A 144,179-nucleotide genomic window follows, 5' to 3' on the forward strand; every position below is an offset into this window, starting at 1 on the left:
GGTCATTGTCCAGCTAACATTATATTACTATCCCCCCGCACAATACCCCTGACAATGACCCTATCTTTTGAACAATAATTAACATTCACTTAACATATAACTAGTAACACACGGCCTACCAGAGAGGCCCCAAAACCATCTGTTAACTGTAGGGGTGTACCCAGACACCCCTACCCCCTAGGTTCGTAGCCACTGAAGAGCTTGAACCTACCAACACTCTAATCCATCTGGCCTACTCCAGCCTAGGCCTTGGCCTGTCCATTCCCAATTCCAGCTAACTCCTGGCTTTAACACGCCCTGTTCCGCCATAGCACATGACTTGATCCCTTAAGGACATGTGCGCCCCCCACCACCCTGAAACAGGGCCAAGCTAATCCCTTCCTGAAAGCCTAGATTGAGCAAGTCACAACCCACGTCTGACAAGTGTACCCCATCTCTCCTAAAATAGCCCGGCAGCATGTCTTCCAGTTCCCTATGCCGAACTACAATGCCCCCCACTCGCCGCACAAAGCTCGCCATTGCCCTGTTAACCTTGCCCCTGCATCGAGCCACCGCAGCTGGCTCCCTGGCGTGCCGCCACGTGAAACGGGGGACCATTTCCGACCACACCACCACCACGCCAGGGACCAGGTCCAACAGCCGATCAACGTCTCTCTTCATCCGTCTAACCAACTCCCTTTGCGGAATCAGACCCAAATCATTCCCACCCCCGTGTAATAAAACTATGTCTGGTGCAGACCCTCCGGTCAACCTGCTAAACAACGTGCTACTGAGGCTTTGCCAGCTAAACCCCGTAAAGCCGAACCAAGAAATCGACACTTCTCCTTGAGGAAAACCCAGCTGTGCTCCACTTCTCCGAACAGCAGCCCTCTTCTGAGCCCAATAGATATACGAGTGGCCCCAGATCCACACTCTCCATCCTGCAAAGAAAAACACGTTAATACCAAACAGATGGATTCCACTTCCATCACAGCATAACACTGCCCCTCTCACACCAGCCTATCTGGTCTAACGTATGATCGAAAACGCAAGGATTCCCACCTCCCTATGCGTTTAATCCTCTCGTCCCCCAGTCCCAACCGTGCGGCCTCGGTTGCCGCCCCAATTCTAAAGGAGTGAGTCCCAAATTGCCCCGGCTCCAGGCCCAGCTTACCTACTCCCGTCCGAAACACCCTCGCGAACTGGAAGCGCGACAGGGCCGAGCCGTCCTGGTGCACCAAGAAGCAACCATCACCCCCCGGGCGCAATGCCCGGTACTCCGACCCCTTTTCAACTGGGCACTCCCCTGACCCAGGCAACCCGAACAGCACAACTGTGCAACCTTTACCAAAAATGTCCGTCTTCGAACGGCGTAACTGAATTTGCACCCTGTCCTCGCGAACCTCCACATCTGTGAGCTGAAGACCCCCAAGACCCATCTTGTTTGCGCTTACCAACTCCCCGATCCGAAAAGCACCGAAAAAAGCCCACACAAATGCCACCGTGAACAACGATACCTCGAATGTGGAGCTGCAAATGCCCGGTAGAACCCCCACCAGCTCCCGCAACAATTCAAAGGACACTGGTCTACGCGTGTCTACCGTTTTCTTCCCCCTCTTGAATCCCTTCACTGCTTGACGGACCAGGAAGTGTTTGGTATCATCAACCCAGCCATTGAACTTAAACAGGAAAGCCAAGGCAGAGAGATGTCTATCCACCATGGCAGGCGACGCCTGAGCCGCGAACAATCGACAGAGCAACCACAAAATGTCCATCCTAGCGTTGCCCCTCCGTAGCGGTGACCTCCTCACACAGTCTCCAAGCAGGCCGTCCCGAGTTGCCACATCACACCCGGGCACTCCTGCCCCTGGGCCTGCGCGTCCGGCGCAGCCTCCCGAAAGCGTTCCCACTGAAAACGAGACAGTGAGTCAGCCACCACATTCTGGAGCCCCGGGATGTGCCTAGCCCTGAACACTATGTTGAATGACATACAACTAAGCACTAATTGTCGAAGCAAGCGTACTACCGGGGGCGACGAGGCGGTCAAGCTATTGATCGCTTGCACTACCGCCATGTTATCGGAGTAGAATACCACCTTTTTGTCAGCCAACTCCGTACCCCAGAGTACCACTGCTACAACGATGGGAAACAACTCCAAGAACGCCTCCAAGAACGCCAAGTTCTTAATCAGAGGACTCACCTTCCACGGTTCCGGCCACGCCTCCGCGCACCACTTACCTGCCAAGTAGGCCCCAAAACCAATGCTGCCGGAAGCGTCTGTAAACAACTTCATCGCGGCCGACGACACCGTCGGTTCCCGAAAGAACACTGTCCCGTTAAAGTTGCCCAAAAACTGTTCCCAAACCCCCAAATCGTCCTTCATCTCGGCCGACACCCGAATGTAGTGCGACGGCCGCCGCACCCCACTTGTTGCTTGCGCCAACCTCCGACAAAATATCCTCCCCATGGGGATCACCCTGCACGCAAAATTAAGGCTCCCCACGAGGGACTGGAGCCCCCGCAAGGTCACTTTCCTCGCCCCCTTGACCACGTCCACTAGCTGTCGCAGATGCCGCAGCTTATCCCTAGGCAGCCTGCATTCCCCGAGCTCCGAATCAATTTCGAGACCCAAGAAGCTAAGGCACGTGGTGGGGCCCACCGTCTTGTCCCCAGCCAACGGCACCCCAAAGGTATGCGCCACCCGCTGAAAAACCCTCAGTACCTGAGCGCACCGCTCAGAGTCCCGCGGGCCGACACACAGAAAATCATCCAAGTAGTGCACTACAGCACCCCCCGCCGATTCCATGCGCACCACCCATTCCAAGAAGGTACTAAACCTCTCGAAGTAAGCACAAGAGATGGAACAACCCATAGGCAGACACAAGTCCACGAAGATTTCACCCTCAAAGTGGCACCCCAACAGGTGGTGACAGTCCGGGTGTATGGGCAGCAGCCGAAAAGCCGCCTCCACGTCCACCTTGGCCATCAGCGCCCCACGCCCCGCTCTCCTAACCAGCTCGACGGCTTTGTCGAATGACGTGTAGGAGACCGAGCATAGGTCGGCGTCGATGTCATCATTCACCGAAGACCCTTTCGGGTGCGATAAATGATGAATTAGACGGAACTTTCCCTCTTCCTTCTTAGGGACCACCCCCAATGGTGACAACCTCAGATTCGCCAAGGGCGGGGCCGGAAATGGCCCCGCCATCCTCCCTGCTTGGACCTCCTTGGCTAATTTCTCCCGCACCACCCCCGGGTGTTCCCTGACCGACCTGAGGTTCTCACAAGGTGCCCCCGGCCCCGTGGCTTTGAAGGGAATTTTGAAACCCCCGGCAAAGCCCGCCCGAAGGAATTCTGCCACGGCTTGATCAGCGTATTGCCTTAGCCAAGGCAACATCGCGCCTACCTTCACTGGTGACACCCCCAGCGGGAGCTGTGGGAGCGGCCGCTCCCGTTGCTCCGCCCCCTGCGGCCGACTTACCTTTCTTGAAGCACCTGTTGACCCCGTGGTTCCCGCCGCACCCTGAGCATTCATGCCGGAATCTACAAGCGGATCCCCACTTACACTGTCCTTCATTGAAGGCCCAGCAGGTACCTTTCTTTTGACCTGCCGCCACCGCCCCCCCGGGAGCGGTGCCGGCAGTCCCTGGAAAGGGCGCATTCTTTTGCGCCATCATTAACCGCATCCATAGCGGCAGGTCCATTTGGTCCCAGCGCATGGAAGGGTTGGCCGCCAGTCGCTGACGGAACTGCTCATCATACCTCCACCATGCCAACCCCCCATAGGTGCGGTATGCGTCCCCGATTCCGTCCAAGTAACAAAACAACTGAGAGCAGCACTCCGGCCGCTTCTCCCCAATAACACTGGCCAAAATGCAAAAAGCCCGCAGCCAATTGCCGAAGGTCTTCGGTATCTTGCGATACCTCTGCCTTTTCTCCTCCTCTTCCTTCTTGGCGTCCTTCTTGTCCTCCTCTTTTAAATCTAAGAATTCCTCCAGGGGAAGAAGGGAAAATATTTCCACGAATTCCCCTTTCGCAATCTTCTCTTTCACCTCCCCTTTCAAATGGCAACCTAACGGCCCCGCGAAGGACACATGTACATTCTGACGCGCTGCTTCCGCAATGTCCCCACCCGTCACGTCGAGTACCCCGTCCCCCACCGATGATCCGTCAGGCTTATCAGTGGGCCGCGTTTCCTCCCTATTACCACCTGTCACTCCTGAGGATACCCCCTCCAACCCAGACCCTCTGCCTTCACCTGCTGACCAAACCCTATCGAACCTAAGCGGCTCCCTATCCTCTGACCATGAATCTATGAATGACTTCAAACAGTGTATGAATGTCCCCGGGTGTGGTGTAGAGGAAGACTCACCGCTGATGCCCCTGGCCGCCGCAGGCCGCGGGGTTGCTGTCCCTCCATCCGCCATTTCTGACACTGGAGCTCCCAATAGTCGCCGACTCCTGCCCGCCTGGTCCCGCCTCGGAACCGCTGGTGAGTTACTCCGCGACCTGTAAGGAGAAGACATCCTGGGTAGTCTGCCCGAGTAGCTCCCTACCCGCCCTTCCTCCCTACGCTCTTCTCCGACTGCCCTGGATCCTCTCCACTGCTCCTTCCGACCTCCCTTGTTGTGTGCTCCCCGCCGCTGCTCCCTGAAGCTCCTCTCTGAAGATCTCGATGCACTGTGCCTCCTGCTCCGCCTCCCTTCCTCTGACCTGGACCTCCTTCTCCTCTCCCTGACGCTGAACCTTGACTCGCTGCGGCCTAGCCGTGAATGGCTCCTGTCCCTGCTCTCCCGTCCTCCTGACCAGCTCCTGTCACTGCTGCACCTGGCGCTGCTGCTGCGACGCTGGCCGCCCTGGCCCTTCACTGCCGCATCCCTGTCACTAGGCCGTACATGAGGGCAGCCGGATGGGCCCCCCCGCTCTATACTGCCACCCCTTGCTCCCCGGTATCGTGCTGAAACCACCGGCTCTCCCACAGCCGCTGCGCCTGGCCCCCCACCGGCCGCCCCGCCTGACTCCGCCAGAACCCCTAAGGATAAGCCGCCTGTCGCCTTCCTAGCTCCAGAAACCCTCTGAGCCGCCCGACCCGCTCCGCTGTCCTCTCCTCCTATTCCACTGAGCTCAGTCCTGGCCCTCCCTCCGGCCGCCCCTTCGGATCCCCTGCTGGCCTGGTCTCCCCGCAATGCCTGGCGGACCGCTTGTGCTGTGGTAACCCGACTAGCATTCCCCTTTTGCCCCTCAGTGATACCGCTGGAGGTTGACTCACCGGGACGCTCAGTCCGTTGCCCACTGGCCGCGTGGGTGAAGCCATCCGCAGCCGCATGGTCCGCTGGTGTTGCAGCATTCCCGCTTCCTGCTGTCCCGCCGGCCGCCATTACGCGGGGCGCCTTCTGACCTCGTGGCCTCCGTTTTGCGCCCGCAGTCGCCTGCCCAGCGGGTCCGCCCGAAGGCGCCTGCCGCATTCCCTCCTCCGCTGCTGTACTCGGTCCGGCCTCCGACCCGCCGACCGCTGAAGGGCTCCTCCGCCGCCGGGCCGCAGGGGCCTCCCCCGGGCTCAACCTCTGTGGCGGCCTGGTCCTCCGCGCCGACCTCCTCTCCGGTCCCTCCGCGTGGGTGGCAGCAGCCCCGATCTGTTCATGCAGCCACGCCAGCCCTCTATCACGAACCGCCGCCCGAACTCCGTCCAGAATCTCTTCTAGGGACGCCATTACCTGCAGAGGGAGAAAAAGAAAAAGAACTCCGCCGACCAGCCACAAGTGACAGGTCAGTGCAATTCAGATTAACTGGCTCCTCACTTAAGATGGCCGCCTATTTACACTACCTGACTCCTCCCCTACTTAGCCCCGCCCTAAACCATCCCATAACTTTCCACCTGCCCACTTCCTGGCCTTGTCAAGGCCCACTCCCCTGTTTCACTGTTCCATGGGCTTCATGATTCCCTTTTATTCCAGAAGTTTGGTCCTTAAGGGGTTAAATCAGTTTGTGTAAAAAATACATTGTACATTCTAAATAACATTTTCTTTGAATTATTATTAAGTCGCCTAAAATTTCCCAGAAGAGCCCTAACCCTGGCCATTCCTCTAAACTGAAAGTGTCCATCTTAGGCCATTAAATATGTTGGGAGATTTGTATGAATTACCCAGAGGACTAAACTGACTGTCATGGTGACATTCCAGAGCTCAGAACTGTATCTCAGAATGCTGCCACCTTAGACAACAATTTGTGTTTTTCACTATATATATATATACAGTGAGACCTCGGTTTACAAACGACTCATAATTATCGGTTTACAAATGAAAATCCATTGAAAATAATGCCTCGGTTTACAATTTTATTAAAGACCCGCAGGCTCCTATTATGCTGCACTCTTTCTTTATTTCCCTCAGCAGCAAAGAAACATTATTGAAAAAAAAAACATTAGAAACAGGTCTGAACTTCCTATAGGCAATGTCCGCCTAGCAACATGACCATCCAATCAGTGTCATCCTTTCCATATCGCGGAGCGTTGATGACCATTTCCTCTTTCTTTGCTGCTTTCCCTCAGATAAGTACAACTCTCTCAGCTTCTGGCTGTGGGAATCTGTATTTGTTTATGATTACATGCTGATTCCTTTTGTATTTGTTACTCCCTAGGATTCAACAAATCCTAGGGAGGTTTTCTGTGAAACCGCCGCGATCGCGGCTCCCGGCACTACCTTGATCAGCCGCGCATGCGCATCACGTCAGGGACGCCTCCGTCGGCCATCTTGCGGCTCGGCTGCTGTGTCCGCGCTCGGGATTTCGTTAACCGAGCGCGGTAAACAGCCGCAACCAACGGCACATACTGACTCGCTAGCTGAGCCACATATTCTTCTGCCGCCTCACGGCTAACGTGTGAAGCCGCGACAAGCTTCAATTCAGCCGGAATTTCACCGGCGGACATTTTAAACGGCGCTTTCGCGCCCTTTTCCTCCGTGACATGCCCACTCCATCCCTTGAATCGGAGTTGGTGTCCAGTGTTGTGGCGGACGGTCCCCCCTTTCTACCTGCTCCCATAACTTTGATAATAGTCTAGTGAGTACTACTAAATTGCCTGCTTTTCTAACTATAACCTGTGTTCTAAAGGTCCTTGCTGGGTTACTTAACCCTGCCTACCACTTGTAATAAAGTTGCCTATACCAATTTTGCCTGTGATTTTAATTACAATATGCAGTCCTCTAGTGATTTGCCTGGTCCCTCAGGGACACAAGCTAACCCTCAAACTGTCTTGGGTATTCCCCCTGTAGCTTCTGGGGATGAGGTGGATTTCCCAGCATCAGAGGAAATCCAAGCCATCATGGATAATACTGTGTCCAAATCTGTATCCAAAGCCTTGGCATCTGCCATGGACATTATGTCCTCCTCTATTTCCAAATCATTTACCCAAGCACTAATACAGGCCCAATTCATGGCCCCTCCGACTGCTACGCCAGTCGCGATACCATCCGTTTCTCAACCCCCACGTCCCGGCCGCAAAGCCTCGGCAAAAGTCAAGCACTCCTCCAAACTAGTGATGGACAGCATAACACCTGTCATAGATGGCGCGAATATTGAACCACCGCGCAAAAGAGCCTCTAGCCGGGCAAAAACGGCTAGACACTGGAAGTGGGCTAAAGCCCAGCCTGATACCACTGAGTCAGAACTCAGTTCAGATGAGGAGAGTGCCCCTACCCTAGACTCAGATCAGTCTAACGATTTGTCTGACTTAGATTCGGAGTACGGAATGGTTAAGGAGTGTAATCCCTCCAATAAAATACTTACCACTGGCATGCCCAGTTCTGACTTAAACAAAGAGGGTAAAATCCTTGACCCACAGGGTGAACCGTTGTTCGAACCCGATGACTTACGGCACCCCCGCTCTGCGGAATGGTCACCGGCTGAGCATGTGGCGCAATACGTCGCATCCCGGGTCCGTAAGCCTTTGGACAAGGCAACACGTAACAAGCTAAGGACCGAATGCCCACGTTCCACCGTACCAGACGAAGTCTGTAAGACACCCCAGGTTGACCCCAAAATCATACAATTTTTAAGTAAAACCGGTTGGAAACCTAAGAAAGGTCTAGACTTCTCACTCTATAATTGCCAAGATAAAGTCTTGGATATTTTAGGTCCAGCGACCAAAATTTTTGAAGCCGTGGAGGAATCCTTGGCGCAAGATGAAGCCTTAGATCGCCTCACTATTAGAGGTTGGATTCAAAGAGTGATATGCCTCATAGGCAATGCCAATACGGCCCTTGCTACAGAGCGCCGTAAATCTATCTTAATTAAAATAGAACCCAAACTTGTAAATATGGCCATTACTGAGCCAGGAGCCCAAGCAAAAGGGTATCTTTTTGGAGAGTCTTTTGTAAAAGACCTGGGCTCCTATGTCCAGACATTCACAGCCTTGAACAAGGCACAATCAAATCTAAAACGGGTGTTCCACCCAAAGGTTTTTGGTGGGGCCGGCAAAGCAAGGGGCCGTCTGTCCGGCAGAGTCAATAGAGGTTCGCGCCCGAACCGAGGCTCCTATATGGGGAGACCCCCCTTTCCCGACCAGAGGTCCACTCCAACCTTCTTCCCCCAACGAGGCAGACCTTGGTTGTCGAGAGATGCACAAGGCACTCCTTCCGGAAGACGTCCTTACGGTAAGCTACCTTTCTCAATTTTCTTCACATGTGGCGATAGGGGACAGACTCACACATTTTTCCCATGTCTGGGCTCTAATTACATCAGATGCTTGGATTCTCAGGGCAGTCCAAGGATATCTAATAGATTTTGTATCCCTGCCTACTCAACTCTCCCCACCCAGGGAGATTGCTTTTTCCCCAATGTATGCCCCGGGTTTTGTGAGCAACCTATTGCTTTTTCAAGAAATTCCAATGTATACCCCGGGTTTTGTGAGCAACCTATTTATTGTCCCCAAAAAAGGGGGCGGATCCCGCCCAGTTATCAATCTCAAACATTTAAACACTACGTAACCTACCATCACTTCAAGATGGAAGGCATCCATTGCCTACGAGATTTGCTCCAGCCAGCGGACTGGATGGTTAAACTCGACCTAAGAGACGCTTACCTCACAGTACCCATTGCGCAGGCGCACCAAAACCTCCGGCAATTCACATGGCAGGGAAGGAAATGGCAGTTCCGCTGCCTTCCCTTCGGTCTCTCTTCCGCACCTTGGTGTTTCACCAAGCTCATGAAGCCCGTTATCGCGCTCCTACGCAGTTGGGGGATTCGTCTAATTATATACTTAGACGACATCCTGCTGTTATCCCAGTCAGTATCACTACTCCATATTCACCTCGGTTGGACCACAACCTTGCTACAGAACTTGGCCTTCATTATAAATTGGGAAAAGTCCATCCTAGTCCCCACTCAACAAATAGAGTTTCTAGGACTCTTGGTGGACTCAGAAACGTAAACATTGTATTTACCAACATCCAAAATGAGAAATATCAATAAAGAGATAAGACGAGTTCTTACCTCTCCGCAAATATCTCTCAAACATCTGGCCCGCGTGATTGGGCTTCTAGCAGCCTCCATACAGGCCATATTTCCGGGCCCCCTTCATTACAGAGCCCTCCAGCGCCTACAAGCGTCACACCTCAGAGGCGGCGCCTCATACAAGGATACTCTGACTCTAGACACAGAAGCGAAAAAAGAACTCCAATGGTGGCTCCTACACATGGAGGCGTGGAATGGCAGAGCCATCTTCGGCTCGGCCCCAGATGTAGTCATAGAGTCGGACGCGAGTTCTTACGGTTGGGGTGCACGATGCGGAGATATCTCCACAGGCGGACGATGGTCGGAAGCGGAATCCACGCTACATATAAATTGCTTAGAACTCCTAGCAGGGTCCTTTGCGATTCGCAGCCTCTCCCCGACACTGTCCCAGTGTTCAATCTTACTGAAGATGGACAACATATCGGCTGTCCGTTATATCAACCACCTCGGTGGCACAAGATCCAAAGTTCTAGCGAATTTGGCTCAAGACTTTTGGCAGTTTTGTCTGCAACACAACATGACGGTCAAGGCGGAATATTTGCAGGGGTTGTGCAACACTACGGCAGATTGGTACTCCCGCCACCTGCGGGATTCCAGCGACTGGCACCTCGATCCCCAAATCTTCCAGCGCATTTGGGATCTGTGGGGTCCTCTGGCAATAGACTTATTTGCCTCTCGCTTGAACACCCAACTTCCGACCTTGTTCAGTTGGAGGCCAGACCCTACGGCCTCGGCTACGAATGCATTCCCCCAAGACTGGTCAACCACTAGGAACTATGCATTCCCTCCATTCGCCCTTATCCCTCGTTGCCTCCTCCATCTACGACGCCAATTGGGCTGCCTGGTTACAATAACCCCCCTATGGCCGTCGCAACCTTGGTTTCCTCCTCTACTGGAGATGGCTATAGATCACCCGCGACTCCTCCCGGATGCCCAATCTCTCCTACGGGACCCCGATGGTACTCCCACCCCCTGATCCTTCAGGGTCTCTTCCGCCTCATGGCGTGGCTGATTTCCGGGGACCCTGGTCAATCGAGGGAGTTTCGCAATCGACTCTACGACTTCTCAAGGGCGCATGGGCACCCGGCACAAGACAGTCTTACAAGTCTGCTTGGCGCACATGGGATGGTTGGTGCGTGGCATGGGGTGTGGATCCCCTATCAACTCCTGTGACAACTGTCCTACAATTCTTAACCTCCCTTTATGATAACGGGAAAGCTTACAGAACGGTAAACCTCTACCGATCAGCTATCTCAGCCGGCCATACCAGCATTGACGGGGTTCCGATAGGACGACATCCATTGGTTTGTCGTCTTCTCCAAGGCATTCGCTTCGCAAGGCCACCCCTACCTCGCTATTCCTCCCTATGGGACGTCTCCCTGGTATTAAAATTCCTGACTAGGTGGCCAGGCAACGAGTCTCTATCCTTAAAACAACTCTCAGCTAAATTAGTTATGCTGTTGTGTCTAATCTCATGCAAAAGAGTGTCAGACGTTCGAGCTCTCGATGTCAATGCCCGATCCTTCACCCCAGAAGGAGTCATCTTTGACATCTCACGGAGATGCTCCGGTATCCTCTCCTACCTTGGCCCGCTGGGTCAAATGGCTCATGTCCTTGGCAGGTATTGATACCTCCATATTCTCTCCTCATTCAGTTCGCGGTGCCATGGCCTGTAAAGCCTCTTTTGCGGGTTGTCGCTTGGAAGATATACTGAAGGCGGCTGATTGGTCCGCAGAATCTACTTTCCGTAATTTCTATTTCAAACCAATCCAGCATTTCGCAGAAGCCGTGATATCACAGCTTTGAAATAGCATAATAGGAGCCTCCGGGTCTTTAATAAAATTCAAGGATTTTACAATTATCATGACGGAAAGTCATGATTTTATTAAAGACACGGAGGCGAGTATTATCCCACCCACCCACCCTCGGACGGCTCGGTGGTGGGTCGAGGTAAGTTTTTCAGACCTCTCCAAGGTAAGTTCAATTTGACGGTAGTGATGCCATCACATACCTACATCGCTCTAGGACATTATCTAATGATGGGATTTTATTGCCACTGTTGTCCTCAGATTGGTAGTTGCCTCTTACTACTGTTATGAAAGGTTATCACTGTTTACTGTTTACTCAGGCATTTAGACCTATATATATGCGCACAACCCATAACTTTCAAGAAATTACCATATTTTCTTGTTTCTTTAGCGTGACCTGGTTGAAAGACCTCATGGAAACACATGCCTTGTTACGGCTCTTTTGGTTTACTCTGGTTTCCTGTTCCGAGTTTTAGTTTTCTTCGGGAGTCGCAAGAAAGAGGAAATGGTCATCAATGCTCCGCCTGCTATATGGAAAGGAGGACACTGATTGGATGGTCATGTTGTTAGGCGGACATTGCCTATATGAAGTTCAGACCTGTTTCTAATGGTTTTCAATAATGTTTCTTTGCTGCTGAGGGAAATAAAGAAAGAGTGCAGCATAATAGGAGCCTCCGTGTCTTTAATAAAATCATGACTTTCCGTCATGATAATTGTAAAATCCTTGAATTTTTTTCAAAGCAAGTTTCCCCATGATGCATTGTACCTGGGAGGTTTATAGTACAGCCCCCTGCATGCTGGAGCCTGTGGGTAGCACGTGGCATCGAGTGTGGAGGTGTTGGAGCGGCTTTTGCATCGAGTTTTGGAGCCATTCTGGAAATTGTTTGCTGTTGTTTTGGGACTTTTTGGTGCATTTCTCAAGCTGTGGAAAGGTGGGGAGCTGAGCTTCATCGTTTGTATGCCTTTCATTGTGTGTTCTGCATTGTGGGTTGGTTTCCATGCCAGCTCATTTTGACTTTTTTTCTTACCTCCAGAACGGATTAATTGGTTTTCAAACCGCGTTTTGGTTTACAAATGTTTCGCAATAAGAAACGTCCCGGAGAACGCATTCAATTTGTAAACCGAGGCCCCACTGTATATACAAAAGCTAAAGACTAACTCATCCCTTTTATTGTAAACCTGTATCTGTCCAGCAAAGTGTTCTATTCTATTGCACTAGACTGCACAGGGGTAGGCAACCATCAGCACTCCAGATATTGTGGACTACACCTCCCATAATGCTCATACAGCCACAATGTTGGCAAAGCATCAGAAGAGATGTAGTCCACAGCATGTGGCGTGCAGAAAGTTGCCAACCTCCGTGTAACTAGCGGATCATTCTAACTTTACATTGCAAGATACATTGCCGTGCATTTCACTGATACTCCACGCTGATTATACAGTGGATTACTAACAATACAACGCGCTGCAATAGCGCCCCGCAGCGGGCACTGGCTGAATAGACAAGACACGTGACTAGTCGTTACTGCGCATACACATGTATTATAGCTCTATCTCTATGGCGCGATCCTATTGGGTACACTCTACCCCGCCGGAAGTTGTACTCTATGATAGCGGAAGTGAGGCAGTGTACATGGGCTCCGGTCTCCAGCGCTGAAGGTAATATCGCCTGATATTGTATTAAACCGCAGAGATAGCATTGTTACCATTCCACCGTGTATTGGGCAGCGTTACACACCGGGGGCTCTGTGATAGGGGGGAGGGGCTTGCCTAGTTGAGCCTAACGGAGACCTTGTGTCTGCAGCAGCCGGAGCGCCCGGGTAGCCATGGCTGCTGTATAATCATACAGTCCGGGATCAAACTCCCTTATTATTAATATCACTGGGTACAGAGAGCTGGATTATTAATATCACTGGGTACAGAGTGCTGGAATATTAATGTCACTGGGTACAGAGTGCTGGAATATTAATGTCACTGGGTACAGAGTGCTGGAATATTAATGTCACTGGGTACAGAGAGCTGGATTATTATCACTGGGTACAGAGTGCTGGAATATTAATGTCACTGGGTACAGAGAGCTGGATTATTAATGTCACTGGGTACAGAGAGCTGGATTATTAATATCAATGGGTACAGAGAGCTGGATTATTAATATCACTGGGTACAGAGAGCTGGATTATTAATATCACTGGGTACAGAGAGCTGGATTATTAATATCACTGGGTACAGAGAGCTGGATTATTAATATCACTGGGTACAGAGAGCTGGATTATTAATATCACTGGGTACAGAGAGCTGGATTATTAATATCACTGGGTACAGAGAGCTGGATTATTAATGTCACTGGGTACAGAGAGCTGGATTATTAATGTCACTGGGTACAGAGAGCTGGAATATTAATGTCACTGGGTACAGAGAGCTGGAATATTAATGTCACTGTGTACAGAGAGCTGGATTATGAATGTCACTGGGTACAGAGAGCTGGATTATTAATGTCACTGGGTACAGAGAGCTGGATTATTAATATCACTGGGTACAGAGAGCTGGATTATTAATGTCACTGGGTACAGAGAGCTGGATTATTAATATCACTGGGTACAGAGAGCTGGATTATTAATGTCACTGGGTACAGAGAGTTGGATTATTAATGTCACTGGGTACAGAGAGTTGGATTATTAATGTCACTGGGTACAGAGAGCTGGATTATTAATGTCACTGGGTACAGAGAGCTGGATTATTAATATCACTGGGTACAGAGAGCTGGATTATTAATATCACTGGGTACAGAGAGCTGGATTATTAATATCACTGGGTACAGAGAGCTGGATTATTAGTGTTGCAGGGTACCGGAGAGCTGGATTATTATCACTGGGTACAGAGAGCTGGATTATTATCACTGGGTACAGAGAGCTGGATTATTATCACAGGGTACTGAGAGCTGGATTATTATCACTGGGTACAGAGAGCTGGATTATTATCACTGGGTACAGAGAGCTGGATTATTATCACTGGGTACAGAGAGCTGGATTATTATCACTGGGTACAGAGAGCTGGATTATTATCACTGGGTACAGAGAGCTGGATTATTATCACTGGGTACAGAGAGCTGGATTATTATCACTGGGTACAGAGAGCTGGATTATTATCACTGGGTACAGAGAGCTGGATTATTATCACTGGGTACAGAGAGCTGGATTATTATCACTGGGTACAGAGAGCTGGATTATTATCACTGGGTACAGAGAGCTGGATTATTATCACTGGGTACAGAGAGCTGGATTATTATCACTGGGTACAGAGAGCTGGATTATTATCACTGGGTACAGAGAGCTGGATTATTATCACTGGGTACAGAGAGCTGGATTATTATCACTGGGTACAGAGAGCTGGATTATTATCACTGGGTACAGAGAGCTGGATTATTATCACTGGGTACAGAGAGCTGGATTATTATCACTGGGTACAGAGAGCTGGATTATTATCACTGGGTACAGAGAGCTGGATTATTATCACTGGGTACAGAGAGCTGGTTTATTAATATCACTGGGTACAGAGAGCTGGTTTATTAATATCACTGGGTACAGAGAGCTGGTTTATTAATATCACTGGGTACAGAGAGCTGGATTATTAATGTCACTGGGTACAGAGAGCTGGATTATTAATATCACTGGGTACAGAGAGCTGGATTATTAATATCACTGGGAACAGAGAGCTGGATTATTAATATCACTGGGTACAGAGAGCTGGATTATTAATATCACTGGGTACAGAGAGCTGGATTATTAATATCACTGGGTACAGAGAGCTGGATTATTAATATCACTGGGTACAGAGAGCTGGATTATTAATATCACTGGGTACAGAGAGCTGGATTATTAATATCACTGGGTACAGAGAGCTGGATTATTAATATCACTGGGTACAGAGAGCTGGATTATTAATATCACTGGGTACAGAGAGCTGGATTATTAATGTCACTGGGTACAGAGAGCTGGATTATTAATGTCACTGGGTACAGAGAGCTGGAATATTAATGTCACTGGGTACAGAGAGCTGGAATATTAATGTCACTGTGTACAGAGAGCTGGATTATTAATGTCACTGGGTACAGAGAGCTGGATTATTAATGTCACTGGGTACAGAGAGCTGGATTATTAATATCACTGGGTACAGAGAGCTGGATTATTAATGTCACTGGGTACAGAGAGCTGGATTATTAATATCACTGGGTACAGAGAGCTGGATTATTAATGTCACTGGGTACAGAGAGTTGGATTATTAATGTCACTGGGTACAGAGAGCTGGATTATTAATGTCACTGGGTACAGAGAGCTGGATTATTAATGTCACTGGGTACAGAGAGCTGGATTATTAATATCACTGGGTACAGAGAGCTGGATTATTAATATCACTGGGTACAGAGAGCTGGATTATTAGTGTTGCAGGGTACCGGAGAGCTGGATTATTATCACTGGGTACAGAGAGCTGGATTATTATCACTGGGTACAGAGAGCTGGATTATTATCACTGGGTACAGAGAGCTGGATTATTATCACTGGGTACAGAGAGCTGGATTATTATCACTGGGTACAGAGAGCTGGATTATTATCACTGGGTACAGAGAGCTGGATTATTATCACTGGGTACAGAGAGCTGGATTATTATCACTGGGTACAGAGAGCTGGATTATTATCACTGGGTACAGAGAGCTGGATTATTATCACTGGGTACAGAGAGCTGGATTATTATCACTGGGTACAGAGAGCTGGATTATTATCACTGGGTACAGAGAGCTGGATTATTATCACTGGGTACAGAGAGCTGGATTATTATCACTGGGTACAGAGAGCTGGATTATTAATATCACTGGGTACAGAGAGCTGGATTATTAATATCACTGGGTACCGGAGAGCTGGATTATTAATATCACTGGGTACCGGAGAGCTGGATTATTAATATCACTGGGTACCGGAGAGCTGGATTATTAATATCACTGGGTACCGGAGAGCTGGATTATTAATATCACTGGGTACCGGAGAGCTGGATTATTAATATCACTGGGTACAGAGAGCTGGATTATTAGTGTTGCAGGGTACCGGAGAGAGCTGGATTATTAGTCACCATCTAGGCATAATTTGTAAAGACCTCGGTGATAAAATAATCATGGGGAGCATAGGCAGGCAAAGAGGAGTATTACGGTTGCTTTTGGGTGCCATCCTTCTCTTCCGTCTGCTCCTCTTCAGCTCACGGCACTTCAGCTGCCAGAAGTCTGATAGTACAGCATTGAGGTTTGTGGAGGATCACAGGAAACCGAATCCTCAGGAGAAAGAGCTTAATTTCCCTGCAGTTGGGGGAAATTATTGTAGCTCTGCACTGTGTTAAGGCGGAGGAAAAATACCTGGACAAAGTAGGCCCTGTTTTGTCTCTGTGTATTTTTTTGACTGGGTTGCAATTTCAGTAAAATTCCAACACTGTAAATCTGAGTATTTCATAAAGATTCAATATCTATGAAATTGTCATTTTGGAGGGGGTGTTACATAGAAATATAGACTGTGACGGCAGATAAGAACCATTTGGCCCATCTAATCTGCCTAATTTTCTGAATACGGTACTTTCATTAGTCCCTGGCCTTATCTTAAAGGACCACTATAGTCATCCAGACCACTTCAGCTCAATCAGAAACTGCTATGTTTACATTGCAGGGTTAATCCAGCCTCTAGTGGCTGTCTTCCTGAATGACACCATAAAACCTGTACATGGCGGGTACTGTTTTACTCGGAAGACTTCGCTGAACACAAATATTAGTGTTTCAAAACGGTAAAATATATTACAACGACGATATCGTCAGTGACAGTGACTTTTTTTGCATTTTTCACACACAAATGGCACTTACACTGACGATATAATTGTTGTGATACGTTTTACTGTTTTGAAACATTTTATGTTATATTAACAAGCTTAAACCTTTGAGTTGTGTATGCTGGTATACTGTAGTATATGTCTTATACTGTAGGCTATACAATCGCAATCAGAACCTGAGCTGACCCTCTAGAGTTAACTACGTTAAGTGTTGTAGTGCACATGACTGACTGGCTTAAATGTGGCAAATACAACCCGTCTATGCTTTTCTTTTAATCAACATTAATAGTAGGTCCAAAGGCAGCAGACATGTATATTCTGAATTACACTAGTGAGTATTGTGGCTTAGCATGCATGTGATATAGCACTTTAAGTTAGCTTAACCCCTGGGGTCCAGGCATAATCGATGTTGGTTAGAGGCATGGTTCGTTATAACTGCGTATTCTTGGTGGCTGGCAACAAGCCAATTCACCATGGGGTATCAAAAGTCAACCGACTCCCTCAGTCGGCAAGAACTGGGCTCCATCAGAACTGTCCCAGTGAGCCTCAGCGTCATGGGTCATTCTGTGTCTCGCATCCCGGGCCTGTGTGGTGCCCCCGCATTGACCAGCGCGATCTCCGCCCACATGGTAGTGACTCCCCGGTTGGGCAAGGCAGTTCTGCTCCTTGGGTCACTCAAGGGTCGGCCCACGGGTGGTCTCTGTGTTTTTCCCAGGTATTTGCCACCAGGCGTTGGTATGATGTAGGTCCTTTCTGCACTGCGACTGTTGGTAGGGCGTCCAGCTGCAGCCCTCTTTCTCCGGCAGTGGGTTTTATATAGTGTCGGTTTTGCAGTCAGGTTGATGCGGCCTGGCTGTCCGCCCCTAGAAGGCTGCTGAGGTCGTGTTTCCTTGTGCCCTAGTTCTCCTCTGTCCGGTTCCCCTGTGGCTTGTGCCAATTTGGCGCGTTCAGTCAGTTTGGACCAGAATTTGTCAAATATAACTCCAAGGGTGTCCGTAACATGATCCCTGGGGTCTGCTTTATCCATTTGCGGTATGGTCTGGCCCAATGCTGCTTTACCTGGCGTGTCCACCATCTTGAGCCTCACAGCTTGAGAGTTCTGCCGGGTGTCCAGAGGTGTGCTGGCCAGAGGCAGCTCAGGTCTTTTGGGACCGGGATAACCCACCCGGTCCATGGTGGGGGGGGGGGAGATGAGATGTGTGTGCCCCCTCGTCGGCCAGAGAACCGGGAGAGCGCCCGTCTCTCCACGGCTCCTACCCGCACAGACTGCTCGCCGCACGTGGTCCGCCGGTGCCGGGGGACCAAGTATCTGGTATCCCCGGGCTCAGGTCGGTCTTCTGCAGTCGATTAGTGCAGTCAGCAGTCGATGTGTTTGGGTGGTCGGGCGATGTACCCGGAATCTTGGCTCCAGACTCGGGAGCCCACGCTTTGCACGTCTTGTCTTCTTGGCGGTCAGGCTCCGCCCCCGCGTTTCAGTTTTTTCACATTAAAATTCGCCAGGTTGCCTTTGAGGCCCAGGAATGAAAATTATCCCCATGATGGCATACCATTTGCAATAGTAGACCACCCAGGGCAAATAGGGTATGTTCAGTTTTTTTAGTAGCCACTTAGTCACAAGCACTGGGCAAAATTTGTGTTCAAATTAGTTTTTTGCATTTTCAAATATTAACACTAACTTTGGCCAGTGTTTGTGACCAAGTGGCTACTAAAAATACTGGACATACTCCATTTGCAATACCTTGGGTTGTCTACTTTTGCAAATGGTATGCCATCATGGGGGTAATTCTTATTCCTGGGCTACCATATGGTCTCAAAGGCAACGTAACCAATCTGGCGAATTTCAATGTGAAAAAACTGAACACGCTATATTTGACCCTGTAACTTCCCAAAACACCATAAAACCTGTACATAGGGGGAACTGTTTTACATGTGAGACATCGCTGAATACAAATATGTGTATTGTATTGCAGTAAAAGCAAACAGTATTTTGACATTCACAGTTAAAATGTCACGTAGAACTAAAAAAATTCTTATTTTCTCCCATTGTTTTATATTTTTTTCATATTAAATTATGTTCCATACCTAAATATTTGATGTTAAACAAAAGCCCTGTTTTCCCTGAATAAAATGATATATAAGTGTAGGTGCATTTAATATGAAAGAGGTGAATTACGGTTGGACAGACATATAGCGCAAATGCCAGTTTTTTTTTTTGGATCACAACTTTACATTTGGCTACATTTGGCTGCGGTCTCAAGGGGTTAAAGCGAATGGGTCCAAGTACAGATCCCAGAGGTACCCTACTGGTGACAAGACCATGCTTCGAATATACTCCATTGACTGCAGCCATCTGTTGCCTGTCACTTAGCCACTGCCTTACCCATTCAACAATATTGGAATCCAAACTGAAAGATTTCAGATTTTTGAAAAACCTATGTGCAATTGTGTCAAAAACCTTACTGAAATCTAGGTAAAGATTGTCCACTGCACCACCCTGGTCTATTGTTTGTTACCCAATCAAAAAAAATCAGTACCGTATATACTCGAGTATAAGCCAAGTTTTTCAGCACATTTTTTGTGCTGAAAAACCCCAACTCGGCTTATACTCGAGTCAATAGTCTGTATTATGGCAATTTGCATTGCCATAATACAGACAGGGGCTGTGGGGGCTGTCAGAGCTGTAACTTACCTCTCCTGCAGCTCCTGTCAGCTCCCCCCTCCTCCGCGCCGTCCGTTCAGCACCTCGGTCAGCTCCCAGTGTAAATCTCGCGAGAGCCGCGGCTCTCGCGAGCCTTACAGTGGGAGCTGACAGAAGAGCTGACCGGACGGCGCGGAGGAGGAGAGAGCTGCAGGAGAGGTAAGTTACAGCTCTGACAGCCCCCCTCCCCCCCCACTGAACTGCCAATGCCACTGGACCACCAGGGAAGGAGAGCCCTCCTCCCTGCCATATATCAAGCAGGGAGGGGGGACGAAAAAAATATATAAGAATATAAGAATAATTCAATTAAATTAAAAATAATAAGAAATAATAATATAAAATAATTAAAAATAATAATAAAATTGCCCACCCCCCACCAAGGCTCTGCAACACACACATACACACGCTGCACTCACACACACACACACGCTGCACTCATACACACACACACACGCTGCACTCATACACACACACACGCTGCACTCATACACACACACACGCTGCACTCATACACACACACACGCTGCACTCATACACACACACACGCTGCACTCATACACACACACACACACGCTGCACTCATACACACACACACGCTGCACTCATACACACACACACGCTGCACTCATACACACACACACGCTGCACTCATACACACACACACGCTGCACTCATACACACACACACACGCTGCACTCATACACACACACACACGCTGCACTCATACACACACGCACACGCTGCACTCATACACACACGCACACGCTGCACTCATACACACACACGCACACGCTGCACTCATACACACGCACACGCTGCACTCATACACACACACACGCTGCACTCATACACACACGCACACGCTGCACTCATACACACACGCACACGCTGCACGCACACACGCTGCACGCACGCACACACGCTGCACGCACGTACACACGCTGCACGCACACACACGTACACACGCTGCACATATTCAATTAATATATTTTTTTTAGGATCTAATTTTATTTAGAAATTTACCAGTAGCTGCTGCATTTCCCACCCTAGTCTTATACTTGAGTCAATAAGTTTTCCCAGTTTTTTTGGGTAAAATTAGGGGCCTCGGCTTATATTCGGGTCGGCTTATACTCGAGTATATACGGTAATATTAGTTTGACATGTTCTCCCTGAAGTAAACCCATGTGGTCTCTGATCTTGAAATCCATGTGATTTTAGAAATTCAACAATCCTATCCTTTAACATGGTTTCCATTACTTTCCCCACTACTGAAGTAAGGCTTACTGGCCTATAGTTGCCCGACTCCTCCCTATTACAGTTTTTGCGAATGGGCACAACATTCACTAACTTCCAATCTTCTGGGACTACTCCTGTTAACAATGATTGGTTAAATAAATCTGTTAATGGTTTTGCTAGTACACCACTAAGCTCTTTTAATAACTTTGGGTTCACAGTGGCGCTTTCCATGTAAAAAGTGTCTGCTCTAACTAGTAATAAGACTACTGATTATAGCATGTGGATCAACTTTTGGGTGCCAACACCTGGTCAGGTGGTTGTATTATTGCTAGAAATGCTGTGAAATATCCTTCTGCTAAAATTACTTTTGTAACTTTATTTTGTTTATTTTTATCTTTGCAGTACTTCATCATGAATCTGCCACCCAACTTCGCTTTACACGGAATTCCTGAGCAACTGGTCTGAAAATTATTAAAGCTTTTTTCATATTTGTTATTAATCTATTTTATCAACATGTAAAGTATTAAGCAATTATTTAATGCATTATTTGAATATTGTTGAATACAATTTGTTTTATATAAGGAAAAGTATACATAAGGGTGTCAATGTTTTGTAGCTTATTATTACCCCACTGAAGGCTTACACTGGTGATATGAACTATATTCATTCTTATCTGTGTCCTCAGTCTGCGTCAATAGACATCGGTTCAATTCTTCGTTGACTTTGTAAATGTAATTGCATCTCCACCCTCTACAACCTGAAAATTATGTTGCACTTAACACTCAAATAATGGACCAGTTGTTTTGAGATGGTATGAGTTAGGGATCGACCGATATTGATTTTTTAGAGCCGATACCGATACCGATAAGCTGTGAACTTTCAGGCCGATAGCCGATAACTTGCCGATATTCTGTACATTTACCATTTTGAAAAAATAAACTCTTTCTAACGGTAAATGTGTGTGTTTGTGTAGTGTGTATGTATGTAATGCAGTGTGTGTGTGTGTTTGTGTAGTGTGTATGTATGTAATGCAGTGTGTGTGTGTTTGTGTAGTGTGTATGTATGTAATGCAGTGTGTGTTTGTGTAGTGTGTATGTATGTAATGCAGTGTGTGTGTGTTTGTGTAGTGATGTAATTTGTGTAAAATGGAGGGGGGGATTTTTTTATGTTTATTATTTTTTTTAATATTTAAATTGTGTTGTTTTTGTTTCTTTTAGTGTCCCCCCCCCCCCCCCCCCCCCTGCTTCTTACCAGGGAGGGGGGGATATAGTATTCCCTGGTTGTCCGGTGGCTTGTTAAGTACTGTGGGGCGGCTGGCAGCAAGCGCTGACTTACCCTCCCAGCAGCTCCTCCAGCTCCCAGTGTAAATCTCGCGGCCCTTAGTGCCGCGCGGAGCGTTGCCATGGTAACCCGTGGCAACGCTCTGCAGCCGCGGGTCTCGCGAGATTTAGACATGGAGCTGCAGGAGCTGCTGGGAGGGTAAGTCAATGCTTGCTGCCGCCCCCCCCCAGGACCGCCGGGCTTGTAATGAGCCTGGCGGTCCTAGGAGGTATTATCGGCAATATTGGTAGCTATATTGGCCGATACCGATATTGCCGAAAATACCGAATATCGGCCGATTATATCGGTAAAACCGATAATCGGTCGATCCCTAGTATGAGTGAATTGTGGTGCCTCATCTTTTTCTGCATTGGCATTTTACATTTCCAAATAGAAACTGAAGAACACATTTTAAATGTTCCATAACAGAACAGCTTACAATGTAAATATCATACAGTGTACTTCACTGCTAATTGTGGGAAAGACATGCCATCTTATCTATCATTGGCTTTTGAACTAAGGAATATTTATTTAAAAGAAAATAAACAAGTATGTCTATTCTCATATATGTACAACATGAACAGTGTTGAATGTTGTGGTTATATCTTTAATTATGCCTCTGTGCACTTTGATTTTTCAGATAAGACAAAATGCTTTGAATCCAGGTTTTCTGCCAGCAAGCAATTGGCAAATTGAGAAACAGCATTTTACATGTCCTGTAAGTTTTTCTCCATCTAAATTCCTTTTCCAGATTTTTTGTTAAATGGTTAAGAGCTTGTGCATCTGTATCTGAATCTGCATCAATATTTATTAGAGATTTAGTGAAGTCATATTTGTTTTAAGTCGCATGTTCTCCCCGATAACAACTTAAAGGAAAATTGGAGGCATCCAGACCACTTCATGTCATTGCAGTGGTCTGAGTGCACTGTTCCTATATTATTAACTTGGCAAGTGAAAAAATTATAGTTTTAGAGAAACTGTAATGTTCACCTTGCAGAGTCCAGACTGCTTCTAGTGGCTGTCTACTAGCAAGCCACTAGAGGTGCTACCTGCTGTTTCACGGAGTTTAAGTCTGTAAAAAAAAATGCTGGACATCCTCAAACTTTCATTCAACGTCTTCAAATCCCCCTTGTGAAAGCATTGATTCAGTACTTTCCTATGGGGAAGGCCTAATGTGCGCACGGCACTCGACACTCAATGTGCGTTAGGTCACCTCTCGGCATTGATGTTGGTGGTGGCGTAGACGGAGATGAGTACTTAATGGAGTTTTTTTTTTTTTTAACCCTTAAACTGACGGGGAAGAGGCACTAGTTCAGGTAGGCACTAGTGGTTAGTCCACTGTGCCGAGGTACTATAGGGACAGACTTTTTGTGTTTTGGTTACTGGGCTATAGCCCCTCCACCCTCTTCCCTATTTTTGTGCCTCCTGTTATACCTGTTTTTTGTATATATACGACAAGGATGTTCTAAAAAAAAAGTGGTTCCGATACTCCGGCGGATTTTTTTTTTTTTTTACACCAATGTGTTTATGCTGTGGGACCCAGGAGCGATTAGACATCCCAAATAGCATTTTGTTTCTCCCTATAAACTGATTTTAATTTTACCTTTATTTCGTAATGCTTAGAACCAATAAAGGTAGGGCCTCCTTTCCATTAATTTTGTTGCTCTCCCATCTAGGACTTTTCCTCAAGTCCGATGCTTTTCTTTTACATATATTACTGAGAGTTAGTCCCTTTTCTCTGGGAGACCGACACTGGACACTTTTTGGAACTAATCCACCAGCTCTCCATACTATTTTGGGCTCCTGGTTCAGCTCCTGTGTATATTTTTCTCTGCTGATTCAGTCATACCCTTGACTTTTGTCTACTTATGTTTCAAATTGTAAAAAATAATCCATTCTACAGCTTTTTACTTTGGTGAAGTTTGACATATTTAATACATAATGGTGGTCAGTATTTGGCATTCTATCATGACATGTATTTTCTGAAGTTCCATAAATCAAATATTGGTGATGCCTTGATTCAAAAAATTTGAAATGTTGGAAACCTTTCATTTCTTCTGTGTGTAATATTGCCTCAAGCAAATTAATCTGTTATGACCAGAAATAATGTAAGATGGATTTTTTTCATGTTAAATGAATGTCTATTCAATGTGTATGATACATTTGCCATGGAAATTATTCATAAATATATTGTTTTTCTGCTCAGGTTTGCTTGTTTACCTGTGATACATGTAGTAGACTCCAGGCTCACTTCCAAGAGACTGGACATAAACCGACCACAGAGGAAGTGGTTGAGAAAGTGCAGGTATTGTGATTTTGTTGTTCTACTTTATTTAATGTATTACCTTTCTTAAATGTTTATAGATTTGTAAAAATAGCTAGTTATTTTAAAACTGTGTCCAAAAAATTACCACCTTTCCTCCATCTAAAAGGAAAAAAAGTGCAAAAAAACATAAGCAGATCCTACCTATACCACACATGATGATAGAAAACTGGAAAGGTCCTCTGCCGCTTTTCATGAAGCACATATTTTAATAAAGGGACAATCTCTATGCTAGCAGCCATTTTTTTTATTCATTATGTTATGATGCTTGCTGGGATTTTATCACTAAACTTTTTTTTTATTATTATTTTTGTGTGCATATGTTTAACAGACAATCTTTCAATGCCCCAACAGCACTGGCAAGACAGTTAATTGGACAATGCATATTAGTTACAAGGCATTCGAGTATACTGAACATTTTTTTTATTTAGTGTTAATTACAGACTAGGCAGAACATGTCTAGGTTAACTATTAAGCGAGAGAAACTAGGCTGTACAAAATCCTAGGCATATTGATAGAGGTGAAAATAAAAATGAGATGAAAATAAAATGAGTAAGACATGCTAACAAAGTATGTCTGATGTGCTGGGTTGACTTAAAACTGAATTATATATTCATAAATAATATGAAAAAAAACAGAATAACCGTTTGGTTGCACGTCTGCAGCAAATCAGTTAGATGGAGACTCCAGGCTATTAATGCTTTTGCCTACAATGGTGCAGCACATCAGTCCCGGTGAGCACCACAAGTGAGCATTGTATAAGAGGGCCTGCATGGGGGACGCTTAGCCGATGCCTGTTAATGGCAGGCGGGCAACACGGAGACCTGAGTCTACGTAGGCTTGCAATCCCATTTGGTGGGCCTTCCTCTGATGTCCCTGGATCCGTGCTGGAGCCGCCATTTTGAGCAGTTAGGAGACTGAGTGTCCCTGATCGTGGGGCTTTGAGTCGGCCCAGTTCTGTCGCTGGTTCTTCTGGTGAGTTGGGGTGGTGAGTGTGGGGGAGTCCCATATGAATCTGTGGACCTGAAAGGGAGCTGTTCCGAGGTGGGTCGTGCCAGGGGTGCGGGGCCCTCCGGCATGGTGCCATCTCCTAGATGGGGGATGTATGCAGGAGAGAGGGGGTGCTGAGGGGGTAGCCACAGGGTGAGTCTCTGTTGAGGCTGTGGGCGACTCACCACTGTGTTCGACGTTTTCGTCTGGTCTTCCACCTCCCTCTCCCTGCTATCCAGGTCACTCTCAGGGCGCGTACCAGTGCTGCTGGCTGTTGAGTCCCTAGGGACTGATGTCTGTGGGACTTCTTCTGGAGTGCCCCAGTAGCTGGAGATCTTGGCCCAGAAGTCGGCGAATAGACGGTCTAGCTGCCCCGACTGTGGGGGCAGACAGGGCGGGGGGAGGGAGAGGGGAACAGGGTGTTCCGGGGAGACCTCCAGTAAAGTAGGCTGCAGGCGGAAGAGGGATATGCTGCCTACCCCGTGCCCTCTGAGTAGGCCTCAGGTCTAACCCAGAGCTCGTCTGAAGTACGCCTGCTCAGCTTGGCTGCCAGGCTCCACCCACCACTAAACATTTTTTGAGCTTTGTTAATCTTTTAGATATACCTATTAAATTCCATTTAAATAAACTACAAATGACCAGAAATATTTTTTTCCTCCATTGGAAGTTTAATTTTATGTCTGCATTGCATATTGTTATATGTTGTGGGTGTTTTTTCCTTCTCTCTCTGTCTCTTTTTTTTTTTCTCAACATTTGCAGATGTGAAATATTTGGCAGAACATTCCAGCTGTTCAAGAAATGATCTAATCAGGGGAACATTTTATTTGGTTTGTTGCTTGAAGAACACTGTGGATCTTCCAATGAAGCGCGCTAACATAGTTATAAAACATTGTGACTGCAAATTGCAGATGAAATGTTTCTGTTCAGTTTTTTGTTTTATGCTTTTTGGTTAGTGTCATATACAGGTCAGACACAAAGCTTCAAATTACCAGCAATGCAATTGAGCTTCATTTTTTACTAACTGGATATTTTCAAAAAAAATTAATGAGAAGAGAAAAAAAAGCTGATTGGAAGAACTCTCCATACCTCACAGCTCAACCCATATTCGTCCCTCCAAGCAAAGCAAGCCCATTCACCCTCTCATACAGAGTACCAACATTCCAACAAGGACGACCAAATGTTTTGAAAAGATTCAGTGGATTCGCAGACTCTAGCCATTAAACCGGTTCTCTTTTTGCTTACGAAGGAACAATAGCTACGTGGGAATTGCTTGATACCGCCACCCCTCTGTCACTGCGCTCTGTGCTGCCAGAGTATATCTAGCAATAAATTTTGTTTTTATAAGAGGTGTACCTCTCCATTCGTTTTGATAGTAGCTGATTCCACCGGTTTCGTGCGTAAAACTGAAGATTGTTTTCAGCGTTCCATGCTGCTAGCTCTCACGTAGAACTGTTTAACTTGCATAATATCCTATCTCGTCTGCGTCTTATAGCACTGCTCTTGCAGGGTTTAGAAAAATCAAAAATATCAATTTTCCATTTACTCTATGGCTAATAATTCCAGAGTACTGTTCTAGTGTTATTGAAATGAATATATCCAGGGGAGTTACCTACTGAAATACAGCAGAATTCCTTCTCGATATGTACAGGGGAAAAAAAATCATACAAATCTCATGTTAAGTGGAAGTTCAATATTGCGATCTGTTGAAAGCTGATCATGGAAGATATGTTGGATTTGAAGCCTTGTATGTGGACAACTGAAGATTATGTGCATTTTGTTGTGGCCCAGAAGATCCTGCTTAACTATTCATTTTATAACGCTTTTTTTCTCTTGCAAATGGAATCACTCTCATTAAATTCTGCAGCTGACAAATAGGCACTTTTGGTCCTGTTTTCTTTGACTTTGTAAGAGTAAAAGGCCAAGTTGGGGTTGATGCCAGGTGAATTTGCAAATCCAAAAGTTCTACAGATTGGCTCTTTTACGGAGCTATCTAGCCGAGCAAAAGCGTATTTCACCATGCCTCCAAATGCATCTTGACGATCGTGTTGAAATGCCTTGCTAATTCTCAAAGTTAATTTGACAATGCACATTAAAAGTATGGGAAACACAAGGTTCAAAAGCATCTGTGGCATTTATGCAGCATACTCAAAATTAATGCAACTTGTCATTAAGTGCTGAGGTAGTCCAACACTGATGGTGTTCATGTGTCTAACAATTGAGAAAATGCTACTTTGAAATGTAATGTTTAACATGTAAACAAGCTTCCATTCAACATAATCTTAAAGTGATCTTAAAAATGCAGTGTTCCTCACCAGATCTTTACACCTCACATCTGAAACTCAGAAACTGTTAGCTGGATTCAGACGTTGCAACACTGGTAGTGAGCATATCCTTTGGGTTCCATGATGCGATAATGAAGACAAAACAGATGATCATTTCATTCTCTTTTTCTGCATACTGAAGTATGTTGAAGTCACCAGCCTAGAAGTTATTGCATTGATATCTTCATGGGTTTCCCATGAAATTATAAGCACCTTTGCTTATAGTTTCTTTCTACGGTAATAGAATTTACTCACACATCGGAGAGACATAAATTGTAATCATCTGATCTTGTTTAAAAAAAAAATATTCAATGTAGTGTGGTAACATGTAAGAATACCTCTTAGGTTTATGTTTTTATACACAATGTCAGTGTATATTACAACTGTTTAAATCAGTTCTATTTTAAGCAAATAAATATTGGAACTACCTTGGCTTTCTCTCAAACCCACCATCGCTCATTAACTTCTCAAATGCATGTGTCTGCAGCAGTCGTAATGCAAATCTGTGGCCAAAATAATTGACTTAATATCAGGAACGTGATTAATATGAAGATCGATGGCCGGCAATTTGAGGTTTTAAATAATGCCAACAGGTCCACTTTAAGGAGACCTGTGAGTATATTTTTGCCTCTCTCGTCATGATTGAGCTTCATTTCCTCGCTGTGGAAGATAGAAGAAAAAAAAAAAAAAGGCGCCCCAAGCAATGTCCCTCAAGGCTTAAAGTTGCCTATTCTTCACTTAGAGCTTTCCTTTAATGTGTGTGCTTGTGTTAGGAACAACATTTTTTGTGCTACACAATCTTTGTAGCCTCATGCATTTCTATATATTTGTTAGACTCTTACTTGAAAATGATCGTCATTATGATGAAAAATGGAATGTGTTTCTTCCTATCCTCCCTCTTTATCCCACTTTAAAAAGTACTCTGCTTTCGGACATGTGCCTGACCCTCCACCATTATGACATTTGCTACTTGACACTCAGTGGAATCCTAAAATAATCCTACAGTATACTTGCAGGTGGGGATAAGCGGATGTCATTTCTTGTCAGGTTGGCAAACTGACTATGCTATACATACCAACTTGATAATAAACACTCAAAATAAGTGATAAAATAAGCATTTGTAATAACAGGCTTAGACAATTTATTGTTTGTTTATGTAACTAGAAGATTTCTATTTTCAACACTTTTTTTCTTTGAACATTTGCAAACCTTTTACTTCAATAAACAGTGTAAAGGCTTCAATTTCAGTCTGGTCTGAAAAGTCTGGCCTTTATGCTATAATACCACAAATAATGTTATTGGTTGTCATTTCCATAAAATTAACAAATTCTTCTCTTTTGTTTTGGGATTGACTTGCATCTTCATATTTAAAGAATGACCCTCCACAGTTCAGGTCAGGTAAGAGTGAACTATTTGTATATCTTTTAAAGTCATTCTTCATATCTGTGCACCTGCTAAGTTTTAGAGTGCTGTTTTTAATGGCCACCTACACAACTTAGGTTACAAGATGCATTGCTGTTTTTGAGAAGCTTCTGTTCTGCAAACTGGAAAAAAAAACAATTTAAATGGCTTTGATTTGCTATTCTGTTATACTAAATGACTAAATGAATTTATAATTTAAGTTTCCATATTTCTTTACATATACAGTTCTGGGTTTTAGCCATTTAAAAAAAAAAAAAAAGTTATTCTTTATTTTGGTTCACACTGCATGCGAAGTGTACAATACATATCAAAATGAAAATATAATCACAGAGAAATGCCACGTAGGGCCACATATCATCAAACAATCAGCAACATGCATTGTGTGTTTTTATATATGAAAGAAAAACTGGCGTAATATAGGTGTTACAGAAGGAAAGCTAAACATATGCCTGGGGTAACAATCTGATCTAGGCAGTAGTAGGTTAAATGGCATAGTTTAGTTGTTTCATAATAGGCTAGATGTACAAGAGTATGGTGCCATTGGGTCCTCACTATATCGAGTTGCAAAATATAAAATATATAACGTTTGCACAACAAGTTATAATCCGTGTGAGCATTATAGAGCAAGTACACAGATATAAAGGATATCAATGGCATTCTGCAGGTTGGTTAGTGAGAAAGCAATGTTTATGTCTGGGGTAATCTAGTCTAGGTGATGGTAGATTAGCTGGCATATTATAGGTGCAGCTTATCAGCCGATGTTATCACATTGCAACAGAACAAAAAACAAAAGTGTTGGCACAAAAAGATAATAGTGAAATAAAATATAATTCAGATCAGTGTGAGTATTAAGCTGGATGATTTAAATACACTGCAGTAGGCCAACATATTTCATAGCGCTTTACAATAGGGGGGATCTAACTATAAATAGGACAATTGCAAGAAAACTTACAGGAACGATAGGTTGAAGAGGACCCTGCTCAAATGTGCTTACAGTCTATACGAGGTGGGGTATAAAATACATTAGGACAGGAAATGACAATCAAAGGTGGAGAGAGTAAAGTGCTGCCCTTTAGGAGAGAGCAAGAGACAGGTATGTGAGGTAGAAGTTACTTTGGGGAGGCCATAAGCTTTCCCAAGAGATTAGTTTTAAGGCACTTCTTAAACGATTGAAGGCTAGGGGAGAGTCTGATGGCGGTAGGCAGGCTAATCCATAGGAAGGAAGCCGCCTGCAGGAAGTACTTCAAACGTGAGTTGGCTGTACGGGTGTGAGCACCGGACATGATAAAGTCACGGGCAGACCGGTGAGACCGAGAAGGGGCATACGTATGGATCTGTGAAGAGATATGAGGGGCTAGAATTGTTCAGTGATAAGTAATAGTCGGATTTCTGAATAGCAAGGAGCCTGTGGTGTTAAGTCGTAAGTCAACCAATGCCTTGGCTTGGGGGCAGGTGATGGTAATTGAGCGGTTTTATGAGGCAGGATGCAAGCCCGACAACACCCAGGGCTGCATCCTAAATCCACAAACTCGGGGTCTCGGTACTGAGTCCAAGTTCTTCCCTTTCGGTAGAAGGCAAAAGCTCTTGATATTATCCCTGCCAAGGTAGGCCCTGGTAGGAAGACTAAAACACTGAAATGGAGTTTGAGCACGTGGGGGGCCTGCTCACCTCCCTCCTCTCCTTTTCTCTCTCCCACTTCAAATGGAGTCGGTGCTGCCTCAAGACAGGCTGATAATTTGGCACAGAAGGTATGAAAGATCTCGGTCAGACGCTGCAGTATATGCTCAGTTGCGCCTTGTGAGATCATTATAGGCTTTTGCCCACGAGTTGGCAGTGTGTCCACCAGCTTGTGGGGATCTACAATGCCAAAGATTTGTGCTGGTGCAGATGCTCAGTCAGTAGAAGTGAGTGAGGCTCACCTGTGGGGACCGGAATAACCCCTGCCAGTCGGGGAGGGGGGAGACAGCTCTGCACAAATTTCACTGCGAAGGTCAGAGAATTGGGAGAGCAGCCGCCTCTCCTCAACTCAAACTTGAGTGGGACGCAAGCCTCTGTCCGGGTACTCTGGCGCTAAACAAACTCAAATAGGGTATTCCGAGATGCACCGAAGTCGGCTTACCAGGGTGAGTGCTGAATGGGGTCAGTATGAGCATGTGGTACCTGACGCAGGAGCTCTCACAAAGCACGTCTGGTCTGCTCAGCAGTCAGGCTGCACCCTAGCTATTTTTAAACAATATTAATTTGTATTCAAAATAAAGAGTTTGTAAGCACATGTTTTACAGACTCTCTATTTTGAATACAAATTAATATTGTATAACAATAGCTAAAACCAAGAACTGTATATGTAGAGAAATATGGAAACTGAAAATATACATTAATTTAATATAAAGGAATAGCAAATCAAAACCTTTTATGTTAATATTTCATTAAGGGCTGAAATTAATAAGTCTGCTAATGTATCAAGAACATAATTGTCAAGGTAAGTTGTATCCATTGAGTTCTAAGTTTATCTGTTTATTGTGTAGTTGTTTGGGCATGTATTGTGTTTTTGTTTTTTCTTGAAATCAGTTTTTATTCTATATCTGTTGTGAATGCATACTTACTGCAAAAATCATCTAGTTTGTTTAGGTTCAGATTTACATATTCAATCCATTTTCCCTCAATCCCTCCCTTCCTCCTTTTGCATTTTTCCTAACTATTTTCTTTTTAATAATTGGATTCCGACATTTTGCCTCTAGCAGCTGCCCATCTTTTCAGTGGAATAGTCTTAGCATGTAGTTTTTGTTACTTTTGTAACTGTAATACCTCGATGTAATACCTCGATGTAATACCTTTTTATATCCACTTTTTACATATGGATGACTGCAGCTCAGTTTTATCTCCACTCTTCTGTGTGGACAGGCACCACTTTTCCCGAATTAAATTTTTTAAAATTTTCTTTAGAAATAGGTTCATTCCACCCTTCATTAATTTTCTCCATGGGTATGCAGTGTTTGATTCAACCAAAAATACCCCAGTCTCTTCCTGTTACTTTAAGTACTTATGCATTGATTCTTATATCCACTGTCTCTCTATTTTTTTTATTTATTTTTATTATTTCTTTAAGTGTTTACTCCTTCATAAAATATTTATTTTATATTCGTCATGAATGATTATTTTTTTTTCTTCAATAACTAAGAGTAGTATTTGTTTGTTGTCTATAACAGATATATTAACATTCATTGATATAGGACCCATACTGTTTGTGGAAAATAAGATCTGGGGATGGCTTAGCCCTTATTAAATCATTAAAGAATACATCTTCCTCTCATTTATTCCTTTGCAGAATTTCTCTAGGCTTAAATCCAACTCCTCCTTAGTCAATAAGGATTGTTGTCTGATACATCTCACACAATACCTGCCTATTCAATGAAACCATGAAGTATGTGAAACTGGAACTGCTCATGCATGAGCATTAGATCTGTTTATCCACATGCATGGGTGCTAGCCTCACCTGTTGTGCATAAGCAACTCCCATTGAATCTAGTGTGGTTATGCACGTGTTTAAGGATTTAGCTGTATGTTCTTTGACATCATTCTTGACACAGCTATGAGTAATATTATACTAAGAATAATCTTAAGTCACTGGTCACTTCGCTTGAAATTGCACCATTAAACTCTCCTGTAACTTTTGATACTCAAAGCGACCACTAACAACATTTTTAGTGTATAGATGGTGCTTCTCCAGTCTCATAGCTCAATTCTCTTCGGTTTAGAAGTTAAATCACTTTGTTTATGTCTTAGTTCACCACTCCTGTCTTCGACTGTTGGGATACAGTATAGTAGATGAAACCCACAATATAGTAAAGGGCCGTAAGCACAAAATCAGGTTTGCAAATAGGGTAAAATGTAGAATAGTCAGAAAAGGCAACGGTCAGGTCAGGCAGCACAGGATCGTTGACGGGAAACAGGCAAGGATCAAATACCAGGAATATAATATACCAGTCACTGAAGGTGTTAACACAACAAGAGCACAGTATAACTGAGCAACGAGTCCCAAGATCATAGCTGTTTAAATCGGTTCGCCTCCTATACATGCTCCTTTAATCAGACTCGACCTCTTCTCCTTTAAGAAGGCGTCGCTTCGCTGTGCGTGCGCCTAATGTCCTTCCTGTTGCTCCACAAATTCGCCATGTGGGAGTGAACATGGCCTTCCGGCTATGTGGTGCTATAAATGGGGAGACATTCTGTCGGGAATGGCGGCAAATAGGTCGACTTCAATGAACAGGAGGAAGACGTGCTGTGGCGCCTCCTTGAAGAGAGAGGGAGATGCAGAGCGGGGTAATGAGACTGAGCAGCTGGGCCTGACAGTGACTCTCACAGCCTCCCTTCGCAATTCTCTTGTTTCATGTCTTTCCAGCATATTCTGTCGTTCAAGATTTCATAATATTTGTTAAAACTGGCTCCTTACTAGCCCTGCAATTCTCCAACTGACTTTCTATTGTCATTGTCTCAATTGTGCAAACATTCTACAATATGCTTACCTGGTGATCACCCCAGTTAACCAGCATTCATTACTTCTACACTTCTACACTATGCTCTGTTTGGTGTGTGTATGAATTGGGAAGAGCTTTCTTCCAGACAGTATCGAACAACTGTCACTAGACAAGTACGCTGAAGAAGTCTTCTTGTGGATCCATGATCGTCTGTGGTGGTGCTTTGAGAAAGTGGGACATGGTCTGGATCCCAAGCAAGGTACGAGTCACTCTGTTCCCATTACAATTTTCCCTCATCTGCCCACCTTCTGCATGATGCCTTACAGAGAATCTTGAATTTAATACCTCAATTTGACAATAATGAAAGTTGAGGGTGTGCGCGATTTAAACTAAACAAGAATATTTTATTCGTTTCATGTGTATTTTGTAAATACATTCAAAAAAGCAAAGCGAAGAATATGTTCCTGAAGAATAAGGCTATTTTTAAGCATTATTTACTAAACTACTTCTTGCAGACATGATATTGGTGGGTTGTGTAAACCATAGATCCAGTCTGGCTGCCAGCAGATTGATGTTCATCAAATAATCATTAAAGTCTATTGATGAGTGTCATGTCACCAACTTCCAAGTAGTAGCTGGTTAAGTCGCTCACTATTTGGAGTGCATTAGAGTGCATTTTTTCCCACTCTTGGATTTCTCTGAACTGTTAATTTTTGAGAAACCTTTAAATGCATTCCTCATGATTCTTAGCAGTTCTAAGGCACTAAGGTCTCATTCAGCATTTCTTTCTGAGTCGGTACCTAAAGCATCTGCAAATGCTGGGATTAGTAAGCATTTAAATGTGGGGAAATTTTCACTCAGACTTTCTGTGAATGAATGTTTCATTTTCAACACACACTGGTGTGCTTTGTATGCTGTATTTCATATGAATACACAATAGTCATCTTCTACTGCAAAAAAGAGCACATTTGTTTGAGGATACCGTAATTCTTAATTTCGTCGAAGAATTTAGTACAATGTTTAACTACTACGCTGAAGCCAGATGAAGATTTTTCAGTTGCTTTTAAGGTGTAATGCAACATTTTGAGGATGTGCAAAAAGAACTTAGATGCTCATTGTACCATATGCATACATTTGCATGGAAACTATCCGAATTTTCCATCATTCATCGGTACTTGCCATGGACCTGTGGGTTATTGTTCTGTTCTTAGTTACAAGTCAAGTATTTACTCTTGCACAGCTCTACTTGTATAGGTCTAATTATGTGTTAAATAGCCTTTTTTTTTTTACCTTGTGCTGTTCCCACGTCTCTCCCTCCCCACAGGAACAGAAAGTGAGAAATCCTTAACCTGCAGTGTTCTAGGTATGCACTAAGAACATGTGAAGAGATGTTCCTACACAAATGTATGCTACCAAACTCTACTGCTACTGGAAGAGCGACGGGCTACAAGTCTGACTAAATGCTTTGTTCTTCCAGACATCAGAACTTTTTAAAATGCACATTTTGTTTGCTGGCAAATTTGGAGAACACAGTCAAAAGATCAGCATAACTTGAAAACCATTCAACAAGTGAGTAATCTCACTTGAACATAATGAGTTTGCTTGTTTCACTGCTGTTGCTTTGGAGCTTTGCCATACTGGACATTCTCTGTCAGACTCAGAAATACCAGGGTCTTTTGCTGTGCAAGTCTCTCTGTTTTTCATAGGTTGCTGAAGAAATATGTTGCACGATCTACAAATGTAAACACATTCCCTTTGTTGGGTTTATTTTTACAATGGTGGATTATTTTGAATTCCTGGCTTTGCCACAAACTTTTTTTCACATAGTCTCCTCTGCAGGGATTATAAATAGCACTAGGCATTCTATGCCTTCAATCAGACTGACTCTGTGAGGTCTTGCTTCCCATGATGGTGATATCTGCTGTGTGAAAACTTGGAAATTGTTCCCAAAGGATGGATCAGCCTAACATTTCAACTGAAGGTCTCATTCCTTTTTAAATATGATTTTGATTTCAAGGGACTGTTCTTATTCTCCCAGTGTTTCCTGTTTTTGGTAATTAACCATAACAGTCCAGTATCCGAAGTAATGCAGTTGTGAGAAGTTTTGGAGTCTATTGGACTTTGTTTACATTAAATGCTTTAATACATCCAGTAGAAAACAGAACTCTTTCCCTCTCACTATAGAAGGTGAAGATGTCAAGTATTGTTCGCAAATTTTTCAGCAAAAAAAGTAGATGAACATGACAATGTGAATACTTTACGCACTTTTCAAGGCAACCATTTATCAAGGAAAATAACGCACCTGCACGTCTATTAGTCTTTTTAACAAACTTACTCTTTATTAGCAGAGCTTTCTGCATTTCCTGCTGACACCCTGCCATGGGCATTTAAAAAAATAAATAAAAAAAAAATAGTTAATAAACAATTCTGTCTGATGTAAAAGTTGAAGGTTCTGAATGTGTAAATTAAAATGTTTTGTTGGGCCGGTGTGTTTACCTAAGCCATTTTTTTGCTGCAAAATCAGTAGCTGACTCTCCATACCTTCCTTAAAGCATGACAAAGGTAATGTTTCAGCAGTTAACGGTGTTGTTTTTTTTTTCTTGTTGATTGTTCTGCTTCCCATTCTAATGCTTTTCTCCCATGCAGCATTATACCATCCTTTTACAGCACTCTCCCCTAGCTTCCCATATATGATTGTTGGGGGGAGAGGGAGGGAGAAATCAGTGTCATGATGTAATTTTGTGTAGTATAATACCTTTAGTCCATTGCTGGAGGTACATTGTCTTTACTTAAAAAACAAAGCAAAAAAAAAAAAACCACCAAAAATGTTTACATGGATGAATATGCTTTATAGATGCAAAATTGCAAATGTTAACATTGTAATATTGGTTTATTTTTAATTGACTTATTTTGCTCTTTAGTGTGAAAATAAAGATACACTAAGCAGTATAACCACAAAAGCTGATTGTAATGATTATGATTTAAAGAGTCATGGGTGGCGTTCCCTGGGTTGTTTCAAACTTTTTGAGCAGTTGACAAAAGCGGTGTCCCGCCTTGGCAGCCAAGTATAGCTTGAGAGTGTTTGGGTGGTAGCCCAATGCTCTGTCTATTCCAGAAGTCCAAGTTGGATAGACCATGTGGGATCAAGCAGCTTAATTAATACAAGCCAGTGTGGTGCCACCTAAAGACTCTTTGTGCAGTAAACACTACAATGGCCAAAAATGATGTTTGATCTGCACTTTTTAATGAATGAAAAAATAAAAATATCTTGTACTGTTGTAGGTGCAATCCTTTTGTATGCAAAGTTTGATTTGTTCCTGCTATAAAACATTGTTTTTTCCATCCCATCTGTGTCAATAAAATAGAGTTTTGTAGCTGTCCCCTGGGAAGGCCTGTCAGTACCTAGAGACTTTTTAAAGGGCATCGCTCATGCCCCTAACAACTTATGTTCATTAGATTGAGTGTAAAATTCTATCTCTACATTGTACTTGTAGTTTTGCTAGTAAATATTTAGATTAGAAGAAAAACTTTAAAAATATGCTTTTTTCCGAGCTTTTAGTCCATGCCATGGCGTGGCAAGTCATTGACTGAAAAGGGAGAGCAATAAAAACCTCCCACGGGGATTGTTCGGCTCTCCCAGGCATAACAACCACAGCACATGTGATTGCTATAGAAACTCCCTAGCCAATGCTTCTAGCACCGTCTAGGAAGTATAGGAATGGAGGGATGTATCTTTGTGATGTGATATACAGTTGCAAGAAAAAGTATGTGAACCCTTTGGAATGATATGAATTTCTGCACAAATTGGTCATAAAATGTGATCTAAGTCACAACAATAGACAATCACAGTCTGCTTAAACTAATAACACACAAAGAATGAAATGTTGCCATGTTTTTATTGAACACACCATGTAAACATTCACAGTGCAGGTGGGAAAAGTATGTGAACCCTTGGATTTTTTTTCTTTCAATCTTTCTTTTATTGAGGCAGGGGTTAAATGGGATACAGAATGAAGAGGAGGGGAAGCATAGTATTAGTACATAGTGGGATCATTGTAACACAGTAGTACATCTCCTACGATTGGGAGCCTCATTTTTTCTTTTTTTTATTAAGTACGCTTTCCAAGTAGTTAAGATCCTGCATAGAGTAGTAGTTAGAAAAGTAGCTTCGGACTATACGGTGATACCGTCAGCGATAAAGTAAAGGAAACAAGAGTGTAACTGATGATTAACATATGATATACAATCTATGCTTTATTTGGCATGGAAATAACAGAGAAATAATCAGGCTATGGGACACACAACCTGGTTAAGCAGTTACTCTGAGCTGGTGTCAGGCTAATCACACATGGAACATTGCTACACAAGTTTGTATACATCGACAATGTAGAAGGAGAGGCCTAGACATTCAAGCTGAACAAATAGAGAAAGATTACCTAAAGCTGTTTTGGTCGCATGTGTCATTTAACAGATGGAACAGGCTATATGCTAAAAGTATTATTGGTATACGAATTTAGTTAAAACGAGTAATGCTTCAGACATTGCTAAAGTCAAGTCTAGTATCTGTCGGTCAGGGCATAGGCTGCTTACCTCATCAGTCTTAGCTGGTAGTCTAGTCTAAATATTATATACTGGTAAACGGAAGCTTAAGACTTATTAGCGTTGTGAACAGTGAGAATCTGTTAGCAATATTCAAAGGAAGGCAAATACAGCATGCTTAAGCACTATACCGCTAACGAGTTGTTAAATGATATATTGTCCGACAGAGTCCAGTCTTGCCTCCACTGTGAGGTCTGCAGGAGTATCGTAAATACAGTTCGGTTTGTTCCGCCTATGCCGGCTCTGAGTGCTGGATGGACGGGCCAGGCATCGTGGTCGGATTGATGCCTTGGTGAGTCGTCCTCTCCGACAGATCCTGACGAGAACCTCCGTCCGTGTCTGCTGCCTGTGAGGGGCTGTGTGCGTTGAGTGGGGGGGGGGGTGTGTGTGAGGGCGGTCGGGTCTCCCCTTGGCCCCAGGCTCCGTGTGGGGTCTGCATCCTGGATCCACGAACTCGGGTGCCATAAGAGGCCGAGTTCTTCCCTGTGAGGGCGCTTCGGATAGCCCCGGTGATTCGTCGCCGCCAGCGGCGGTTAGGCTTCCGGCGATGTGGCTGATGCTGAGGAGTTAGCCTCCTGGTGACCCCCGTCCCGGGAGGGGGTCGGTGCTAGATTTTAGCGCTGAAGGGTATGTCGTGCCCGTAGTAGGCCCTTTCCGCCCGTTTCCCCGGCCCACATGCTGTACCTACGTAATGTACTTGGGGTGATGCAAAGATTCTGTCCAGCTTTTCCATGAATTGTTGGAAAATTAGATCGTGGCTTGTGCGGTTTCAGGAACTATAAGACTAGGGGCTTCTGCAGTATTGCTAGGCCCGGAGCGTCCGGAGCCCAAGCCCGTGTGGGCAGATGCCTTCCGCATAGCCATGTGTGTCGCTTCGGTGGGGACCGGGATAACCCCCGCCGGTCCATAGGGGGGGGGGGGGGAACGGGGTTTCCAGCTTTGCCTTGCCGTGTGTGTCCGCAGTGGGGGAGCGGCCGTCTCCCCCACCGCTACCATGCTTGTAGGCCGCAAACCTGCGTGGGTCGGGTCCGGAACATAGAACCACTTGCGTGGTGTCAACATGTTGGTCTCGATGTCCCCTAACGCTTGGGAGCACCGGGACTCCAGTTTACTGCCTCCGATAATCGGCTTTAGGCGAGTTGATTTGCGGGAGCAGCAGCGACATGCGTCTGCTCCCCTCTGCAGTCAGGCCCCGCCCCCCGAACCCTTGGATTTAATAACTGGTTGAGCCTCCTTTGGCAGCAATAACTTCAACCAAACGTTTCCTGTAGTTGCAGGTCAGACGTGCACAACGGTCAGGAGTAATTCTTGACCATTCCTCTTTACAGAACTGTTTCAGTTCAGCAATATTCTTGGGATGTCTGGTGTGAATCGCTTTCTTGAGGTCATGCCACAGCATCTCAATCGGGTTGAGGTCAGGACTCTGACTGGGCCACTTCAGAAGGCGTATTTTCTTATGTTTAAGCCATTCTGTTGTTGATTTACTCCTATGCTTTGGGTCATTGTCCTGTTGCAACACCCATCTTCAGTTGCGCTTCAGCTGGTAGACAGATGGCCTTAAGTTCTCCTGCAAAATGTCTTGATAAACTTGGGAATTCATTTTTCCTTTGATGATAGCAATCCGTCCAGGCCCTGACGCAGCAAAGCAGCCCCAAACCATGATGCCCCCACCACCATACTTCACAGTTGGGATGAGGTTTTGATGTTGGTGTGCTGTACCTTTTTTTCGCCACACATAGTGTTGTATGTTTCTTCCAAACAACTCAACTTTGGTTTCATATGTCCACAGAATATTTTGCAAGTACTGCTGTGGAACATCCAGGTGCTCTTGTGCAAACTGTAAACGTGCAGCAATGTTTTGTTTGGACAGCAGTGGCTTCCTCTGTGGTATTCTCCCATGAAATCCATTCTTGTTTAGTGTTTTACGTATTGTAGATTCGCTAACAGAGATGTTAGCATTTACCAGTGACTTTTGTAAGTCTTTAGCTGACACTCTAGGATTCTCCTTCACCTCATTGAGCAATCTGCGCTGTGCTCTTGCAGTCATCTTTATAGGACGGCCACTCCTAGGGAGAGTAGCAGCAGTGCTGAACTTTCTCCATTTATAGACAATTTGTCTTACCGTGGACTGATGAACAGCAAGGCTTTTGGAGATACTTTTATAACCCTTTCCAGCTTTATGCAAGTCAACAATTCTTAATCGTAGGTCTTCTGAGAGCTCTTTTGTGCGAGGCATCATTCACATCAGGCAATGCTTCTTGTGAAAAGCAAACCCAGAACTGGTGTGTGTGTTTTTATAGGGCAGGGCAGCTGTAACCAACACCTCCAATCTCATCTCATTGATTGGACTCCAGTTGGCTGACATCTCACTCCAATTAGCTCTTGGAGATGTCATTAATCTAGGGGTTCACATACTTTTTCCACTGCACTGTGAATGTTTACATGGTGTCTTCAATAAAAACATGGCAACATTTCATTCTTTGTGTGTTATTAGTTTAAGCAGACTGTGATTGTCTATTATTGTGACTTAGATGATCAGATCACATTTTATGACAAATTTGTGCAGAAATCTATATCATTTAAAAAGGTTCACATACTTTTTCTTGCAACTGTATATGGGAGTGATTTAAGTTAAGTTTTTTTTTATTTATTTGTCAACAGGTTCAATGCATAAAATATATAATATAGAAAACCTCTGCTTTCCCCAGTATCTGCATGTCTCTCATAGTTACAGAATAGTCAGGAACTCACATTTTTGTTTTCATTATGAACAGAAAATAAAAAGACAGAGGCTTTTGTTTTCAGGGCTCTGCACCCGTTCTTTGTCCACCTTGGTTTGGTTATTTAAATGATTTGGCGATCTTTGGTTATTTAAATGATTTGGCGGTTCTGCATGCTAGACAGTGTTTCCGTCTTCATTGCCTAGCCAAGAGGGCTTAATGTAGTTGTTCTGGTGTCTATAGCTTGTCCCTGAAGGCCTTTCAATGTAAACACTGCCTTTTCAAATAAAATGCTTAGGGCAACTCTGGGTTTCCTATCTCACTCACGGTCTGCATGGAGATGCTGAATGTTCCCCCATAGAGATGCTTTGATTCATCTCTACAATGAGATGCTGATTGGCGCAGGGGGGTGTTTTTTCCCATGGAAAACCATTGTATGGCCAGAGATTATCAAGATTGATGATCTCGGCCACAGAGGCAAGACCCGTGCAGCGTGGAAGATCTGAGAGGGGCAAGGGAGCTAAATAGTTTAACACTATATAGTGTTAGGAATATACGTTGGCATTCCTGACACTATAGTGTTCCTTTAAAGAAATAATGTCCAGGGAATAGAATGCAAGAGGCAATTTATCGCTAAGCATTTTAGGCATTAAGAATGATCAAAAACCTCTGGAAAAGGTTACTAAGGTAAATGAACCAATGGCTCACCTTGGGGAAAAATACTTTTTCTTGTGGATCCGTTGGACAATGTAGCTGAGACTTTCCTGAGAAGAGCTTTCTATGCAGTTGCAGGAGAAGTAAGAGCATTCTAACGATCATCTGTCACTGTTGCGTTCCACTGGGAGATTGCGGAGCGCTGGGTGCAATGTGATCTCTAATTTGGGCGCAAAATTACTTCCTAGAACGTTAAATAAGACCTGCTGGTGCACTTATTTAACATTTATTGGACCACAAAGTTTTATGGTTATACATTTCTGCAACTGCCATTTTAGTGATAAAAACCTTGGTTCCAATCCTTTAATTGTCATATTCTTTAAGGCTTTCTCCAGAATGAGACTAAGAATCCATGATCCTCCTTTGGACTTAAACTTGGTACTACTTCCAGTAACAGAACCAGTGTTTGAACCTATGGATGCACATGTATTTACTAGGAATCTTCCTCTCAGGAATCGTTATTTAGGCACAAAGTTCTTAAAGCTGTTGTATTAGTACTGCCGCTATCTTATGGAAAAAATTATTTTATTTGCATTAAAATTGCTTTTGTATAGGATTATCAGCAGTATTGGTTTGTTTATTAATTAAAGTTGTTTTGTAGTTTTTCATAAATTCTCATGCCGTCATCTCTGGGTAAGGCTTAGTGGTTTGCTGTTTATTTAAAAAGCATGGGAGTGGGATTAAGGGGATGTGCTCTCTATTATGTACTTAAAAATGTATCTAGTTTCTGCTTTTCTTTCCCAGGGTGATACAGACTAAGCAACAGTGTGCGTAAAAATAAATTTTTACATTTGATAAGGCTACTTAAAATCGCCTATCTCCGCAAACAAATATGGGGAATCAGTTACACCATATGGCCATATTGTGTTAAGAGCACCACTACATCACAGTACCACAAAATTGGTGGGTCCTATAATGTTCTTCCCCGGTGTTTGTACAACCCTTTTTTTCTTACTGCCAGAAATCATATGGAAAAGCAAATTTATGGCAAGTAAAGTAAATCAAGTCAATGGTAAATTTGGGTATGGTTTGACATGCCATTCATTTGAAACTACCTGGGCAGTCAGATTGACAGGATAGGTTAAATATCTAACTGCTCATCTTTTACACTGAACTGAGAGAATTCTTGTTGAGCAATTATATTAATTGTTTCCCTTTCCCTTACTATAACTTTTTCCTTATAACATTGTCTACTTTTCCTCATGACTACCAGCAGTGTTTAAATGAAAACATCCTATGTCACATATGAAACAGGAAATAAAATATTTTTTATGCCCTGCTCCATATTTACCTACTACATTATACTTCTTTTGGAATGTTCTCCATATACATATTTGGAATCTTTTCAAATGTTTGAAAATAGTGAAAACTTCTTTGTTATGCTACCGAAGTAAGAAAAGTTCTCAGTTCTAGGTTTCAAGTTCTAGGTCTATAGTCATTGTTTTTTTGTTTTTCTTCCATTTCCTGCTCCCTTACTATACCTTTCTCAATATGTTATTCAAGGCCTGATGTTTACCACTTCTTCATTTTTCCAGGCCTCATACAGGTCCCATTCAGCCCTACAACCACCCACCCCACCTCCACCATTTTGTATTTATCTATGACTTGTATCTTAGTAGTCTGTTTTATATTTGCAGGCTGGGTGAAAAGCAAGCCACCAAAGCGTATACAGTTCTTGAAAGATTATATGAAACAAGCCGACAGAGAGCCTCTCATTGGTATGTTTTTGTTTTTTTTTCTAAAAAGTTTGAAAAAAATCAATTGTGTGAGTAGGTGCTTATTTACTTATTTACCAGTGGTTCCCAAACTTTTTAGGTTTAAGGTGCCCTTAATATTTTTCCAAAGCGCCTCAAGTCAAAAAAGTTCTACGTTGACTATATGTACAGCGATGCCACATATACTGGGCCCCTGTTCAGCAGAAACGTTTCCCGGTCAGCGGCGGATCCGGAGCATTGGGAGGGGCACTGGTAGATTATTTAAAGAAACAATCCAGGCACAATAACCACTGAGGGTGCAATATGTATATGTGTGTGGGGGGAGGCAGTGTGTGTATGGGTGGAGTTATTATGGGTCTCTGGGCATAGGAGGGCAGATTAATATACTCTTTATTTTTATTTTTGTCTTTTTAATTAAAAATTATTTTCATGAAGCCCCGGTGGTCCAAGTGGTGGGAGTGCACTCTAGCTAGGATAGAGTTTATTCTTGAGAGATTCAGAGTGTTGCCATGTTAACTGCGGCAATGCTCAATGCTCGCATGAGGAGAACCCGGGGGAGCTGCATGTTAGAGCTCCCCATGGTCCTCTCTTTAACCCCTGACAGCTACAGCATTTCAGTGCTTGCGGGCCGGTGAGGGAGATCTCTGATCTCCCCTCGGGTCCTGCAGAGCCGGCAGGGGAGAACGAGGCACGGTAAGATTCCCAGTGCTATGATTATAGCACCATGTAAACATTTCGCGGCACACAGTTTGGGAACCGTTGTACTAGACAGATAACAGTGTAAAAAAAAAAAAAGTCAGGACGTATTGTGAGTTTATTGCTCCCCTTTTTTCACCACACATAAAATCAGGAGGGTGTCTTCATGTGAGTGTTCCAAATTAAAACATTATGGTTTTTTTTTCAGTCTAAAATATCACCTATTTCCATATTCCAAGTGTGGGGTGTGTACAGAGCATATGTGTTTGTATGTGCTGTTACACATCTGTGTAAACACATACACGTTATCAAAGGGTTCTTTTTAAGTGAAGTTTCACTAAAATTTAAATTTTATTTCAACAGTCTTTTTCAATTTCGATGTCATTATAATAACTCAAGTTTAAAGCAACAGATTTTCCATTTTCCCCTTTATTGGTGTTGTTAAGGAGTGGAATACGTGACAGAATACAGAGTTCAAACTAAACCAGATAAGTTTGAGACGAAGTACAAATGTGAAATCTGCGATTTGGAAACAGACTTACTTCCCCTGATAGAACATCTTACAGGCTTCAGACACAGACGGCTCTATGTGGTAAGTGTGACACAAGCTGTTATTGTAATCAGCAGGTTTGTACACCATGTGATTACACAAAGTGATTCCCAATGATTTAGTTGGATATGTAGTTTTAAATACCGTTGTATGTGATACATATACAAAAGTAGTCTCTTTTGTTTTCAGTAGCTTAGTACCAAATCAATTAAATATTTGTATGGTTTTATAAAAAATAAAACGCAATAGTTAGTGAACAAAACAGGATTTGCAATAGCTTACAGTGTAAGGAATGGAATAGTGATTCGTGATTGTTTTTACATACCGAACACGTTGACATTGATTTTGTTACTGTAATTAAAAGCTTGGGGAAAGTTCTCACTTTTTAACTAGTTTCATTAAACAGGCCAAAGAATATCCATATGTATTGAAAGCACAATTCCCCTCTAAAGATCGAGCTCAGTTTCTGAAAAGAATGGCTTTGGAAATAGAGCGGGAAGAGGGGACAAGGATGTATAAGGTAATTTGTTTTGTTTAATGATTTATGTAAAGGATTATGAACTAAATCAATTATTACAAAGAACCCAAACTACTTCAATATGCTACAGATGTTTTGATGCTTTCCCTGTAAAAATGCTGGGATAAAAAGTTTATTATAATTAATGTTGATCTTGTACATCCATTGGTTTTATTGTTGTGGTGACCACATGGAATAGCTATATAAAATGTTCATTTTGCACTCAGCCAAAACAGAAAAAATAGAGACATTTGTTTTCTCAGTACTACAATTAAAGTTCTTCAGTTTAGAAAACTGATTGCTTGTATGATTTTTGTACTTTTATTTCTTAGCATTAACTGTTGGTTTTTTTGGGAGGTGGGGGGAGGTTTGGTCAGTCTGTGAGTTAATCCCATACTGAGAATGTTTTTCTTTTCAGATTGATCCAGCAACAAAGCTGGAGTCATTGTTGACATTACAAATACCTGAAAAAGGTAAGTTTATCTGGTATAACAGACCTTAATTTACCATATATGTGTATGCATTAATATTAGATTTGTTTTAAATAAAACTCCTATAAATTACCTTTTATGTTTAATAAAAAAAGAATATTATAACACAAATGGTTAACCCTTTACTGACTGACAGTTGAGGGTTTGTAACTGAGGCACATTTTGCTATATGTTTCACTGTAATTAAGGCTTTCTCTCAAGGTGAACCCATGCATAGGACATATTGTTGGATGTTTTTTTCTTTTTAAAGGACAGATAGGGCTTTATTCTGATACATTATTTGTATGCCTAACACAACACGAAGTATGAATAAAATGGGGAATAAGGAAAAATAAAAAATGTACTTATTGCATCTCTAGTGCAACCAAAGAAATACCTTAGAGTGAAATTGGTTAACTAGAAAAAAGTATCCCCAAAGTCAGTCTCTATACCCTTGCAGACAGTTGCTCTATTAGTGTGAAGCAACCAATGTGCAATCACAGAGCATAAAGAAATAACTAAAGAAAATAATAAATTTTTAATACCCCCATTAGGGGAACAAGGAAGTGTAGTGAAGATAGGTGTGTAGATAATATAAAACTTGTAGTTTAAAATAGATATATCAGCTAATTTGCAATAATGGTAGTAATATTGCTCAATGTCAAACTGCTATTTAGAGAGAGTTTAGTATTAGTAACATATTATAAAGTATCAATAGACTAGTGACAGAGAGGTAATTACAAAACCAAACTTGTTTAAAAAAAGAAAGGAGATACAAAAGTATCTAACTTGGATTAATTATACAGATAGATACAACTCTGTAGTTGTCCCTGGAGGGGATAGCTCCAGCATGTACCTATGCTGTATGGGGTTGGGAGACTCCCAATTGCATGAGATGGAAAACAAAAGTAGGTATTTACTAAGAAGGTTAGACCGATAACTTATTAGCAGGAGATTCCATCAATGTGCTTAGACATTGCCCTATCTGCAGACTAGGGAGACAGATAGGAATTCCTTAACGCGTGAAACTGATAGGTGGATAAGTCCGGCCGGACAAAAAAATAAAGAAAATAATATCCTATAAGTTCTCTAAATGTCAATAACCTGCATAGAGAGTAAGTAGTTAAGTAGATATAACTATAGGATCCAAAAAAGTAGGCTTAATTTAAAAAAAATGGCTTGTCTGCACGATGACTAAGTAGAACAGGGTATCAGACTGCCTGCAATTAAATAAATAGACCACAGGGTCAGACTGCTAGCTCAGCCGCAAGAATTGAAAGTTTTGAGGCTTGGAGAACCCAAGAATGCCAGTGTAAGACTCTCATTCGAGCTGCATACCCCGCCGCCACCTCCTAATATGGAGGAAGAAAGCCTTTTCAGAGAAAAGGCAGAGTTTACATTGGTGCCTACTAGGACCTCTAGTGACAGTCACTCAGACGGCTACTAGATTCCTGTGTCAGTGCTCTGCATGGAGGTGCTGAATGTTACCCATAGAGAACATGCATTATATCCTCCCAATGCTTTCCTATGGCAAAGTATTAGCTTAGCTGAGATCATTAAGATTAAGGAACAAGCAACGCAAAACCGGCATGGCATGGGAAAAAAGGTGAGTAAAAACACCAATCGTGATCGGAGGGGTGGGCAGGTACCTAAACGGACACACACACTGACACAGGTACATATACACACACTGACACAGGTGTGTGTGTGTATATATATATATATATATAATATATATATATATACTTCAGGTACAAAGTGATCAGCACTCTCGGTCTTCAGTAGATTAAAACTTACATTTTATTGAAATCCATTTAAAAGATCAACGTTTCAGTTCCTCTTGGAACTTTCATCAGGATCAGACATACAGTATAAGTAAAAACATTGCATTTATATACCTAAAGTATAGGTGAAATTAGCTCAACAATGACTTACCCCTGTGCTCTAAGTGGTGGGAGTGGAATCCCCGGCGTCCTCCAACGTTCCGTGCGCATGCGCGGACGTGGCCACGCCCATACGTGCAGTGATGACGTCACGCGTTGCCGCGGCAACGCTATGGTCACATGGGGCTGAAACCAGGAAGTAGCTACTAGTGATCGTGTCTAGCTCCGGTTGCCATAGCAACCCGGTTTACAACACTAAATACAATTCATTAAAGTGCTCCCACACTATAAACATAAATATATTATATAAAGAAATGATGAGAAGATATAGGTGGTAATTAATTGTGTATGGATGTGATACATATGAATTGATCAAGAAGTTGGATTCATTGGAATTTGGTGAAGAGCCCATTATCCTAATCACAATGGATGTGAGTAATTTGTACACAATTATTCCACACGAAGAAGGGGTTGAAGCCATGAGACAAACCCTATGTATGTCAACTACATATGATGGACCCCCAATTGAATTCGTCCTGGAACTGTTAACCTTAACTCTCCAACAAAACTATTTCAGATTCGAGGAGGACTGGTTTTTACAAGTGTCCGGTACGTCCATGGGGGCAGCAATGGCCCCAATGTATGCAAACTCCTACATGCATATATATGAGAAGCAACATATTTTATCCAGATACAACCAGTACATCACGGCTTACTTTCGTTACATCGACGATTTGTTGATCCTTTGGAAAGGCACAGAGTTGGAAGCACAAAATATGGTCCAATATTTGAATGCACTTGATACTCCAGTAAGATTTACATCTAATATCAGTACGAACATGATCCAGTATTTAGACCTTGAGATATCTGTTAAAGAACAGGGTGTGTCCTATTGTTTATATAGGAAAGATACTGACCGGAATACATTGCTCCACAACAAAAGTGCACATCCAAAGATGTTGAAAAAGTCCCTACCCAAGGCTCAGTTATTAAGAGTTGTACGCAATAACTCTGATCAACAAAAAATGCAAAAACAGCTTGAAGAGATGAACCAAAAATTCCTCGAAAGGGGCTACTACAGACAAGAATTATTGAAAGCACAACATGATGCACAGAAAGCCAGTACCTCTGAACGGATGAAAAAGCCACCAGCTATGGTGTTCCCAATGGCCTACCATGACGCTTCTCCAAAAATAGCTAAAATCATTAAACAAAACTGGAAAATGCTTGCCACAGACGACACTTTGCCCAAAGTATTCAAGGAAAACCCACTAATTTGTTTCAAGAGAAACAGGACATTAAAGGACTTTCTGGTACAGACGGATCCGGTAAAATGCTACAAACGAGAAATGAACATCCAAAAGCGGGGCAGTGTTAGATGGTTAGGTTGCGTTACATGTAGCCACATGATTCCTGCCAAATCTTTCCAAAATCCCCACAATAACAAGGTGTTTAAGATAAAACATACCATTACATGTAAAACACCTTTTGTGGTGTATAAACTGACCTGTCCATGTGGGTTAGCCTACATTGGCAAAACCGAAACTCCGCTGTGTGAAAGTATTCGTGGGCATAGATCGGCAATACGGGTGGCTTACAGGGATGGACATTCAGAACAACCTGTGGCACAACATTTTTTAACACTGCAACACCCGCTTTCCTCCCTAAAATTTGTCGCAATAGACCACATCCCTATACCCAGACGCGGCAAAATACTTCTCAATAGAGAGACAGAATGGATCTTCCGACTAAACACAATTGCTCCCAAAGGACTTAACGAAATGATTTCTTATCACTCATTTCTGTAAATACGTACCCTTATTTTTGTGATGGGAATAATGTTTTTAAATGTTATTTTAATAGTGTACAGCTTTTTAATTAGATACATTTATATACTTGATTCAGCTTTATCAATAGAGGCACTTTATCTTCATATGTTGGCACATATTTGCACTTTTACAAAATACTTTTTGTCATAGCACTGTTTGCACTTTGTAGTTTATATGGCACTTTAAAATGTCTCTATACCATGCCAACACTGGCTTTAGTATATGAAAGCACTATTTGGCACTTTAGGCACAGTTGTTGCAACTTAATGTGAATTTAATTATATTCACTTATCACTTAATGTATATCTTTAAACATGTTTGCTGTCTAAGTAAGCACATCATACTAACAATTATATTCATATGTATCACATCCATACACACTTAATTAATTACCACCTATATCTTCTCATCATTTCTTTATATAATATATTTATGTTTATAGTGTGGGAGCACTTTAATGAATTGTATTTAGTGTTGTAAACCGGGTTGCTATGGCAACCGGAGCTACACACGATCACTAGTAGCTACTTCCTGGTTTCAGCCCCCATGTGACCATAGCGTTGCCGCGGCAACGCGTGACGTCATCACGGCACGTATGGGCGTGGCCACGTCCGCGCATGCGCACGGAACGTTGGAGGACGCCAGGGATTCCACTCCCACCACTTAGAGCACAGGGGTAAGTCATTGTTGAGCTAATTTCACCTATACTTTAGGTATATAAATGCAATGTTTTTACTTATACTGTATGTCTGATCCTGATGAAAGTTCCAAGAGGAACTGAAACGTTGATCTTTTAAATGGATTTCAATAAAATGTAAGTTTTAATCTACTGAAGACCGAGAGTGCTGATCACTTTGTACCTGAAGTATTATTTTTCCCTGGATTACAAGCACCCGGCAAATAATAATCTATGAGCGTGAGTGCAAGGATACCTTGTTTATTTATATATATATATATATATATATATATATATATATATATATATATATAAAATCTCACACACACACACACACACACACACACTTGGATTAATTCTAATCCAACCAGCCTCCCAACCTTTGGGAGAGCTGAGTGGACTTTCCCTGGGGTCCAGTGGGGCTGCTATTCCTGTGTGCGAGGGAGTGATCTTCCTGCAGCTCCTCTCTGCTCCCTCGTATGGTCTGCAGTGATGCCGGGCCTGGAATGATTTCATTTTCAGGCTCTTGGCATCATTACACAGCACAAGGGAGCAGAGAGAAGCTACAGAAAGACTGCTCCCTCGCGTGCTGCCATAGCCTGCCGCCTCTATGATAACCAGGGCGGCCACCTGCACCATCCCCAGGGCGGTCAGCTGCATGCTCCTTGAGCCGGTCGCCTCCATACAGCCCACGGCGGCTGGCTATAAAGTTTCCTAAACCTAAGGAAGCTACAACTCTTCCTGAGCCGGCCACCTCCATGCTCCCGCAGGTGCGCAACCGGCCATCTTAATTGTTTTTTGCCCAGCCGGCCACTTTGGGTAAAAGGCTGACAAATCTCAGATGCCAGGGCAAAATTTGTAGTCGCCATGGCAGCCTGGCGCCTGGGATTTGTCATGCCCTGCTGTAACCTGAATAATCCAGTGACACTTGCCTAGAGCCAAGACACCGGTTCCTGTGAACACTTGAGATCTTAGGCTATAGTAGTTCTGCTCTATCTATTATAGTGCACTCAAATTGACACCCCTGCTAGCATATGACTTGGTTGTACGGTTCAGATATAGGAGTACCAATCTAGCCACCATTTACTGCTTTGTTATTGTTGTTACTGGTGTTTGTGTGGCGCCAGCGTATTCCGTGGCGCTTTATGATAGTCTCCCTACTAATGCCTGTCGCGCCATGCAATTGTTGATGTTTTGCTATGTCTTAATTTTCTAACCCCTTAAGGACACATGACATGTGTGACATGTCATGATTCCCTTTTATTCCAGAAGTTTGGTCCTTAAGGGGTTAAAGCTTTAGTTACATATATTGAATCTGCATATCACTTCGGTGATATACCCCATATCTGCATATCACTTCGGTGAGCAGGCGTTTGGCTGTGGTTTGGCTGTCATATTAGCCTCTGGCCATCCTGAGAACATGTCTACTATGACTAGTGCATATTGAAACCGACCACTCTTTGGCATTTGGATGTGATCAATCTGGATTCTTTGGAAGGGATATTGGAGTTTGGCCAGGTGCTTCGGGGGGACTTTTTCCATCCTAAATGGAATCACAGAACAGGTTTGTTATGGTGAGTTTCACTTCCACCAACTGGAACAGGTATTCTTCATAGTGGGGGTCGGGCCCTGGGATGGTTTAATACCACAGGGTGCAGTGAGGGACCGGGAAGGTCTGAGTATCATGTGGAGGTAAAGCCTGAGTGCCACGTGGGATGACTTGAGTCAGAAGAAAAAACATATAGCCTAGGTCTATGTCCAGGCTGTTCCAATAGTGGGTAGATCCCCCTTTGGGAAGAGGCAGAAGAGTGGATGGGTTAAGGGAGTAGCACCTCTGCAAGGACACGTTGTCTGGAAGCAGAAGAGAACATTGTAAGCGGAGGTGGCGGGCAGCAGAGGTGTTTGGGCTGAACTTGGTTAAGGATGGCAACAATGTCATGAGGGGCAAGAATGACAAGCTGATGGCCAAGTACCAAATCATTAGTCTTGTCAATGAGGGTATGTGCAGCAAATACTGCTCTAAGGCAGGAGGAGACTCCCCTTGCCACAGGGTCAAGTTGGCATGAGTAAAAGCCAATGGGGCACTGGCGTGAGACTGTGTGAGGACCGCAGAGGCATGACTCTGTCTCTCTGACACAAACAACTTAAAGGGTTTCTGGTAGTCGGGGAGGCCCAGGGCCGGGGCAGTGGAGATGGCACGTCTCAAGGCAAAGAAGCTGGAGAGTGCCTCTGGGGACAGGGAAAATGGTTGTTTTTAAGGCGTCATAGAGGGGTTGCATAAGGAAGGAGGCCTCCGGGATCCAGGCCCTGCAGTAGGAGATTAGGCCCAGGAAGGCATGGAGGGATTTATGTGCTGTAGGAGGTCACGGGTGAGCTGGCAGGTACCATATGAGAGGCAGTGACCCAGGAAAACCACGGATGGTAGGCACCACTGTAGTTTCTGTTTAGAGGCCTTGCATCCTTGCTCCGCAAGATCGCATAGTAGATCTTCAGAAGTACGCTCTGCAGTAGGGAGGTCATCAGCACAGAGGAGGAGGTCATCCACATATTGAAGCAGGACCACATCAGTGTGGGCCTTTTGCCATGAGTTAAGAATTGAAGCCATTGCTTTTGCAAACTGACTGGGAGAATGTTCTGCTCCTTGAGGCATGACAGTCCAGGTGTATTGCTGGCGAAGGATTCAGGGGTACACTGAAGAATGCTTTAGCCAGATCCACCACTGTGAAATACCTGGAGGTAGGTGGGACCCCTGACAGGAGGTTGTGTGAGTTAGGCATAATGGTGGTGTACAGAACAGTTGCTTCGTTAACAGCTTGGAGGTCTTGAACCATCCTGTATTTCTCGGGCTCTGCCTTGGCAGTTTTCTTTTTCACGGGGAACAGGGGAGTGTTGCAGGGAGACTCAAAGGGGACCAAGGCGCCATTGGACACCAGGGTCTTAAACCTGCTGAGAGATAGCAAGGGCTTGGGAAGGCTTAAGAGGGTATTGTGGCTTAGGGGGCAGGCTGGCCCCTGGGATTAACTAGAACTGGAGGGACATGGAGGTGACAAACCGGATAGAGAACGTCTACAAAGTATACAAGAGGAAAGAAACAAAACACAAACTTACACTGATTGCATTCAAAAACCAAGAAACTTGTACAATTAAACCAAATTACCCTTCATGTATTTATTTAAAAAGGATAGACCCGCGATACAATAAACCCTCCCAGACCCCGCAATAAGTGTGTCCCTGATGCCGTCTGCAATGCCATGTGCTTTACCACGCTACGGCTGTACCTTGCAGAACCCTCCCAGATCCCGCACCAAGTGCGTCCCTGACGCCCTCTTCAATGCCGTGTGCTTTATCGCGCTACGGCTGTACCTTGCAGAAGTTTAACCACGTCAATATATCCCTGTGAAATTCCCTCCCGTACTCTATCCACCCCTCGTGCAAAATACATCCACACCCAGGTGGCAGTCAATATACAGGTTCTATACAAAAGGGACTCCAGGCAAGTTATTTACCTGTCTTTGGTGCCCTCCGGCAGCCGGCACAGACTCGGAGACAGGCCAATCACAGAGACGGGATATATAGGCAAGGTACTAACACAGTCATTACCGTATATCAGAGGTGATCAGTCTCCATCCTGTCACTGCAGGTCTTCAAGGTCGGCTGTCTGCAGGGACACAACCCGGAGCCCCACGGGCGCCCAATTGTTTTAGACCAAACCAAGTGTTTACTTGAATATCTGCCCCTGTCCAGATTTTAAAGTGAAAATGCGTGCACGCTGAAGAAATCACACTGACAACAAGTTCAGATAAATGAAAACTTCAAAGTGTTTATTGGAGGCGGACAAAGCCCCTTAAAATGGCAGAAAAATGCATTGTGTGCAAATATTAAGCATAAACTTTTTATTTTTTTATTTTTTATTTATTCTTTATTTTTGTAGTGCAAACAAAAAATACAGGCTGCTCCTGTATGCCACAACAGCATAAGCAGGCAATATTTGGTACAGGATGATACAGTGAAGTAGCATTATTAAATCTGCACAATTTTTTGTTAGTAGATGAGTTGTCAAACGCTTTGGGTTAGGTTTAGTAAGATTATCATAGGCTAGGTATAATATAAAGCAGGACTTATAACAAGCTTGGCTACGCAATGAAGTCGTTAGGACAAGGTGAAATAATCAACGCTTAACAGTGCTAGGTTAGGTACATTAGTTATGCTGCCACAATAGTAATATGGTATTATGATTAACATTGACATAGATTGAAGTTGCATTATAAATGGTTACAGGCTTCAAGTATAAACTCGGTATGTCATGAGTAGCTGCCCGCATTGTTTGGTTTAAAACGTAATACAAGAATTAGCCGTAGCGCAAGCGTCTACAGACATGCATCCAATACCTTGTCGAGATGACCATGCGTTTAGCATAACAATTTAACTTGAGTGGAGATCATATTATTTTGTTGGTCGTATATTGCCACCAGAAACAACCACATGCTAGACAAACATGTCGTGCTGAAAACAGTTACATGCCAGGCAGACCTTTCCCAGTTATGCTAGGCAGACAGACATATCATGGTGATAAGTTATATGCTAGGCAGACATATCATGTTGAAGGCAGTCATATGCTATATTAATGAGTACAGCAAGGACGGCATGCCCCCCACAATATTGGATCTGCGTTAAAGATTATGGTTTGTCAATGTTAGGTTATCAGGATGATAAGGAACAGGTCGTCCTGGTCGCTTGTAATCACAGCATGCAGTAAGACACACTCTCAAAGTACATGGTAAGTAGAAGAGCATTACACATTAGAAGATGCTACACAAAGTCATGTTAGGGGTGCATATCAGGCAATACCAGATCATCGGTATCTGCAGGAGAGAGTCCCAGCTTGCGAGTATGTGGGGCTTGTGCACCAATCTTCCGCCCTGTCTGCATGTCGCAGTGTGGGGATGATTCCTCTATGGCGTGGTCATGTCAGCCGATGCCCCTTTTGTGCAGGGGTGTTGTAGCTGGCAAGTGTGTCTGACTGGGAGCCGCTTTGATAATCAGCGTGTGATACGAAGTGCTGTTTCTTTGTCGTACCGGGTCTCCGGCGCCATGCACCCGGTGTGGTCCTGGACACCGCGGCTACTGCATGGGGTGGGTCGGTTTGTGCTTGTTGCTTTGAGCGTCGGACCAGATGGTGTCTGTAACCCGCTTCTGGCTCCGCAGCTTGGATCTAGGCCTGGGGCGTGCACGGTGGTGTCTCCGAGTGCAGCTTTAGGGTGGGGACCGGGATCACCCCCCCCCCCCCCCCGGTCGAGGGGGGGCGGGGAGGGGGGGGGTGAATCAGGACCGGGTCCGCAGATGGTGTGTGTGCTCGTCGGGCTCCAGTGGGCAGGATAGTGGTGCGGCGGACGTCCGCTCCACTCACCACCAGGTAAGGTACCTCTCCCCTGAGGGACTAAAACTCCAGGAGCAAGCCTCTCCTCAGCTCCTGTAGCCCGTGGACATCGAGGGTCGCAGTTGTGGACCATTCACTTCCTCCAAAAGCACGGTTTACAGGCTTAAAAGGTCAGATTTAGCAGGAGCTGATGAGTCCTGCGACCGCTCAGCTCGGCGGCCCGGCCCCGCCCCCAAGCATAAACTTTTTAATTGGCCAAGTGTAAGTGTTTTATCTTTATGCTTTATGTACTATCTCCAAGGTGTCATGACCTCATCATCTTGGGTGCTACTCCGGATGGAGGCGCCAACTTGTTACACAAGGTGTTTTGGTCGATGGGAGGGGGTGCTCTAGCAGCCATTTTGAGTAATGAATAAGCACAATGAATGAGCACAGGTACACATAGTAAATAGAAATGTTATCTACATTAATTTCTATCCATCACAATCCCCCCTTAAAATTACTATTTACATCTATTTCTAGCAGCTATATCTGTTCCTAATATTTGTCCCTATTTGCTTAACTCATCTGTCCCAAAGGCCTTGGAACTCTTTTCGTGCTGCGCATAAGACCACCCCCCTCGCTAAAGACTGTGCCTAGAGGGAAGTCAGATGCTATCCCTAAAATACTGTAGCCTTAAAAGTGGCAGGGAGGGGCTATAACGGAGTGTAGGGTTTATCATAATCCTCCTCATCTATTTCTTGATGAATGAAAGTAGGTGTGGCTTGATCTGCTGTTTTCTGAAGACACTTTTTAATGCACGAGGAGGTCCCAATTCACCTCTGTCCGGCCGGCAAGAGAGTGTATCCAACATCTTTGGACCCCCAGTCTGCAAGACCTGGTATTATTTCTACTCTCATTTGGGACTGTTTTATCTACTAGTCTTTTATATATTTGTGTTTTGTCGACAGTTTGAATGTACTAATAAAGTTTCTTGACTCTGTCTACTGCACTATATATTAGGCTTAGTTTTAAGGACTTAATAATCCCTTGTGGGATTTATGATCTTAATCCTTTAACACATGGTGTATTGATTCCGTAATTTATGTACTACAGAATCTATACTAGATTAACCCTTCGGCAGCCATTGGATTTTACCTACCTTATCCTAAGGGAGGTTATGATCTGACTAGCTGACACATTTAAAGAGGAATCAAGTGCATTCCCATTTACTTATTAATCTGTTATTTGCATTTCCACTGAGTCCTGTATTTATTATTGATTTATTTCAATAAGCATTTAACACGTTTTATATATTTTTATCCTTTGGTGGTGGTTATTACTTTTACAAGCGATACAGTGATTATGGTTGTCACATCCTATCTCGAGATTTAACTTTGGAAGGATATTCTACCATTTATTGGTGTCTATTCATCGTATAGTTGCATATCCATCTAATTTTACCTGCCTGCTCAGAAAGAGTGGCATCAGTAATGGCCTTTTTGGCTTGCTTTTTTATTAACCACAAGAAATAAAAGTATCTTTGAATATAAAAGTAAAAGCTGATAAAGGTTGTAGTAATATTACCTGATGTGGATGGAAACAATTAGAATTGATATAATGTAAAACAATGTATCCTATTGAATTAATCTGAGGGAAAAGCTGAAGCACAAAGTTATTCAGCTGAGCACCAGCTGAGGTAAAAAACATTGTGATGATGTAATGGAGACAGAAACGAAGGGCTGGACTCCAAAATTGCCGCAGCGACTGTGACTCAGCCAAGATAAAAATTGCCATGGCAAATAAAGACCCAGTTCCCCTGCAGTAGTCACAGGGGGTGAATGCAGTGCACCCCAACTCTAAGAGGGTCAGAAATAGTAGTAATATCTGGTGGCCTCAGACGTGGCATTCGCTTCCAAGTTGGCCATCACAATTGAAGCTCAATCAGTGAAGAGCTTGGTATGTAAATTACAAAAGAAATAAAGGCAACCACAATTAATATATATCACTGTAGCAGCCCCAATATGATGCATTCAGTACTAAATATATAATTATATATATATATATATATATATATATATATAATATGCGCGCACACACACGTCTTAAAGGCACAGTGGGGGGAAAAAAAACATTCAAGCAAAATCACATTTATTCATAATCGGGACTTCTGCTAGAATAAATCATGTAGAATACTTACCTGTCCGAAAGAGGAGGAACATCCACAGGCTTCCTGTTATATAGACTATACTTGATGCTGATTGGTCAAGGAGCTTACCTGTTCGTGCTTGGTTGTGATCTTTAATTTTTTTAGTTCTACCTATCTTGTTATTACACTTTGTTGCTTTGAGTAGTAAAGAAAGTTCTAAGCATAACATGAGCCTCCTGTCTGCTATAAAATGTATCTATCAAAATTGTAACCGCCAGGTCTCTTATATGATGCTGCAGCTTCACAGGACAGTGGCAAATCATACATAGGGGGTTTCCTTGTACTCATATGTAGCTGAACATGTTATCGGGTTTGGCACAGTAGTAGCCAATATCAGTTTTTTTAAATACATATTAAAAAACGAGAATAAGAGAACTCTGAGAATCGACAAATCGAACTCAGTAGCTTCCCCTACAGTAAATATGCGCGCTGGTCTCAAAATAGTGCTCACTTGTGCCATTACAGGGAGAACCTATTCCAAGGTATTTCAGACTAGACTACCCATATGGGCAGTCTAGAACCAAAATGCCAGTAACTTCTCTCTGCATATGGGATACAGCAACCCAGAAAATTGTTTACTTTAGGCCTTCCTTAGGCTTCGTATAGCTGATACCCCTCTAGGCACAGTGAGCATGGGGTCCACGTCTGGATTATCCTTTTGAACTTGGGTAGAGCCAAGTTAATGCATTGCAACTTAAACAGAGAATATGAGAAACATTAAAATAAACCTCGTTCTATTTGTGATGGTTAATAATAAAAAATAAAAAACACAATTTTACTACAACATTTTGCAGAGATCGGCTGTTAAATGTAAAAAGTTTCAAAATATGCTTAGGTAAAAAGCTTGTGATGTCTGCTTTTTATAAATATATACTATTGTGTGGCACCTGTGTTTTCTGTGACTGCTATCAAAGGGACACTATAGTTACCTGAACAACTTCAGCTTAATGAGGTAGTTCAGGTGAGAACTATAGCTCCCTGCAGCCTCTCTCATTAAACACTGTATTTTCTGATGAAATACAGTGTTTACATTGAAAGCTAGGAACACCTCCAGTTGCAGTCACTCAGAGTGAACCAGAGGGACTTCAGAGTTGATGGAGGCATAATATGCCTCCATCCACTCAGATCTGCTGTCAGCAGAGCACAGGGCAGCACTGTGCACAGTATCCTGTGATTCAGTATCTCCTCCCTCTGCATGCAGACACTGAACTTTCCTCATAGAGATTCATTGTTTCAATTCATCTCTAGGAGGAGATGCTGATTGGCCAGGGCTGTGTTTGAATCATGCCTGCTCTGCCCCTGATCTGCCTCCTTGTCAGTCTCAGACAATCCTATGGGGAAGCACTGTGATTGGATCAGGCTACCACATGTCAGCAGACTGCTTGTTTTTCTGAGTCTAACAGCATGCAGATTTACAGCTTCAGGCTTGAATACAGTAAGATTTTTACTGTATTTATGGAGGCATGAGGGGTCCAGGGGGGCTAGTTGGTGGTGTTAACACTATAGGGTCAGGAATACATGTTTGTGTTCCTGACCCTATAAGTTTTGTTTTTTTGTGTTTATAAATGAGATTTTATATATGTATATGTTAAATCATCAAATGAAAGCCCTTTCTGTCCTTTAACAAATGATATATTATGTGTATGGTGCCTATACCTATAAACCTAAACCTATAGTTAAAATGGAAGGTTTTGTTTTGGTTCAGAACGTGGACAATTACCTCCGTCCTTAAGGGGTTAAACGGCAGTCATACAGTGTACATTTGCTCTTGCCATGTGCATAGGTCTTGGATATAAATGAGATCACCACTGTCACCAAGGGATTAATAAAGTGACCCAAACTTTTAGCACTGAAGCATGAATATTTGCTTAATGGAAGGTGGTGAAATTACATGTCATACCTATGTTTTCTCTGTATCTTAGCATTTTTGTTCTTGAATATATTTTTATTTATATTTACATTTTCCTTCCACAGAAGCAGAAAAAAAATCCAGGTAGGAAAGTCTTGTATTTTGTTTAAAGATCTGCTTGTAGCTAAACTTGCTTTATTATATTAAACACTGTTTGAGATTAACTACACAGCATTTTTTTTTTTTTTATTCCGTTAAAGACAAGTGTTTTTTGTTTTAATTTTTTATCTATCCATAGCCTCCCTCTTAACCCCTTCAATCCCAGAATTGAGTAAAACCCATTTTATTGTCATGTATTTTGCCGTATGAAATCTAGCCCATAACATCTCACTCACCCTTATTTTATACTCTAATTGTGATTACAAGCTACTAATTTCTCTGCGTGAAGCCAATAGTTTCTGATATAATACCTGTAAAGTTGCTGAAAATGTAAGCTCACATTCTGCTTTCAATTAGTACATGGAGTTTTACTGGGTGACACCATTCTTACTGTCAGGGAGTGGATGGACTCTACCATTTCACAGTTCAGATGATGCTAAAGATTGCTATAGCAGTTTTAAAGCAGCACTGTCATGCCGAACTTACCTTTCCTCAATCTCTTTCCAGTGGCTGCTCACTGTAAAATATAATAATATAAATAAAAACCTACGGGTGGGGGCCCTAAAGTAAAATAAGAGGGGGATACCTATTGTCCCCTCCCAGCCCCCACCCCTGCGCGGTGGGGGCCATAAATTAAAATGGGGGGGACCTACTGTCCTCCCCCACCCCTGGGCGGCGGGTGGGGGCCATAATGATAATGGGGGGAGGGACCTACTGTCCGCCCCCACCCCTGGGCAGCGGGTGTGGGCCATAATGATAATGAGGGGGGGGACCTACTAACCCCTCTCCGGATTCCATTTAAAGCCATCCAATCACAGTGCTCTGTGTCATTTTACACAGCGTGGGAAAGTTCTTTGGAATTTTCCCGCGCTGTGTAAAATGACAAAGAGCACTCTGATTGGCTTAAACCCACCAATCAGAGTGTTCTTAGCCTAATTGCCGGGCGGGGCAAGGCTTTATAAGCCTTCCCCCGTCCTGCGGAGCTCAGTCTGCGCGGAGCCCTCCATGGGTGAAGATGGATTTTTTTTTGGTGCTCGGGTTTTTTCTTTTTCGTCAGGTTTTTTTTTTTTGCGCTTGGGTTTTTTATTTTATTTTAAGTTCGACGGGTATGATGGTTTTTTATTTGGCCTTATTTGGGGGCTGAAAAATGAAGATTTTAGAAAAAAGAAGACGTTGAATGGTAAGTTTAATTTTACTTTGCAGGTTAGTAATTTTATTTCCCCCCTCACTAATTTTTCGGGTGAGGGGGATAGGTGACTAGGGGCTTGGGGACCCCTAGTCACCTTTGATGGGTGTGGGGGATTTGACTTAGGGCCCCCACCAGCCGCCATGGGGTGGGGGCCGGGGGTGGGGGGAGGACAGTAGGTGTCCCCCCCCCTCATTATCATTATATCCCCCGCCCTCCGCCCAGGGGTGGGGGCCTGAGGGGGGGGGGGAGGGGACAGTAGGTGCCCCCCCCTGCCGCTCAGGGGTGGGGGCCAGGGGGAGGGGGGGGGAGGACAGCAGCCCCCTGGCCCCCACGCTCAGGGGTGGGGGCCAGGGGGAGGACAATAGGTCCGCCCCCCCTTATTGTTATTTAGGGCCCCCACCCGCCGCGCAGGGGTGGGGGCCGGATAGTAGGGTTTTGTTTTTTTACAGTGAGCAGCCACAGGCTGCTCACTGTTTAGTATACATGCCCCTACTCGCGGTATAGCGAGTAGGGGCATTCGGGAGATTTTATTCTCCCTTGTGCTATTATGGGGGTCATGTTGACCCCCATAGAGTGAGGGGGGTAACATGGGGGGTTTAGGAAGTGGCTCCCTGATGCTTCTATAGTTGCATATTACAAGGAGGGAGCTGCGCGCCGGTAGCTCCCTCCTTGTAATAAACTGAACGAACAAACGGACACTGATACTCAGTGTTAGTTTGTTCGTCTGATTTTTCTATTCATTCATTCGTCTGTCTGACGAAAGAATGAATAGATGAAATTCCCGTTCGCATACCCAGGTGTTTAACTGGGCATGTGCGGGAATCTCACAGGCTATCTAGTGTGGGCAGATGACGTGTCCCACAGGGACTTCCTCTACCCACACAAAGATGGCGGTGCCCTGTATATAGATCAGGGCAGAAAATAAAGATAAAAAGATAGGTAATATGGGGGGCTTAGGGACATTTGGGGGGTGACTAAGGGGTCAATTGGATGTAGTGGAGGCGAGAGGGGGGGGGGGGTTTAAAAAAAAAACTGGATTCGGCATGACAGTGCCGCTTTAAATGCTTTTATTTTAGAAATGTGATTTAACTGTAGTTACTGTATGTGGGCATTATGCTCAAATGCAGACTGCTAGTAATACCTTCAGGGTCCTTACATATACTTAGAAGCAAGGATTTTGACAATTTTTAGTTATAGATTTTTGTCACAGCTACAATATGTGAGAAAAATTGCATGTGTTTTTTTTTTTTTTTATATATACGAACATTTCAGACCCTGTGTGAAATATTGTAAGATAAAAGTGCACTGTCTAAAGCTTTTAATTTCACAAATATTTTTTTTATAAAGGATGAATAAATAAGTGAAAAGCAAAAGTTGTGTTAATTGACATTTTTCATTTTTACGTTTGTCTGCAGATCAATCTTTACACAGAATTTGCTGTGTTGTGTTTATATGCGAGCTAACTTTAAACAAATGTTATGCTAATATTTTTTTTTATCAAAATGTGCTTGGTAGTGAAGGGGTTACCATAAAAATTAGGTAAGGGTTTCTTCAGTACCCAGAAGTATCCAAAAATTACAAACAAACCTTGCTATTGTGCTGCTGGCACCTCCCTCTGCAGCTCCAAGTAGGGTTTAACAACTTACAGAATAAAATTAAAATTAGGGCAGCGCTACCAATTGAAAATCTGCACACCAAGTGCTACCTACATACAGATTTATTTGAAGGGCAGCAAATAAAAATGTTTTGGGTTCTCCCCTTTCTCAATGCATGTCATGATGACATGCATTGAGAAAAGGGAGAACCTGAAACATTTATATTTGTTGTCCTACGCAGAAATCTGTATGTAGCTCGTGGGGTGTGCACATGTGCAATTAGTAGTGAAGGGGTTAAAGAGGAAGTGTTACTTGTGATTTCATTTCATAACAGAATACCTACTGTGCTTTATTCAAAATTATGTTTGTATGTTTTTGGGGGTGGGTTTATGTGCCACACTGGGCCAGGCAGGTAATTCTTACCGTTGCATGCCCATGTACAGCACTAAAGTGTAGTGTATGCATTGCTCCTAAAGCATTTCTTTGTAGATGGCCAAGCATTCATAAACCCACATTACAGAAGTGTGGACAATTTATGTATGTTTTTTTTCTTTTCTTCTTTAAAACTCTGCTGCTTTATTCACCCTGGTAAACAATGCAACAGAATTTGCGGAGAGACATTACCCATAGCAGCATAGGTTCCGGCCATGCCAATCCAAGAGTTGTACATTCAGGACTCTGTAATTGGGCACAAAATGGACAATGTTGGAAACATCCCAGGCTCTGGCTGCTGATGTTTCAGCAGTTATATCAGAAAACCAATTTAACATTTAACGTCTGTCTATTGCATTCCATTTTAATATTGTGGTAGTCACTTAATACAATAGTGAATAGTTCAATAGTTCTCTTTGACTCCGACCTCTCCTTCCCCCCTCATGTCCAATCAATCCCCAAATTCTGCCGCTTCCATCTCAAAAACATTGCGCACATCCGACCCTATTTAACGCCTGATACGGCAAAGGTGCTTGTCCATGCCGCTGTCCTCTCTCGCCTTGACTACTGTAATCCGCTTCTCAGTAGTCTTACATGTTTTCGACCAATCTTCACTCCTTCAAAAAATCTGTGAAAACTTACTTCTTTAGGAAAGCATATGAATTAAACTGTGAACAGCTTTCCCTCCCCGCACCCTGATTCCTCTCCTGAAACTGTCATCAAAACAAAACACTAAACCCTCAATGAATACTATCCTAGCAACCTACTTGTCTACCCTTACCTTTTGTGTCACTATAGCCCACTACCTCTAGCATGTAAGCTCATGGAGCAGGGCCCTCTATCCCTCTCTTCTGTGCGTCCGCCTTGTTTGGTAACAACTACTTGTCTGATAGTACACCCATTATACAGCGCTACGGTACTTGTTGGCGCTTTATAAATATTAAAAGACATAGCATAACTTTTTATTATCTATAGCATGGGTCGTCAACCTGGTCCCTACCGCCCACTAGTGGGCGTTTCGGGATTCCAGATGGGCGGTAGGGACTTTGGAGGTTAAAACCTCCTTTTGAGCGGGTGAGTGCGCGCGTGAGCGAGAGCACACATCAAGAAACCAACGTGCGCGAGTAGGCATGCGGTAGGGATTTTGAAGGTTAAAACCTCCTTTTGAGCGAGTGGGCGGGCAGGCGCAGGAGGGCGTGAGGGCACACTTCAACCTCCTTTTGTGCGAGAAGGGGGCGAGCGCACACCAATGAACTAACGCGCGCATGCACACAAACACGTGGGAAGAGGAAGAGGAAGGGGAGGAGTGGAAACTGATAGCAGGAACAGGCAGAAACGGAGCAGAGCAGTTGCAAAATAGGAGAAAGAAAAGTTATAGGCAGGAGATAGAGAATTGTTGTTGGCTAATAATAATAAGTGGGCTAACTAGCTCAGCCTTACTTTTGTACCTCTGGAAGGTAAAAGAAAGTAGATAAAAAGGAAAAGATAAAAAAAAATTAACGAAAAATAGAGAAAAGGGGATAAAATAAAGGAGGAGAGTAAGCAGTGTTTAGTCTGGCTCATAAATTAAGTTTTGTTATCTTGTTAAATAAAAAAAAAAATAAGTAAGGGAAGGAGAAAATTAAAAAAAGGCAAAAAGAGATCCTTGATATAGTGATATACTATAAGGAAGGTAAAGAAGAAGAAGGCAGGAAAAGGAATTTCTTTTGATGGTGACACTTAATAAAAATTGGCACCTAATACAGCATTGTTTTTGGTGTTTGTAATAAAAGGGAAAAGATGACGGGGAAAAAACATTGTGTGGAGTGCAGATCAAAACGTAAGAGTAAAAGTACCATATATACTCGTGTATAAGTCGATCTCATGTATAAGTCGAGTGCAGTTTTGTGACCAACAATTGTGAAATATGCTATGCCTCGTGGATAAGTCGAGGGTAAAACTTGGGGCTATGAAATTCTGTGATTTTTATAATTATATACACACACACTCATACAAACACACACACTGCATTATATACACACACACTCATACAAACACACACTCTGCATTATATACACACACACTCATACAAACACACACTCTGCATTATATACACACACACTCATACAAGCACACACTCTGCATTACACACACACTCATACAAACAATCTGCATTATACACACTTATACAAACACACACTCTGCATTATATACACACACACTCATACAAACACACACTCTGCATTATATACACACTCATACAAACACACACTCTGCATTATATACGCACACTCTGTGTGTATATAATGCAGAGTGTGTGTATAATGCATATAGTTTGTATGTGTGTGTGTATATATATAATGCAGTGTGTGTGTGTGTGTATAATGCAGAGTGAGTGTTTGTGTGTGTAGTGTGTGTGAACTGGGTGGGGGGGTATTTTTATTATTTTCATTTTTTTTATTTTAATTTAATTTTTAATTTTAATATTTTTTAAAAAAATTATTTAAGTATTTTTTTATTTTATTTTTTATTTTATTTTAATTTTTTTTTTTTTATTGTAATATTTGTTTATTTTATTTTCGTCCCCCCTCCCTGCTTGATACATGGCTAGGGAGGGGGGCTCTCATTCCCTGGTGGTCCAGTGGAATGGCTGTTTAGGAGGGGGCTGGCATAGAGCAGTAACTTACCTTTCCTGCAGCTCCTGTCAGCTCCCTTCTCTCACCTCCGGTCCGGCCAGCTCCTCTGTCAGCTCCCACTGAAAGTCTCGCGGTCTCTCGCGGCTCTCGCGAGACTTACCGTGGGAGCTGACTGAGGAGCTGGCCGGACCGGAGGTGAGAGAAGGGAGCTGACAGGATCTGCAGGAAAGGTAAGTTACTGCTCTCTGCCAGCCCCCAACAGGACCGCCGGGCTTGTAATGAGCCCGGCGGTCCTGGTCTGTATTATGGCAATGCAAATTGCCATAATACAGACATTAACTCAAGTATAAGTCGAGTTGGGGTTTTTCAGCACAAAAAATTTGCTGAAAAACTCGACTTATACTCGAGTATATACGGTAGTTGTTAAATTGTGAAACAAATTTAGAACCCATGTCTGGGGGAAAAAAAGAAATATGCTCGTGGCTATTTACCAGAGTATCTGAAGATGGGTTTCATTGAATCTGTTAAAAATAAACAGCATCCAATGTGTTTACTGTGCCACAAGACATTATCTAATGAAGCCAAGTCGATTGCGAGAACATCTTGCTACAAAGCATTCGCAAGATAAAGATAAGCCCATTGAATATTTTCAAGAAATCTATAATAGATTTCAAAATCGTTCAATAGCTACATCCTTTCAAAAACAACATGCAAAGAATGAGGATGGATTAACTGCAGCTTATCGTATATCACACTTAATTGCAAAAAGTGGTAAAAGCCATAATATTGGAGAAACTTTGATAATACCCTCTATCAAAGAATTTATCTCAACAGTAATGCATCAGGATATACCTGAAGTTTTAAAAACATTGCCCCTTAGCGATAACACAGTAAAGAGACGCATTGACGAAATGGCGGCTAATGTTGAAAATAAACTTATAGGTATTCTCCAAAATTCGTCATTTCCATACAATTGGTTGAGTCTGTCATTGCAGATAATAATGTCAATCTGATTACAGATACAAAAGGATTATCAATATTTAATCCTGTGAAATCATACTTTGCAAAAAATAATATACCCTTGAACAATATTGTTGCATGTGCTACTGATGGAGCACTATTAATGGTAGGCCGCTATCGTGAGTTTGTTGCTTACTTGAAGGAAGACGTGCCAAACATTTTGTGTATTCTTAAAACTCTGGCAAAATAAAAAAATGCCTGCGTTATATCCAAATATGTGGAAAATTATGTTCAATTTATTGATACCTTTCCCTACCACATATCTTGTAGAATCAGGCTTTAGTGCTGTTAAAGGACCACTCTAGGCACCCAGACCACTTCAGCTTAATGAGGTGGTCTGGGTGCCAGGTCCTTCTAGGGTTAGCCCATTTTTTCATAAACATAGCAGTTTCAGAGAAACTGCTATGTTTATGAATGGGTTAAGCCTTCCCCCTATGTCCTCTAGTGGCTGTCTCATTGACAGCCGCTAGAGGCGCTTGCGTGCTTCTCACTGTGATTTTCACAGTGAGAGCACGCCAGCGTCCATAGGAAAGCATTATGAATGCTTTCCTATGTGACCGGCTGAATGCGCGCGCAACTCTTGCTGCACGTGCGCATTCAGCCGACGGGGAGGAGAAGAGGCGGATTGGAGGAGGAGAGCTCTCCGCCCAGCGCTGGAAAAAGGTAAGATTTAACCCCTTTCCCCTTTCCAGAGCCGGGCGGGAGGGGGTCCCTGAGGGTGGGGGCACCCTCAGGGCACTCTAGTGCCAGGAAAACGAGTATGTTTTCCTGGCACTAGAGTGGTCCTTTAATCATATTATGAGCAAACAGAGAAACCGTCAGAATATCACCGAAAGAGGAGACCTTCGTTTGTTCCTTACAAAAATCGAACCAGATATCAAATATTTAGTCTCGCAGCATCAGCCTCAAGGATATCACTAGTAAAGCTAATTTCAATTTACTTTGTTTTCTAATTAAACTTTATAAAGTTAAAAACATTATAAACATGCATAAAGTAGAAATAAAAAGATAAATGTACGTACATTTCTTTTCTTTCTTTTTTTTTTTTTTAAACACCCTCCTTTCTTAACCAATATTCCGCACTTGCGCAAAAACTGGTAATCGGTAAGGAAATTTTTCCATCAAGAAAGATGCATTAGTGGGCGGTAGGTAGAAAAAGGTTGACTACCACTGATCTATAGTGATAAGTGACTCCTGCATAACCCTATGATATTTTGTAACATACCCCAGTGATTGTGATCCACTTCAGAGTAGTTTTGATGAAGACCTTTAAAAATGACAAGTTGAGTGTTTATAACATATTCATCGTCTCCTTGCGGTCAGCGGCCGTGCATTTGCATGAATGACACTTGCGGCATGTTAATGGACGGCAGCCCCTGCGGATCCAAGGCTAATTATACCCCCACGCTCAATTGACTATGCCGTGCATGTGACTTCGCACATGCACAGCGCGCGCACGTTTTAGGGTCAAAGAGCGATCCCGGACAATCAGAAAGGTAAAGCGGGTATAAAAGCCTAGAATTACCTTTCCTCGTTGCCCTGTTGTGGTTTACCTAGTTGTTGTCCGAGAGCGCGTTTCTTATTCTAGTAATTTTGATTCTTTACTTTGGCTTTGATTTTAACTTCCCTGTATCCTGGCATCCCTGGCTTTCCTTTATCGTTGTGTACCTTTCTGTGTCCCCTGACCTCAGCTATTTCTCTGACTATTCTTTGGTACGTTAGTCTGGCCATTCTAAGGCCCGTTAATACGTTACCTATTAGTCTCCTGTGTTACACAATTCTACGTGCTGGATCATACTGTAATCCTGACAGTGTTTCAGATTCAAATTACAGCTTCCTTTTCACAGCCTTTATTATGCATATTTTATTGATATATGTCTGGTAAAGGATGATAACGTTCCTAGGCATAGAACTAGGAGCCCTTGATAAACAGTTAGTTCTGCATACGCAACCCAACACTGTAGGTTTGGCCTTTTTTGGTGACATCAATGAGGTAAGTAGCCTCCTAACGGAATGAGGGAGTTCTTCAATCGTGATAGGTTCTTGAATTCTTATTTTAATATTTTTTTTTCTACTTCCCTGGTCATTGAACATATCTACCTTACGGCCTAGATTAGAGGAAAGGCCAGAAGGTGAAGAAATGCAGTATCTATATTCAGCATGTTATAACAGGAGTTGGCCAGGCTCTCTTCATTAGCATTTATGTGGTTTGTTAGGGTGTGCATTTCCCCTCTTGGCTTCCAGTTCTGCCAAGATTACTTTGCAAATATCACACAATAAAGCCTTATTATGCCAACTGGTGGCTTTAATATCATGATTCCTAATTAAGTCTGGTCTTGTAGAAATGTCCTACTTGCTGCAGTCCAAGGACGAGGTGTGCAGCTCAGCAGTAGGTGCCATTTTGGGCTTGGACCTCCTAGAGAAAAGAGTGTATATTGTGGGAGCCAACTTACTGTAAGGCCCAGTGTTGGTGAGAATTCCTAATGGCCATTGGTTATCTAAGTATGCATAGGGATTTGGGATTTTTGTTTTTTATTGTATATAATGGGGCTGATGTCTACTATGGTCATTCCTGCCGCCCGGGAGTAATGGGAGTCTGATCGCAGGACTCATTTTTGTGTATTTGTTAGTGAGAATTCCTCCTTGTTATTTTTCATTGATCTGGTGGGTATTTTGTAGAAAATGGCACTTGGAAAAATCACCTTGTAACTGGTACATTGCAGCACAGAGCTGTGTTCAGGCCTGGCTGCTCCGGTCACAGGTGACTTTGTATAATGCAATATAATGCGTTTACAATTATAAAATGTATCAAAACTATACATGAAAACCTACTGATCAATGTACATATGTATTACATCTGTAAATTGTAATAATTCTGTTTCATCTTTTTCAGATGGGATGTTGTGGAAAAAAATGTAAGTTGTGATCTATTTTGCCAATTATTGAACATGTACCAAAAGACACTGGAGTAGTGACTGGAACAACATAAACATTTAACCACCTGCAAAGAAGTTAACACATTTTGCCTAACTTAGTGCTAGTAACATAAAATCCACTTGCTGCAAAAAGTAACTCTGATGTAAAGTGGTATTGCTACCAGAACGTGAATCCAGGGATAAATACCACAGATGTTTTGTCACACAGCCCTTTATCTCATTTTTTAAAAAGGTGCTGAATGTGTTATCTAGGCATTGGAAGAGTAGGAATTTAAAGAATGGGGGAGCTTTAGCAAAATGTTCTCTTTCAAAAAGTGGTGCAAATACATAAAGGTTAGGAGTAGCCAAAGTAATTTGAATGCTAGTTCCCATGGTGACTGCCCCACTTTTAGTACTTTAGTCCAGTTTCAGAACAGAACACTTTAATAAATCTCCCCTGTTGTCTCTGATTCTCTACCTCCACATATTATGTACAGTGAATGGAAAAGCCAGAGCTTATGACAATTAACAAGCAGCCAGTAGGGAGACACTAATTTTTCTGTTCCAGAATTGATTAATTCTTACAGGTAATTAGATTTTTATGGCCTTCAAACACACACATATTAAATCTAGGATAAGCAAATATTAAGTCGTGGGAGATGTAGGTTCTCCTTTAAACTAAATGGATATAAATTAACTATGTGTTTTGTATTTGTGAATGTCCATTACCTTCCTTTTTTTTAATTCTTTATTTATGAAAATGTTTGAGTTAAATAGGAATCAAACCACACATCACTGCAGAGTGGGCTGTAAATTATACATTGTAAGCATGCATACAATTCAGAGGCAAAACAGTGTTGATCATGCTAGTCATAGTTGGCATTTGACAAGACTGATTAGACCTCTAGACTGTAAGCTCGGTTGAGCAGGGTCCTCCTCTACCTTTTGTTCCTGTTAAATTTAGTTATTGTCTCATTTGGTAAATTCCCCCTTTATTGTAAAGCGCTGCTTGCGTTATATAAATACCAATAATAATAAGTAGAGGAACAGTGCAAAGTAGGGGTAAATAATCTGTGTCTAGATTTCATGATCGCTCTTGTCTCCAGTAGCAAGGGAGCCTAATGCATGTCCGCTAGTCGTGAGGTTTTTTTAATTGTCCTTCCTTAACCCTGTACATCACATTTTAGTTTGACTGTGTCATTAAAGGACCACTATAGTGCCAGGAAAACAAACTCGTTTTCCTGGCACTATAGTGCCCTGAGGGTGAAGTTGGAGGAAGGGTGTTAAACACTCTCCTCCTCCTTTGGACGTCACCGACTGCGCATGTGCAACAAGAGCCGCGCGCACGTGCATTCCGTCAGTCCATAGGAAAGCATTCTCAATGCTTTCCTATGGACGCTGGCGTCTTCTCACTGTGAAAATCAGTGAGAAGCACGGAAGCGCCTCTAGCGGGTGTCAGTGAGACAGCCACTAGAGGCTGGGTTAACCCATATGTATACATAAGTTTCTCTGAAACTATGTTTACAGCAAGCCGGGTTAATCCTAGATGGACCTGGCACCCAGACCACTTCATTAAGCTGAAGTGGTCTGGGTGACTATAGTGGTCCTTTAAGCTCTTCGCTAAATGTTACTGTGTGGTTTGCCAGCCCAGTCACATATCATGCGCAATATCTGACTGTAATGTGTTCTAAACTAGTATTGCAGAAGGTAGTGTTAACCCCAGTTCTATTTTTTGGGAAAATAATTTTCGGTAATATATATTATGCTCCTATTGACATTTTATTGATCTTTATTAATACATTTCTTTATTTAACAGCGTGAACAAAGAATTAAGAAAGCTCTAGAATATCTGGTATGTAGCAATTATTTTGTGACTACTTTCAACAATGTGCTACCAAACTTCTAGATCAGTGGTTTATATTTTACTGTATAACTTTTTTTATTGTTTTCAATTGACACATTACAATGCAAGGACTTAACGTGTCCAGACATACAATACATGTTACAATCGAAATGCTCTGCAAAGAATTGGATTGTAACAAACACAAAACCAGTGGAGCCTAGAATAATCTCTTCATGGCTCCATTCCAGCTAATAAATAAAATAACATGTCTGGACACCGTGTTGCATTCAGCACAAATAAAATAAACACATCAGATTAATAAACGTATGTTATAAGAAGAACATAGCATAAAATGAGTATTGTCCCAGAGTCTTTGATGTAATTAAATAATTTCACAAGTATAGCTTTAAACGATTGGTAGTAATTGTCAGGGCTTTGTTTTTGGCAAGTCACTGAATTGTCACTGCTATTTCCTTCTCTGTGAAGGGGGCTGTCAAAGCAGCCTTCAGGGGGCCTGAAAGCTTCAGAAGGGCTACGACCTCCAGAAATATATTGTCCAGGGTCAGCTGGGCTGTTGTGGGATCAGCGTGTAACTTGTGCAAGGATTTATGATACGTGGCTAGTTCATTTACAATATGAGAGGAGTTCATGAGTTTATATTAGTAGAGTCATAGAAAAAAATTTTTTTCTTCAATTCTTTATTTTATTTGTGCCTAGAGTTAACAAGCAGTTTTGCACTGCCACAACAGCTGGTGCAAACATAAAGGTTAACATGCGATAACAGTAGTATGGCATCGAAATCATTGCACATTTTTATATATAAACATGATTAAGTCATTATTAGGTGAGTCGTGCACAATTTTGTGATAGAAGTTATAGTGGGTACGTCGAGTAATGTTTATTGTGTGTTTAAACATGCTGGTAGTGGTAGCCTATTGCTGTCAACTAAAATGTATCGTACTGTCCTGTGAGAATGTCTTGTTGAGAGCAGGTTATGCTGGTAAAGGCTATTTGCTTGTCGCTATAGGCTACATGGAAGTATACGTGTTGCTGCCGTCCGGAGCATATAGTAGGGTGTTAGGGGAGATTGCTGGACCCTAAGTGTGCGAAACAGAGTATTACAGTGTGCTTGCAAAACAGTATAGTAAGAGTATATTTAACCCCTTAAGGACACATGACATGTGTGACATGTCATGATTCCCTTTTATTCCAGAAGTTTGGTCCTTAAGGGGTTAAAGCAAAATAAGCAAGCATGTAACTAGTTTTGTTATAGCTGTTCAAGATTGAGTAACTTAGGTGGCTAATATAGCAAGTATCACGTAAGGGGCAGTGGCTGATTATTATAAGCGGGATTGCTGTATTTTTAGCTCGGGTAGCTTGTAGAATAGTCCTCTGTGGCACCTACACTAATCTGAGCTTAAACAATATTAACTTGGCATGGTTCACGATGAGGTTGGTGCTTGTAGGTTGCCGGGATCCGTAGCCAGCCATCTGTGTCAAGGTTGCAGCGCTGAGTGAGGGTGCAATGTCCACTTTGCTGCCCATCGCCCTCGGGGAAAGGAGGGACAGTCACCCAATACCTGCATGGGGTAAGTGTTGCAGTTGGTGGCCGTGTCTGATGGAGGAGTCTCTGGCAGCGGCACCCCTCCATTCCCAGCTCCCGGTGTATTCCTGCGCACCTGTTGTGTCAGTCCCGCTGTAGAGCGCTTCTAGAGCTTCGCTGTATTTGTCTCCGAGGTGGAATAATCTTCTCTCGGAGGCTAGGGAAGCGTGGAGGGGGTAACCTCAGGGTAGTTTGCCGCTTAGAAGTAGGGCGGTACACTGCTGGTCTGGGTCTATGGTGCTTACGTTTCCGCCGGGTCATCCGCCTTCTCCTCCCTGCTACCTTGGTTGCGCCCCGGCCCCTTCCCGGGGTTGTGTGTTGGTGTGCAGTTACGCTCAGTTGCTTTGCCGGTGTGGCCTCTTCGAGAGCGTCACTGCGATGAGCTATCTTGGCCCAGAAGTCGGCCATCAGGCGATCAAGCCGTTCGGAGAGCGAGGGCAGCGGCATGCTGCGAAGTTGCACGTGGCGTCCGCCATGGCATGAATTGTGATGCAGGTATGGCAATGTTGGGGCATTGTCACTGGGGTACGGGCAGAGTTTGCCGGGATGTTCCTCAGCGGGGGTGAAGGGGGGGGGGGTATACTGGGGAGACCTCCCGTTGGTTAGGCTGCAGTTGGCCAGAGGATCGGCCGCCTCCTCTGTGCCGTCTGAGTAGGCCTCAGGTCTATCCCTGTGTTGGAGACGTCCATTTTGGTTCATGTTTTTGGTGCTTGTTGCCCCCAGTAGTAGCCCTCGGTCTCTGGGGTTAGTGATCAGGTGGTATTTGGGGCTATTTGCTGCAATTTTGGATTGATAAGGGCAATTGTCACGGAGCTCTTGTGGTGTGCGACCGCTCAGCATGGCTGCCAGGATCCGCCCCCCTTTTGTTTTGTTTTTATATTCTTTATTTTTGAGGTGAAGTTAAACATACACCGAGTGACAGTGACATATGGATAAGAAACATTGTGTCTGAATACAGGCTTAGAGTTAATCAATTTAAGATTCTGGTGCTTGCTTACAAGTCGCTACATAATGCTGCTCCAACCTACCTATCCTCCCTAATACACAAGTATGTCCCGTTGAGGCCCCTGCGCTCTGCCGGAGACCTACGTCTATCCTCTGTCCGTACTCCCGCATCTAATGCTCGCCTCCAAGAATTCTCCAGGGCTGCACCTTCTCCGTTCACCCAGTCTCCACTCCTTTAAAAAATCTTTAAAAACACAATTCTTCGGAAAGCATATCATTTAAATTGTTAGCGGATTTTCATTCCCCCACCCCCACATGACTCCTCTCCTGCAACTGTCAAAAATAATCTACTAAATTCCCAGTGAATATTTTTCTAGCAACCTACTTATACCCTTTGTGTCACTATACCCCACTCCCTCTAGCATGTGAGCTCATTGAGCAGGGCCCTAAACCTCTCTGTTCCTGTGCGTCCATTTGTCTGGTTACAGTTACATGTCTGTTAGTCCACCCATTGTACAGCGCTACGGAATGTTGCTGCCGCTATATAAATAAAAAATATATAATGTCATGAGGAACTGTACATATATATATATATATATATATATATATATATATATATATATATATATATATAATATTATTCTTTTTTAAATTTAAATCGTGGTACAATAACTAGTAGCAGTGCAAGCGTTTACATCCAGGCTTATACTTTCACTTCAAGACGTTCATTATCACGGATGTTGAAACTGAGACTTGGTACCTAAGGAGTTGCATCATTATAATGTAAAATATAAGGTTAAAAGAACGTTGGGTAAACAAGTTTAGGCATTAATGGTGAATATGTTGTTCAAACAAATGAGTATATCTAGCTATAGTGAGTGTGAGGCTTCGATTTATTATTTCGAGTAAGTAATCTTAAAAGTATATTGTCTACTATGCGTACCATTGAAAAATGGTATCTTGACCGCTGCAATTTTTTAAAAAAATGTATGCATCAGTAATTTACCTGTCTTCTTTCCCTGATTATAGTAGGTATGACTCAATCTCCGTGAGTGGTGCTCCATTGTTCTAAGTGAAGTGCATTAAAGCAGCACTGTCATGCCGAACTTGCCTTCCCCCAATCGCTTCCTCTTCTCTCAGGATCTGTTCATGTCCACTTATTGTACAGCGCTACGGAATTTGCTGTCGCTATGTAACTAATAAAATAATAATAATTTCTTCCTGTTTGATCTAGTTTTCTTTAAAACATAAGACAAAGTAGGCACTATTTTGTCTTCTGTATTTTTCCTACGCTTGACCAGCTATGACCCATGGAAGGAGCAAAGTCCGCTCCATTTCCTGTGTTCAAAGCAATTTTCCCACAATTCTCACCTTCCTCCTGCTGCTTCATTCGGTTTTCGAACGCCGGCAAAACTACCAAATCGTCCTAACAGAATGAGAACAGTTTGTCCAATCGTGGACACAATTCGTGACTTTTGTTAAGATCGGAATTTTATTCGAATGAATAAAACACCAATCTATTAGTGCCGCAAGTACATAGTTACATACTTATATAGCCGAAAAGAGACTTGCCTCCATCAAGTTCAGCCTTCCTCACATTTGTTTTTTGCTGTTGATCCAAAAGAAGGCAAAAAAAAAACAGTTTGAAGCACTTCCAGTTTTGCAACAAGCTAGGAACAAAATGCCTTCTTAACCCCAGAATGGCAGTCAGATTTATCCTTGGATCAAGCAGTTATTACCCTACATTGAAAGATTATATCCTTGAATATTCTGTTTTTGAAAGTATGCATCTAGTAGCTGTTTGAACATCTGTATGGACTCTGATAAAGCCACTTCTTCAGGCAGAGAATTCCACATCCTTATTGTTCTTCCAGTAAAAAACCTTTTCTTTGCCTTAGACAAAATCTTCTTTCTTCCAGTCTAAACGCATGACCTCCTGTCCTATGTAAAGTCTGGTTTGTGAATAGATTTCCACACAATGGTTTGTATTGTGCCCGAATATATTTGTATAATGTTATCATATCCCCTCTCAGGCGACGTTTTTCGAAACTAAATAGGTTTAAATTTGTTAACCTTTCTTCATAGCTGATATGTTCCATTCCTTTTATTAATTTTGTAGCCCGCCTCTACACTTTTTCTAGTGCCATTATATCCTTCTTTAGAACAGGTGCCCGAAATTGCACAGCATATTCAATATGTGGTCTTACCAGTGATTTATAAAGAGGCAAATTAATATTGTCCCGAGAATGAATGCCCTTTTTCATGCATGACAATACCTTACTGGCCTTGGCCACTGCTGATTGACATTGCACATTGTTGCATAATTTGTTGTCTATAACAATTCCCAAGTCCTTTTCGTGTGTTGTTATCCCTAATTCGCTTCCATTAAGGGTATACGTTGCTTTACGCTAAAGTGCATACATTCCCACAGTATTAGGGAGCTATCTACTAAAAGGCTGAAAGACCTAAATTGGTATTTCGGCCAACTTTGGTAATACTAGGTAAAGATTACTTAGTATTAATAATAAATCTGCCCCTAGTCATTATACCGCGAGTAGGGGCATGTCTACCAAACAGTGCGCCGCCAGTGTCATATTTTCCCGGCCCCCACCCATGAGCTGCAGGTGGGGGCAATAAGTTACAATGGGGGGGGGGGGAGAGAGACACCTGCTGTCCCCCTCTTCACTGCCCCCACCCATGCACAGGTGGGGACCCTAAAATACAACAGGCGGGCAACCTATGGTCCTCCCCCCCCCCCCCCTTTGTAACTTAAGGGCCCCCACTGCCGCTCATGGGTGGGGGCCAGGGGGTGGACAAAAGGTCCTCCCTTTTGTATTTTAGGGTGCTCACCTGCCGCGCATGGGTGTGGGCCGGGCAAGGGGGGACCATAGGATCCTCTCCCTTCCCCCACCCACTGCGCATGGCAAGGAGGGACAATAGGACCCTCTCCACACACCCCTTTTTGTAGCTTAAGGGCTCCCACCCGGCACTCACGTATTGGGTAAAAGCATCAATCTGAACTTTATTAGACCACACTCGGCTTCTTATGCAGTGCCCCTAGCATGGCAAGTTCTTCTGCTTGCTATTTCTCCTTCACTACCATAATTCGATCAACCACATCAGATGACTGGTTTGGGCAAGGCATTCACTTACCCTCTGTGAGAGCACATCCTGTCCTGTCTGTGCTGCCAGTGAGGACGGTGATTCGCTGGGAGCGCTGGCTGGCCTTTCCTGGTTCAGGTCTATCAGGGCTGTGTTCATCTCAGTTTTCTTTAGCCCTCCTGGATCGTAACCTCTGTGAGCGAGTAGGGCTAGGATGGTCTGTCATCCTGGTTGCTGTACTTTCTGCTTTTCATGGGGGATCCCACATCTTGACACCAGTGACACAGGTTTGTGAGTCTATTTCTGTTGTTCTAAGAAAAAGAGCAGAGGTAGAGCCAACAATTAGGTACGCTAAGAGAATTGGTGGTAACCCCAGGTAGAAATTATCAAAAAGGAAAAATAGTGTACCTACACAGTCTGAAATAGAGATCAGAAATTCTGACAGTCAAATCTCAGAGATACTAGACTAGTTGCTACCAGAGAAAGTACTAGATCAATAAAATCAAAAAATAAATACATTTTAACTATAACAAATCTTAACATGTGGTTAATATGCTTGTGTACAAACATTGAACACATAAAAGGTATTAGGAATCCATACCCTGTTAAAATGCCTACTAGTATTATGAATTAATACAGCAATCTAAACAATAAAGCAGGACTGATTGAGACTGCACAGGAAGATTGGTAAGTATGGAGTCCTCACCGTGGAGTCAATCAGTAATAAAAATAAGTTGCTGAGTGGAGATGATAGCAAGATGGTACTAAATAGTATAGAAACACTATCTAATCTGCCTAAATATAACAGTTCAGCAGGACTGATTAAGACCTCAAAAGAAAATTGACAAATATGAAGTCCCAGCAGTTGGTGATTTAGATAAGCTGCTGAATGAAGGTAATGACAGGATAGTACTAATGGTAAAAAAGGAGCTTAACCCCTTAAGGACCAAACTTCTGGAATAAAAGGGAATCATGACATGTCACACATGTCATGTGTCCTTAAGGGGTTAAAGGGACACTATAGTCACCTGAATAACTTTAGCTTAATGAAGCAGTTTTGGTGTATATAACATGCCCCTGTAGCCTCACTGCTCAATCCTCTGCCATTTAGGAGTTAAATCCCTTTGTTTACGAACCCTAGTCACACCTCCCTGCATGTGACTTGCACAGCCTTCCATAAACACTTCCTGTAAAGAGAGCCCTATTTAGGCTTTCTTTATTGCAAGTTCTGTTTAATTAAGATTTTCTTATCGCCTGCTATGTTAATAGCTTGCTAGACCCTGCAAGAGCCTCCTGTATGTGATGTGAGTTCAATTTAGAGATTGAGATACAATTATTTAAGGTAAATTACATCTGTTTGAAAGTGAAACCAGTTTTTGTTTTCATGCAGGCTCTGTCAATCATAGCCAGGGGAGGTGTGGCTAGGGCTGCATAAACAGAAACAAAGTGATTTAACTCCTAAATGACAGTGAATTGAGCAGTGAAATTGCAGGGGAATGATTTATACACTAAAACTGCTTTATTTAGCTAAAGTCATTTAGGTGACTATAGTGTTCCTTTAATTTATCAAGGAGAATTAAACTTGTATTAGAAACCTAGATATAGTTATAGAAGTCCTATAGTCAAAACTATCTATTCGTCACTAGGTATATATGTCTATTAGTGTTCCACTTATTACTCACAGAATACCATATACATATCAATCTGTAACAGGCAGAGAAGACATCTAGATCGTTTGCTTAGTGGGAATAGTGGCAATCTCTGGTAGCAACTAGTCCAGTATCTCTGAGATTTGACAGTCAGTCATAATTTCTGATTTCTATTTCAGACTGTGTAGGTACACTATTTTTCCTTTTTGATTATTGCTGTTATTCCTTCAATCCTTCACTAGTCCTTATTCCAGATGTACTAAATATAGTGAAAGTATTCTCTTTGTGTAGAGTTTCCCCAATATAATGGACGCAACCAGTCGTATTGGGTAAAAGCAGCAATCTGGACTTTATTAGGCCACACTCTGCTTCTTATGCAGTGCCCCTAGCATGGGGTTTCTAATACAAAATCACAGTGGGTTCCTTCCCACAAGCCATTGTGTTGGAGAGATAATTGAGCTCCAATTAAACTAATCTATTTACCTCTCAAATAGGAAAACTTTCATACAATTTACATATCACAAAAATACATGACCACATCATCAGAACCCCACAAAAATTACATTTCCGAATAGCCCCTATCTGAGCACACAACGCCCTCAGATCGGCTCAGTAAAACGAAAGTTATGTTCGTGCATATATGAACTGGCTGCCTGGTTGAGGGGGTATTGTCCATTTCAAAAGGAGTTAATTTGATTGCATGCGAGGTTACAGCCTACAACCCAAATAACTCCTTGAAGCTTGGTCCCCCCCGTCCCTCCCCCAAATTTTAACTTATGGCCCCCACGTCCCGCGCATGGGCGGAGGCTAGGGGGGAGGCAGTAGGTCCCCTCCTATTGTATCTTGGGGCCCCCAGTGGCCCCCACTCTTGATGCACAAGTGAGGGATATGGGGGGACACTATTATTTCTATAGGTGGGCACTTTATTACAGTAGTGGGGGAGGGGGGTCTTTTTTTACAACCGTGAACAGCCACTGATATTCAAATAAAATTCCGATCCGAACAAAAGTCCCAAAAGTCCCTCTCACTCTCTCTCTCTCCACTCTCTCTCTCACTCTCTCTCACTCACACTCACTCTCTCTCACTCTCTCTCTCACTCACTCTCTCTCACTCACTCTCTCTCACTCACTCTCTCTCACTCACTCTCACACATCTCACCTACTCACACTCTCACCTACTCACTCTCACACACTCTCACCTACTCACACTCTAACCTACTCACACTCTAACCTACTCACACTCTAACCTACTCACACTCACCTACTCACACTCTCACCTACTCACACTCTCACCTACTCACACTCTCACCTACTCACACTCTCACCTACTCACACTCTCACCTACTCACACTCTCACCTACTCACACTCTCACCTACTCACACTCTCACCTACTCACACTCTCACCTACTCACACTCTCACCTACTCACACTCTCACCTACTCACACTCTCACCTACTCACACTCTCACCTACTCACACTCTCACCTACTCACACTCTCACCTACTCACACTCTCACCTACTCACACTCTCACCTACTCACACTCTCACCTACTCACACTCTCACCTACTCACACTCTCACCTACTCACACTCTCACCTACTCACACTCTCACCTACTCACACTCTCACCTACTCACACTCTCACCTACTCACACTCTCACCTACTCACACTCTCACCTACTCACACTCTCACCTACTCACACTCTCACCTACTCACACTCTCACCTACTCACACTCTCACCTACTCACACTCTCACCTACTCACACTCTCACCTACTCACACTCTCACCTACTCACACTCTCACCTACTCACACTCTCACCTACTCACACTCTCACCTACTCACACTCTCACCTACTCACACTCTCACCTACTCACACTCTCACCTACTCACACTCTCACCTACTCACACTCTCACCTACTCACACTCTCACCTACTCACACTCTCACCTACTCACACTCTCACCTACTCACACTCTCACCTACTCACACTCTCACCTACTCACACTCTCACCTACTCACACTCTCACCTACTCACACTCTCACCTACTCACACTCTCACCTACTCACACTCTCACCTACTCACACTCTCACCTACTCACACTCTCACCTACTCACACTCTCACCTACTCACACTCTCACCTACTCACACTCTCACCTACTCACACTCACTCCCTCACTATCTCACACTCACTCCCTCACTATCTCACACTCACTCCCTCACTATCTCACACTCACTCCCTCACTATCTCACACTCACTCCCTCACTATCTCACACTCACTCCCTCACTATCTCACACTCACTCCCTCACTATCTCACACTCACTCCCTCACTATCTCACACTCACTCCCTCACTATCTCACACTCACTCCCTCACTATCTCACACTCACTCCCTCACTATCTCACACTCACTCCCTCACTATCTCACACTCACTCCCTCACTATCTCACACTCACTCCCTCACTATCTCACACTCACTCCCTCACTATCTCACACTCACTCCCTCACTATCTCACACTCACTCCCTCACTATCTCACACTCACTCCCTCACTATCTCACACTCAATTTTTAAAATAAATGTACTTACTGTTTGAAGTCAGTAGATCCTCCTGCTCAGTCTTCTGCCTTTAGCCTGTCAGCCCCAGCCGACGCTGTGTGCAGGAGATCCTTATCTCCCACACTGTTGGCTCTGATTGCTCAAAGGCTCCGGGTTACTACAGGACACAGGAGGCGCATTCACAGTGCCTAATGTGTCCAGATAGCACGTTTGATGTCTTCAGCCAAGCGTGAAGACGTCAAACGTGATGAATGCAAATTAGGCAGCACTTTACTTGGAAGTCCCTCTGGTGGCCATCTGAGTGACTGCCACTGGAGGTGTTCCTAGCTTCCAAGGTGTAAACTGTTTGTTTTTTTTTGTTTGTTTTTTTCTGAAAATACAGTGTTTACATGAAAAGGGCTGCAGGGAGCTATTGTACTCACCTGAACAACCCCATTATGCTGAAGTTCCTCCTGTGACTCTAGTGTCCCTTTAAGTTTTTTACTCTTCTAAATATAACCAGGACTGGCACACTGCAGGTACAACGTGAACACTTCTATTACATGCCATTGTTTTTATTTCTTTATTTTTATTTTTTATTGATTTATTTTCATGTTGTCTCTTCAAATAACTATTTAAGTGTTAACCTACAGTCAGTCTTATATTTATTTTCGTGGTTTTCAACAGGAAAACTTTGACATTGAGTCTGAGTCAGAAAGCACTATTGTAACAAATCTCACCCAGAAGCTGACTGCAGCCTTGAAAGAATACAACACTGTAACAAAAGAAAAAACTGTAAGTAGATAATTTTGTGTTTTAATAATGTCATCTACATTTGTGAAACTCCCAAACATACTATAGTAGTACAGTATTAGAATATGTTTGTACCTAGAGAAATGTTTAGGTGTCAATTTTATTTTCTATTTGAACACATTTTTTCTTTGTCTGGATGTTTTTTCCTGTCTTTGTATTTTGTTTCAACCAAATATTTGTTATTCATTGATATGCAGTTGCAATGAGCTTTACTGGTAAAATAAAACAGAGTTTGTACAACAAAAGTAACGGCTGAATTCTGGCTGAAAAACAGGTTCAGAATTTTTGCAACGCTATTCAAATAATGCAGTTACAATAACATTCCATGTGTGTCTTCTTTTTTCATTTTAGCTTTTCCCTGTCAAGCTTGCCCAGGCGAAGGATGTGGCTTTAGCTATAATGCAGCATTCTGCAAATGTAAAAAATGTCCCAAAAGTCTCTGCATCAGTCCCAAAACCAGTCTCTGCATCAGTCCCAAAACCAGTCTCTGCATCAGTCCCAAAACCAGTCTCTGCATCAGTCCCAAAACCAGTCTCTGCATCCTTTCCAAAGTCGGTCCCAACATCCTTTCCAAAGTCGGTCCCAACATCCTTTCCAACGTCGGTCCAAACATCCTTTCCAACATCAGTCCAAACATCCTTTCCAACATCAGTCCAAACATCCTATCCAACAACAGTCCAAGCATCCTATCCAACAACAGTCCAAGCATCCTATCCAACAACAGTCCAAGCATCCTATCCAACAACAGTCCAAGCATCCTATCCAACAACAGTCCAAGCATCCTATCCAACAACAGTCCAAGCATCCTATCCAACGTCAGTCCAAGCATCCTATCCAACGTCAGTCCAAGCATCCTATCCAGCTTCCTATCCAGCATCCTATCCAGCAGCCTTTCTAGCATCCTATCCAACAGCAGTTCCAACAGCGGTCTCGACAGTCCAAACACCATTCCTACCATCATTTCCACCACCATTCCCACCACCATTCCTACCACCATTTCCCCCACCATTCCCAACAACAGTCCCAACACCAGCCCCACATAAGCAGAATACACCTGTTGCAAAGCAGAATAATCCTTTTGTAAGACCACAGCTGAACGTGAAGCCTGCAGGTACTTTTCTGCATTTACAAATATGTTTTAAGAGCTTATTTAATGTGTATTTTTTTCTATATTTCTAAATATAATGCCTTCAGCATAGTTACATCAAGGTGCTTCAATATTGTTTTTACATGTTAATACTCTTTTTTTGAACAGCATAATATGAGTGCAACATAAGATACAGTATATAACAAATATTGAGAAATTGATTAAAATAACACATTATTCACCAGAACCTTTTCTGAGACATTACAGCGTAGGGAAACCTTTCAGAGGCCACTCATCAGGTGGCCACTGGAGGTGCCTCCTGGGGCAGTGCTGCACAATGTGCTGACATCTTCAATTCTGATGTCAGCCAAAGAGGTGGATCGGGGCAGTGCCAGTGCCAGCTGCTAGAAGTAAGGTGAGTTTTACTAGCTTCAAGGGGGACAAGGAGGTCACAATGCGCAGCACTGGTGTTCAGCGTCTCTACACTGTACAAGGAGATGCTGAACTTTCCCCATAGAGATGTGTTGATTCAGTGCATATCTATGAGGAGATGCTGTTTGGACAGGGCAGTGTTTGGCTCCGCCCCTCAGCCTGATGATGTCAGCCAAGGAGGGGGATCAGAGCAGAGATATCGCCTACTTCTGGAAATAAGGTGAGTTTTACAAGCTTCAAAAGGGACCAGGGGGGCTAGATAGTGATTTTAACAATATCGGGTCATGTATTATCCTTGACTTGTATATAGATATACGGTTATGTTTAAAAGTTTGCATACCCTGGCAGAAATTGTTACATTTTGGCATTAATTTTGAAAATATAACTGATCATGCAAAATGTTATATTTATTTGAAGGATAGTGATCATATGAAGCCATTTTGTTTATCACATAGTAATTTGGCTCATTTTTAAATCATAATGATAACAGAAATCACCCAAATGGCCCTGATCAAAAGTTTACTTACGCTTGAATGTTTGGCCTTGTTACAGAGAAACAAGGTGACACACCAGTTTAAATGGCAATTAAAGGTTCATTTCCCACACCTACGGCTTTTAAATTGCAATTAGTATCTGTGTATAAATAGATAATGACAAATGGAAATGGTTAGCTCTTTACCCCGGAGTATAGAAGATAAATAAAACGTAACTTTTAATATATACAAAAAGAATAAAATAGGTGAAGTGCAGAAAGGTATGTACAAAGGAGGACTATCTGAAATGTTGTCACTAGATGGAGACAACACCGGATATATTAGTCTAGGAGACAACACCGGATATATTGGTCTAAGCAAATAAATATAACAAACTTTATCAAGATAAGGTATAGAAATAAAGAAGACATATATGAGTCCAAACCGATAAAGATATATATATATATATATATATATATATATATATATATAATAACAATACACAAGATTGTTATAATATATATAATATGGCCCCCAGCAGCACCCCATTAAAGCATGTTCAGGTGAGTGCAACCATCCCCCATGTTTCTTATATATATATATATATATATATATATATATATATATATATAAATGGCTCTGTGGTCCCACAATTAGTTCAATCAAAAGCAGACGCTGTAACTGCTCTGTATAATATACTTTGTTGCAAGCTATCTTTGTAATGCAACTAGATACAATGACACAAGATACTGTCAGGGGTTTAACTAATATAGAAAAGCATACAGTATGCAGCGGCTGTTGAGTGGAGTGAGGAGTGAGATCCAAAGTTAGGACTCGTGAGACAGAGTACAAGTCGTAAATAAGCAGAGTGGTTAAATAGCTGGAGTGCTAAAGGGGTAGAGAATCACCCAATCGCACTGCCAGTAAATAATCACCATGGTGATTGCCGTAAAAAAAATTGGCGGGAAAAATATTAATACTGCTACATATATCCAAAATGTACTGTATATTTGCCAAAGTGCCTAAAAGTAGTAGTGCACTATATGAGGATTAATAAATAAATAGTAAGGAGCTCGAGTTCGCTGATCTGTGCCTACACGGGCACATAAAGTAGAAAAAAGACTAAAGAAAATGATATTCTAGCTAATCGGCTGGTAAGAATTCTATAGTAAACACTATGCTGTGCCTTCAAGGGCACCTAGCAAAAGAACAGAAACTAGCTATCTATATGTAGCAGAATGTCCAGGAAGGTCTGAAGGTCTCTGAACTCCCAGACGTGACTGTTACTGAAGGATGTCGCTCGTGCAAATCAGGGGAAAGCCACCTGAACGGCGAAACGTACGTCGGGGGTCTCTATGTGACACCCAGCATAGACTGTGGACTATTCTCTTTTGCACTTGATATTATTAACGTGTGATGTATTATTGACGCTCATAGATTTGCACGAGCGATATCCTTCAGTAACAGTCACGTTTGGGATTTCAGAGACCTTCAGACCTTCCTGGACATTCTGCTACATATAGATGGCTAGTGACAGCTAGTTTCTGTTCTTTTGCTAGTGCCCTTCAAGGCACAGCATAGTGTTTAGTATGGGATTCTTATCAGCCGATTCGCTAGAACATAATTTTCTTTAGTTTAAGATCTTTATTCTACTTTAGATGCCCCTGTAGGCACAGATCAGCGAACTCGAGCTCCTTACTATTGATTTATTAATCCTCATATAGTGCACTATTACTTTTAGGCACTTTGGCAAATATCCAGTACATTTTGGATATATGTAGCAGTATTATTATTTTTCCCGCCGTTTTTATGACCTGCGTAACCAGGTAATGGAACTTTTTATAAAGATGGAAAACGAGAACCTCTGAACGCTGGTCCACCCAGGATGATGACAGACGCTCCTACACCCTGGCACGCTGCCCATGCCTATACCATCACAAACCGGGGGCAAGGCTGCAGCGGGGCCACACATGAGAACCAACCAGATTGGCGGGTAGTCTAAAGTGCTAGGAAGTACAACTGTTGTAGGGAAGCTGGACATAGGAGCTACATCACTAATTCAAGATAAATCGAACACTACTAATGGTATGCTAATACTAGATACCATAGACTACATCATGACATTACCAATAACATCTAAACAAAAATTGCTACGCCTTGATTCAACATATTTGTGGGTTTGTAACCTTCACGATATTTATGATGCACAGTAGAGCATGTCTTCCCTTAACTGTTTGACTTGCCTCTCGAAGCCCTGCGTGGCTAACTGGTTGTATATTTGCATGCCAAGGACCCGCGAGTCCTACCTCTTTATTGCAACTTAAAGGGACACTATAGTCACCCAGACCACTTTAGCTCAATGAAGTGGTCTGGGTGCCAGGTCCCTCAGGTTTTAACCCTGCAGATGCAAACATAGCAGTTTCAAAGAAACTGCTATGTTTACATTGCAGGGTTAAGCCAGCCTCTAGTGACTGTCTTCCGGACAGCCACTAGAGGCGCATCTGCCACGCTGGAGGCATATTATGCCTCCATCACGCAGAGCGTCCATAGGAAAGCATTTAAAAATGCTTTCCTATTGACAGCTTGAATGCGCGCTGCACTTGCCGCGCATGCTCATTCGGCTCTGCTGAAGGCGGCGGGGGAGGAGAGGTCACCAGCGCCGAGGGAGCCCGGCGCTGGAAAAAGGTAAGTAACTGAAGTGGTTATAAGCCACGGGAGGGGGACCCTGAGGGTTGGGGCACCCTCAGGACACTATAGTGTCAGGAAAACCGCTTAGTTTTCCTGACACTAGTGATCCTTTAACAAGTATAGAGAAATTCAACGGAAATGTTAATAAAAATGTAATTTACAAAAAAAATCCAAAGTCTTGAAAATGCCAGTCCGTACTGTTAAATCCCTTATTTAGAAGTGAAAAATTCAGGGATGTCTTGATACCAAGCCAAGGTCAGGTAGATCAAACAAGATTTCAGCCACAACTGCCAGAAGAATTGTTTAGGATACAAAGAAAAACCCACAGGTAGCCTCAGAAGAAATACAGGCTGCCCTGGAAAAAGACAGTGTGGTTGTTTCAAGAACCACAATACGACAATACTTGAACAAAAATGAGCTGCATAGTAGAGTTGCCAGAAATAAGCCTTTGCTGCTCCAATACCACAAAAAAAGCTGGTTACAATATGCCCGACAACAACCCTAACATGCCTCACAGCTTCTGGCACTCTGTAATTTGCAGTGATAAGACCAAAATAGAGCTTTATGGTCACATCCATAAGGTCTATGTTTGGAAAGGGGTCATTAAGGCCTATAGTTAAAACTATCCCCACTGTGAGCTCAAAGGCAAGGGGAATCATGTGAAATTTGATGGCAAGATGAATGTAGCATGTTATCAGAAAATACTGACAGACAATTTGCATTCTTCTGCACGAAGGCTGCGCATGGGAAGCTCTTGGACTTTCCAGCATGACAATGACCCTAAGCACAAGGCCACGTTGACCCTCCAGTGGTTACAGCAGAAAAAGGTGAAGGTTCTGGAGTTGACATTAGTCTCCAGACCTTAATGTCATCGAGCCACTCTGATGAGATCTCAAACGTGCTGTTCATGCAAGACAACCAGAATTTGCATGACCTGGAGGCATTTTGCCAAGACGAATGGGCAGCTATACCACCTGCAAGAATTAGGGGCTTCAGAGCCAATTATTACAAAAGATTGCATGGTGTCATTGATGCTAAAGGGGACAATACACAGTATTAAGAACTAAGGGTATGCAGACTTTTGAACCAGGGTCATTTAATTTATTTTCTCTGTTGCCATATTTTGTTTTATGATTGTGCCATTCTGTTATATCCTAAAGTTGAATATGAATCCCTTGAGAAATAAAATAAATGTTTTGCCTACTCACTTATGTTTTCTTTAAAAATTGTACATATATTACCAATTCTCCAAGGGTATGCAAACTTTTGAGCACAACTGTACATATGAGCTATTTGCATGCTTTCTGCCATGAACATACCACATAGTGGGGTTTGTGTAGATGGGGTAACACAGAACTTATGTAAATATGGGTATGGGACACAGAAGGAAATTGTAGATGGAGGGAGACAAAGTGGTGGGGGATGGTAGAGAGAAACACACGTACAATAGGTAGATGGGGAAGAGAGACAGAATACATAAGCATGCAATCGCTGTATGAGCGGTTTCACTAGATGGAAGCTGCATCTAATCTGACAGATATGGGGGTTTCCTTTTTAAAACTTTTGCCTAAACCAGTTCAGTACCTTTATTATTTGACAGTTGCTCAATTTTGTTTTTCAGAAACCACTGTGGCGAATAAGAATTTGGGCATTCTAGGGCCAGCACCAGGTTCCCTCTTTCATCCCATAGGGACACAGCCAGGAGGCAATCAAACAAGCCCTTCATTACTAACAAATAGCAACAGTTATGTTCAACCAGTCCAAAATGTAAATAACCATGAATCTTTCCTGTCGAATGCTACAAAGATTACTGCTAATTTACCCCAACCTGAATCGGTACCTGATAATCAGTTAAGCTCAGAGGACTTAACATTTTTCAAGAAATTAAAGACACTGCTGGAAGTACTACCCAATGAAAAACAAAACACAAGAAATAGTCAAATGGATTCAAAATTATTCATGTTAAAAGAATTGTTGCTGGATAAACCACCAAGCATGGACAACACACAATTAAACCACCAACTGATGACACAGATTTCTTCCCTATCACATGATTCTACAAGCACAGACAACAATCAATTGAGACAGCAACTAATGATGCTATTGGCAACATATGAAATTGATCCAAACTTGAATAATCAGCAAGATTTTACACATACTAATGACAGTTATCAAGATTTTCAATATGCTGCTCCAAGTGAAGACACATTTAACAATATTAATTACCAACAGCCTCTTGATGTTTCCTGTGACACTGTGAGTGTAGATATTGCCTCTGACATTGAACCCTACAAGTCACAAGAAATAGTCTCAGAAGTCTATTCCTATGACAGTACATTGGATAATCGTAATGCCTTGTCATACAGTGAGCCCTCTGTAACAAAACAAGATTACTCTCCTAATCCTCATGATCAATACATAGATGAACCACGTTCTGGAACTTATACAAGAGTAACCCTTTCTCCCACAATATTAGTACCATCCCATCTGCATGATGATTACAGACAGCAAGACTTGAGTTACAGGAGGAGAGAGGTTTCTGCGCGTGATATTTTGTATGAAGAAAGAATGCCTGGTTATCGTTCAAGCAGAGATTTGCTTGATGAGTCAGATCTATCACGTATACCGTATTCTGAAAGGAGGAGAGAACGAAGACTCCCAGAGATAAGGCATAACCGTGAGGAATACCACTTAAGGCCATCTCATTTTTCTGAGAGACACCTTTCAGATCCTGAATTTCACGAATCTGAACTTAGAGGAAGAAGCAGAGTTCTTGAAAGAGATTATTTTCATTCTTCCAAGCGTCCAAGGCTAGACGATATCGGTTTGAGTCCTCTAGATTTAAACAGAGAAGGCCTTTCTGCTGAAATTTTGAGGAGAATTCGTGGAAGAGACTTATTTACAGCTTCCGCAATACTGAGCGAATATGCAGAAAAACGCTAATGAAGTAAGTTAATAGTTTTTAGCTATAGTATACATTGCTTCACTTAATTTCCTTCTTCATTTTATACTTTCGAAAAAGTACTATTTGTTTATGGTGGAGAGGGATATAAGACCTATTCCAAGAAAATAAAATATTAATTGAAAACTACAAAATACAATTTACCTTTTTTTTTTTTCTCTCCAATACAGCAGTGAAAGCAGAATTGCTGGCATAACTTTGCTTCAATACGCCTAAAGTGTGCTAGTAGTAGATGTGAACTTAAAGGGACATCTAGGCAGTTAAACAAGTTGAGCTTAAAGGACCACTATATTGCCAGGAAAACATACTCGTTTTCCTGGCACTATAGTGCCCTGAGGGTGCCCCCACCCTCAGGGTCCCCCTCCCGCCCCGCTCTGGAAAGGGGAAAAGGGGTAAAACTTACCTTTTTCCAGCGCTGGGCGGGGAGCTCTTTTCACAGTGAGAATCACGCAAGCGCCTCTAGCGGCTGTCAATGAGACAGCCGCTAGATGCTTTGGGGGAAGGCTTAACCCACTTATAAACATAGCAGTTTCTCTGAAACTACTATGTTTATAAAAAAAAAATGGGTTAACCCTAGCTGGACCTGGCACCCAGACCACTTCATTAAGCTGAAGTCGTCTGGGTGCCTAGAGTGGTCCTTTAAATTAAAGCTAATAAGCTCAAATATCTCTGGTTATGGTCTGTTTAATTTGTGTTTTTTTCCTGCAGTGCTCTAAAATGTTTTGCTGATTTCAGCAGTGTAACCCAGTCTCCTTGGCTATCCCCCTTTCAAATGTCAACATGTTCCTGATTCTCAGTCTCTGAAATGTACCTTTTTCAGCCAATAAAAATAGAGGCATGTCTTCCGTGGTTTAACCCCTTAAGGACGGCAGGCGTTCTATGCCTTCCTTTTTTGGGCGGTCCTAAATGCCGGCACGCAGCATAGAATGTTCCCACCGTCCAAGGGACTTACCGGGTCCCCACAATCCGACACCGGCAGGCAGCCCCCTTCTGCACAATCTGGCCCTCCAGGCAATGTGATCGCAGGGACCTTGCGATCCCATGGCCGGAATATCCGGCTCATGCATTGTCTGTCCCCCTGCTGCCTGTAAAAAAAAGTTTTTTAACTCCTTAAGGACACAACTTCTTGAATAAAAGGGAATCATGATGGAATATTTCCGTCATGTGTCCTCAAGGGGTTATCCCCTTGATGCCCGATGGCGGTTCAGGACCGTCATCGGAAACATCCCCTTGGGGGCCGATGACGGCCCTGAACCGTCATAACGGTCTGGGAGTACTTACCTGATCGCCGTCGGTCCCCCGGCGGCGATCAGCGCTCCTCCCGGTCCAGGGGGACTGCCTGTCTGCCCGGGCAGTCTTCCCGTGGCAGATCAGGACCCCGCAGTCACGTGATCGCTTGATCACATGACCGCAATAGGTGCCTGTGTATCTGCCTGCCTGCAAGGCAGTCTCCCTGCAAGTAGAAAATCAAAAATAAAGTACAAAAAAATCAATCAGTGTAAACAAAAAAAATATATATGTATATATATTTTCAAAACAGTAAAACATATCACAGCGATTATATTGTCAGTGAAAGTGACGTTTTTTGAATTTTTCACACACAAACGTCACTTTCACTGATATTAGGGCTGTGATACATTTTGCTGTTCTGATACACTAATATGTTTAGCGAAGTCTCCGGAGTATAACAGTACCCCACAGGTAGAGATTTTATGGTGTCTTGGAAAGTTACAGGGTCAAATATAAGGCTTGATTTTACTTTTTTTTTTTTATTGAAATTTGTCAGATTGGTTAGGTTGCCTTTGAGAGCGTATGGTAGCCCAGGAATGAGAATTACCCCCATGATGGCATACCATTTGCAAAAGAAGACAACTCAAGGTATTGCAAATGGGGTATGTTCAGCCTTTTTTAGTAGCCACTTAGTCACAAACACTGGCCAAAGTTAGCGTTTTTTGCCTTTTTAACACACAAACAAATATAAATGCTAACTTTGGCCATTGTTTGTGACTAGGTGGTTACTAAAAAAAGACTTGACATACCCTATATTGAATACCCTGGGTTGTCTACTTTAAAAAAAATTATGTACATGTGTACATTATGTACAGGTGTGATTCGGGGATTTATGATAGATAACGATGTTACAATGTCACTATTGATAAATTTAAAATATATATATATTGAAACAGCAATTTCCTACTTGTATTTTTAGGCCTATAACTTGCAAAAAAAAAAGCAATAAAGCATGTAAACACTGGGTGTTTTTAAACTCGGGACAACATTTTGAATCTATTTAGCAGTCTTTTTTTCATTAGCTTTTGTAGATAAGTAAAAGATTTTTCAAGTAAAAGTCCAAAAACGTCTTTTTTTTTTTGTTTTTTTGTAATTTTTTTTTTTGCAGTGTGCATATTGGTCACAGGCATACATATGGTACCCCAACAGCATTCCATATGCAGGTTTCAAGACATTAGTTACAGTGGGGGGTAGATAGACAATGCACTTTTTTTTTTTTTTTTACATATCACGTAAAGATAGCAAGCTAATAGGTGTCGCTTTGTGGCACAACATGCAAGGTTAGAATTGCAAATAGTTATATTGCAATAACAGGTTAGACAAATAATAATGACATAGTCGTGTTCCATGCTTGTGGAGGGAACGAGTGTGCTGCCAAATACTGCCTGCTTGTTAAAGGTATGCAGCATTGTTGAAAGAGGAAATTAAAATATTAGCCAGATCCCACCTAGTAAGATGTGCTGTTGTTTGCTACTTAACACCACAGTGGGAGTTATTGAGTAAGCACTAGAGAACAAAGTGAAAGTAGCTGGGTCATATACTATGTTTTGTGCGATAGAGTTGCTTATCCAGGAGTATTCTCAGGTTGCTTATCCGAGAAGGCAAGATACATGTTACAAGTACAGGCAGAGTGGGGGAACACATAAGTAACACTATAGATTAAAACATTTCAGTTGCAGGTTATGCATGAGTGAAGGTAGGTTAACGATCTCTGCATTGTTAGGGTGCCAGTAATGCTAGCAATTTTATGTGTTAAAACGAAAAGGATTTAAGTGGTAAGGTATATGTAAAGGCTCAGTATCTAAACTTAAGCATGCTAAGGCCAGACAGCAATCTACAAGTATAACATCACCCTGGCTGCTCAAAAGTTCGTACGTCTGCTCACACTCCAGGGACCGTCAGCATGGTGGGTCCGATGCTTCTTGGGTGGTAGTGGACACATGGTCAGCCAATGCCTGCTCCTGCATGTTGGCGTGACACGGTGTTAGTGTCATTTTAGGCTGAGGTTCTAGCGATGTCTCTCCAGGTGCATCTCAGGAGCTTGCCTCTGTTGGGCATTGGGAGGAGTGTTCTCCGAGGTTAACGCTGAGTGTTGCATATTCTGGCGTGCTGCTGGGTGTCACTGTGTGGCTCTCTTTGCTCGGCAACAGGGTTGTGAGTGTGGAGCGGAGTCCCGGTATACTGGTATACCGGTATACTGGTGCATCCGTCACCTTGACTCCAGTAGGCCTCCGCTGCTGCTCGCCTGTCTTAGCCACCTGCACAGGTAGGAAATTGCTTGGTGAGCTGCGATGAAGTGGAGCCGCCAACTTCTCTGACCCCGTGGGCCCTTGTCTATTTGTTTCGCTGGGTGTTCTGAGCTCCGCTGTTGTGCGCTCCCCTGAGAAACAGGGCCTTCCCTCCGGGGATGACGGCAAGAGATTTTGGTAACCTGGAAACAGCAGGACTGCAGAGGATATGCCACATGTACAGGAATAATAAGTTAGTAACATTCGAGGAGTTAAAACAAACATCACACCTCACACCAGCAGACTTCTTCAGGTTCCTACAAATAAAAGACTACATAAGCACCACGCACCTACAATACGCAGCGACAGGCCGTATGTCCTTTCTAGAAAGGATGTGCCTCCAAGAAAAGATGCAGACAGGGCTTATTTCCAGACTCTACTCTCACCTCAGTTTAGAGACCAAGGAATGGGGCACGCTCACATACATTGAACTATGGGAAAAATAATTAGGAGAGGAACTCGAGGGAACAGACTGGAGGGAGATATGGGAAGCCAACTCCTCGTTATCTATATGTGTGTCTCTCCAGGAACAAGCGGTCAAAACGCTCCTCAGGTGGTACACCACACCAGTAAAATTGTGGCAAATGGGGAGGACCCCGACAGACGACTGTTGGAGGGGATGTGGCCAAAAAGGCACATACCTCCACATGTGGTGGGAATGCCCCAAAGTACAAAACTTCTGGAGGGATACCAAATCTCTGATATCACGACTACTCCCTGTCGCACCAACCCTAAACCCATGGACATACCTCCTCAACAGACCCCTAGATAACTGGACAAAACGCGACCAAAAGTTTCTACATAAGAGAACACTGGCGGCGAGGAGAGCACTAGCTCTCACGTGGCTAAAGGCAGAAACACCCCCACAGAGTGCAGTCATAGCAAACATAAAAGACGTGTACCTCATGGACAGATTAACGGGCGAAGTCCGCAGAACCACGTCAAAATTTGAAAAGACCTTTAGCGACCTGACCTAACGAGAACACCACCAAAATGGACTCAGCGCAGCACCCAACTCCCCCTCTCCCCCCTCCCCCATCCCAACAGACCCCGGACACGACCGCCAGAGACAAAAACAGAGCCATACGGATCGACAGATATCGAAGCTGACTAACCTGATGAACCCACTCCACTACCTATACCTCTATTCTACTTTACCTCTATTCTACTCTATCCTTTCTCTTCATCTCTATCTCTATTTGATTCTGGGGACTGGGACCAGCCCCACAGATGGAATCCTTGTTGTACATATGTTAACTCAAATAACAAAACTAGGAAAGTGTGCTGACTACCTGAAACGCCGATTAATGGATAAGGCGGCAACATATGTGTAGGATATATATTAACCACATGTACGTAACTTCAGCAATGTCTACCATATGCCATTTTTATACCATGTCACATGCTTTTCTCAAAATTAAAGTATTTAAAAAAAAATATGACATGATACAAATAATGGTATGTAAAGAAAGCCCTTCTTGTCCTGAAAAAACAATATATAACCTGTATGGGAACAGTAAATGAGAGAGAGAGGAAAATTACAGCTAAACACAAACACTACAAAAGTGTCAAAACTGCTCTGGTCCTTAATGTACAACATCGCAAAAACAGGCCAGTCCTTAAGGGGTTAAGGACACATCTTCTGGAATAAAAGGGAATCATGACGGAATATTTGTTGTGTGTCGTAAGGGGTTCAAAGTTAATAAAAAGTTTAAGAAAGTAAATGAAAGTACTTAGATCATATGTATATGATCGAAGTACTTTTGAATGCACACACACACACACACACACACACACACACACACACACACAAACTATTATTCTAAGTGTATTTTAATATTAATATATATAATTATTATATTATGTATTAATATTAAAATACACTTACAATGACGTTAAATATATATATAATTACAATTTTTTATATATATATATATATATATATATATAATATTTGTGGTCAGGGAAGAAGGCCGTATACAGCAACTTATACCTATAAACATTATTAGAATATACTAAGTCGGTTGAGGTGTGCCGAAACCGACGTACGGGTTGGCCTGTAAATAAAGAGGGCTAACCATATAATAGCTTTCCTTTGTGGAGAGGTGGGTGGGGCAACCGGAAGTGACCAAGCGCTGTCAGCAAGGTATGAAGGGAAGTAGTGGGTTTAAATAGGCCGGCTGCAACCCCTCCCACAACTCCAGGCTCCGCCTTCTCATTTGTGGTCAGGGAAGAAGGCAGTATACAGCAACTTATACCTATAAACATTATTAGAATATACTAAGTCGGTTGAGGTGTGCCGAAACCGACGTACGGGTTGGCCTGTAAATAAAGAGGGCAAAAAGAGAATTTATATTCCACACTTTATTACGTATGCACATATATCATTAACAATTGATTCCTCATTTAGCCAACTGTGTGAACGCAAGCCTCAATTCTTTCTCTGGTTGTGGTATGTGACGATGGTATGCCGAAGATTTCCACCGTCCAAGCCTTTTAATAATATGAACTGGTATGTTTTGGCTGGAGGCGGATGTGGCTGCTCCGATACGAAATGAGTATAGGCTGCAGGATCGAACCCGATTCTTGTGAACAGTAATCTTACGTATTTGACGAACTTTGAGGTAGTCAATGGTTGACAGTGTATGGTAAGGAGAGGAGCTTGTTTAGGCTGGTCCGCCCTACCTGCCATGTATATATTGAATAAGTGTACGGGGCACCACTGATTGCCGGTTGGGTAGAACTGAATGTCAAGAGGTGGTCCTCCTTGATTGGTTTTTGACTGTTTTAGCGATAAGGTGTAGTGATCACCTATTTTGTTTAAGTGTGATACACGCAGCATATTTTCCTTGTTATTGATGTTATTAAGTGTGAGTTCGTTAGGACGCATAAACCCATAAAAGGCCAAGTATATGGCTGTTTTGAGTGTGTTGTTGGTTTGACTGTCGAAGGGTTTGGTGTCTAACATGTCTGATAAGGCCCTGAATTTTTCTGCGTCAATTGGTAACCGTGTAGTAGGTTTAGGGCTGTCTAGGCGTTGTATGCCTTTTAGCATGTTTTTTATGGGATGTGCGGACAGGAAGTTTTTTATACCAGGATATGTGTTGCTTACATAATGCTGTATTCCAGTTAAATAAAGTTTTATGGTGTTGTGTGCCAGTTTCAAATTAAGATGGCAAAAAGAGGTGAATGCCACTAAGGTACTTAAACAGTAATGATTAGTGATACCGTATTCGGTAATGAACTTATGCAGTAAGATTAAGGCACGGTTGTATGTGCGTCTGGTGTTTGGGGATAGTGAGGCTTGTATTAGTGTTTTCCCATGTTCCATGATTGTTTTTAGTCCAGGATGAGGTCTCTGAACTGCGGTGCCTTGCTTGGCCAATCCTCCGCTGTTGGGTGTAGCTGTATGAAGACTTGCAATTTTGAACGGGATAGTGCGGCAGCTGCTGTATTTTGGTGACCTGGTATGTGTATGCAAGTCAGGAAAAAATTGTGTGTGGCTGCCAACCATGTGAGTCTCCTGACCAGGCTCATGATGATTAGTGATGAACCTGCCTTTGTTCAGAATCTCGCAAGCTGCCGTATTGTCGGAGTAGCACTTGACAGCTTTACCACCCCATAAGTGGCCCCAGACTTTTGCTGCTGCCACTATGGGGGTAGATTTCGAAAAGTGCCAAAGTTTTTGTAAATGCAGGTAAGCCTACTGCTTCGCTAGGCCAAGCATCCCTCAACCATCTATTCCCGAAGATGGCTGCGAACCCTGTTTGACCTGCGGCATCTGTCCATAACACTGGGGACTCTAATGTTAGTGGTGGAATGAACAAGTTCCTCCCATTCCAGTCTGACAGGAAATGGTGCCACATAGTCAGATCTGCCCTAGCCTGACTGTCCAGTGTAACCCTGCTGTCATCGTTGGGTAAATCGGGTAACAACCTGAGGAGACGTGATATGAAGGCTCGTCAATGTGCTATTATTCTCATGGCGAAGTTCAGAGAACCCAGGAGTGAATGAAGATCCTTCCTCGACGTTGTACCGTTATCGAGAAATGACCCGATCTCTACCCGGATTCTCTGAACCTTGTCTGCTGGCAGGCTGGCTTGCATGGCTGCTGAATCTAAGTCAATACCTAGGAAGGTTAACTTGGTGGTGGGGCCCATAGTCTTGTTGTCGGCCACAGGTACGCCTAACGTCTTGAATAAGGCCACCGTCTTGTTGATGCTGTGTGGTATCGTGTCTTGTTTTTCTACTGTTAGGAAGTCGTCCAGATAGTGTATAACCACTGGACAACAGCAGATATTCAGCAGTAGCCAACACAGTGTCTCTGCAAAAATGTCAAATAATTTAGGGCTACTTTTAGCCCCAAATGTCAGTCGGTTAGCGAAGTAGTATAATCCCTTCCACCAAACTCCATGCAAATGCCATAGAGAGGGGTGCAGAGGGAGCAGTTTAAATGCATTTGAAATATCAGTTTTACCTAGCCACGCTGCCCTTCCTGCTTCCAAAATGGCCTGTATTGCATTATCGACTGTGGCGTACTGTAATGAAAACTCGGACGAAGGTATAAGTGAGTTTAGGCTTGGTGTGGTGCTTGAATGAGGGGCTGACAAATCAATAATCAAACGTGCTTTATTGTTGTATTTGCCCCGTGCCACGCGTATTGGGCTGGTTCTCCAACAAGTGAATGGTGGCCTCGTGAATGGCCCTAACATGAAACCATTCCCTACTTCGGCTTTCAACAGTTCGTCTACTGTTGTTGGAACAGTAGTGGCAGATTGTAAGTTCCGGCATTCGATAGTGCCTGAAGGCAGTGCTACCAACCCTGTGTGAAACCCTTCTGTGAAACCCGTGATTAGAAATTGTACCAAGTCCCTGGATGGATGTGAACTAAGGTAAAATGCCAGTGTATCTACATTGACCTCCGTCAGTCATTTCTTAGGGAACAAACGGTTAGGGCACATCGTTTTGGCGTGAGCTCTGTGGCAGATGGTGCAGACATGTAACAACCTGCAAGCGCTGAAGCTGCATCCACCTGCATTAAAGTTATTACATATCTGCGCCTTCCCTAGGAAAACTATTGGCCTACCTAATTTATCCTTAAATGTCCTTTGGTCAGTATTATTGGTACCTGGAGCTGCGTAGCTGGTAGTAGGAAGACTTGGTTCGTTTGGGCACAAATTGGTGGAATGGGAACTGGATGCACAAATTGCACAAGACGGTGGAACGAGCCCGGCAAAATGACGGCAAAAAAGTTCCGTATCTAAATGCCTCCAGTCTGTCCTTATGTTGAACTGTACCAAAGCTGCTGCTGCTTTAGCCGAAAAAGACTTGTGGTACTCAAAAAAGGTATGGCCACCGTACTTGTGTCCCAGATCCACCAATTTGCGTAGATACAAATCCAGTTCTTCCCTACGATGTGGAAAACTGGTGCATACAACATCTCTATATATCCCGAAAGCTAGGACAAACTCCGGTATGGTTAATTTTTTACTTAGTCTGGGGTCACTCGCTTTCATTACCACTGACAGATCCCCATAATTAAAGGTCTTATTCTCTATCACGTCTTGGGATGCTATGAGAAGGGAAATAAGGTTGACATATTTCCCTTCTAAAATGTCTTTCCTAATGTTAGGAGGTTCCAAGTGTGCTGGAGTGATGATATGAGTGGTAGGATTTTGCGCAACTTGTGCCCCTGCCACATTACCCTGTGCTGCTATGTGTTCAACCTCTGGCGTGAGATTGATGTCTGGTGCCACGATAATTGGTTCGGGTGCTTCCAGTCTGTCCATTCTCTGGCTGATATTACTAATGGACGCTAGGATCGATGTCATGGTGACTTGTAGTCCAGCTAAGGTTTCATTCATATTATCCTGTGAGCTGGATCCTGGTTGAGGGGCCTCTGGGGTTGTCATCATAATCCTATAAAGTTCGGCTTTCCTTGCCGTGGCCGGGTATGGTACACCCCTACGTCTTAGTTCCGCCGCAATTTTCGGAATAGTCCATGACCTCAATGAACATGGACTATCTGAGTTCTCGGCTGCTGCTGGGGCCATCAAAGGGGTGGGTGGCCTAACAGGCGTGCTGGGAGGGGAGACGTCTTCTGCTATGTCAGATGCGTGAGACATCCTATATAAATGACACAAGTGTTTGCAGCGACTTGTCAGTAACTAGTAGTAGCTACTGAAGCTGTTATCGTAATATTATTTGCCGATGGGACGATAGGGCTGTAATTTTGCGTTTATCGTATGTATGTGCCACCGAAGCGTTGTGGCAGGAAGGTGGGCCTCGTACATCGTATGACGTGATCTGGGAGTGACTTGTGGGGCCCTCTCTGTACTTTGGGTTGAGTACCGTGGAATCTTTCTAAGTACTATGGCTAAAGAAATTACCACCGTATTGAGTGTAATTTATACGTTAATAGTCGTGATTCGTGAGGTTTATAAAATTATCAGTATATTTATCTATACCCAACTATCGTGTTAGATTCTATATCGTGTAGTAGGTATAATACTTGACTAATACGTACCTGATGCGTTGATGTTTTAGGTTACGGCTGTACTTGTATAAGCCTAGTTTGCTTGGCCTACGATGAAAATATTCAACGTAAAACACCCGTATAAGCATACCCCTTCCCCTTATTGAATTGACCTGTAAATACATGCTTATTACCTGTCTCGCACCTAAGCGTTTGATCCTATTTATTGCACCTATTATGGCCAAGATGTAATATGTTCTATGATTCTGCCGACTCGTAATAACCAGCGTTGGTCTTGAAGCTTCTGTAACATATGAGGGTAAGTTGTAACGCAGCGTCCCTTATTGGTTTGGCATAATTATCGTGAATATCTGGTGTGTATACTTTAGGGCAGTAATCCACTATTAATGTCACCAGAGTTATACTCCATGAACGTACCGTATTTATCAGGTTTTCTTAATACTTAGTCGCTCCCGTGTAGTAACTGTTTGCAACCTGCCTAAAAGGACATGATATTATCTAGTTATAATTTAATTACCGCTGTAATCGTATGTTGATGTATACGTGCAATTATAACAATTATTACCATATGTCCCATATTATATTTTAATAATAACGATATGCCTTATGTCTTTTAGATAACCCTTAAGTTTTTATTTTTTTATTTACGTAGTGACTGATGTGACATAAAAGGATTATGCATGGTGACATAATTAAAATATATATCCATTTATATGACATACTTTTAAAACTTAATTAAACTTAACCCAGTTTAAAATACCACTTTTTTTTTTTTCCATGTTATATCGCTTGACTGCCGCTAGATGGCAGTATTGAACCGTATTAAAATTGCTGAATGAATTCGTGCAGTAGCCTGATTTACAATCCGTATGATTTGGTACCGTACTGTTGCCTGGGTCAGACAGTAATTGTACCCGCCATATTGTATGAGTTTTGCTCTAGTAATGTAATTATGCACGTGCCCGTACTCACGATTTACCGGCCAGTTAACCCCGGAAGTGTGACCCGCCTTTCCGGCAGTCGTGATGCCGTCACCGCTCTGTTTACCCGCCGAATGTTACTCCAGCCGTGTACCTGCTACCGCCGTTTAGTGTGAGTGGGTCTCGCCGTCTGGACCGGAACCGGAAGTGACCAAGCGCTGTCAGCAAGGTATGAAGGGAAGTAGTGGGTTTAAATAGGCCGGCTGCAACCCCTCCCACAACTCCAGGCTCCGCCTTCTCATATATATAAAAACTCCTCGTGTCCCGCACTCACTGCTCCCGGTCTTGTAATGCCTTGGTGCTAATCCTGGCCATAATATAGAATACCTTGTAGGAAAGCACTCACAGGACTTGACATGGTTCAAAAATAGTGCTTCTTTATTGCAGCAAAAAAGTAAAGTGTCAACGTTTCAGTCCCATCTGGACTTTTATCAAGACCTTGATAGATAGATAGATAGATAGATAGATAGATAAAAAAATAAGAAAATTTAAAAAAATAAAGAAAAGAAAAAAATTATAAAATTTATATACCTGTATACTTTCGCTCTAACTGTATTTTGATATTAATATACCGTATATACTCGAGTATAAGCCGACCCGAATATAAGCCGAGGCCCCTAATTTTACCCAAAAAAACTGGGAAAACTTATTGACTCGAGTATAAGACTATGGTGGGAAATGCAGCAGCTACTAGTAAATTTCTAAATAAAATTAGATCCTTCAAAAATTATATTAATTGAATATTTATTTACTGTGTGTGTATATAATGAATGCAGTGTGTGTATGAGAGTGCAGTGTGTATATGAATGCAGTGTGTGTATGAGAATGCTGGGTATGAGAATGCTGGGTATATGAATGCTGTGTGTATGAGAATGCTGTGTATGAGTTCAGTGTGTGTGTATGAGTTCAGTGTGTGTGTGTATGAGTGCAGTGTGTGTGTGTATGAGTGCAGTGTGTGTGTGTATGAGTGCAGTGTGTGTGTATGAGTGCAGTGTGTGTGTATGAGTGCAGTGTGTGTGTATGAGTGCAGTGTGTGTGTATGAGTGCAGTGTGTGTGTATGAGTGCTGTGTGTGTGTATGAATGTTGTGTGTATGAATGTTGTGTGTATGAATGTTGTGTGTATGAGAGTGCAGTGTGTATGAGAGTGCAGTGTGTGTGAGAGTGCAGTGTGTGTGTGAGAGTGCAGTGTGTGTGTGAGAGTGCAGTGTGTGTGTGAGAGTGCAGTGTGTGTGTGAGAGTGCAGTGTGTGTGTGAGAGTGCAGTGTGTGTGTGAGAGTGCAGTGTGTGTGTGAGAGTGCAGTGTGTGTGTGAGAGTGCAGTGTGTGTGTGAGAGTGCAGTGTGTGTGTGAGAGTGCAGTGTGTGTGTGAGAATGCGTGCAGTGTGTGTGTGAGAATGCGTGCAGTGTGTGTGTGTGCATGAGTGCAGTGTGTGTATGTGCATGAGTGCAGTGTGTGTATGTGTGTGTGTAATGCAGAGTGTGATGCAGAGCCTTGGTGGGGGGGTGGGCATTTTTATTTTTTAATTATTATTTTAATATTTTTTTTGTTTCATTAAATTTTTTTATTATAATTTTTTTATTATTATTATTTATTTAATTATTATTTTTATTTTATTATTATTATTAATATATATATGCATTTTTTCGTCCCCCCTCCCTGCTTGCTAGCTGGCCAGGGAGGGGGGCTCTCCTTCCCTGGTGGTCCAGTGGATGGGCACTGTGTAGGAGGGGGCTGTGGGGGCTGCAGAGAGATGTTACTTACCTTCCTGCAGCTCCTGTCAGCTCTCTCCTCCTCTGCCGGTCCGTTCAGCACCTCGGTCAGCTCCCAGTGTAAATCTTACACTGTGAGCTGACAGAAGAGCTGAACGGACCGGCGGAGGAGGAGAGAGCTGACAGGAGCTGCAGGAAAGGTAAGTAACATCTCTCTGCAGCCCCTGTCTGTATTATGGCAATGCAAATTGCCATAATACAGACAGTGACTCGGGTATAAGCCGAGTTGGGGTTTTTCAGCACAAAAAATGTGCTGAAAAACTCTGCTTATACTAGAGTATATACGGTACATATATATTTAAATCAAAATACATTTAGAATGACATTTTAAATACATATATGTATCTATATATAAATATATATCTATATAAATAAATATATATAAATTCTACATATATATATTTATATAATATTTTTACATGATTAAGTAATTACAATTTGAGGGACTTGCCTGACAACAAGGCAGAAAGTCCAGGGAATGTGGTTCGCAAGCCCTATATTTAACCCTGTAACTTTCCAAGACACCATAAAACCTGTACATAAGGGGGTACTGTTTTACTCGGGAGACTTCTCTGAACACAAATATTAGTGTTTCAAAACCATAAAACATATAACAACAATGATATTGTCTGTGAAAGTGCAGTTTTTTGCATTTTCCACACACAAACGGCACTTTCACTGACTATATAATTGTTGTGATAAGCACTAATATTTGTGTTCAGCGAAGTCTCTTGAGTATAAAAGTACCCACCATGTACATGTCTTACGGTGTTTTCAAAAGTTACAGAGTGTAATATAAAACTTGCATTTCCATTTTTCACATTAAAATTTGACAGATTGGCTATGTTGCCTTTAAGACCGTATGGTAGCCCAGGAATGAACATTACCCCCATGATGGCATACCATTTGCAAAAGTAGACAACCCAAGTTTTTGCAAATGGGGTATGTTCAGTCTTTTTTAGCAACCACTTGGTCACAAACACTGGCAAAAATTATTGTTCAAATCAGTTTTTTGCATTTTTCACACACTTACAAATTAGAATGATAAATTTGGCCAGTGGCTACTAAAAAAGACTGGACGTACCCCATTTATAATACCTTGGGTTGTCTACTTTTGCAAATGGTATACATTCATGGGGGTAATATTCCTTCCTGGGTTACCATATGGTCTCAAAGGTAAACCAGTCTGGCAAAATTTCAATGTGTATAAACTAAAAAATGTAATGTGCTAAATTTGACCCTGTAACCTTCCAAAACACTATAAAACCTGTACTAGGGGGGGTACTATTTTACTTGTGAGACTTAACTGAATACAAATATGTGCATTTTATTGCAGTAGCAGCTAACAGTATTATGACATTCATAGTTAAAATGTCATGCAGTGCTAAAGAAATAAAAAAAAATCTTACTTTTTCATATTTTTTTTACATTTAATTCATATTAAATTATGTTTAATATATACATATTGTGACATGAAAGACCCGTTTCTCCTGAACAAAATGATATATAATAAGTGTGGGTGCACTTAACCCCTTAACCCCTTAAGGACCAAACCTCTGGAATAAAAGGGAATCATGACGTGTCACACATGTCATGTGTCCTTAAGGGGTTAAGGACGTCTGACATGTCATGATTCCCTTTTATTACATTGCTGCTCCATCTTCTTTACCCACCCCTCAGGGGGCAAACTCGTTGCCTTCTCCCTTTTGGCATCAGACTCGCATAAAATCTACCTGGTGCATCACATCTTGGCGATGCTCTTTACGGGAAGGTAGGTATTCAAGTCTTTTATCCTACATTGCACATGTATGGTTATGCTTACGATGACCAATTCAATACTTACATCTCCCCATCTGCCCTGCATGGAACTTGCATGTCTCTTCGTTTACTTGATGAGAGAGAGAGAACACAAAGCTCTTTAGGAGTTTGCCTGACTCTTTATTTATTATATGTGTGTGAGATGTGGTGGTTAAGTTCTAGTGTTTAAATGCTGGGAAGGAGGTTTGAGCAGGCTCGGGCATGTGTTGAGGGATGCAAATTGCATCATGAAGCTCCAGCACACCCACTAAGACATGTCATTACTGATTCTCATAGAGAATCACTGGAGCATGGCCATTGGTGGACAGTCCAGCTGAAATACAGGAATCAGGGGAAAATGACATGATGGCAGAGAAGGAGCAGAAAATCTGACCAAATTAAAGATTATAAAAGGTACTTCTAAAGGTCATTTTTACACTATTTAGGGGGGAAAGCATTTAGTGACAGTACACATATTCAATATATATATATGCAATTAATGAATCGGACATTTGTTGTTAATACCATATTCGTAATAAACCCTATATATCGTAATTTTACTAGGAATTCTATATATCAAATAAGGGAATATTGTGTTCTGATAAAAAAAAGATATTTGCTAAAGCAAAATGAACATAAAAACCTTCTTAATCTAACCAATTTTATAATATTTATGAAAACCTTTCATTATATATTTGCTATATAATATGCTAGGAAATGTTTCTATCACATCATTTTCAATGTAAAGTTTTCAGGTTTTCTCTTCACCTCCTTTAAGAAATATAACTTTCTTTGCATCAATATAGACATGTATACTCCATGTGTCTTAAACTCTGGTTTCTCTGTCATTCTTCCTGGCTTGGGAATTGTTAAAGGAGCACTATAGGGTCAGGAACACAAACATGTACTCCCGACCCTATAGGGTTAAAAACCACCATCTAGCCCCCCTGGTCCCCTTCTGCCTCCTTAACCCCTTCAGGACGGAGTCAATAGTGCACGTTCTGATCAAAACAAAACGTAAACAAAAACTGGAATTTGCGCCAAATGTCTGTTCACCCGTAGTTCCCCTCTTTCATATTATATGCACCCACACTTATTATATATCATTTTGTTCAGGAGAATTTACCATTAACTATTCATATATGGAATATAATTTATTATGAATAAAATAAAAAAAACTGTGAGAAATTTATTTATTTTTTAAAAATGTGTAGTTCCGCCTCACATTTTAGCTGTAAATGTCATAATACTGTTAGGTTTTACTGCAACAAAATGCACATATTTGTAATCAGCGATGTCTCACGAGTACAACAGTACCCCCCATTAACAGGTTTTATGTTGTTTTGGAAAGTTACAGGGTCAAATATAGAACGTTCCATTTTCAAATTGAAATTTGCCAGATTAGTAATGTTACCTTTGAGACGGTGTGGTAGCCCAGGAATGAGAATTACCCCCATGATGGCATACCATTTGAAAAAGAAGACAAGCCAAGGTATTGAAAGTGGGGTATGTTTAGTCTTTTTTAGTAGCCACTTAGTCACAAACACTGGCCAAAGTTAGCGTTCATATTTGTTTTTGTGTGAAAAAAGCAAAAAACGAATATTTGGCCAGTGTTTGTGACTAAGTGGCTACTAAGAAAGACTGGATATACCCCACTTGCAATACCTCGGGTTGTCTACTTTTGCAAATGGTATGCCATCATGGGGGTAATTCTCATTCCTGGGCTACCATACGCTCTCAAAGGCAACATAACCAATCTAGCAAATTTCAATGTGAAAAAAATGAAACGCAAGCCTTATATGTCTCTCTAACTTTCCAAAACACCATAAAACCTGTACATGGGGGGTACTGTTATTCTCGGGAGACTTCACTAAACACAAATATTAGTGTTTTAAAACAGTAAAACATATTACAACAATAATATAGTCCATAAAAGTGCCGTTCGTTTGTAAAAAATGCAAAAAACGTCACTTTTACTTAAAATATCATCGTTGTAATACAATTTACCAGTTTGAAACACTAATATTTGAGTTCAGCGAAGTCTCCCGAGTAAAACAGTACCCCCTAAGTACAGGTTTTATGGTGTCGTGGAGAATTACAGGGTCAAATATAGTGCTTGCGAATTAAATTCTCTGCACTTTCTCCCTGTGTTGTCAGGCATGTCAATCAAATTTTAATTAATCAAATCACATAATTATGTTAAAAGATTACTTAAATATACATGTAGAATTTTAATATATATACATATATATGTATTTAAATTCTACGTGTATACTAATGTAATCTTTTATGTAATTATATGTATTTATCTATATATATATATTTGCGGTTATTTGTATTTTATATATATATATATATATATATATATATATATATATATATAGAATGTCATTCTAAGTGTATTTTGTTACCAATATATATATTAATAACAAAATACAGTTAGAATGAAATTACATATGAATATATAATTTATATAAAATTTTGTTTCAATATTTTATTTATTTATTATTTTAATTATACGTATATATATATATATATATAATATATATATGTACATCTATTATATAAATATATATACATATTATATATATAACATCATTCTAAGTGTATTTTAATGCTAATATATATACTTATATTAGTATTAAAATACACTTTGTATGACGTTACATATATACAATATGTATATATATTATATATATAATATATATACATATTATATATATATATATATATATATATATATATATATATATATATAAAATATTTATTTTTATATATATATATAATTTATTTTTTAACATGTTTAATTTATTTTTTTATACTTTCTTACCAGCAGGGGGACTGTCTGATATTTTAGACAGTCCCCCTGCTGGCAGATCCATAGCCAGCTATAGGGGGCCATGTGATCGCTCTTTGAGAGCGATCACATGGCCCCCGGGGGCCTCATTTGCCGTGGGAGGGCTGCCTGGGCTGTCAGGCAGCCCCCCAGAAGAGGATCGCGGCGGAGGTAAGTATAACTTACCTCCTGGGGCTCAAAGCCGTTACGGCGTTCCATGCCGCCGCAACGGCTTTAAAGCCCATTATAATGGGGACGGCATGGAACGCCGTAACGGCGTTAACGGGTTAAATATAGAAATCTTACTTGTATTCAAGTCTGGAGCTGCTTATTTTGTCCCAGTTTCCTTTAGACCTGCCCACTGCCTGCTGACACCAGCAGAAATAGTAGTCTGATCCAATCACAATTGGCTGAAACTGACAAAGAGGCAGATCAGGGACAGAGCCAGCACAATTCAAACACAGCCCTGGCCAATCAGATGAATTGAATCAATGAATCTCTATGAGGAAAGTTCAGTGTCTGCATGCAGAGGTAGGAGACACTGAATGTTTGGATGCATTTTAGGCAGCCATGACCCAGGAAGGATCTCTAACAGCCATCTAAGGAGTGGCCAGTGAAGTTATCACTAGGCTGTAATGTAAACACTGCATTTTCTCTGAAAATATAGTGTTTACAGCAAAAAACCTGTAACGATGTAACATTTTATGTTTTTTTTCCTTTATGATAAAATATGTTTAACTGTGTTTAATGGTAAGGTACAGTGGGTATTGGTGTGGGCACATCTCGAACCCTCTATATGAAATTTCTTTTACATGATGGCAATGACCAAAGAACCGTGGGTGACCTGAAATGCAACACCAGGCTTGCTCCCTAGTCAGATGCACTGGATACCTAAATTGACATTCTTTGTTTACCCTGCTTCTCATTCCCCAATCCAATGTTCACTTCTTTCTCTTACCTATCCTTCTTCTTTAACTAGATATTTTTCTTTATCCTCACCCCTCTGTTTTATCCTACCTTATCCAATGAAATACATAATTTCTTCGATTAGTGACAATTATTTGTAAGACATTGATTAAGCATACTTCCATTATATATCTTGATGTATTAATGATTTCTGCTTTGTTCAAAACAATAAAAAGATAAATAAATCTTTATCAAATGCTCACATTGACTGTTGGAATTTCACTGAAATCCTTATGCAATCAAAAGATATGACAAAGTAGGGACTACTTTGTGTTAGTATTTTTCCTACACCTGACAAAAGACAGAGCGCTAACTTTGTCCAGTTTTGCCATTTCCCCAGCCGTCACCATTGATAGCTGTAGGGTAAAGGCTCTGTATATGGAGGATCACGTGGAATCCTCCATAGGCCTCAGTGTTGTGACATGGGCCCCAAGCCAATGAAGCACCATGAACTGAAGATGACTGGCAAACATTTAGTAGATAGGCCAGACACTATAGTCGGCAGAACAACTACAGCTTATTCTATTTTTTTCTGGTGAGTATAAAAATTATATTCAGGCTTTTTGCTGTAAACACCGTCTTTCAAGACAAAATGCAGTGTTTACATTACACGGGCCACTCCCCAGATGGCTACTAGAGGTGCTTCCTGGAGCAGTGTGCAGCACTGACATTCAGTGTCTCTACCTTCTGCATGGAGACACTGAACTTTCCTCATAGAGATACATTGATTCAATGCATCTCAATGAGGAGATGCTGATTGGCCAGGGCTGTGTTTGGCTTGTGCTGGTTCTACCCCTGCTATGCTCCTGACATCTCAGCAAATCCAGGGATTTACTATGTGAAAGCATTGTGATTGGCTCAGAACACCAATTGCTATTGTCAGTCAAGTAGGGTTATCAGGGGCAGAGCCAGCAGCAGCAGCAGACTTGATTTAAGATTTTGCTATATTTAGGGGCAAGTGGGGGGCCAGGATGGCTAAATGGTGGCTTTAACACTAAAGGGTCAGGAATACATGTTTGTGTTCTCCCCCTTCTGTACCACACAGATGTTTGTTTGTACTGGATACATGGCACCTGGATTGTGTATGTGCAGCTTTTCCCTTTGAAACGCTTTTAACCCCTTAGCTGCCTGAGGTGTAACTCCACCTCTTGCAGTATCAGTTGCCAGCCCAGAAAAAGTCTGTGTAAAATTTGTCAGCATGCTAGTGCCAGTAAGTCAATGAAAAGGTTTTTTGTATAGATTAACCCTTTGAATTTCAGTAAACACAATTAAAATTTGTTTATATATAATTCTTTTTTGTTTCCCATTCTAGACTCAAAAAGAAAAAAAGGACTGATTCTGATAAACTGCTAGAAGATTAAGCAAAATCCTGGAAATGTATCATCAATATTGGAGTCTTGGAATCCTGTGTATATATTTTGCATACTGGTTGTTCACAAAGGAAATATTTACTGTTTTCTGTTACCTTAAATGCAGCATTTCTTTTTACTGTTTTTAAACACCCTAATAGATAACATAGTGTATGTAAAAGTGAATAAAAAAGATTGCTCAAACACAGAACTGTGTGTTTTGTTATGTAATAACTGACAGTAACATGTGGTTAGGATGTCTCTGCAGTGATGGTCTAGGTCAGAACTAACTTGTGAAGGCCTCCTTTTTATCTCCCAGAAGTTAATTACCTAGTTTTAGACAACCTCAGCCAGGTGTTACAGCTGGAATTGATGACAAAGCAACTAAGCAATAGACATGGCCAAAGTTCAAGGGAACTGAAGAAGGGGAGGCACTCAAGCAAAACTGAATTAATTATTGGTAATGCCAGGATCCAGACCATATATTGAAATCACATGCATGGTCATAGACGTCCATATGGAAATAAGAATTTGTAGCTATGGCTTGTTATATTCCTGGTTACCGGTTACCTGGTTATCACTAGTGCCACTCGTATAACTAACCATTAGGCTCCTTCTAACCCTCACGTTGGCACCTTAGATTAATTTCTTCATCCTTGTGACACAAGTCCTTCCTTATTCCTGGACTGTGACCAGGTAATGTCCAGACATATGACCGCTTAAATTTTATGTAAAGGTCATGATAAATACTCGTGTAATACAGTTTGTTACTGTTCATACCATGGTTCCACTCTTGATATTTGTAAAGTTTTCAGTTATTTTTAGAAATTTTACTATGAGTAGAGTTAAAGGGGAAACTATAGTCACCAAACACCTGCAGCTTAATGTAGTTGTTCTGGTGAGTATAGTCCGTCCCTGCGAGCTTTTTGTTGTAAAAACTGTTTTTTCAGAGAAAAGGACAGTGTTTACATTAAAGTGTAGGGACTCCTTAAGTGGTCACTCCTCTTGAGGTGGGCCCCCCTTTCCCTGCAGCCTGATTCTGATGACATCAGCCAAAGAGGAGGATTGCGGAGAGCTGGAAATAAGGTCATTTTTAACTCTTTCGAAGGGGGCAAGGAGGGGCAAGCCACCTAAATGGTGTTTTTACCACTCTAGGATCAGGAATACATGTTTGTGTTCCTGACCCTATAGTGTTCCTTTAACACGATGCACGATTGCCTCTTTCAGGTCCTTCAGTATGTAACCTGTCTATTGTATCTCCCTCACTGCTTTTAGTAAACTGTTTTAATATTTAAAAAATTAGGAATGTCTAACTGATGTCTGTAACCACACTATATACATTTGGCTTGTATGCATTCTTGCACTGTCTCTCTGAATTGTTATTCATCTACCACATTTTAAAAATGATAAGAAAAGTGTCCATTTGAAATGTTGGAAGGTATGCAGGAATGCTGTCAGTCAGCTTGGTGTACGTTGAGGTGGCACTGTCATGCCAATCCTACCTTTCTCCTCTTACCTTCCTCTGTCAGAATCTGTTCTTTTCTTCCCATGTGATCTAGTTTTCTTTAAAACATAAGATGATGTAGACTACTTTGTCTTATGTATTTTTCCTACACTTGACCTTCTTTGACCAAAGGAGGAGCTTTAGTCAGCTCCAATTCCGCTGGTTTAAGAAAAATTTCCTTCATTACTCTTCCCTCCTCTGTGTTCTCGTGTTGCTTAATTCGCTATTCGAATGTCCTATAATTTAGACTAGGGTGCCGGCGTATTCACCGAATTTTCTCCTAACAAAACGTGTACAATTTGAGACATTTCGTATAAAGTTGCCCATGGTGGAGAACCTATTAAAATAATTAAGGGAGGGGGTGTGGCTGACTGAGCAGCGAGCAAGACGTGTTTGGACAGAGCTCCGCCGAAGAAACAAAATAATAGAGGACAAAACCTTTTAAAAAGCTCCAAAAAGCAGCAAGCAACAACCCCCCACCCAGCCAACATGATGGGGTGCAAAAACAAAAAAACACGCAGAAGACTCACAATATGCCCTACATTAGGCTCTCATTTGAAAGACCTACTCCACGAGTCGCTCCCAAGATGGCGCCTGCGGAATTGAGCGAAAGCGAGGCCTCTGAGGCATCGAGAGACGGAACATACCCCTGCAGGCTGCACCAACAGTGAGTCAGGTTACGACGACGACGACGACTCCTCACCGGCGACCAAGAGGGACATAAAGGACCTCCTCTTGGAAATGAGGCGGGTCTGGAAGGCAGACTTACAGGCAACACAGGCTGAACTGGGGACCTGCGCACACGGGACTGGGAAGCCAGAGAGGGAGCCAGGGAACAAAAGTTGCAGACCGCGCAGAAGGAGATCCACGAGCTCACCCACCAAGTCCAGATACTCACCAGAAGCGTGACAGTAGTAGAATCAAGGCACAGACGGAAGAACATCCGACTTCGAGGAGTGCCAGAGCGGATCTCTGACGAGGAACTCCTGCCCTTCCTACACCGCCTGCTGCACCACATGGGAGCCAAAAGAGACACTGACCCGGAGCTGGTGACAGCAGCGTTCCGGATCAGAAAGGCCGCAACCGCCCCAGAGGAAGCCTCCAGAGACGACATAGCTGTCACTAAGGACACTGCGTCTAGGTCCATTATAATGTCACGCTCTAGAGAGCTCAAAAGTGTCAGATTTGAGGGATCTACTGTAGCTATATATGGGGATCTCCCGTTCGCGGTGCTGGCGGCCAAAAGGCAACTAGCACCTGTGGCAAAACAACTGAGAGAGGCAGCTATTAAATATAGGTGGGGAGTGGAGGGTTACCTAGTCACACAAAGGGAAGGAGAAACAATTACTTTAACCCCCCACGGAGACCAAGCAGCATTCCTCCGCAGCTTGCGAGGGTCCAGAACTAATCCAGTGCCGGCCCAAAAGGCCAAGATCAGCACAAAATGCTAACACTTTACACCCGGGGAGCAGGGAACGCTACACGGCCGGTACACGACCCACCCGGTATCCACACAGGTTCCAGGTAGACTATTCAAAAGATACCTGACATAGAGCTCACTTGACGTGGGAGGGTAAGACCATAAAGGGCCCGTCGACACATGATTGACATACTTCCCCGTAGCTTAAGCGCAACGTAGAAATGGATATCCTGTATATAGTTAGTGTTTAAACCCTATTTCCAGAGGGGAGCTGGTCGCAGCCACATACAACCACCAAGTAACAGACCCTGTTAGGAGGGGAGACGCCAAGCCGACAGCGACCTACATATATACCAGCCTTTGACACAAGTCCCCACAAGAACCCTTACTAAAACAACCCCAAAAGACGTACTACATACATGTAATACTATATGAATAGACTGGATTAAGCAGTTGTTAAACCATTGTCTTTACCACTATATTTCTCTCATAATGTGATACAAGTGTGTTTTGTGTAAGAAAACTCAATAAAATAAAAATTTTAAAAAATAATAATTAACGGGGAAGACACTGTACATATGTCACCAAAAGTGATGTAATATCAGCTGCGTGCATACTCTATAGCGTGGCTGTCAGGTATAGAAATGTGACAAAGGTGCACTGCGCATGCAAGGTCAGCTGGCCCTGTAGCATCCGTCAAGATATAGAAATCTGACCGATGTACAGCACATGCATGTGGACCCTGCCGCCAGATATAGAAATATGACGGCACACCAAATCAAGATATGGCACTGGCGTCCATAGTACTGTTGCCCAAACCAGACAAAGACCCACTATTACCGGGCAGCTACAGACCCATATCCCTTATTACTCAGGATATGAAGCTCTTCGACAAAATACAGGCGGACCGCCTCTCCCCACACTTAACGTCCTTGATAGAGGCAGACCAAGTAGGTTTTATACCGGGGAGGCAATTATTTGAAAACACCCGCAGAACCTTATCTGGAAACAATCAATTACTAATACGCCCACGTTAGCTGTTTCGATTGACGCCGAAAAGGCTTTTGATAGAGTTAAATGGCATTACATGTTTACAGTGCTGCAGCACCTGGGATTCCTGGCGGAATACATCACGGCGGTGCGGGCGATGTACAGCAACCTTAGGGCTCAAATCAGACTGTCTGGGGCGATACCCACCCCATTTCAGCTTTTTAACGGTACAAGGCAGGGCTGCCCTCTCTCCCCGCTACTGTTTGTGATTTCACTGGAACCCTTTCTACAGGAGCTTCGAAAAAATCCAGGCATCCACGGAGTGAAGGTGGGGGATAAAGAGTTTAAAGTAGCTGCATACGCCGATGATGTCTTACTGAGGATCACAAAGCCTGAGGTATCTATGGCGGCTCTGAGAGACGCCATAACGGCGTATGGGGAAATATCTGGCTTCCAGGCAAATATGGCAAAAACGTGTGCTCTCCCCATAGGGATGTCGTTACCGGAGTCCGATCGTCTACGGAACAGGTTCCATATCAAAATTGAGCCACACACCCTCAAATATCGAGGGATCCACCTGACCGCTGACCACGAAGACTTATACACCAAGAACTATGCCCCCTTATGGCGTACATTAATACATGACATGGAACGTTGGAACGAGAAACCGATATCCTGGATGGGGAGGATCCACTCGGTAAAGATGAATATCTTGCCGAGGGCCCTGTTCGTATTCCAGATGATGATGAGATGGTACACGACCCCAGTTATGCTGCTCAAAATGCGTAAAACCACCACCGACGAATGCTGGAGGGGTTGCGGGGTGAAGGGGACTTATTTACACATGTGGTGGGAGTGCTCGAAGGTCGCCAGGTTTTGCAAGGCAGTCAGATCCCTCCTGGTACAAGTGTTTTCAAGAGCCCTGGACTTGAACCCCTGGGTATGCCTATTGAACAGGTCCATAGAGGGCTGGACTAGAAGGGAACAAAAACTCATGCATAAAATAACCCTGGCGGCGAGAAGAGCTCTTGCACACACACGGCTGCAATCGGATACACCACACATAGCGAATGTCATAGCAAGAATTCGGGAAGTACGCTTAATGGACGACCTGACTGCTAGGGTCAGAGGGACCACAGAGGCATTCAGGAAACTATGGGAGCCATGGGAAGACAGCCCACTTAGTTCTTAGAGGCTGGGGGGTCGCCGCGGTCCCCCCCCCTCTCCTTCCCCCTAGGCCGCGTGCCCCGCGTCCCTCCCCGTCTCGCCCCCGAGCGCCCCACCGAATACTTAGAATCTTCTTTTTTTCCCCTCTTCTTTCTGCTCTATCCTTGCTGATCTTTCTCTATACGTCCTCTCCTTCTATTTCTCTATCTCCTTACACATTCCAGGTTTCACCTTAGTGAAACCCCGTCCTATAACTCCTTCTCTTACACACAAATGCCTTTTTTATAAAAAAAAAAAAAACAGCCCGGTCACCTGCAGGGTTACAAGCAGGACAATCTAGCTAAACAGATCTCCAACCAATAACAACAAGCAATGAGCCTGGTAAGGTACCCAGGGATCCGACTAACTCGCAAGGGATGGGTCTTAGATCCCTGAAGGGCAATACTGCCATATGACACAAACATAATGAGAGCACCTTAGTTAAGGTGGGAAGGAAAGTAAGCGGGTACGGCAAACCAAGCATTGGGATATGGAGAATGCAAAATAGTCCTACTGTAGCTAATGTGTTGCGGGTGAACAGAACCGTGTTGACAAACGCAAATGTTTTTACTGTCTATATCGAACAAAACTGAGTGCTGAGTACTCATACGCGATGCCTGTCATGCGTTTAATGTTGTATTTTGGTACATGCTACAGGTTACACTTGTATGAGCCGTGGTGGCTCACCAGTTTTGCAATGCACAAACCAAAATAAAGAATTTAAAAAAAAAAGAAATCTGACGGGTGTAAGTGCGCGGCACATCCATTAAATCTAGAAATCGATCAGGTGTGAGCTGCACATCAATCAGATTTCTATATCACAGCTCTCAGTGTGCAGCACCATATACAGTGTAGGATTATGTGGTGCTAAATAGGGGAGATGCAGGGTTATGGGGGTGACACACATGGGATGGGGGGGTTTAATGGGGTGATACACATGGGGTAGAAGTGTTAATAGGGTTACACACATGCAATGTTAATATCCACATAGGGGATTATGGGGTGACAGACAGGGGATGTGTGTGTGTGGGGGGGGGGGTAGAGGATGACACATAGGGTTATGAGGTGAGAGTTATTGACTGATGATCTTTGTCTCTAGTGTTTACAGCTCAAGTTGCCATAAAAACAAATATGCCTTTACATCATGATGCGCACAAGGTCAAGTGACGGTGGCCCATGAGCATTACATCTGTCAGGTATAGTAATCTGACAGATGTAAATGGCCAGCTGATGTCACGTCCCTTCTGTGGGGCACGTTGTCCAGGCACATGCGCTGTACATCCGTCAGATATCGTGACCATGGCACATTCCTTACAAGTGCCAATTAAGAAGACAATGGGAGTATGTAATAACACACCTCCTAAGTGTCTGGGATTCAATGGTTCATTTATAAATTCAGGTTCTTGTCACAGCACATTTTTATGTAAATTTTATTAGTAAACCATTACTTTTCCCAGTACAGCCCTGATAGCCGTAACTGTCCACTTTTCTAAATATTCACCTTCAAAGCTGCATTATGAGGGTGACTTACCCCCAACAGCAAGCCCGTTGCCAATAGCGACTGTGATGGCCCCTTCTAAAACCTCTACAGCCTTCTCAACCATGTCTTGCAATCCAGAGTTAAAACTATCTAATCCCACATCTGATAAGTGAACTAAATCCTTTCTAAACAAGCCTTCACAACCCCCTTCTAATTCTTTGTCTAAAAGAAAAACAACCCGTCGAATGCAAAAATTTTGAACCAGCCCTATTGAACTTTCTTCTTGTCCTCTCCAATGCCGTAAGACCTGACTTTCTAACCCATAGTAATGTAGGTGTAACCTCCGACCAAATTAACAAAACTTCAGGAAACCAGGTTTTAATCAAAACAATCTTTTTAACAAAAATAAAATAAACAGATTTCACAGTACCTAAATTATTACACCCAATGTGGATTATCACATCTGGCTTTGGCAAATGTAAGATACAATGTTTAGGGGGCGGAGCCTGACCTCTGAGCAGAGTAGACGTGGAAAGCCTGAGCTCCTGAAACTTAGCCTGATTTTGGGGTATTTTGCCCGATTATGAGGCTTCCACGTACAGAATCCAACACACTGATGGTCAGGGGACCCCGGGCAAACGACATTCTGACTACAGACAGCACTCAAGCACCCGTAAAGCCCGGGAGCTCTGCTGCGTCCTACCTGGGACAAAGCTGTGGGGGATGCGGCCGATCCACCCGCGCTGCGACCCGGGACCTGAGTCCGCAGCGCTCCTATCTCCCCCCCCCCCCCCGGACTGGTGGGGGTCATCCCGGTCCACTTCAAGCTGACCAGAACGACAGACCTCGCATCAACCACTCAGGCAAGATCGCTGAGCAAGAACCTAGCCGTGGCAAGATGGCGTATGCAGCTCCCTCGCAAGCAACGGCGGGGAGTCCAAAGCAGGCGACCACCCGCGACCACATGGCAGATTCAATAAGAAGGCTGGACGCCATATTTCAAAGGTTCTGGCTCAAATTACAGCACCGCGTCCAAGCCACCGAGGCAAGCAGGCGCACAGAAGCTGGGAGACCCAAGCGACAGCCTGTGAAGGGACCTACTCAAGGCAGCACTCCAGCGACGACACCCACAAGATCTACCACTCGCCTTCCCAAGCGGAGAGCCACTAGGGGCATCATCCACAAGGTCAGAACACTCCCCGCGACACGAGGCGTACGATACCTCGACCTGCCGACTACTCTCTGCGGGGACTAGACTGGGCCTGTTGCAGCACCCAGGTCTGTGGAAAAAGGATGCCGGCCCTCGAACAGGTTTGGGGCTGGAGAAGTCCCTGTGCAGGCGAAATTTGCCCGACGGATGATACCGCCGTCTGGCTAAGGATAGGAGTTGGTTAACTTAGAGGGGGGACTGTCACACAAGCCCTATATCACAATAGTACAGCAGCTGAATTAAAAACCCCTCTGCATCAGTCATTAACCAGGGACATGCCTTCTTATAATGTCTCCAATGTGCATTTAAAATGTCTCCAATTTGCCTGTATACAGGGAGTGCAGAATTATTAGGCAACTGAGTATTTTGACCACATCATCCTCTTTATGCATGTTGTCTTACTCCAAGCTGTATAGGCTCGAAAGCCTACTACCAATTAAGCATATTAGGTGATGTGCATCTCTGTAATAAGAAGGGGTGTGGTCTAATGACATCAACACCCTATATCAGGTGTGCATAATTATTAGGCAACTTCTTTTCCTTTGGCAAAATGGGTCAAAAGAAGGACTTGACAGGCTCAGAAAAGTCAAAAATAGTGAGATATCTTGCAGAGGGATGCAGCACTCTTAAAATTGCAAAGCTTCTGAAGCGTGATCATCGAACAATCAAGCGTTTCATTCAAAATAGTCAACAGGGTCGCAAGAAGCGTGTGGAAAAACCAAGGCGCAAAATAACTACCCATGAACTGAGAAAAGTCAAGCGTGCAGCTGCCAAGATGCCACTTGCCACCAGTTTGGCCATATTTCAGAGCTGCAACATCACTGGAGTGCCCAAAAGCACAAGGTGTGCAATACTCAGAGACATGGCCAAGGTAAGAGAGGCTGAAAGACGACCACCACTGAACAAGACACACACGCTGAAACGTCAAGACTGGGCCAAGAAATATCTCAAGACTGATTTTTCTAAGGTTTTATGGACTGATGAAATGAGAGTGAGTCTTGATGGGCCAGATGGATGGGCCCGTGGCTGGATTGGTAAAGGGCAGAGAGCTCCAGTCCGACTCAGACGCCAGCAAGGTGGAGGTGGAGTACTTGTTTGGGCTGGTATCATCAAAGATGAGCTTGTGGGGCCTTTTCGGGTTGAGGATGGAGTCAAGCTCAACTCCCAGTCCTACTGCCAGTTTCTGGAAGACACCTTCAAGCAGTGGTACAGGAAGAAGTCTGCATACTTCAAGAAAAACATGATTTTCATGCAGGACAATGCTCCATCACACGTGTCCAAGTACTCCACAGCGTGGCTGGCAATAAAGGGTATAAAAGAAGAAAATCTAATGACATGGCCTCCTTGTTCACCTGATCTGAACCCCATTGAGAACCTGTGGTCCATCATCAAATGTGAGATTTACAAGGAGGGAAAACAGTACACCTCTCTGAACAGTGTCTGGGAGGCTGTGGTTGCTTCTGCACACAATGTTGTTGGTGAACAGATCAAAACACTGACAGAATCCATGGATGGCAGGCTTTTGAGTGTCCTTGCAAAGAAAGGTGGCTATATTGGTCACTGATTTGTTTTTGTTTTGTTTTTGAATGTCAGAAATGTATATTTGTGAATGTTGAGATGTTATATTGGTTTCACTGGTAAAAATAAATATTTGAAATGGGTATATATTTGTTTTTTGTTAAGTTGCCTAATAATTATGCACAGTAATAGTCACCTGCACACACAGATATCCCCCTAAAATAGCTAAAACTAAAATCAAACTAAAAACTACTTCCAGAAATATTCAGCTTTGATATTAATGAGTTTTTTGGGTTCATTGAGAACATGGTTGTTGTTCAATAATAAAATTAATCCTCAAAAATACAACTTGCCTAATAATTCTGCACTCCCTGTAAGGTCTCCAATATGCTTTTTATCATGCCTCCAATGTGTTCTCCCCTGCTTATAGTTTTCTTTGTTTCTATAATTTGACACTAACCCATCACCCAGGGCAACGAGAACATGTGAAATACTCTGCTCACTTGTCTGAGGCTATTAATCTGCTTCTAATCTGTCTTTAACATGTTAAATGCAACTATATAAAACAAAAATGTGCTGACTTTCTGAATGCTCCAATTGTCAAGCTTGAAAATGAGCTTGAGGACTGTTATTGGGGCTCCTTGAGCATGTTTGTCATTATCGTTATGCACAAATAAAAAACTAAATTTAAAAAAAAAAAAAAATACCATGTTTAATAACATCCAATAATTGTTCACATCTCAAACCTCGAACTCCCCACCAACATATCAAAACTTTTGAACAATCAAACTTTAGGTTCTCTACATATTTATTTATTGATAACATTTTTAACCAGGATGGATACATTGAGATTTCTCTCGTTTTCAAGTATGTCCTGGGTCCAGAAAACATTGCATTGTTACAATAGGATGCAATATTACAATATACAAACAATATATATTTTCCACCTGCACTGTGAATGTTTACATGGTGTGTTCAATAAAAACATGGCAACATTTCATTATTTGTGTGTTATTAGTTTAACCCCTTAAGACCGCAGCCAAATGTACAAGTTGTGATCCAAAAAAACGTAAACAAAACCTGGCATTTGCGCTATATGTCTGTCCAACCATAATTCACCTCTTTCATATTAAATGCACCCCCCATTATTATATATCATTTTATTCAGGGGAAACGGGGCTTTCGTTTAACATCAAATATTTAGGTATGGAACATAATTTAATATGAAAAAAATATTTAAAAAATGGGAGAAAATAAGAATTTTTAATTTTTTTTTAGTTCTACGTGACATTCTAACTGTGATGTCATAATACTGTTTGCTTTTACTGCAATACAATACACATATTTGTATTCAGCGATGTCTCGCGTGTAAAACAGTACCCCCTATGTACAGGTTTTATGGTGTTTTGGGAAGTTACAGGGTCAAATATAGCGTGTTACATATTTCAGTTTTTTTACATTGAAATTCGCCAGATTGGTTACGTTGCCTTTGAGACCATATGGTAGCCCAGAAATAAGAATTACCCCCATGATGGCATACCATTTGCAAAAGTAGACAACCTAAGGTATTGCAAATTGAGTATGTCCAGTCTTTTTTAGTAGCCACTTGGTCACAAACACTGGCCAAAGTTAGTGTTAATATTTGAAAATGCAAAAAACTAATTTGAACGCAAATTTTGGCCAGTGTTTGTGACTAAGTGGCTACTAAAAAAACTGAACATACCCTATTTGCAATACCCTGGGTTGTCTACTATTGCAAATGGTATGCCATCATGGGGATAATTTTCATTCCTGGGCTACCATACGGTCTCAAAGGCAACCTGGCGAATTTTAATGTGAAAAAACTGAAACGCAAACCTTATATTTGACTCTGTAACTTTTGAAAACACCATAAAACCTGTACATGAGGGGTACTGTTATACTCAGGAGACTTCGCTGAACACAAATATTAGTGTTTCAAAACAGTAAAACGTATCACAACAATTATATCGTCAGTGTAAGTGCCATTTGTGTGTGAAAAATGCAAAAAATGTCACTGTCACTGACGATATCGTCGTTGTAATATATTTTACTGTTTTGAAACACTAATATTTGTGTTCAGCGAAGTCTTCCGAGTAAAACAGTACCCCCATGTACAGGTTTCATGGTGTCTTGGAAAGTTACAGAGTTAAATATAGTGCTAGACAATGTAATTCCCTGAACTTTTGGCCTGGGTTGGCAGGCAGGTCCTGCAAATTGTAATTAATAAAATGACCTAATTATGTAAAATTATTACATAAATATATGCGTAGAATTATTATATATATATGTGTGTATATATATATGTGTGCATATATATGTATATAATTTTTTTTATTATTTTTATTTATATATAGGTATATACATAGTGATATATACGTATATACTTATGTATATAGATATATATATTATTTCGTTCTACATGTATTTTGATATCAATATATATATATTAATTTTAAAATACAGTTAGAACGAAATTACGCATGTTTATATATTTTTTATCTATTTTTTTAAAATTATTTTTTAATTATTTTTTTATTTATTTTTTTAACGTATTTATATATTTATTTATTTTTTATTATATATAAATATATATATAATTAAAATTATATATATTTAATCAATATCATTGTACGTGTATTTTGATATTAATATATATATATAATTATGTATATATTAATACTAAAATACACGTAGACAGTTTATGCATATTTATGTGTATGTGTGTATATGTGTGTATATATATACTTAGATCATATATATATTAAATATATATATGATCTAAGTATATATAATTTATTTTTACACTGTTTTAACATTTTTTATTTTTTTTTCAGACAGCAGGGGGAGTACCTGTCATTACAGGCACTCCCCCTGCTGGCAATGCCTTGGACGGCTATGCCGTCCATGTGATCGCGGGGTCCTCGCAAGGACCTCGCGATCACATGGCCCTGGGCGGCTGAAGAGGACACAGGGGGACTCCCTGGGCTCCCAGGTAAGTCCCCCATACCGCGATCGCCGGCGTGGGATCGCCGGCGACCGGGTAAGTACATAAGATCGCAGGGCGTACTATGCCGTCCTGCGGCTTTTAGAGCCACCAAAATAAGGACGGCATAGTACGTCCTGCGGTCTTAAGGGGTTAAGCAGACTGTGCTTGTCTATTGTTGTGACTTAGATGATGATCAGATCACATTTTATGACCAATTTGTGCAGAAATCCATATCATTCCAAAGGGTTCACATACTTTTTCTTGCAACTGTATATATATATATATATATATAAGATACAAAATTACCGGCACTCAAGGATTGACAGTACTTCAAATCTTCATTTATTTCGAAGACAGAGATCGACGTTTCAGCTCCTCACAGGAGCTTTCATCAGGACACAAAATATCAAAACACTGAAAACACTCTTATATAGGACAAACAATTACTACTAATGGGTATTTACCACCAGGTGCATTGCATTTGCGCTCGCCGCCGGAACCGCCAAGACCGCCTTCGCAGACAACCATATTTCCAGGTTTGCGGTCATGTGACCCCCTAGGACGTGTCAATTAACCAGGCTGTGTACGTTGCTGGGGCAACACCAATGAACAATCTCAGGTAGTTGCTCCCAAAGTACCAGCGCCGGCAATGACCAAATTTTTTTATGACACTTAATGTTGTCATGGCGACCAGGACGCGTTTCCGGCGAGCGTGCGAAAACGCATAGAATCTGAACGGAAAACCTACAAGACACATATCTGCATATAAATGTATATACATATGAAAAAATTGTGTATGAGTAGTGGTGAGAAATGGGAAATGTTAATAAACAGTAAAGAGTGCATATAAGTACCCATTACCGTGTTTCCCCGAAAATAAGACCTACCCCGAAAATAAGCCCTAGCTGAATTTTCGGGGTGGGCTGCAATATAAGCCCTACCCCGAAAATAAGACCTAGGCATTTTACCTTTGCGGCCCGGCGGGACTTCCTTCTTCTATGAGGAGGAGGGGGAGGAGTGTTGCGGTCCGCGGCATCGCGCAGCGTGATGACGACGTGCGCAGCGTGAAGTCGACGTGCGCAGCGCCGTCAGTCTGCCTTCACGGATCTTCAGCGGAAGGATCCATTCCGGGCGGTGAGGCACCCAGTGGTCGGACTCTTTGAACTGTGAGTAGATACCGGCAGTGGCGTACTAAGGGGGGGGCGGGGGGTGCGGTCCGCCCCGGGTGCCACCAGTTAGGGGGGTGCCACCAGGTAAGGGGGTGCCTCCAGGTAAGGGGGTGCCTCCAGGGCTTGTGACTCTGTTAGCTGTGTGGCTGCACAGGGCGCCGGGAGCCACACAGCTCACACACGCAGGGGCTGGGAATTCAGCAGTACAGTGTACTGCACGGAGAAATGGGGGCGGAGCCAAACCGGATGCGGGGGCGGAGCTACAGCCAGCCTCCATTTGCTGCCTTTCACTGCAGCACACTGAGGGGAAGCAGGAAGGAGGCCCTGCTTCCCCAACTCCAACACACCAGGGACTCACTGACTGGACTCCTCCACCAGTAAGTAAGAGAGAGAGAGAGAGAGAGAGAGAGAGAGAGAGAGTGTGTGTGTGTGTGTGTGAAACTGCTTGTGACTGTCTGTGTGTGTGAATCCCTGCCTTTGACTGTCTGTGACTGTGTGTGTGAAACTGCTTGTGACTGTCTGTGTGTGTGAATCCCTGCCTTTGACTGTCTGTGACTGTGTGTGTGAAACTGCTTGTGACTGTCTGTGACTGTGTGTGAATGTCTGCCTGTGACTGTCTGTGACTGTGTGTGAATGTCTGCCTGTGACCAGTGGCGAATTTGATCCGTGCCCCCCCCCCCCCTACCCTGACCCTCTCCCCCCTGACTGTGGGTCCTTCCCCCCCGACACATACATACAGACACAAACACATTCACACACCCCCGACAGACACATACATACACACATGCAGACACATACATACAGAGACACAGACACACACATACATACACAGCCATACATACAGATACACACATACAGAGACAGACACACACATACACACATACACACACATACACACATACAGAGATACACACATACAATCATACACACATACAGAGACACAGACACAAACATACATATACACACACACATACAGAGACAAAGACACAGACAAACATACACACAGAGACACAGACAAACATACACACAGAGACACACACATACATACAAACACAGAGTCACACACATACATACAAACACAGAGTCAAAGACATACATACGGATACACACACACGAAGAGACAGACACACACATACACACAGACATACATACGGATACACACATACAGAGACACAGACACACATACATACACACATACAGAGACACAAAATGTTTCCTACCATGTGTGATTTCCCTGGGGTCCAGTGGTGGCTCAGCCTGATGGGAGTCAGAGTTCTCACTCTGACTCCCTCCTCCTTTCTGTTTCCTTCCGCACGGGCTCTCAGGATGCTGGGAGGAGTGACGTGCGGTCACTTCCTCCAGGCGTGTGATGATCTCATCACAGGGGGTCCGGTCGCGCTCTTAAAGCGCTCAGCGCAGACCGGGCCTCCTTACAATCCATGTCCATCAGGTGGCCCCATAACATGCGGCCCCGGCGGTTTGCCGCCGGGGCCGCAAAGCATGGCAGCTGCTACCCGGTCGCGGGGGGCCGCAGGGCGGCCGGGCTCCCTGGAGTGCCGTGCCCGGTCGCAGCTGCGACCCCTGCGACCGCGGTACGTACGCCACTGCCTGTGACTATCTGTGACTGTGTGTGTGAATGTCTGCCTGTGACTATCTGTGACTGTGTGTGAATCCCTGCCTTTGACTGTCTGTGACTGTGTGTGAATCCCTGCCTTTGACTGTCTGTGACTGTGTGTGAATGTCTGCCTGTGACTGTCTGTGACTGTGTGTGAATGTCTGCCTGTGTGTGTGAATGTCTGCCTGTGACTATCTGTGACTGTGTGTGTGAATGTCTGCCTGTGACTATCTGTGACTGTGTGTGTGAATGTCTGCCTGTGACTATCTGTGACTGTGTGTGTGAATGTCTGCCTGTGACTATCTGTGACTGTGTGTGAATGTCTGCCTGTGGCTATCTGTGACTGTGTGTGAATGTCTGCCTGTGGCTATCTGTGACTGTGTGTGAATGTCTGCCTGTGGCTATCTGTGACTGTGTGTGAATGTCTGCCTGTGGCTGTCTACCTGTGACTACGTCTGTGACTGTCTGCCTGTGCCTGTGTGTGTGAATGTCTGCCTGTGACTGTGCATGAGACTGACTTTTGGTGACTGTGTGTGTGACTGTCTGCCTGTGCCTGTATGTATGAATGTCTGCCTGTGATGGTCTACCTGGGACTGTCTGCATGTCACTGAGTGTGTGTGACTGTGTGCTGCCTGTAACTATGTTACAGTCTGCCTGTAATTGTGTGTGTGTGTGAGACTGTGTGTGTGTGTGACTGTCTGCCTGTAGCTGTGTGTGTGTGACTGTCTGCCTGTAGCTGTGTGTGTGTGACTGTCTGCCTGTAGCTGTGTGTGTGTGACTGTCTGCCTGTAGCTGTGTGTGTGTGACTGTCTGCCTGTAGCTGTGTGTGTGTGACTGTCTGCCTGTAGCTGTGTGTGTGTGACTGTCTGCCTGTAGCTGTGTGTGTGTGACTGTCGGTCTGTAACTGTGTGTGTTACTGTCTGCCTGCAGCTGTGCGTTTGACAGTGTGCAAGTGACTATGTGTTTGGTACGGTGTACATCTGACTGTATCTGACTGTCTTCGCCCTGCAGTGAGTCGGCACATAACATCATCCAAGCATCGGCGTCATATTACAGGATGTGCAAGGGACGTGTGCATGAAGAGCACAGAGATCCCAGCAGCAACCACTGACTACCAGGGACTGAGGATCCACTCTAGCCCTCCCAGAGCAAGGTAGGGAGGCTGGGTGGACCTCTTAATTATTAAATGTGTGCATGTATGTGATGTTTGCGTGTGTATATCTAATTATGTGTGTTTGTAATTGTATGTGTGTGGGTCTGTGATTGTGTATGTATGTGTTTATGTGTGTGGTTGTGTGTGTATCTCTGTAGTTAAGTGTGTGTGTGTGTGTGTGTGTGTGTGTATATATATATATATATATATATATATACACACATATATATACACACACAACACACTTAACTACAGAGATACACACACAACCACACACGCAAACATCACATACATACACACGTGTATATATATACATACACACACACAATCACAGATATACACACAGACATACACCTATTGTGTTATTGTGTGTGTATATAAATGTGTATGTGTTTGGTACATAGCTCCCTTATTTGGTGTCCTTAAATATTGCAATCCCACATAAGGATAACAAATAAGGGCGTTATCTACTAAACAACTGAAATTAGGAAAAGTTTTTTTTTTTTTTTAATTCATCTTTTAGCTGTTTAGTTGATAATTCTCTAAATTGGTGTCCTTATGGGAGATTTCCATATTTAAAGATACCAAATTAGGGTTCTGTTTAGCAGATTACATAGTTACATAGTTAGATAGCTGAAAAGAGACTTGCGTCCATCAAGTTCAGCCTTCCTCACACCTGTTTTTTGCTGTTGATCCAAAAGAAAAGAAAAAAAAAAAAAAAAAAAAAAGAAAAAAACCCAGTTTGAAGCACAATTTTGCAACAAGCTAGGACAAAAAATTCCTTCTTGACCCCAGAATGGCAGTCAGATTTATCCTTGAATCAAGCAGTTATTACCCTACATTGAAAGATTATATCCTTGAATATTCTGTCTTTGCAAGTATGCATCTAGTAGCTGTTTGAACATCTGTATGGACTCTGATAAAACCACTTCTTCAGGCAGAGAATTCCACATCCTGATTGTTCTTACAGTAAAAAAACCTTTCCTTTGCCTTAGACGAAATCTTCTTTCTTCCAGTCTAAACGCATGGCCTCGTGTCCTATGTAAAGTCCGGTTTGTGAATAGATTTCCACACAATGGTTTGTATTGGCCCCGAATATATTTGTATAATGTTATCATATCCCCTCTCAGGCGACGTTTTTCTAAACTAAATAGGTTTAAATTTGTTAACCTTTCTTCATAGCTGATATGTTCCATTCCTTTTATTAATTTTGTAGCCCGCCTCTGCACTTTTTCTAGTGCCATGATATCCTTCTTTAGAACAGGTGCCCAAAATTGCACAGCATATTCAATATGTGGTCTTACCAGTGATTTATAGAGAGGCAAAATGATATTCTCGTCCCGAGAATGAATGCCCTTTTTCATGCATGACAATACCTTACTGGCCTTGGCCACTGCTGATTGACATTGCACATTGTTGCATAGTTTGTTGTCTATAACAATTCCCAAGTCCTTTTCGTGTGTTGTTATCCCTAATTCGCTTCCATTAAGGGTATACGTTGCTTGTGTATTCTTTACGCCGAAGTGCATAACTTTGCATTTTTCAACATTAAATTTCATCTGCCATTTGAGTGCCCAGTCCCCCAGTCTATCTAAATCCTTCTGCAGCAAAGTAATATCTTGCTCACATTGTATTATTTTACAAAGTTTTGTGTCATCTGCAAACACTGAAACATGACTTTCAATGCTGTCTTCAAGATCATTTATAAAAATGTTAAATAGAAGGGGTCCCAGAACAGACCCCTGAGGGACACCACTTGCCACCTCTGTCCAGCTTGAAAATTTACCATTAACGACAACTCTTTGTATTCTGTTTTTAAGCCAATGTTCTACCCAAGAACAAGCATTTTCATCGAGACCGATTTCCTTGAGTTTGAACACTAATCTTTTGTGTGGAACTGTATCAAATGCCTTGGCAAAATCCAAATAGATCACATCCACTGCAACACCCTGATCTATACTTCTACTTACTTCTTCGTAGAAAGCAATCAAGTTAGTTTGACATGACCTGTGCTTCATAAAACCGTGCTGATTTTTGCTGATAACCATATTCTTCTCAAGGAATTCTTGAATATTATCCCTTAATAACCTTTCAAATATTTTACCAGCCACAGATGGCTCCCTTATCCTTATTTGGTGTCCCTAAATATGGCAATCCCACATAAGGATAGCAAATAAGGGAGTTATCTGATAAACAAAGATCGACGTTAAGGAAGTCAGCTAGCCCACGAACAAGAAATCTGGGTGGCTAATGTGAATTCTATGCAAATGTGTTGACTGATGCCAACGTGCACTGCATGCTGCCAATGGCAGCACATTACCCCATCCCTTAGTGAAAAGTTTTAGTCCCCCCCCCCAGTTTGGATTGTGGTATCTTACCCCCTATATATTGTTCCTATGTGTCTATGTATCTGCATGTGTGTCAGTGTGTATTTAGGTGTGTGTATGTGTATATGTGCATACATCTCAGAATCTCGCCAACACTACACACAAATACGCCCCTGCATTTCAATGTCACCATTATATATAACCACACCACTGCCTTCAAAAACCACACTACATAAAAATGCATGCCTGCATTCAAACGCCAACACCACATACAGACACACATCCTACATTCACTCAAACATACTCCATACAAAAACATGCTTACATTTAAAAGCATAAACACTGCTTAATACTAAATACATAAAAAAAAAATAAATTGTGGTTGCTTTTTACATTTTAAAGTTGGGGGGGGGGTGCCAAAAATAGGACCCGCCCCGGGTGCCAAATGCTCTAGGTACGCCCCTGGATACCGGTATTTTATGTCTGGGACTTAATTAATTAAAGGGGGGGTTGAATTAATTAAAGGGGGGTGAATTAATTAAAGGGGGGTGGATTAATTAAAGGGGGGTGGATTAATTAAAGGGGTGGTGGATTAATTAGAGGGGGTGGATTAATTAAAGAGGGGGTGGATTAATTAAAGGGGTGGTGGATTAATTAAAGGGGCGTGGATTAATTAAAGGGGTGGCGGATTAATTAGAGGGGGTGGATTAATTAGAGGGGGTGGATTAATTAGAGGGGGTGGATTAATTAAAGAAGGGGTGGATTAATTAAAGGGGTGGTGGATTAATTACAGGGGGGTGGATTAATTTTAGGGTGGGTGGATTTATTAAAGGGGGGTGGATTAATTAGAGGGTGGATTAATTAGAGGGGGTGGATTTATTAAAGGAGGGTGGATTAATTAGAGGGGTGGATTAATTAGAGGGGGTGGATTTATTAAAGGAGGGTGGATTAATTAGAGGGGGTGGTGGATTAATTAGAGGGGGTGGATTAATTTTAGGGTGGGTGGATTTATTAGAGGAGGGGTGGATTAATTAGAGGGGGTGGATTTATTAAAGGGGGGTGGATTTATTAAAGGGGGGTGGATTTATTAAAGGAGGGGTGGATTTATTAAAGGAGGGGTGGATTAATTAGAGGGGGTGGATTTATTAAAGGGGGGGTGGATTAATTAAAGGGGGGGTGGATTAATTAAAGGGGGGGTTCAATGTAGTACCGGTACCGTAAATAAATAAGCCCTACCCTGAAAATAAGCCCTAGTGTGTTTTTAGTGACTAAAATTAATATAAGACCCGGTCTTATTTTCGGAGAAACACGGTAGTAGTAATTGTTTGTCCTATATAAGAGTGTTTTCAGTGTTTTGATATTTTGTGTCCTGATGAAAGCTCCTGTGAGGAGCTGAAACGTCGATCTCTGTCTTCGAAATAAATGAAGATTTGAAGTACTGTCAATCCTTGAGTGCCGGTAATTTTGTATCTTGTATTATTTAGCCACCAGAGCACCAGGTAATTTTTTCTATTTTTGAAGTTGGAGTGCAGGGGTTCTCTGGATTTGTATATATATATATATATATATATATATATATATATATATATATATATATATATATATATATATTTGTGTTCCGGGCATCAAAAGCCGTAGAGTTAGAGACATAAAAACATACAGGGAAGGGGCAAAGTCAGTTGTGTGCCGGAACTGACGATGCGGTAGGCCTGAAATAAAAGAGGGCGTACCTTATGTAAAGGTAATAGAAAGTGGAGTGGTGGGTGGAGCAAATTGCTAGACCTAAACAGTAGTGAGGAGGGGGCTGGTGCTCCTTAAGAAGGGAAACCAAGCCCCTCCTACAACTTCAGGCTTAGCCTTCTATTTGTGTTCAGGGCATCAAAAGCCATGGAGTTAGAGACCTAAAAACATACAGGGAAGGGGCAAAGTCAGTTGTGGTGTGCCGGAACTGACGATGCGGTAGGCCTGAAATAAAAGAGGGCAAAAAAGATATAACAAGAGGGGCGTGGCCTGAGCTCGGACCGAGATGGCCGCATAAACGGAGAGCTCCGCTCCGCCGACACAGAAACCGACCCCAAACAAGCGATAATTGGCACTAATGGGACGCCACCGCCGCACTGACACCCCCCAAACCCCCAGGGGATCCCAAGTAAGCCACCTGCACGGCCCGATGGACGGGAACCTTCAGCCTCCGACCGATAGTAGCGAGGAGGCGAGCGGTTCCAAAATGGCGCCGGCAGCCTCATCCCTGCGGGAGCCGCATGGTGCAGCGTTAGAGAGGATTGGAGATGGACTCCGCTCCCTATCCTCCGCTATGGCCACCAAAGCTGACCTTCTGGTCCTCACCACCACCATCCAGGATGCCTTAAGGGCAGAAATGGCGGGCATCCGCGCGGAAGTTGCGGCCCATGCTGGCCGAATCCGGGAAGTGGAACACACACTGGAGGCCCACACTGTGAGACACACAGCAACCGACACGGCCCTAACACGCCAAGGTGAGCTCTTACTTAATATGAGACGGACGGTAGAGGACCTGGACAACCGGGGGCGCAGGTGTAACATCAGGGTGCGCGGGCTCCCTGAACCAGACAGGGGAGTAGAAAACGTGGAAGAAATCCTCACAGGCCTATTCCGGCTGATACTGGGGGACGGCGCACCGCACTCCATTAAATTTGACAGAGCCCACAGAGCCCTGCGCCCCAGGTCCCCTGAGGATGGCCCCCAAGATCTGATATGCTGCTTACACTCTTTCAAAGAGAAGGACGCAATAATGAAAGCCTCCCGCTCACGGCAAACCTGGGACTATGGGGGCGCATCCATTTCTCTCTACAATGACCTCTCGCCTATTACACTGGAAGCACGGAGAGCACTAAAGCCCCTGACAGCGGCCCTACAAGAAAGGAAAATACCCTACCGCTGGAGCTTCCCCTTTGCCCTCCTTGCCCGCCACCAAAATGGCTGGGCATCACTAAGATGGCCCGAAGAGATACCGGGATTTTTGGAAGAGCTGGGCCTCCCCCCGATCCCCATACCAGACTGGGTGTTAGGTCCACCGGGAGGCAGGCCCAGACAGCAGCGGGCACCCAGAAGACGCGGGGAAGATCCGCCACGAGGACCGGAACCCCGCAGGCGTAATGCCCCGGGAGTGCCGGAACAATGAGCAGCCCCCCCATGAGATCTCTCACCCCTAACCTCTCACACCCCGGCCCTGCTCTTCCTGTATTCTGCGCCCAGAGGCCCCTCCTTTCCCGCCACCGAAGAAGTGCACTGGACCTCACCACCGCTCTCTGCTCTAAGGTGCAATCCCTAAGACTAACAGGGTAAGGGAACAAGTACTACTCAGATCCCCCCACTTCTAGTGGGCTTGGGGAGGGAATGATGGGGGGTACCTGTGATCCTTCTTGCTTCAGTACATCCAGGATAACACATAACGGGAAATTCGATACGATCATTGGTCTCACCCCACTGGATTTTACACTGTTGGGAGGGGGAATGGCTGGGATTGGGACAGTGTGTTCTGCCAAGCTCAAGGGCATACTGACTTAGGGCATCTTATAATGAGACACCTGCACACCGGGCCGAGAGACACTTTGATTTGGGAAGATTGGCAACACGGAGAAACTCCATACCAGCCCCTGGAAGAAGCACGGAGTATACCCGATGAACGATCCCAATACGCCTCACACAATGCTGGTCGTATCGCATCTATTACTTCTGTCATATGCTGTTGTGTTGTTTAATATACTGCTGTTGCCTTGCCTCTGCCGAACTCCCAGTTAGTAAGGTAGCCCTCCCCTTCTGGCTATACACCCTCCATGACCCATGTAAGTAACACGCCATCCAGCACACACGACTGGACACCATAATACTTAACCCCGCCAAGCTGGTGACGAGACAGAGACGTATTTAAGGGGGGGCTAGCAAGAGAGACGGGAGCCCATACGCATTCTGCCACCATAGTGACCGGGGATCGGACACACGGGAAACGGACGGGAGGGGACACACTCACCAACTGTCCTGGATACACATTTAGCTAACGTGACCACAAACCAAGCTATTATAGGGCTAATGAGGACCTCGCAGGGGCTTGACAGCCGGAGAAGGGGGGAGGGGGTTCCCCGGGGGAGAGACGGGAGTTAAGAGAGATATGGGAAACAAGGCAGGGAGATTATCGCATATCCGATAACACTGAAAGGGGCTACCCCTAAGAGGTTACTGTTTTGGTTTTTATATTTTTTACATGTTTCAATGTTGCTATGTTTCATGCTCATCCTGCCAAGTGGTGTCCAAGGGCATCTGGCTCACATGGGGTCGGGAAAACGGCAGAGCCGACCTATTGACTATCACTTACACATTACATACACCTGTTGTACTCCTCCCAATCTGGGACAGGACTACGGACCCCAACTAAGGGTCGTGCACCTCTCTCTGACGGCAGGGCACCCGGGGACGCACGTCTCGGCTCGTTGCCAGGGTGACCCCCGGCGGCCCTAGCCGTCGCACGACTATTTCCTCCTAGTAGGTAGGAGGTACCGAGGCGACCTCCCTTCTCCCGGGAGCGAGGCACCTCTACTTGGGGATTAACCCCCATCCCCAATTTTTTACTGTACAATTCCTTACCCTCCCTTTCCTTACTTTCCTTTATCTCACGGGTGGCCTCACCCTGACTTTGGCACCAAACCTGCATTGGCAGCACACCACCCACATAGGGAACTGACTGCGCTTCTGGACCTGGGGTGTACTGAGACCACACGCCTCGACCCAACTAACGGACTTGGGGGACCACAAGGAGGAGACACCTAAACACACCCTCCCTATCACAATAGTTATCGTTGGCCTCGCCTGGGGTTGCGCCTCCCGACCCTCTAGCCCCCCGGGGTCGTGGGACACCCGCGCTTGGGGGTGGGAACTGTTAGGTGGGAGAAGAGAGACTCCTTCAGTGGAGCATACCGGGGATCTCCGCGGGCCTGGGGACGCCAACCGAGATGGCCATGTCTTACCGACCTACCCCTCTACGCGTGTTGAGCCTAAACTGCCAGGGCCTGAACGTGCCGAAACGCCGCTCGCAACTGTTACGGGATCTCCGGAGGACTCAAGTTTCGGTAGCTATGCTTCAAGAAACCCACTTCCTGGAAGGCTCCGCGCCGAAGCTACGGAACCAATACTACCCACACAACTCCTTCAACAACCATCCCTCGTCCCGTAGATCGGGAGTGGCTATCCTGCTAGCTGCCGAACTGGACTTTAGGGTACTAGACAGGATGTCGGACACGCAAGGGAGGTATCTATTTCTGAAAGGCACTATCGCCGACAAACTTTACACACTGGTATCAGTCTATGTACCAAACACGAACCAAGCGAGATTCCTCCTGGGAACACTAAACAAACTCCGGGGCTTCTCGGAAGGGACGCTCATAGTAGGAGGAGACTTCAACGCCCCACTGGACCCTCGACTAGATGCATCAAATGGGCATAGTTGTTTACCACTTTCAAGCATGCAGTCCATACGTAAATCGATGAATGATCTGGGCCTTGTTGACTGCTGGAGAGCACTACACCCAGAAACCAGAGACTATACCCATTTCTCAGCACCCCATAATCGCTACTCGCACATTGACTACGTACTGATCCAACAGGAAGGCCTCTCTCGCCTCCGTACAGCTGTCATAGGACCCGCCACATGGTCAGATCATGGCACGGTAATGGTAGAACTAGAGTCACCACTGTTCAAACCGTCACGCTGGACGTGGCGGATGAACGAATCGCTCCTCCGCGACCCTGAGGTAGTGGGGGAGATCACACAGGCACTGGAGAACTACTTCACGGAGAACGACAACGAAGAGACATCGCCAATCACAATATGGGAAGCGCACAAGAGCGTCCTCCGGAGCACGCTAATTAGGATAGCCTCCCGCAAACGGAAGGCGACCATGCAGGAAATGTCAGAACTATATGGGACCATCTCGAATCTGGAAATCCTACACAAGAGAACGCAACAGACGACCACCCATGAGGAGTTGATAGATGCAAGACGCAAGCTGAGGGACAGCAGATATCACCGCTCCCTACAGTATTCCAAAAGCTTCTTCTATGCTCACGCAAACAAAGGGGGTAGATACCTGGCACGTCTACTGAAAGGGGACAACCCGCGAACAAGAGTACACAAATTGCGCCTATCAGGAGGGAAGACATCACAGTTCCCGGAAGACATCGCTAGTGAATTCCAACGCTACTATCAGCGGCTCTATAATCTCGCCACACAGACGGAACGGGAGTCAGGGCTACCCAACGCCGAACTTACGAGGACTTTCCTGCAGGACAACGTACGCAGACGGATTAGCCCCGACACGACGACCATACTGGACGAACCAATCAGCACTGACGAAGTAATGACGGCCTTAAAGAAAACCAAGAGAGGGAAGGCACCGGGTCCAGATGGATTCCCGGCGGGATATTACAAAGACTTCTCCGCAAAACTGGTGCCTTGGCTAACTAGAGCTGTCAATGCCCTCACGGAGGGGAAACGCTTCGGGGCAGAATCCCTGGCAGCTACGATCACAGTATTACTCAAGCCGGGAAGGATCCGGAACACTGCGGCAGCTATCGGCCCATCTCATTACTCAACGTAGACACGAAACTCCTAACTAAAGTACTGGCCACTAGGATACAGCGTGTGCTGCCAAGCATTATTCATGCGGATCAGACAGGATTTATCCCGGGAAGGGAGGCGAGGGACAGCACCCTACATCTGTTCTCAATACAAGCCCGAGCACGGAAATCAGGTGACCCCCTTCTCATCCTCTCCACAGATGCTGAGAAGGCCTTTGACCGGGTCAACTGGTCATATATGATGGCCACGTTGAACGCTATGGGACTAGGGCAGAAGATGATGTCATGGATATCAGCGGTATACGACAAGCCCCAAGCGGCGGTCCGGGTCAATGGTGCCCTAACCGACAGATTTGAGATAAATAATGGGACGAGACAGGGATGCCCTCTGTCCCCTCTCCTGTTCGCAATGTCCTTGGAACCGATACTGCAGGCGGTAAGGCAAAATCCTGACATCCGCGGCTACACATGGAGGGACTCGGAACATAAGGTAGCAGCTTACGTAGATGACCTCTTTTTCACTAGCCCCCGCATTACACTACCCTGCCTGCTCACCACCATGAAACAATATGGTACGTTGTCAGGATTCAAACTCAACCTGTCAAAATGCGAGGCATTGAATGTGACCGTCCCCTCAAACCAATACGCTGACCTGAAAACTAGCTTTCCATTCCAATGGCGTGAAGACCGGATGAAATACCTGGGAGTTTGGATCACCAACAATCCCCAGTATATTTATCAACACAACTTTGCACACTTGCTACAGACAATAACATCAGATCTGGAGAAATGGGCATACCCGCACGTCACGTGGCATGGGCGCATAGCGGTCCTCAAAATGAACGTGTTACCAAGAATTCTTTACCTGTTCCAAACCATCCCGTTGGCACTACCCAGATCCTTCTTCTCAGCTCTGAGGACAGCAATAATACACTACGTATGGCAGGGAGAGAGGTCCCGACTGCGATACGAGACGCTATGCTTACCCAGACTCAAAGGAGGTATGGCACTCCCCGACTTCCGGAAATACCACCAAGCCGCCACGATGCAACGCATCCTAGAATGGCACGCAACCGACAACCCGAAGCAGTGGGTGACTCTTGACAGAGACGACTCAGGGGCCAAACTCAAGGCCGAAGTGTGGCAAGAGAAACAGGGATCCAGGGGGAGAGAGGAGACCGGGAACCCAGTGACCCAAACATTGAAAATATGGGAACAGCTCCGGGGTCTGTCATTCGTCTCCCCGAGACCTAGCCCATTGACCCCGATCACACACAATCCTTAAATTGGAGGGGGCCTTCCGGCCGGAGCATAGACATTCATGGGTGAGGGTGAATATATTCCGATCCGGAAGGCACTGGGAGGGAGACGGATGAGATCCCTGGACTCCCTACTGGGAGACGAACCACGGACGCCCATGACAACGATGAGATACCTCCAACTAGCGCATTTTTATGACTCAATCCCACATAAGGAACTCCTTCACAGAGATCTAACGTGGTTCGAGACACTCTGTCATAGAGGATCTCGACTGGGTAACGCAGTATCCACACTATATCAACACCTATTGGTAGGAGACAACGAGGACAATAACACCTTCAGGCGACGATGGGAATCCCAGTGGAATAAACAGCTATCAACAACGCAATGGGACACAGCGCTGCTCTGGCAGCATAAAAGTTCCTCCAGCTCGTACTACCAGGAGGTCAATTATAAATTGATCTCCATGTGGTACAGGACGCCGGTGGCCCTACACCGGATATTTCCGACAGTTTCTCCACTATGCTGGAGATGCCAGGAGGAAAGGGGCACCATCACACACCTGTGGTGGGACTGCCGAGCCATTACACCGTACTGGGTCCAAATTCACACCGAAACTAAATCAATACTTGGCGAAGATGTGGAATGGTCGATGGAACTAGCCCTGCTACACATAACCTCACGCTCCATCTCCAGATACAAAAAGTCCATCCTACGCCACTTGCTGAACGCAGCAAAATCCCTTATACCCGCATACTGGAAAAAAAACGAGATCCCAACGCGCACGGAATGGCTCCACAAGGTAGGGGACATACAATCGGCAGAGGCACTCCAAGCTTCCCTCGCGGGGCGTTCATCCAGGCACGCGGAGATATGGGGTCCATGGTTTATGTACCAGGCGAACAGACAGTAGGTGGATACATCCGACCCCTACGGGGAGCGGAGGGGCGGGAGAGGGTGTCACGGCTGATATCTACATGTAATGACATCTACCACCTGACAACAGCATATCCATCACACCTTACAAACTCTAAAGCATAAGATAGCCTAAACGACGAGTCAGGCAAACACACTGAATGCCTTCACCACGCACACACTGACACATCCTTCAAAGTCACAGACATCGCCCGCAACAACCTTAAGCAGCGACTGGCACCCAGTGGACATACCCCACTGCAATGCCGCTAGCACCCCGAACAGCCCCAACCCGGGATAGGGACAATGCAAACATTGCCAAACCACATCACGCAACGACTAACGGACACGACACAGGGGATATTAGCACCACTCACACACAGGGTGACACCCCTCCAACACTAGATTGCTCACGAAGGGCATGGAATACACACAGACTATGAGAAACTCAACTGGAAGACAATGACGCTCCCCATCCCTAACATCTAGCAAAATAGCACGTCACCGACACTCATGATACTCACTCACAGCAGGTGCCGGAGCAGGAAGGGGATAACCTCCCCATCCCCCTCTTTTTTTTTCTTTTTTCTCTCTCTCTTACCCTTATACCCGATCCCTCTGAATAATACACTACCTATTTCTACCACTGAGACAGCGATAGACACTCATGGTAACGCTGACTACCACAGACTGGGACAACACACTAGGAGGAGTCGAATGTCACATATAACAAGTACGAGGGGGGACAAATAAAAGTTACCAATGCTAATCTATCGCTCATACCCACCCCGTTCACGTGAACGAAGGGTGTGGAAATGTGTTCCCCAGACACTTAAGCCTACCGTGACACACAATGTACAGTCTGTTTAAATATTTATACCACATTGCTTATTGTAACAAAAAATGTCTTGTTGAAGAACTGTACCCAAAACACTTGTACCACATGTTATGTTTCTTTATCATAATGCGCATGGAGGCCTGCGAGCCTCATGTCCTTCATGTTTCATATCAATAAAACAGATTTGGGAAAAAAAAAAAAAAAAAAAGATATAACAAAGTTTATTCAGCCTACCATACAACATAAGTACATCACATAATCCTATTCCTGAACGCTAGGCGTACCTCTTGTACTGGTTGTAGTATGTATCTGGTGTAAGGCTTAAGCAGTGAACTTCCATCGACCTAACGTTTTGATAATGTGTGCTGGAAAATTCCTCTTGGATATTGTGGTAACGGCTCCTATACGGAATGAATGACCCGAGTATTTGGCAGGGTTAAAGCCTAATCGTATCAATAACATTCTCAATTAGAGCATGAATCTACTAGTAGTGAGTGTATTACCCTGTAAGGCCAGAAGTGATTGATGCGGTTCCCTTTGAATGGAGGAAAGGTAATGATTGAAAACTTCCACGGGGCACCATTTATTGCTTGTGGAGTAATATGTGATTGTGACTGTCTGCCGCCTTCCACCAGTTTTGGTATGGTTTAGTGAAAGTAGGTGGTGGTCATGTGATTTAATTAGATGTGCTCTTGTGATGAAGTTTGGGGAGCTAGTGTTAGAGGTGGTGAATTCGCTGAGTCGAAGAAACCTGTAGCATGCTAAATAGATGGCAGTTTTAATGATATGACTTGTCTGTGTTTCAAATGGTGAGGCATCTAGGAGGTCTGAAAGTGACTGGAACAGGTGATCGTGGATGGGTAGTCTAGAAGGCTTGGGTGTAGGTGTGGAGTCCTTGATACTTTTAAAAATGGCTTTAACCTGGTAAGAACCAAAGGAAAAAAGTTACCTGCGCTCTCTCCACATCCCTATGTATTTTTAAACAAATGGAGGTTTTTAGTTACCTCCAATGGCCATGAGAGGGTATGCCCACCTGCCACATCAAGGCAGACCTCTTAGGTATGTCCTAACTCTAACCATTCACCTTACTTCCTTGAGTTTCTGGCAAATATATCTCTAATGAGACATAAAGGGGTATTTTTTAAGTGTTCTTGCATAGCAAGACCACTTAATGTTATCTCACATATATATATTATTATTATTATAGCCAAATTTACCACCCTAACTCCTCCCACAGTTTTTACACTACATAGACAGTAGTGATGTCGCGAACATAAAATTTTCGGTTCGCGAACGCGAAATTCCGCAAAAGTTTGCGAACGGGCAAAATCGGGCGAACCGCCATAGACTTCAATGGGCAGGCGAATTTTAAAACCCACAGGGACTCTTTCTGGCCACAATAGTGATGGAAAAGTTGTTTCAAGGGGACTAACACCTGGACTGTGGCATGCCGGAGGGGGATCTATGGCAAAACTCCCATGGAAAATTACATAGTTGATGCAGAGTCTGGTTTTAATCCATAAAGGGCATAAATCACCTAACATTCCTAAATTGTTTGGAATAACGTGCTTTAAAACATCAGGTATGATGTTGTATTGATCAGGTAGTGTAACGCCCGCTTCACAGTGACAGACCAAACTCCCCGTTTAACGCACCGCAAACAGTCCACAAACATATACATAGGCAAGAAAAGGAAAATAAAAGGACAGAGCGTAAACCGGACCTTAGAAGGGCCGGACTAATACGCTAGAGACAGAGAATGGTCAAAAGGAAAGCCGAGGTCAAGGAAGACAGAAAATACACAATACCGTTTACACAAGCCAAGTCAGGGAAACCAGAATTCAGAATAACCAGGGAAAAGACAAGATCAGGATACCAGGAAATCAGATTCACAAGGATAAAGCACTCTCAGGAAACCAGGAACAGGAAACCACGAACAGGAAACCACGACAGGGCAAGGTATTGGGGTGAGCTAGGGATTTAAATATCACGCGGCACCCTGTTACGTCCCACTCATCAGGCCTTTTTTAGTCGAATGTATCGCCCACTGTCAGTCCCTTCGGGATTCATCCCTCATTCATCTTAATAAAGGTGAGGTAATCTAGACTTTTTTGACCTAGACGACTTCTATTCTCAGTTACAATACTTCCTGCTGCACTGAAGGTCCTTTCTGACAGGATACTTGAAGCGGGGCAGGACAGAAGTTCTATCGCAAATTGGGATAGCTCAGGCCACAGGTCAAGCCTGCACACCCAGTAGTCAAGGGGTTCATCGCTCCTCAGAGTGTCGATATCTGCAGTTAAGGCGAGGTAGTCTGCTACCTGTCGGTCAAGTCGTTCTGTGAGGGTGGACCCCGAAGGGCTGTGGCAATGCGTAGGACTTAAAAAGCTCTGCATGTCCTCCATCAACAACACGTCTGTAAAGCGTCCTGTCCTTGCCGGCGTGGTCGTGGGAGGAGGAGGATTACTTTCACCTCTTCCCCTGTTAGATTCCCATTGTGCTGTGACATCACCCTTATACGCTGTTTAAAGCATACTTTTTAATTGATTTTGGAACTGCTGCATCCTTTCCGACTTGCCGTAATTCGGTAACATTTCAGGCACTTTCTGCTTATACCGGGGGTCTAGTAGCGTGGACACCCAGTACAGGTCGTTCTCCTTCAGCCTTTTTATACAAGGGTCTCTCAACAGGTACGACAGCATGAAAGACCCCATTTGCACAAGGTTGGATGCCGAGCTACTCATGTCCCATTCCTCGTCCTCAGTGATCTCACTGAAGGTATGTTCTTCCCCCCCAGCCACGTACAACACCACGGGTACCAGATAGGTGACAACGAGCACCCTGGGATGCCTGTTGTGGTTGGGCTTCCTCCTCCTCCTCAAAGCCACATTCCTCCTCTGACTCCTCTTCCTCATAATCCTCTTCCAGCGTTGCCGCAGGTCCAGCAAGCGATGCTGATAAGGCTGTTTCTGGTGGTGATGGTGACCACAACTCTTCACGCTCATCTACGGCCTGATCCAGCACTCTTCTCAGGCCACGCTCCAGGAAGAAAACAAATGGTATGATGTCGCTGATGGTGCCTTGTGTCAGGGTACCTGTAGTCTCTACCTCTGAGAGGGGTAGAGACTTAGACGTTTTTCCTTCCAGAAGGTCTATTTCTCCCATTCCTCGCGGTTCCCTCGGTCGTTTACACGCCGGCCGCGAGGGAGCTACTTCCTTTTATGACGCGACGCTCAAAAGCCGACGTCATGACGCTAATCCAGCCCGACCTGTCAGTCAAGTCCTGAACACAAATCAGGACTCGTCGGAGGCGTGATTACTCTCTAGAGCCAGGGTATTTAATGGAGCTTTCCGCATTTGCTCATTGCCCTGTCGTGGTTCTAGCTAGTCTAGTCACACAGTGCTCTTGTATCCTGATTGTCTTTTGGTTCTGACCCGGCTTTGTTGTTACTACCCTGCTTCTCTGTTATCCTTTGACCCGGCTTGTCTCTCGCTTACCTGTCTTCTCGTTCCCTCGACCTCGGCTTGTCTCTGACCATTCTATACGTAGTCCTTACGTTAGTCCGGCCATTCTAAGGTCCGGTATACGTATCTATCTACTCTTTGTACTCTGCGTGTTGGATCCCTGTCCCGATCCTGACATTACGACAGGGCCAATGGATCCTGCAGGTACAAACAGTCAGCTTGGTTCTTCTGATCCTAGGTTTGACGCCATGGAGCACAGAATGGATCAGATGGCACTAGCGCTACAGGCGTTATTATCTCGTCCTAATAATCCACCAGAGGAGATGCGTAATACTTCTATTTCTCCTGTGGGTTCAGGTCTAGAGGTAGCTACTGTAGGTGCTTCTTCCCGAATTACCCCACCTGTACGTTATGCTGGATCTCCTGAGAGGTGTCGTGGTTTTTTAAACCAAATAAGTATCCACTTCGAATTACAACCTCGCTCCTATCCTACAGATAGGGCGAAAGTGGGATTTATTATTACCTTACTCGTTGAGAAAGCTCTGAGATGGGCTAATCCGTTGTGGGAAAATGATAATCCGTTAGTATATAATTATAATGCCTTTGTAGCTGCTTTTAAAAGAACTTTTGACCCTCCTGGTAGAAAGGTCAATGCAGCTAGATTACTGTTGCGCCTTAGACAGGATAACCGAACACTTGTGGATTACGCACTAGAGTTCAGGTCTTTGGCGGCAAAGGTTAAGTGGAATGAACAGGCTTATATAGACGTGTTTCTAAACGGACTATCTGATGTAATACTTGACGAGGTAGCTACTAGAGAGCTTCCTGAGAATTTGGAGGATTTCATTTCTTTTATCTCTCGCATTGACGAACGTCTAAGAGAGAGGCAGAACACTCGAGATAGAACCTGTAGGTCTTCTTTTAGACTAGCTCCATCATTTCAAAGTCCTGAGGCCAAAACTCCACTTTTTCCAGAACCTATGCAGATAGGCCATACTCGCCTCTCAGAAGAGGAGAGACAGTACAGGAGAAGGGAGGGACTGTGTATGTACTGTGGAGTCAGAGGTCACTTACGTTTGAATTGTCCCAATCGCCCGGGAAACGCTCGCACCTAAGTTTCTCTAGAGGACAGGCCTTGGGTGTTTCTATTTTGTCCTCTACTCATAATTACAAAGATCACAGGCTTCTATTACCCGTTTCTTTAACTTGGGAGAAGGGAACACTAGAGACTATGGCATTGATAGACTGGAGCTGCTGAGAGCTTTATCGACCAAGTTTTTGTCACCAAACACGCTATTCCATCCCAGTTAAGGGAGACACCCTTGGCCGTTGAGGCCATAGATCAGTGGTAGTCAACCTTTTTCTACCTACCGCCCACTAATGCATATTTTTGGTTGAAAAAATGTCCTTACCGCCCACCAGTTTTCGCGCAAATGTGGAATATTTTTAAGAAAGGAGGGTGTTTTTTAAAAAAAATAAATGTACGTACATTTATCTTTTTATTTCTACTTAATGCAGGTTTATAAGGTTTTTAACTTTATAACGTTTAATGAGAAAACAATAAAGTAAATTGAAATTACCTTTACTAGTGATTAATGAGATCCTTGAGGTTGATGCTGCGACACTAAATATTTGATATCTGGTTCGATTTTCGTAAGGAACAAACGAAGGTCTCTTTCAGTGATATTCAGACGACTTCTCTGTTTGCGCATAATATGATTTCTCATTTGTGCGTCAGCTCATCTCCTCTCCCTCCTCAATTCCCCTCCCCACCTTTTTTTCCCCTTTTTTCTATTTTTTAACCGTCCTTATAGCAATGCCCAGTAGGAAGGCTGAGCTAGGTAGCCCACTTACTATAGTCCACTATAACAGACAGGCACACATACACACATGCAGACACACACATAAGACATACATAGACACACAGACATGCAGACACACATACAATGACACATACATACAAAGACAAGACATACATACAGACACACACACACACATATATATACATACAGACACATACACACACACACAAGACACACATACGACACATACACAGACATACAAGACACACACAAGACATACATACAGACACAGACAGGCACACATACATACACACACAAAGACACAGACAGGCACACATACACACACACACAAAGACACAGACAGGCACACATACACACAAGACACATACATACAAACAGACAGGCACACATACAAACAGACACACACAGACATGCACACACACATGCAGACATACATAGACACACACACACAAGACACACATACAATGACACATACATACAAAGACAAGACACACATACATACAGACAGACACACACACATATATACACAGACAGACACATACACACACACACACACACAAGACATACATACAAAGACACATACAGACAGACACACACATTATATTTAAGTCACCCTCCTGTTTCCTACCTTTAAGGTGCAGGAGGGTGACTTTCCCTGGGGTCCAGTGGTGGCTCAGGTGGATGGGAGTCAGAGTTCCCACTCTGACTCCCTGGTGTTCCTCCCGCGCGGCTCTCAGTTTTAGCTGGGAGGAGTGACCGGGGAATCACTTCCTCCCAGCTCTGATGTCATCACAGGGGGCCCGGTCGCGCTGTTAAAGCGCCCAGCGCTGACCGGGCCCCCTTACAATCCGCATCCATCGGGTGGCCCTGACAGCATGGGCCACCCGATGGACACTTTGGAAGGCGGCCCTGGCGGTTTACCGGGCGGGCCGGAGCCGCAAATGGTCACAGCGGTACCCAGTCGCACGGGTACCGCCGGCTCGCACCCGCCCGCCCGATCAACCTGGAAATCCCTACCGCCCACCTGGAATCCTGAAACGCCCACTAGTGGGCGGTAGGGACCAGGTTGACGAACCATGCCATAGATGGTAGACCTTTAGTTGAGCCTGTGATTTTCC

At 43.5% G+C, this 144,179-nt stretch overlaps 1 protein-coding gene across 3 annotated transcripts; it reads left to right on the forward strand.

Moving 5' to 3' along the window:
* Window positions 1–21,490: 21,490 nt before the first annotated feature.
* LOC134608797 (uncharacterized) lies at window positions 21,491–109,763 on the forward strand. Of its 3 annotated transcripts, XM_063451903.1 has the most exons (16): window positions 21,491–21,546; window positions 23,048–23,125; window positions 24,614–24,712; window positions 29,415–29,439; window positions 43,609–43,689; window positions 44,829–44,974; window positions 45,339–45,452; window positions 45,868–45,922; window positions 59,847–59,865; window positions 69,625–69,646; window positions 71,463–71,498; window positions 82,013–82,120; window positions 82,490–82,824; window positions 82,861–83,249; window positions 88,440–89,765; window positions 109,516–109,763. In XM_063451903.1, the coding sequence occupies exons 1-15, from the start codon at window positions 21,499–21,501 to the stop codon at window positions 89,759–89,761; spliced, it is 2,877 nt and encodes a 958-aa protein (XP_063307973.1). In that variant the 5' UTR covers window positions 21,491–21,498; the 3' UTR covers window positions 89,762–89,765; window positions 109,516–109,763. The 3 variants fall into 3 exon arrangements, with proteins under 3 accessions (XP_063307973.1, XP_063307972.1, XP_063307974.1); XM_063451902.1 differs by having other exon boundaries at window positions 82,490–83,249; XM_063451904.1 differs by lacking the exons at window positions 21,491–21,546; window positions 23,048–23,125; window positions 29,415–29,439 and having other exon boundaries at window positions 24,622–24,712; window positions 82,490–83,249.
* The last annotated feature ends 34,416 nt before the right edge of the window (window positions 109,764–144,179 follow it).

This window comes from Pelobates fuscus, chromosome 4, assembly GCF_036172605.1.
Source record: "Pelobates fuscus isolate aPelFus1 chromosome 4, aPelFus1.pri, whole genome shotgun sequence".
Classification (NCBI taxonomy): Eukaryota; Metazoa; Chordata; class Amphibia; order Anura; family Pelobatidae; genus Pelobates; species Pelobates fuscus.

Bases quoted from the DNA above. Each gene is read 5' to 3' on its own strand.
- LOC134608797 (XM_063451902.1), top strand. From the start codon at position 21,499: ATGAATCTGCCACCCAACTTCGCTTTACACGGAATTCCTGAGCAACTG. The intron at 21,547-23,047 runs GTCTGAAAATTA...TTGATTTTTCAG, and splicing joins ACGGAATTCCTGAGCAACTG to ATAAGACAAAATGCTTTGAA. The intron at 71,499-82,012 runs GTATGTAGCAAT...GGTTTTCAACAG, and splicing joins AGAAAGCTCTAGAATATCTG to GAAAACTTTGACATTGAGTC.